The sequence below is a fragment of the Notamacropus eugenii genome, chromosome 5 (assembly GCF_028372415.1).
Source record: "Notamacropus eugenii isolate mMacEug1 chromosome 5, mMacEug1.pri_v2, whole genome shotgun sequence".
NCBI lineage: Eukaryota > Metazoa > Chordata > Mammalia > Diprotodontia > Macropodidae > Notamacropus > Notamacropus eugenii.
The window spans coordinates 9979079-10120165 of record NC_092876.1 but is presented as its reverse complement, the minus strand read 5'-3'; the positions used below and the strand labels follow the sequence as shown (position 1 = coordinate 10120165).

General features: G+C 42.4%; 5 protein-coding genes across 30 annotated transcripts in view; 2 read left to right on the top strand and 3 right to left on the bottom strand.

The window, feature by feature from the left end:
- Window positions 1-9033, bottom strand: part of LOC140503301 (uncharacterized) — a 20126-nt gene extending 11093 nt beyond the window's left edge. For 2 of the 7 annotated variants that reach the window (XM_072607171.1, XM_072607174.1), the window contains exons 1-4: window positions 8844-9033; window positions 5844-6128; window positions 3259-3451; window positions 2849-2943 (exon numbers count right to left, since the gene is read on the bottom strand). In XM_072607171.1, coding sequence (XP_072463272.1) covers window positions 2849-2943; window positions 3259-3284 — 121 coding nt within the window. In that variant the 5' untranslated portion in view covers window positions 3285-3451; window positions 5844-6128; window positions 8844-9033. Of the gene's footprint in view, window positions 1-707; window positions 835-2848; window positions 2944-3258; window positions 3452-5843; window positions 6129-8843 lie in introns of those variants that run through there. The other 5 variants (XM_072607170.1, XM_072607173.1, XM_072607172.1 and 2 more) reach the window with 4 other exon arrangements.
- Window positions 9034-21403: 12370 nt separating this feature from the next.
- On the top strand, window positions 21404-44384 carry LOC140503294 (uncharacterized). The gene is given in 6 exon segments (XM_072607161.1): window positions 21404-21629; window positions 27257-27345; window positions 32316-32442; window positions 33472-33567; window positions 37528-39425; window positions 39427-44384. Coding segments are annotated over 5 exon segments (2205 nt in total). The 5' UTR covers window positions 21404-21629; window positions 27257-27312; the 3' UTR covers window positions 39478-44384.
- An 18744-nt stretch (window positions 44385-63128) lies between these two features.
- LOC140503290 (uncharacterized) lies at window positions 63129-80572 on the bottom strand. 6 transcript variants are annotated; one of them, XM_072607150.1, is made up of 5 exons: window positions 80392-80572; window positions 79025-79098; window positions 76330-76456; window positions 75205-75300; window positions 63129-67391 (listed from the first exon to the last, which is right to left on the bottom strand). In XM_072607150.1, exons 2-5 carry the CDS (start codon window positions 79055-79057, stop codon window positions 65470-65472), a joined length of 2178 nt encoding a protein of 725 aa, XP_072463251.1. In that variant the 5' UTR covers window positions 79058-79098; window positions 80392-80572; the 3' UTR covers window positions 63129-65469. The 6 variants fall into 6 exon arrangements, with proteins under 6 accessions (XP_072463251.1, XP_072463254.1, XP_072463253.1 ...); XM_072607153.1 differs by having other exon boundaries at window positions 80406-80547; XM_072607152.1 differs by having other exon boundaries at window positions 80402-80538.
- A 13138-nt stretch (window positions 80573-93710) lies between these two features.
- LOC140503289 (uncharacterized) lies at window positions 93711-119378 on the bottom strand. Of its 11 annotated transcripts, XM_072607136.1 has the most exons (7): window positions 119276-119369; window positions 118698-118827; window positions 113305-113396; window positions 111819-111878; window positions 106004-106130; window positions 99900-99995; window positions 93711-95920 (listed from the first exon to the last, which is right to left on the bottom strand). In XM_072607136.1, exons 2-7 carry the CDS (start codon window positions 118729-118731, stop codon window positions 93960-93962), a joined length of 2370 nt encoding a protein of 789 aa, XP_072463237.1. In that variant the 5' UTR covers window positions 118732-118827; window positions 119276-119369; the 3' UTR covers window positions 93711-93959. The 11 variants fall into 11 exon arrangements, with proteins under 11 accessions (XP_072463237.1, XP_072463241.1, XP_072463242.1 ...); XM_072607140.1 differs by lacking the exon at window positions 111819-111878 and having other exon boundaries at window positions 119276-119378; XM_072607141.1 differs by lacking the exon at window positions 119276-119369 and adding an exon at window positions 113726-113791 and having other exon boundaries at window positions 111819-113396; window positions 118698-119242.
- Window positions 119379-121308: 1930 nt separating this feature from the next.
- Window positions 121309-140339, top strand: LOC140503295 (uncharacterized). 5 transcript variants are annotated; one of them, XM_072607167.1, is made up of 3 exons: window positions 121309-121564; window positions 122269-122398; window positions 130010-140339. In XM_072607167.1, exons 2-3 carry the CDS (start codon window positions 122365-122367, stop codon window positions 131524-131526), a joined length of 1551 nt encoding a protein of 516 aa, XP_072463268.1. In that variant the 5' UTR covers window positions 121309-121564; window positions 122269-122364; the 3' UTR covers window positions 131527-140339. The 5 variants fall into 5 exon arrangements, with proteins under 5 accessions (XP_072463268.1, XP_072463263.1, XP_072463267.1 ...); XM_072607162.1 differs by having other exon boundaries at window positions 121310-121633; XM_072607166.1 differs by lacking the exon at window positions 121309-121564 and adding an exon at window positions 121663-121778.
- Window positions 140340-141087: the final 748 nt, after the last annotated feature.

Genomic DNA, 141087 nt, shown 5'->3' with positions numbered 1-141087 from the left:
GTTGGGTAACAAAGAGTGGCATGATGGCAACTGACCCAGAGGCTGCTGGGACTAAAACAGGGTGCACCAGATCCATCCTCAATGCGGCTGTCAAACTGATATTCCTAAAATGTGGATCTGACTCAGCACTCCCTTACTCAGAAATGTTCAGAGGCACCATATTTTTTCCCTGAGGGGACTTAGAATATGACACAATTTACAAAAATCGTATTGCTTCTAGTCTAAGACACAAAATTCCTAGCTTGGCCTTTAAAGCCAACCTTATGCAGTATGGCTCCTTCCCAGACTCACTTATTTCACGATACGCTCCCTCTTCAAACACTTTCCATGCCAATCAAACTGAGCTAGTTGTACCCTGGACATATCATTCCACTTCCTACTTCCATGTCTCAAAGGTGTTTTCTCTTTGCCTCTGCCATCTCTTAGAGTCTCTAGCTTTCTTCAAAGCACAGCTCAGGTGTGAGCAGCCTCACCAGATACCTCCTGTTGGCAGCAGCCATTTCTCTCTAAAGTAATTTATGTAATTTTGTATTTACTTCTCTTTATATGTATCTTATCTCCCACATCTAATTAAAACTCCTTGAAGACAGTATTTTGTTTCTGTTTTCAGTGTCCTGTACACAGTAGGTGCCTCATAAATGCTTCAGAACTGCACTGCTGACTTTCCAATGGACAGATGCCAGCTCATGGGGGCAAGTTGTCCTTACCAAGGGAGACAAAGTTCTGGTAGTTCTCCAGCATCACCTCCCTATACAGCTCCTTCTGGGCCGGCTCCAGGTGCCCCCACTCCTCCTGGGTAAAGTCCACAGCCACATCCTGGAATGTCACCAATTCCTGTGCAAGAGCCAACATTTGGGTGGTGCAGTGGATGGAGCACTGGGTCTGGAGTTGGGAGGGCTTGAGTTCAAATCCAGCCTCCACCTTTTCCTATAGGTTTAACCATGCCACCCACTTTATCCTATTCAGCCTTCAGTGATTCCTTTTTATCTTCAAAATTACATGTTGGGCATTTAAAACTCGGCCCCTTCCCACTTTTCCAGCCTTCTCCCTTCCCCATACTCTACAATCCAGCTCTACTGGCTTCCTTGCTATACCTCGCATGTGATGCTCATCTCTCATCTCTATGCCTTTGCACTGGCTGTCCCTCACTCCTGGAGGGCTCACCTTCCTCACCTCTGCCTCTTAGCGTCTTTGGTTTCTTTCAAGTCTCAACTCATGACTTTCCCTTGGAACAACAAAACAGCTCCAGACAGCCCTGATGCTTGAAAGATCATCACAAGCAACTCAGCAGTGGCCAGATCAATCAGGGATGTACTCAGTGTACTGTCTTGTTGAACAGTCATCTCCTTCAGCTAAGTAAGTCTCCTTTGTGGATGGCCAAATGACCTCCAAGTGTTTCTTTTCATTTCAATACAGAACATAGTATGCTGCATTATATTCTACTGGGAAACTAGCCCAACTTGGACCCAGACCAGAAAAGAAAGAACATTTTTACCTCTTTTTTGCGTCTCCTGCACTTAGCAGGAACTGAGTATATAATCAAAACATAATAAAGGTTGGTTGACTGACACTATTTTCTAGTTAGATAAATTACTCTCCATTACTGACCACAGGGTTTGGGGAATAATCAGTCAACCAGCATGTATTAAGTGCTTATTGTATACGAAGCGCTGTGCTCAGGAGGCAGATTGGAAATCACAGATTTATATGTGATCTCACCTCCAGATATTAACCACTGTGACCTCAAACCACTCCTCCCTTTACACTAGGTGTCCAGGGTGCCCCATCTTCCCTTTTGCCAGGACAAGAGACGATCACAAGTCACTGGTGCGAATGTGGTTAATGGACTTTCAGGAATTCATAGGATTTTCAAGCAGGTACACATATCTAGAGAGTGAAGTTTGGGGTCAGGAAGAATGATGGAGGGTTTGGCTGATTGCTTTTTATTTTTGTTACAAAGGGAAAATCACTGGGCAAGGGAAGGGAGAGAAATATATTATTATTATTATTATTATTATTATTATTATTATTATATAGATTATTGGTATTAAACCATTTAATATTTATAGTTTAAATTACTTATTTTATATCTTATTATTATTACATTATTAATAATAATATCTAGCATTTACACAGTGCTTTGAAGTTTACAAAATGCTCTACATACGCATTTTCTCCTTGGATCTTCATAACAACCCTGTGAGGTAAGGGCTGTTATTATCCCCATCTTACAGATGAGGATAGACTGAGGCAGAGAGAGGTTAAGTGACTTGCCCACAGTCACACAGCTAGTCAGTGACTGAGGCTGAACTTGAACTCAGGTCTTCCTGACTCCAGGCCCAGTGCTCTATCCACTATACCATCAAGCTGCCAATCAGTGAATGTGATATAATAACAACAGATTTTTTTTTAAAAAGACACCTTTTTTAAAAGGAAAACAACCAAAAAGAAGAACCTAAATGAATGCTCAAAGAAGAGACTCCTGCAGCAGGCAGAAGCATTCACTGGACAGGCATGGGTAGAATGGGAAGATGACTAGATTCTGGGAGGTCCTAGCCCTGGTGCACCTGGGTAGGTAGGTCACATCTCTGGGCCTCAGTTTCCCCATGTGTGAAAGTGAGGAGGTGGGCGTGGGGGGGCTACATGATTTCTACATGTTCTTTTCAGCTCTAATCCCCTCCGAAATCTACCCATATCCTAAATTAGATTTTCTAGTTGTTCGGCAGAGGATAACCAAGTGGTGGGGCACTGAGTTGAATGTGGCTGCAGGGCACCAGTCAAGGACAAAGGAAAGACAAGTCTAAGAAACAAGACGGTATCTCAGAAGAGGCAGGAAAGCCTAACTCACCTGGAGCTTGGTCATTAGGTGCCCAGAAGACACTCCCTCTGCCTCCTCCTTCACTCTTCTCACTTGGGGAAGGATAAAATCTTGAGAAAGCAGAGCTGGAGGAAAAGAAAAGAGGTAAGCAGCCAGTCCTAGAGGGCAGCCCCCAGACCCACCAGGAGTGACAGAGCCACACACACCAGCTGGCTGGGAGCCCACGGGTAGCCTCACTGGATCCTCTTGGATCCTGGCCACAGCTCATGAGCCCAACTGGGCAGGTTCCCAGGGACAGAACTCTGCTCAAGAATAGTTCACAGAATTTCCCACTATGTCCTGGCTGATACTGAGTATGACATCAAGGTCTCTGTATCTTGGTTGCTTCACTTTGTGAGAAGGGGGAAGGAAAGGTGGTCCAAATCTGAGATTTCACTCACGTCATAAGCTCTCCAGTGAGGAACATCCTACAGTCCTAAGAGAGTTGTCCAGGGCACTGGGCAGCTAAGTGCTTTGTCTTGGGTCCCACAGGATCATAGGGCCATGGACCTAGAGGTGGAAGGGGGTCCTGCCTCTAGCCCAGACCCCTTGAGCACCCAGTCTGAAGCCTGTGGACTCCTCACAATCGTGTCACTAAGTGCATAAAATAAAATGCATAGGATCACAGAAAACCAATCATACTGAAATACAGTCACTAAAAGATTTTAACCCATACATCCCAGGTTAAGAACCACTTCAGTCCTAGAACATGGAAATGACTTGCCCAAAGTCATACAGGTAGGAAGAGATAGATTTGAACTCAGACCTTGGCTTGGTTGGCACCCAACCTAGACCTTTCTAATACCAAGGTGGGGGGGAGGGGGGGGGGCCAATTCATTCTGAGGCCAGGCTGCCTCTCCACATAGAGATAAATGTCTCCAATCCCTTCCCTAGTCTTCGGGAGAGATGTCAATTTGTCTGGTTTGGCCTCTGAGGGCACATGTGTGTGTGTGTGCTCATCCTTCATTGCTGAAGAAGACCATGCCATCAGAGTCATTATAACATGGCTTGTATTTGACTTTGTTTTGAGTGAAAGAGGGCTGTGCAGGTCACCAGCCTCACTTCTCCTCCAGAGTCATCTGAATCCAGTGACCGGATATTGATCAGGATGACTACAGATGACCCAGGATGAGGTAGTTAGGGTTAAGTGACTTGCTCAAGGTCACACAGCTAGTGAGTGTCAAGTGTCTGAGGTGAGATTTGAATTCAGGTCCTCCTGACTCCTGCACTGGTGCTCTGTCCACTGCACCACCTAGTTGCCCCTACTGGGGGTACATAATGGTCATTTAAATGGGAAGATCTTTCCCATTCATTAATAGGCCCGCGTGACCTGCTTAAGTCACATGGGAGCCTAAGTCACATGAGTTTGACTCACATGAAGCCTGAGGTGGGAGGAGTTTGCTGAAAGGGTGGAACAGGTAGAGGCAGAGATAGAGCAGAGCTGAGAGGAAATTGGTCATGAGAGCAGTCAGAATTGAAGGATGTAGGCTAGCAGGCAGCTGGCTGTGAGTGTGAGAAGGACATTTTGTTCAAGAGAGCTGGTCTGTGGGAAGCCTAGCAGGGAGAAGGCTTGGGGATGGTGTTGTCCTCTGCATTGTTATTGTGTATAGATTTTTGTTACTATGATGGATTTGACTTTCTGGTGTCGAAATAAATGTTTTGGTTCTGTCTTTCAAGTGGAAGGTCATTGTATTTTGCAATTCAGAATTGTGCCAGAATATTCATGGCCAGTGTAGGCACTGTGAATATCATTTTGGCACTACAGAGCAAGCCTTGGGACAATGGGTGGACAAGACCAGGAGCCATGGACAAAAGTCCCCAAGTGCCCATTTAGACTTGATGTCAGAAAAAACATGATGTCCCAATGGTCAGAGCCATGTCTAGGGGAAAGGGGCTACCTCAGAGGCAGGGCAGCCTTACAGCAAAGGCTGGACCACCACTCATCAGTTATATTTATAGGAGAGTTTTTTTTCCCAAAAAGGTTGAACCAGAAGGCTGCTAAGTAGCCTGAGATTCTGTGATATGATGTGAACCAGCTAGGCGCACGGATGAAGAAGGCTGATTGACGGTTCTCTACAGATGTCCAGCCCTCATGTCAGGGGCAGTGAATGGGAAATCACTCTCAGCTTGGCTTCTGGGCTCAAATTTGACATGCTAGAGAGCTTGAAGGAAGGAGAGAAAGGTATGGAAGCGGACTGATTGCCCAAAGAAGGGCTCTATCAAGGCATGAGGAAGACAGTGAAAAGTGACGGTGGTGCTTTTAAAAATGAAGAAAGGAATATGAGGTAGACCCTTTAAAAACTAGTCTGAAGGATGCAGTCGTAGACTGAAGGCTGGAAGGAACCTCAGAGACCACTGAATCCACCCCCCTCATTTTACAGGTAAGGAAACTGAGGCAGACAGCAGTTAAGTGACTTGCCCAAGGCCACACAGTAGTAAGTATCTGAGGCAGAATTTGAACTGAGGTCTTCCCAGCACACTACCCAAGATCCACCTCACTGCCTCCATCAGGGTCTATAAGAGTCTTTGCTCACTAAGCAATGAAGATCTGCAATTCCCTACCTTATATCAGAAGAGTAGGAAGGCTGTGGTTCTGTGGGGCCCAGAAGTTGAGCCAGGGGTGACTCTCTCTCAGGGGTGATGTGACTGCCCTGCTTAGACTGAAGGAGAGCAGTTGAGTGGAGCCGGACCCAGAATACCTTGGCCACACTTGTGGAGAGACATCAGTATATGGAAAAGTGGTGGCTGGTGTGAAACTGAGGCACAGAATTCAAAGGTCCCTTTAACTCTAACTCTGTGATGCAATGAATGGTGTTTGAGGCAGAGAGAAGTCAGGAGAGGGCTTTGTTACATTGGGACTCTGGCTCTCCCCACCGGGAAGCCTCCCTCATCCACTCTCCCCAAAGGCACCAGACATTTCTGTCCCTCCCGTATGGCTCTCCTCCACACTGTTCCACCCCCATCCCCCAACCCCAGAACTTCTCACCTGTCTTTTCATGAGGAACCAGGAAGTTTCCATGGTCACCTCTCCTCCATGATGGTCTTAACGTTGGGCTTTTCTCAAGTCCTTTCTCCCCATTCTCAATGATGGGAACTTGCCCAATCACCCAAAGCTCCAGACTGTCTTCCTTTCGTAGATCTCAACACTGAAGGTCCAGGCAAAGGTCTTGGCATAAGCAGGATGGATTTGGGCTCCCAGAGGACTGTCTTCCAACCCCTCCACTTTTCTGACGTGCTGCTCCCTGGTGCCCTGTGGAGTCACCTTCAGGTGCTGGGGGCCAGAGACAAAGAAGAGTCATCTATGAGGTCCAGCAAGCACCCCCAAACAAGCCAAGCCAATCCAAGCAAGCTTGGCACAACAGCAGGCAGTTAATAAATGATTATTGTCTGACTGGTGACAATCACACATTGTAGGCCAAGCTCTCTCTCTCTCTCTCTCTCTCTCTCTCTCTCTCTCTCTCTCTCTCTCTCTCTCTCTCTCTCTCTCTCTCTCTCTCTCTCTCCCTTTCCCCTTTCTGCCCCTAGCCAGGAGGCTGTTGTTGCCATTCTTTGCATCCCAGCACTTGGCAAGGTACCTGGTACACAGTAGGTACTTCATAAGTGCTTGTTGATGGACTAAATCCCAACACAGAACCAGGCATGAAATCATTTTCCATGATTTCACCCCATTCATTCGACAGTTATCTAGTACATGTAGACCAGCATGCCAAACTGTAGGAGATACTACTAGACCCAGGGATCTTGGGTGGGAGGCAAGAGGCTGGAGAGGCACCCAAACATGGGAGGGGGGAAAGGCAGCTGAACCAAGACAGCTAAATGGCACAGTGAACAGTGTTGGACATGCAGTCAGGAAGACCTGAGTTCAAATCCTACCCCAGATGACTAATCAACTTGTGACCCCGGACAAGTTACTTAATCTCAGCGTGCCTCCACTTCCTTATCAGATAATATACACAAGTGCTATATGAATGGTCACTTATTACTAAGCTCCTGATGGCTACCTCCTCAGAGCTACACTTCAAGTTCTCTTCCTTCAAGGCTCCTACAGGAGGCCTTTCCCTCTGAAATCACCTTCTGCCTTCCGTACGTGTGTGTAGGTATGTATAAGTACATGTATGTGTAGAGGACATGCATGAGTTGAATTTCAGTGAGGCAGAGCTGCATAAAGTCATCATCCTCACTCTCTCTTCCTGAGTCATCAGAGTCCACTGACGACACAAAAGTGAGGATGCCTGGTGATATCGTGGGATGCAGTGGGTGACCTTGGCATCTCTGACCACGCTCAACAAGCACAGCGTGTGGATATGTGTGGATGTATATGTGTGTGTGTGTGTGTGTGTGTATTAAAATAAATACAAGACATACAAGTGTAAGATGTCCTATATGTACCTAGCTATCTGCATGCTCTCTCCCCATTAGAATGTCAGGGACCTGAGGGCAAGAATTTTGGGTTTTTACTTCTCTTTTTCCCTGGCTCTCAGCATTATCCTTTTGTTGTTTTCAGTCTTGCCTGAGTGATCTGTTATCTCCTTCTCCAGCCCATTTTACAGGTGAGGAAACTGAGGCAAACAAGGTTAAGTGACTTGCCCAGGATCACAGAGATGGTGTCTGAGGCCTGACAGGCACTCCTAAAAGAGGAGTCTTCCTGAGTCCAGGTCCAAGGCTCTCTCTGGCCACTGATTCACCTGGCCCGGCCCTGGCACACACTAAGGGCTTGTTGCCTGGCATCCCTGCGGCTGCGCCGCCTCCCCGCGGTCCTGGGCCTCCTGGCACCATACAAAGCGCATGGCGGATGCTCCCAGCCCCCCTCAGGCTGCCAGCCCCAGCTCCCTGACGCCCCAACACCCAGCCCTCAGGATCTGCAGCCTGCGGTCCCAGTGTTACCCAGACACAGGCCCCGGTGCTCCCCCCGGCAGCTGCGTGTCTACACTGCGAGACAGCGCCAGCGGCTGGGCTGTCCGAGTGGGCTCCCACCCAGCTCCCCCCAAGCCGTGCCCTCCAGCCTTGCAGCGCCCCTCCCCTGCCTGAGCACCACACGGACGCGCGGACAAGCGGACACGCGGACACGCGGACACGCAGACACACACGGACGCACACGCAGACACACGGACACAGACACACACGGACACACACACAGACACGCGGACACGCAGACACACACACACGGACACACACACACGGACACGCAGACACACACACACGGACACGCAGACACACAAGACACACACGGACACACACACAGACACACGGACACGCGGACACACACACACACACACACACCGACACGCAGACACACACACCCGGACACACACACAGACACACGGACACGCAGACACACAGACACACACACAGACACACGCAGACACACGGACACGCAGACACACAGACACACACACAGACACACGCAGACACACGGACACGCAGACACACAGACACACACGGACACACACACAGACACACGGACACGCGGACACACACACACACACACACACCGACACGCAGACACACACACCCGGACACACACACAGACACACGGACACGCAGACACACAGACACACACACAGACACACGCAGACACACGGACACGCAGACACACAGACACACACGGACACACACACAGACACACACACGGACGCACACACACACGGACACGCAGACACACAGACACACGGACACACGGACACGCAGACACACGGACACACGGACACACGGACACGCGGACACACAGACACACACACACGAACACGCAGACACACAGACACACACGGACGCACACACGCAGACACACGGACACACACAGACACACACACAGACACACGGACACGCAGACACACACACACAGACACACACACAGACACACACAGACACACACACAGACACACACGCAGACACACGGACACGCAGACACACAGACACACACGGACACACACAGAGACACACACACGGACACGCAGACACACAGACACACGGACACACGGACACTCACACAAGGGACCCCGAGTCCTGGCTCCGCTCCAAGCGCCGCAGGAACCAAGCACCCCCTCCGAGCGGATCTGCGCCTGCGCACCTGGCCCTGGCCCTCGGGACGACGTGTAGGGGACCCCCTCCGGGACCACTTTCGAGGATCTCTGGGCAGGTCCCTTACAACCTCAGGGATTCTGGGAAATGGAGGCGAAGAAGAGGACACGGTCTGAAGGACTCTGGGAAATGTAGTTCAGAGAAAAGTTGACGTTCCCATCAAGTGTGCAGCCAGAGGATTTGGGGGACCCGGGAACGGGTTTTGGGGGGGGAAAGGTTTAAGTTCAACCAAAATTGACTAAGCTTCCATTGTGCGGAGGACCCCATAGTAGACACTGTCCGTGGATCGGTGTCAGGGGCTAGGCAGCGTGGGTAAGGGCCACGCGCGTGTCCCCAGGCGTGTGACCAGAGGGTTAGAGAGGCACGAGAAGGGCTTCGGGGCCCCGGGAAGGGGGCACGGAGGTACCGGGACAGCGCCACGCACAGCAGCTCCTCAGACGTGCCAGGGGGCACCGCGAGGAAGGGCAGAGGCTGATCGCCGGGGGAAGGACGAGGAAAAAGAATTCCATTCTTTTTAAAGTTTGGAGAAAAGGGTGGTGCCAGGTTGTGAAGGGTCTTCAATTCTAAGAAAAGAAGGTGGACCTTTACTCAGAATGCAAACAAAGAAGCCACCATCCCTTTTTCCTTTCTCTCTCTCTCTCTTTTTTTGAGAAAGACAAAGTGGGGAGGCAGCATGCTGCAGTGGAGAAAGTTCTGAGCTGAGGGTCCTAAGACCCAAATTTCAATCCCACCTATTGCCATTATAACCTTGGGTAAGTCATTTTTTCCTTCCTGGGTCTCAATTTCCTTGCCTTTAAATGAAGAGATGATATTTAGTGTTTCTTCCAAATCTAGTTCTAGAGGACATTAGTCTGATAGGAGTATGAATAATTGATTGGGGTAGGAGAAGTAGAGAATGAAAGGCATATGACAGCCTCCAGAGGATGGCCATGAAGACCTGAACTATACCCATGCGAGTAGCAATTGAAAGAAAGATACAGGTGTTAACAGGACAACTACAAACACAGAAAAAGATGAACTAGGTTGAACTTATTAATAAATTTGATATGTGAAATGAGGGGAAAAGGAAGGGTCAAAAAGTCTCTCGGATTGCCCATCTTAGAGTCATCCTTAGTTTTTTTTCTCCCTCACCTCTCATGTCTAAGAAGTTAGTAAATCTGGTAAATTCATTCATTCAACAAGTATTCATTAAGTACTTTCTACATTGTATCTCCCATCTCCATGCCTTTGCACTATCTCTCATGCCTCCTTTGTTTCCTTCAAAATTCTGCTACAAGTAGCACCTTCTCCGTGAAATCTTTCCTGATCACTTTATCTACTAAATAATGTCATCCCCCCCCCCAAAAAAACTACCTGGTATTTATTATGTGTTTTGGAGAGTTATTCTCCCTCACCTAACTTTCAAACATGCAAATATCCTCTGAATGTTTACTCTTACGACTCAAAGATTCATATTGTATGGTGACAAAAAAGTCCTTTCATTGGATGCTGAGCTGGAAGTCCATGAATATATTTGTAATGAAGACCACCCCCATGTGTGGCATGGGGACGTTGTTGTGTAGCAAGGCAACGTAGTGCCAATCTGAGGATTGGATTGTGATGAAGACTGCCAGCTGCTCTCATACCAGTTTCTTCCCAGATTCTTTGCCTTCAAAAATCTTGAGTTGGATTCACCCATCTTCTCTCTTGAAACTGAAAGCCAGTGTAGGCAGAGCCAAGATGGCAGAGAAAAAACAGGGCTCTTCCAAATTTTCCTCCAAACAACTTTAAATAATGCGTCAAAGCAAATTCTGTCATGGCAGAACCCACAAAAGGACATAGTGAAACAATTTTCAGTCCAAGACAACTTAGAAGGTCAGCAGGAAAAATCTATGACATCAGGATGAGAGTGGCACACAGGCTGTGCCAGGCTAAGCTGAGCCACAGCAAACCAGCAGTAGGTCTAGGGTCCAACTGAATTAGCAGTGTCAGTGGTTGCTTCTAGAGCTCTCAGACCACAAATAGTAAAGTAGTTGAACACCTGGAGATTACAGGGGTCTCTGTGTCAGCACTGGCCACAGGATTCTGTTGCCTTGACTGTACTTAGATCTAGGTGGCAATCCAGGGTCCTAATCCCAGGACAAGGAGGAGCATTAGGACATCAGAGCTTGTGGCCCCCAGGCATTGAGGCCCCTGGTCACAGTTCCAGGGCAAAAAAGACTGTTCATGGTCACTCAGAGAACAGAGTGCAGAACAGGAGAATAGTAGTAAACATATCTTTCCTTAGATCATACCTCCTTGGAAGAACTGAAAGCTTACAGACCCCTAGAATTATCTCTGAAAACAGCAGCATAAAAAACTTTAAGCTTGAGACAGGGCTCCCTGCACTCCAGGAGCAGACACCAACTTTAGTATAAAGTTCAAAGTCAAGAATAGGTGAGAAAAATGAGCAAATAAGGATGTATCCCAAAGAGATCATAAAAATGGGGAAAGGTCCCATATGTACAAAAAGTATTTATAGCAGCTCTTTTTGTGGTAACAAAGAATTGGAAATTGAGGGAATGCCCATCATTGGGGAATGACTGAACAAGTTGTGGTATATGAATGTAATGGAATACTATTGTGATATAAGAAATGATGAACAGAAGGACTTCAAAAAAGCCTGGAAAGACTTACATGAACTGATGCTGAGTGTAATGAGCAGAACCAAGAGAACATTATACACAGTAACAGCCACAGTGTGTGAGGACTGTTTCTGATAGACTTAGCCCTTCACAGCAATGCAAGGACCTAAAACATTCCCAAAGAACTCTTGATGCAAAATGTCATCCACATCCAGAGAAATAACTATGGAACTGGAACACAGAACAAAGCAGACTATTTTCTCTTGTATTATATTTTGTTTTGGTTTGGTTTTTCTCATAGTTTCTCCTGTTTGTTTGAATTCTTCTGAGCAACGTGCGAAAATATGTTTCATAAGAATGTATGTGTAGAACCATATAAAATTGCATGCCATCTCAGGGAGGGAGGGGGAGGGAGGAGGAGAAAATTAAAAACTTATGGAAGTGATTTTTGAAAACTGAAAACAAATAAAATAAATAAAATGAGCAGATAACAAAAATTTCCCTTTGGGTGAAATCTGGGAGATCTTTCTTTTAGTTCAGCAGTACCATGCTCTCAATGGGAGAACCCTTTCACTTTGTATTGTCTGGTATATGAATATAGATAGAGTAGATAGATTAGATGGATAGATGATTGATATGTGTGTACATATATGTATGTATGTGTGTGTATAGAAAAAAAAGATCCTGACCACAGATAGTTATTATGGTTGATACTATGAAGATCAAAACACAAACTCAGAAGACAGCAAAGTCAAATCTGATGTATCCAAAGCCTCAAAGAAAAAAGTGTAAATTGGTCTCTGGTCATGGAAGGGCTCAAAAAAGATTTTCAAAATCAAATAAGAGAAGAGGAAAAATTGGTTAAAAATAATAATAATAAATTGCAGTGATGCAAGAAAATCATGAAAAAAGAGCCAACAGCTTGGTAAAGAAGGCACAAAAAATTGATGAAAATATCGAAAAAATATTGAAGAAAATAACACCTCAAAAAACAGAATTGTCCAAATGGTAAAAGAGGCACAAAAATCCAGTGAAGAGAAAAACACCTTAAAAAGCAGAACTAGTTGATTGAAAAAAAGTGTGCAAAGATCACTGAAAAAAATCCCTTAAAAATTAGAATTGAGCAAATGGAAGCTAATGGCTACATGAAACATCAGGCAACAATAAAACAATATCAAAAGAATGAAAAAAATAGAAAATATGAAATGTCTCACTGTAAGAATAACTGGCCTGAAAAACAGATCCAGGAGAAATAGTAGAAAAATTCTTGGACTATTTGAAAGCCTGACTAAAGAAAAAAGGGGTGGGGAATCTGTGTGCTTGCCTCAACCAGCCCTCATTGAGTCTTGAGGGGATTTAGGGGAGTGGACAAGCTGGAATGCTGTACTTATTTCAACTGGCCCCATCATGACCTAGGGGTTGCTGCCCATACTTCTCACCAACCCTTACTAGAAGGGTGATTAGGGAATGCTGTAGCAGTTGATGCTCCCATTATCAGCAACCCTCTTGAGAAGACTAGAGTAGAATAAAGTGAGCTAGCTTATTTAACCCCTTATTGTGTCTCTGTTCCTGTCTTCCTGTCTGCCCAAATCAAGAATGAACCTGTGCTAATATTAGAACATCTGCTAGCAGCCCTCCTGTGTTTACCTGTGTAACAATTGGCATAGTCAGTGTGTTAGAGGCTGGAGTCCAAAAAACTCCAGTGCCTCTTGTGAAACACCCAGCAATACTGCTACTTGATCTGTATCTCAAAGGGATAAAAAAGAAAAAGGACAAATACATGCAGAAAATATTTATAGAAACTCTGTTCTGGTGGCAAAGAATTAGAAATTGAGGAAATGCCATCAATTGGGGAATGTCTGACTAAGTTGTGGTATATGATTGTGATGGAATATTATTGTGCTATAAGAAATGATCATCAGGATGCTCTCAGAAAAATCTGGACAGAATTACATGAATAATACAAAATGAAATGAGCAGAACCAGGAGAACTCTATACACAATAACAGCAATACCGTATGGTGATCAACTGTAAATGACTTAGCTATTCTCAGCAATACCATAGTCCAAGACACTTCTGAAAGACATGTAATAAAAAATGCTATCCATCTCAAAAGAAAAAACTGATCAACTGAATGCAAATTAAAGCATACTTTTTTTACTTTATTTTTCTTGGGTTCTGTGTTTTTTATGTTTTACATGACTGCGCTTCTATAACCCATATCAAATCCCTTGCCTCTCAGTGATGGGGGAGAGGAGGAAGGGAAAGAATTTGGAACTGAAGGTTTAAAAAAACAAACTTTAAAAAGAGTTTTTTTGTGTAATTAGGAAAAATAAGATACTAGATAGAAATGCAAAAGAAGAGAAAAAGAAAAGAGAAAATAAAAGAAAGAGGGAAAGAGAGAGAGAGGGGGAAAGAGAGAGGGAGAGAGACAGAGACAGAGAGAGAGAGAGAGAGAGAGAGAGAGAGAGAGAGAGAGAGAGAGAGAGAGAGAGAGAGAGAGAGAGAGAGAGACTGAAAGCCAGATGCCCAAAGCTCTAGGACACTAAAGAGATTTTAAGAACCTGGTCCTCTCAGCTCACCAAGTCTGCCCCACTTCTCACACAGATGCAAGAAGTTAAGGTCCACCAGTGATGAAAGAATTCCATACCAATGGATTCTGAGACTTGGGTTACATATTTTTCCTAGATTTCAAGTAAATGCACATTTGAGGTGAGAGTATCCAATTGACCAAGTAGACTGAGAGATGCATCAAATCTGAGAGGTCCCACCAAACAAGAATTGGTAGCCAAGTCTGTAGTAGCAGAAGACAAAGTTACCACAGTCTAAAACTTCCTAATGTTCTTATGAGGCCATTTCAGTAAATCCCTTTGCTTCGAGCTAATTGTGTCTATTGGTTGGCTATTAAAGAAAAGAGTACCTAAAGCAGCCTATGAGCTCTAGTTTCAGGAGTACAGATTCACACAATACTTTGAACCTGAGGGAGTTGCTCCCTTGGGGTCTCAACCCATGGGCACAGTTGGCAGTGATGGTCCCACTGTAGTGATGCTACACTACAGTTTGGATGTTGTGTATATTTTTCTTGCTGTGCTTTTTTACTTTGCCTCAGTTTATGCAAATATTCCCATATCCCTTTGAATTCCTCATATCTGCTTTTTCTCAGAGTACCTTGATATTCCACAACATTCATATACCATCTTTTTTTCAACCATTCCTGAATTAATGGAAACTCACTTTGTTTCTAGTTCTTTGCTACCACAAAGAGGGTTGTGATGAATATTTTGGTAGAATTTATACTATATAATATAGGCATACAGGAAAGGAGTAGGGAAAGTCATCTTAGGAGCTGGAAAGCTAAGGACACAGAACTGTGAGGAAGCATGTGTGTGTGTGTGTGTCTGTGTATGTATGTGTATGTGCTGGGACTGAAGGGACTGGAGTGAAAAGATTGACCTTAGGAGAGCCAGAAGTAAACTTGGAGAGTAGTAGAAGACAAGGTTAGATAAGTTCTTCCTTTTTAAAGCCTATTTATTTTTCAGTTCTCAACATTCACTAACCCATCCACCCCTTCTTCCAGTCTGTCCTCCCTTCTTTTACTCACCCTTCTTCCATTCCCCTTCCCCTCTGTTTTCCTGTAGGGCAAAACAGATTTCTATACTCCATTACCTGTGTATTTTAATTTCCAGTTGCTTGCTAAAACAATTTCTAACATTCATTCTTAAAGCTTTGAGTTCCATATTCTCTCCCTCCCTCCCCACCCACCCTCATTGAGAAAACAAGCAATTCAGTATAGGTCATACATGTGTAACAATGCAAAGCACTTCCATAATAGTTATGTTGTAAAACACTAATCATATTTCCCTCTGTCCTATCCTGCCCTCAATTAAATCCGTTCTCTCCCTTGACCTGACCTCCTACAATAGCGTTTGCTTCTGATTATCCCTTTCCCCAATTTCTTGTCCATTCTATTATCTTCCCTCTCCTATCCCCTTACACCCTGCTTTCCTGCAGGATAAAATAGATTTCCATATCCAATTGAGTGTGCATTATTCCTCCTTAAGGCAAATCCCATGAGAGTAAGGCTCAATTATTTCCTTTCATCTCCCCCCTCTTTCCTTCCATTGTAAAAGCTCTTTCTTCCCTCTTTTATGTGAGATGATTTGCTATATTCTACCTCTCCTTTCTCTCACTCCTAGTACATTCCATTCAACAGTAAATTTGGATTTTTTAGGTATTCTCCCTTCATATTCAGTTTACCATGTGCCCTGTAAGTGTGTGTGTGTGTATACATATATACACACATACACCCATGTATATATATGCACCTACACATATATAATATACACATACATATATACATACCCATACATGCCTACATATATATTCCCTCTGTCTACCCTAATCCTGGTCTCATGAGTTACAAATAACATCTTTCCATATAGATTCATAAAGAGTTCAACTTTAATGAGTTCCTTAAGGCTTCTCTTTCCTGTTTACCTTTTCCTGTTTCTCTTCGTTCTTGTATTTGAAAGTCAAATTTTCTATTCACCTCTGGTCTTTTCAACAAGAATGTTTGGAAGTACTCTGTTTCATTGAAAATCTATTTTTTCCCCTGAAGTATTATATTCAGTTTTGCTGGGTAGTTGATTTTTGGTTTTAATCCTACCTCCTTTGACCTCTGGAATATTATGTTCCAAACCCTTCAGTTCCTTAGTGTAGAAGCTGCTAAATGCTATGTTATCCTGATTGTATTTCCACAATATTTGATTTGTTTCTTTCTGGCTGCTTGTAAAATTTTCTCCTTGACCTGGGGATTCTGGAATCTGGCCACAATATTCCTAGGAGTTTTCCTTTTGGGATCTCTTTAAGGAGGTGATTGGTGAATTCTTTCCATTCCTATTTTACTCTCTGATTCTAGAATTTCAGGGCATTTTTCCTTGATAATTTCTTGGAAGATGATGCCTAGGCTATTTTTTGATCTTGGTTTTCAGGTAGATCAATAATTTTTAAATTTTCTCTCCTGGATCTATTTTCCAGGTCAATTGCCTTTCCAATGAGATTTCATGTTGTCTTCTATTTTTTTTTCATTCTTTTGGTTTTGTTTTGTAATTTCTTGGTTTCTCATAAAGTCATTAGCTTCCATCTGCTCCATTCTTATTTTTAAAGAACTATTTTCCTCAGTGAGCTTTTCAACCTCCTTTTCCAATTGGCCCATTCTATTTTTTAAAGTATTCTTCTCCTCATTGACTTTTTGGATCTTTTTTGCCTTTTGGGTTAGTCTATTTTTAAAGGTGTTATTTTCTTCAGCATTTCTTTGGGTCTCCATTAGCAAGCTGTTGATTCACTTTTCATGATTTTCTTGCATCACTCTCATATTTCTTCCCAATTTTTCCTCCACCTCTCTTACTTGATTTTCAAAATCCTTTTTGAGCTCTTCCATGGCCTGAGACCATTACATTTTTTTTTGGAGGTTTTGGATGTAAAAGCCTTGACTTTGATGTCTTCCTCTATATACTTTGTTCTTCCTCATTGGAAAGGATGGAAGAAAATACCTTTTCACCAAGAAAATAACCTTCTACAGTCTTATTTTTCCCCTTTTTTGAGCATTTTCCCAGACAAGTTATTTGACTTTTGAGTCCTTTGTCAAGTAGAGGGTGTACTACCCTAGGCTTCAGAAGTTTTGTGCAGCTGTTCTCTGAGATATCTCTAGGGACCTGTAAGTTCTCAGTTCCTCCAACGTGGTACAATCAAGGGAGAGGAGTTTACTCTTCTCCTAGCCTGCATTCTGGTCTGTGAGCAACCACAAGCACTCTTTTCTGCCCTGGAAATGTGAGTAGGGTTCCCTCTCCACAGCCACCACCAACTCTACCTCTCCAGCACCAGTGCTCCTCCTCATCCCAGGACTGCCACTCAGGGCTGAAATCCAGATCAGCTGCTTGATTCCCCCAGTATCTTTAATCCGAGGGCTCCAAAAGTGCATACTGCTGCCACAGTTGCAGTGGCTGCTGCCACCCTGGAGCCGGGGCAGGGGCCAGATCATGATTTCCTCCCACCCAGGTGAAAGAGCTTTCTTACTGACCTTCAAAGCTGTCTTTGACGTTTGTGGGTTGAGAAATCTGGGAATTGCAGCTGTTACCTGTGATTCCATGCCCTGAAGCTTTCTCTGGTCTGTCCTTGTCTTGTAGCCCAGGCTGTGCTGTGCTCTGCTCAGAGCCCAGTGTCAGCTTTCCAGACTGTCTTGGGCTGGAAATCTCTTTCACTCTGTCATTTTGTGACTTCTGTTGATCTAGAATTTGTTTAGAGTCATTTTTACAGGTATTTTACAAGTTATAGGGGGAGAGACAGAGCAGGTCAGTCCTTCTACTCCACCATCTTGGCTCTGCCAGTTAAATAAGTTCTGTGGAAGCCTTTAAGGGGTTGATTCCTCCCTATTGTGCTATCACACCTTTTTCCCAGAATCAGATCAGGTGAATCTATTCTAGAGTCTTGAATGTAAATGATCAATCAATAAATGAGAATTTATGAAGTCCCCTCTATGTGCAGGAATACCAGACACTGAATAGACACACACAAAAAATTAGAATTTGATTCTTCCAAAGTAATTATCCAGTGTTTTGAGGAGCATTTAGACCAGGCAGGGATGTTAATAGTGGAAGGAGATTGTGAATGGGGAATAACTAGGTACTAATAAAGATGATTTTAGTAACCACAACTAACATTTATATCGAGCTTTAAGGCTTGCAAAACACTTTACTTTTCGTTTGAGCTTCCCAGCAATCTATGAGATAACTGCTATTATCCCCATTTTACAGATAAGGAAACTGAGACTATCAGAGGTTAAGTGATCTACCTAGGTTCACAAAGCTAATAAGAGTCTTAGGCAGGATTTGAATGGGGATCCTGCATGCTTGAGGCCACACGTGGCCCTCTAGGTCCTTGAATGTGACCCTTTAACTGAATCTAAACTTCTCAGAACAAATCCTCTAAAATCCTGTAAAACTTGGACTCACTCAAAAGGCCACACTCAAGGACATAGAAGGTCATATGTGACCTCAAGGCCACAAGTTCCCCACCTCTGCATCCCCTGAACCATCTAGCTGCTCCCCCTCCCCATTTTCCCACTCCTTGAACATATCCTGTGCTTCTCGACCTCTTGGTGCTTTTTATTCACTATGTTGCTGTAATAGTAATTTAAATGGAAAGATCTTTCTCATTAATTAATAGGCCCATATGATCTGCTTGCATCACCTGGAAGCCTGGGTCACATGTGGTGGGAGAAGCTTGCTGAAGAGGCAGAACAGGAAGGGTGGAGCAGAACTGGGAGGAAGTGAGTGAGTGGGTCAGGTTGGAGGGGAAAGAACGCAGGTCAACTGACACTTTGTGACAGTTGATAATGAGAAGCCCTGGCTGGGGGAGGGGAGGCTTGAGACTGATACATTGTGACAGTTGATAGTGAGAAGGCCCTGGCTGGGGGAGGGGAGGCTTGAGACTGATACATTGTGACAGTTGATGGTGAGAAGGCCCTGGCTGGGGGAGGGGAGGCTTGAGACTGATACATTGTGACAGTTGATGGTGAGAAGGCCCTGGCTGGGGGAGGGGAGGCTTGAGACTGATACATTGTGACAGTTGATGGTGAGAAGGCCCTGGCTGGGGGAGGGGAGGCTTGAGACTGATACATTGTGACAGTTGATAATGAGAAGGCCCTGGCTGGGGGAGGGGAGGTTTTGAGAATGGCTTTACCCTCTGCTGTGATCAGGTTTATTAGCTTCTTGGTCACCATGATGGATTTTGCTTTCTGATTCTGGAATTTGGCTTTACGGTGCTTAAATAAATGTTTTTCTTCTGCCTTCTATATGGAGAGTCTTTTATATTTTATGATTGAGGACTACGCTGGCATATTCGTAGTCACCACCAGTGTTGTGAATATTGCCTTAGTGATACAGTCGCCTATGCCTGGAATCCTTCCCCTCCCCCTTTGCCCCATGGATTCTTACCCATCCATTTAAGCATTCTTAAAATACCACTTCTTCCAGGAAGTTTTCCCTGACCATCACCATGCTCCCCAGCTCTCATGTTGGTAATGACCTTTTCTCCTTTGACCCAAATCACAGAATTTGGGGGTTGGAAGGGACACTAGTAGCCATCAAGCTCAACCTACACATGAAAAGAATCCTAACTAAATGGCTAGAAAAGGTGCCCTAAAATCATCTGCTTCTCCTAAATCTGGCCTGTTTACTGCAACAGGGGGAGAATCCCACCCTCTGGTCAAAACACACAAAAAAATGTACAAAAATCTTACCAAAGATAATACCAAACCCTCCTATGTTCATAGTCTGGCCCAAGGGGAAAGGATGCAGCTTTTACCATCCCCTTGCTCCATCTTGCGGTGAGTTGTCTTGCTTTTTTCCCACCTTTGCTATACAGTTCCCCCTCCCGCTCTCCACCAGAAGGATCAAGGTGATGGTATATGGAACATGGCCACATCTATGGACAACACAAAATCTAGTGCACCTGAAAGTATTAGGTGCTATTTAGAGGTCCCCTGAATTTGTCTTTTTGAGCTGCCATATTTTCCAGAAACACTGGACCCAGAGCATGGAGGAAGCTCTGAAATGCGTCAAGGACAAAGTTCCCTCTGAGCTGAGACAATTTGTTGTTGTACCCCAAGCTGGACTCCCTGTGTATCCTTGGGAGACAAGACAGCCTTCAGCCATTCTCTTTGGTTTCCACATGCAGGTTCATTCATCTTGTAATAAACCTAGTCTTCACAGAAGTCTCCTGAAGCTGTGAATGCTTGTTGACAGAACATTTGTTTGCTTGTGGTCTCCTCCATTAGATTATCAGCTCCTTGAGGGCAGGGACTATCTTTTGCCTCTTTTTGTGTCACCAGCACTTAGTATATAGTAAGCACATTGTCTGGCACATAATAGGTGCTTAATATTTTTTGAATTGAATAGAAAGATTAGCAGGTGAGAAATGAGTGCTGAGGACCTAGTGCTGGATGGGATTAAGGTGACAAGTGGAAGGATGGACCTTAGTGAAGAGGTCACTCATCTGTCTGTAAGTCTGTCTGGAGGAAAGACAGAACAAGTGGTGGCCCTGCTGGGGTGCTTGGACTCAAATTCTAAAATCAGATTTCTCTCTAAAAATCACATTTCTCACTAGCCTCAAAACACTGTCCCAGGCAGTTTCTTCCCAGCCCAAGGACACAGCCTGCCCCAGTAACAACCATTATCTCCTTTCCTGATACAGTAGCTAGCTTCACCTATGGAATTTATTAGTCTGAACCAGCTGTATACTGGGTCATAAGAACATTTACTACTCACTGACCTATCTTATGTATCCTAGACTTAGACATACATACGCTCTCTTACATTTATCTTGTCTAACAAGATGTTGATGAGAGCAGCCTGGTATTCCTTACTCAGTCCTGACAGTTAGTGGGGGTGTGGGGAGGACCCACCCAGGATTAGAGTCTGTCCTCCCTCGGAGAAGGGGACAAAAGGGCAGTGAAGGCAGGACAAAGCCTGGCTAAAAATGAGACTGGGGAGAAACTGAGGCTATGGCTCAGCTGATTGTTAAATGTTCAGTGTAAGCATTCACAGCTCAGAAATGATCAACCCTACAAATCAAGGCTTGTTGGATTGATTTCTAGGTTTGAGAAAGAGATGAAGGAAATTAACATTGGGGAAGTCAGACTACGTTTCCCAGGATGCATCCATGGGGCTACGCACAGCTCACGACCCCACGTTCTGAGCCGTTTGTAGCTAGCTGACCCTCCAGCGAAGGGGGCGGGGCCGGGACTCGTGGGGCCGGAAGTGGGGCCGAGCTTGTGGCGGAAGTGAGTCCTGGCAGGAAAAGGGGAGGGGACGGGAAGGCAGGGACGCACCTCCCCTCCCCCCTCCGCTCCCGCTGTGTGCGAGCGCGCGCTTGCTACTGCGTGAGCGCGTGCGTGCTCGCGTGCGTGCGCGGCCCCGACGGCCGGGCGAGGCAGCCGAGGTTGGGGCTGGGGCAGGGGCCGGAGGAGCGCACTGGGCCGGGGCGTGTGCCAGGGCTGCAGAGAAGCCCGGCCTGAGACGCCAGGACTGCGGTGAGCCCCTGGAGATGGGTGGGGCGGGAGGGAAAGAGGGCACGTGACCCTGCGGGAAAGACACGTGACCCTGGGGGCGGGTTCTCCCTCCTAGGGGTCTGGGGCGGGGCGGACCCAAAATGAAGGCTGGTGGCTCGTCGGTGCCGCGTTCCCGGACCCTTCCCCGAGGTCCCAAGAGCCGCGGAACATGAGCAAAGGTGAAGTGGTGGCCGACAAACGCCTGCCGCGCGCTCAGCGCTTTGCCGTTACTGCCGCCAGTCAGGCAGACCGCCCCGGAGGATGCTGTCAGAGTGGAAGTGAGCACGCGGCCGGCGGGGGTAGGGGAGAACCAGCCCGGCCCAGTCCGGCCCAGCCCGGCCCGGCCGCGGCCTGAGCGCGGGGACAGGCGCAAGCCCCTCTGCGCTAGCCCCGAGCTCCCCTTCTCCTCGCCGTGCGTGGAAGGGGCGGTGTTTGCGGTCGGGGTGTGCGGAGGTGTTCGCGAGGGGGCAGCCCCTCCGGCCCTTCCTCGGGCCCAGCTGTAGCCCCCCAGGTGCCGACTTTGGCCTGTTGTCCTGGGGCGCCAGAATTTGGTGGGGATCCCTGACCTTTCCACTTGGCCCTTCCCAGTTTTGAGTCGTTCATCAGGTGGGGCAGCTCCTCCATGCATCTCTGGGGCAGTCCCCTGAAGAGGGGGGCACAGACGTATGCGGGCATCATCCCCCAAATCTTGGGGCAGCGTTAAGCGTCCTTAAAGCTTAGAACTGCACTAAAATTTGGGGGACGGGTAGAAGCCTGCCACGCTTGTGTTCGCATGATTACATTCTACTTCCATGTCTCCAAATGGTCGGGACTTTGTCGTGGGAAATTTTTAAAATAATAATAGCTAGCATTTGTGGAGTGCTTGAAGCTTTGTAAAGTGCTGTACATACATTCTCTCACTGAATCCTTAGAACGGTCTTGTGAAGTAGGCGCTATTCCTGCCTCCATTTCACACATGAGGAAACTGAGGCTGAGAGGTTGTCATTTGCCCAGGATGACACATCTAGTAAGTGAGTAAGGCAGGATTCAAACTCGGGTCTTCCTGGTTCCCAAGACCCATGTTCTTTACATTCCATGACTGCTGATCTGCTTCAAGCCTTGCTGTAATACAGGTAGCCTGTGTTTATAGCATTCCTCCTATCTGTCAGAGGAGTCACCCTGTCCATGGGGAAATAAGGCTATACTCTGTCATGACATCACAGACTTCAAGTTGGAAGTCACCTCTGAGACCACCTGTACCTCTCATTGCAGCCCTTCCACACATCTCTGACAAGGGATCCGACATCATCCTCTCCCTGAAAATGTCCAGTACAGAGGAACTTGCCTCCTGGAAAGGCAGTCTTGTTCTGCCTTTTGTGGCCAAGCAGAACAAATTGGATATTTGTTAACCCTTCCAGAACTGAAAGCTCGTGCTGCTATTGTGTGTAGCCCAGATCTTCACTTCTGCAGGCTTAGCATCCCCAGTTCTATTCATTGATGTTCATGTCCCCAGGTCCTTTTCCATCCTGTTTGTTCCCCTCAGGAAACTAGCTTATGAGGATCTTTCCTAAAATAATAGGACTCCCAGAACTGAACACAGCATTCCAGATATAATCTGACCAGGCTTGAGTATACAGCAGGGCTAGTTCTCCCCTCCTTTTTCTTGAATGTCACATCTCTCTCAGTGAAGGATGAAATCTCATTCTCCCCTTGGTGGTGATATGGCCATATTTCAGTGGTAGCAATTACAGTCCACTAAGACTCCAGAGTTTCATGAGACAAACTACTTACTGTCTCACCATGGCTTGCCATCTTTTCTTTTGAAGTTGAATGCTTTGAACCCCAGTATACCACTTTATATTTATTCCTATTAAATTTCATAACCTAACATTTGACCCAAATCCTTGATTACCAAGTGCTAAGCGCAGAAGTCCGAGGCACGCCCCTGGAGACCTTCCAAGGTAACATTGAGCTGTTGTGATGTGCTATATCTAAAACTCCCTTTTAAAAATCCTTTGTGAACCTCAGTAAGTTCAGCTTGTTCAGAATGTTTTTTTTCCCAACATTATTCCTTTGTCTTTGTATCTGTCATTTGGTTCCTCCTGTTATTCTGTCTCCTGAACCTAGGTTGGGTGTTGAATTCCCTGAAGACATGGGTCTTCTTAGCCAACCCCTTTTCTTCTCTATCAGAATAATTTCCCTTTGTGTTTTCAGGATTTCATTCTTTCTCATCCCTCGTTCTTCCTAGCTTGACTTCTCTGTAGAATTTTAGTCCATGGAATCCTACCTTTCCGCTTTCACAAATTCCAAGATTAACAGGTAATTTTTCTCCAAAACCTTCCCCAGGTTTCCATTACTTCCACTTGAGCAGCACATTTCTTTATATTTGTGAGAATCATGTCATCTTTTGGTTCTTTCACTTTTGAGGGATGAAATCATCATTAAAGCAGGTCAATTAAATCATGAGCCATACTGCCTTTAGCAGAAAGAGCCCCAACAGGTATCTGGAGGACTGAAGCCGCCTCGCTGCTCTCAGGCCTCTTTGCCAGGTCTCTGACTTCCATATGCCCTCTACATGGGTCTGTTTCTGATAGGTGCATGTTTTCTTCCTTACCTGGGTCATTTTTTTTTTAACTTTGCCCTTCCTGCACACAGTGTAATTGGCTTTCTCTTAGGCTCTCTTACCACCAGCTCTGCTCTTAGACCCTCAGGCTGGTCTGCTCTGTGACTTAACTACTGATTTTCCACTGTCTGTCTGGACTGAATTCTCTCCGGGGACACTCCAGCTGTTTGAAGCACACAGCCATCTGGCATAGAAGCTACTCCCCAGGGGAATCCTCCACACCCTACATGAAGGACTGCTTGTGTTGTGTCCCAAGTCCAGGCCTCAGCGTGGGTCCCCTGTGCCCCCATCCTACCTGTGAAAGAGGGAGTTAGTCATTGTTTTTCTCTCTCTCTCTAGTCCTTCTCTCCCGCTCTCCCCTTCCTTCCTCTCTCTCATGTATCCTATCGGCTACTTCGGTTCTCTTCCTCCAGATCTGCTGTAGGCATAGTCTAGCTTCTCAGTCAGTTTGAGCAGGAGGTGAGTGATTTGCTGTTTCTGCTTTGGGCAGTGGGGGTAGCCCAGTCTCTTCCTTACCCCCACATTTAGCCAGCCCCGTAAGCTCTTCCCTGAAACCGGTTCTGCCCCTATCTTTCACCTATCAGAATACATTCATGTCTTTTATCTCATTTTGTCTGCATGAGAACCTGTTCTCCACATGGGGTGGTGGCTGCATCCAAATATCATTTTGTATATTCAGAGAGAAACCAAGTGATTTGTTTAGCCCCCGGAGACAAAGCTGGGACTAGAATCCAGGCTCATGGCTCACCTTTGGATAGCACTTGAAGGACTGCAAAGCACTTTACAAATATTGTCTCATTTCATTCTCATGACTATGTAACGAAGTGGATGCGATTCTTACTGCTGTTTTACAGATGAGAAAATGAAGGCTGACAGAGGGTAAGTGACTGGCCTAGGGTCATCCAGCTAGTAAATATTTGAGACATGCAGTATGAACTCAGGTCTTCCTTACTCCAGGTCCACCATTCACTACCACTGAACCTAGCTGCCTTACTCCTGGGTGTTTGCCTGTTTTCTGTTAATAAGGCTTTAAAAAAAAAAAAAGGATGTTTCCATATTTCACTAGCCTCAGAGTGTTATTCTTTCATGTACAGATTTTTATGGGTTTTTTTGTTTTGAAATCACCTGCATTTCTCCCTGTATTCTTTCTTCTCCTGGAAAGCCATCCATTACAACAAAGATTTTTTTTTTTAAAGAAAAAAGAGAAAAAAAATTCAGCAAAATGGGCCAGCACATCAGAGCAAATCTGCCAACATATACGAGGTTTTACACTCAAGGTCTCCAGCTTCTGCAGAGAAGCAGGGGCGGTGGCCATCATGTCTCTTCTTTGGGACCAAAGTTGAACATTATGTAGCAGCATTCAGTTTCAATTATTTGGTAGTTTTTGTTTTTTCCATTTACATCGTGGAGGTCATTGTGTCTCTTGTTTTCCTGGCTCTGTTGACTTCACTTTGCATCATTCATGTCTGTCTGTCCAGCCTTCTCTGCGTTCATGGGACTCCTCATTTCTGATGACCCAGGCACATCCTGTTACTTTCATGTCCTGAGGTTGGTTGAACTTTGCCCAGTCTTTGGGTTTCTGCTTTGTTTCTGATTCTTGGCTTCCACAAAAAGTGCTGTAGGGAATATTTTTGTGTGTCCAGGACCTCCTTGGGCTATGTACTCAGCAGTGGAATCTCAGGGTCACACGATATGGACCTTTTTCTCACTTTACTTGCATAATTCCAAATTGCTTTGCAGAATGGTTGTAACAATTCATGACTGCCCCCCATTACATTAGTGTCTCTGCACCCGGCCTTCCAACACAAACTGTTCCTTTCCTCTCCGTTGTCTTATTCCCACCTTCTTCCCACCTCATTCCTAAGGAGCTCAGGCTTTTCACCCAGTAGAACCTTTCCCTCTCCCAGGTAGTGCATGATGGAATTTTTGTTGCAGCTCTTGTTTGTTGTGTGTCCCAAAGCCAGGACTCATCCTTTGCATCGTCATTGTTGTGATCATTGTGTCTTCCTTCTCCTGGTTCTGCTTTCTTGCAGTCTTCCCATGTTTCTCTAAATTGTTCATGTTCATTTTTTCTTATAACACTCTGATATTCCATTGCATCTGTGTAGCATACTTTGTCCAGCTGTTTCCCAGTCAGCGAACATCTGCTTTGTTTCCAGTTTTTTGCCACCATGAAAGATGTTGCCATGAATATTTGAGTGTATGTAGAGCTGCCTTTCTGTCCCCAACTTCCTTGGCGGCAGAATCTCTGGGTGAAGTAGTATGGACAGTTTAGTCATTTGCTTTCCAGAGTGTTTGGAATGATTCATGGCTCCCCAGTAATGTATCAGTATGTCTCTTTCTAAAGCTTTCTACATGGACCCTTCCCAGTTTTTGTCTTCTTTGTTCATTTTCAGTGTGCATGGGGAGACCTCAGAACTGAGACCATTATCATTTGACCTAGTTGTAACCTAGTCCAATCTCCTGTCCACAGTAAGTGGAGCCCTCCTTAAGGCCTGTCTAACCACCAGTGGCCCCCAAAGGAAGTATTCTGATGCTCTTTTCCCTCAACTAAGCCTCCTAATCTGTGGGTCATACGTTTTTTAAGAGCTGTCAAACAGCTTTTTCCAAGGAATTCAGCATACTCATTTTTTTACATATGTCAGCTGATGACAGGACTAAAAATGTTGTTTCAAATAGCTAGTTGAAGTACAAAGAGACTGATTTGCACACTCAGCATCACACAGAACTTAGGGTGAAGCACTGAAATTCAACCACTGTATCCCAATTCTGCAGCCAGAGTTCTGACACATGGTACCTGTTGCCTGATCAAAGGAACAGGTTTGGAGCCTTGAGGACTGTGGGCCATGACCCTTCCCTCTGATTCTAGGCTGCCTTTTGATTTCTCACTCTATAGGGATCCTGGGTCTCTCACATCTTGGTCAGAGTGTTGTCTGTTTCACCCTGATGAATTTGGAACCACCAGGCCAGGATTGGTCTCCTTCATGAATTCTTTCTTTTCCTTCAGTGCTGGGTTCTCCAGATTCTGCCTTTCCCCAAGAAAGGGGAGTAGAGGAGGAGGGAATGACTTCTGGGCTCCTGATGGCCAGGTCCCTGGTGAGTTATGGTTTCTTCTGTCTCCTGACATGCCACTTTGTTTCTCTTGCCCTTGTCCTCTGAGCCTCTCCACTCTCAGGTGCCATCCAGGGATGACCAAAGCCATGGATGGTCTCTGTTTAATGACTCTGGCTACATGGACTCCGTAGAGTTCATGGATATTAGGACTGGAAGGGACCACCCTCTTATCTGACATAATGGTAAACTGTGATCCAGGGAAGTTAAATGTTTCATTCAGAGTCACCTGTTGCAGAGACTGTATAAGAACTGAGTTCTCCATACTCCTTGCCCTGTATTCATTCTGTTCAGCCTCAGTATGTCAGAAATGTTCCCCCTTTTTTTTAGTGTCCTTCTCCTGGGAACATTTGCTTGTTCATTGAATCAAATGTATACTATACTGAGCCAAAAGTAGTGAAATAAGCCAAGTCCTTAATCTTGTTGGGGAGGAAAAATACATGCCAGAAAAAAGTAATTATTAAGTATTTTTTCCAAATGAAAAGTCAGATCAGTGATCTGTAAACAATTAAGTGTCCACACGGAATGGGCAGTATGTCAAAGATTTGTGATTTGGTTGCTGTTGGGGATTTTCTATGTCTGTGTAGACCCCAGCCCATTTATACTTTGGTAGCTAAGCCTCAGAGTGGTCACACAGCTGGTATGTGTCAGAGATCCCACATGGTGCATGTCTCCAATCCTCCTCCTGCCTCTGGACGCAGTGGAAGGAATTTGCACACAACTGTTCTGACGGGTGCATGACAGATCCATGTTGGTCAGCCTCAGCTGGGCCTCCACTGCCCCAAGTCAGGATTGAATCCCTATCTTACTGCCCTGAAGGTATTCCAAACCTCTTCCCTTCTCAAGCCCCCCTTTGCATCCTGTGCCTCTGTCAGCTATTCTGTCCCTTTATTTCTGAGACCATTTTGGGGGTCAAGGGGACTTCCTTTTTTTCCATTTTTCTTTCTCTCAGAACCCCTCAGTATCATCTGCCCTTCTGTCCTTCTTTCCCTCAGGCTCTAACAAAGACATCCTTCCCATAACTGTGTCAGTCCTTCTCTTCCTCTAAGATGCAACTTGAGCACCATCTTGTGTGATCCCCCATATACCTCTCATGTCCTCCTTCCCAGACTTGCTTGTATTTCACTATTTTGTCTTTGTCAAGGCAGCCCCTTCACATGCACAAGAGATCCTGTTGCATCCTGTCATCATCAGCAGATTTCCACATCTGTCATCGCTAGTCTCTTTACTTCTCTATGGTTTCTGTTGGCTGCTTCCCTCCTTCCTGCACCTGTGCCCTGTGTCTCCATCCCTCAAAAACCCTCTCGACTCCTGTTCTCTTTGCTAGCCCTCATCCTATATCTGCCCCCTTTTGTGGCTCATTGCTGGAAGAAGGCCATCTACAACAGACGCCTCCACTTCCTTTCCTCTTACACCATTCCAAACTCAACAGTCCAGTTTAGGATCTCATCATTTGGCCAAGTTACCACTGATCTCTTCCTTGCCACATCCAACAGCCTTTTCTCAATCCTCTTCCTTCTTGACCTCTCTGCAATCTTCTGAGTCTCTCCTGGTTCTTCTCTTCCCCCTCTGGCCACTCCTCTGTCTCCTTTGCTGGCTCTTAATCCATGGCACACTCACAGTGCAGTCCCTCTTCTCCTTCTATACTCATTTACTTGGTGATCTCATCAGCTGGCATGGATTCAGCCTGAATATTTCTGGACCTCCACTCTCTCATCTCTAATTGCCTTTTATACATCGTGAACTAAATGTCCCATAAACATCTTAAATTCAGCATGTCCAAAACTAGCTCATTATGTCTTTCTCCCAGACCCACTTCCAAACTTCCCTGTCACAGTCCAGGGTACCAGCATCCTCCCTGTGCCCCAGGCTCCCAACCTTAATGTCATTCTGGGGCCCTTTCACCTCCTGCAGATCTGATCAGTTGTCATGTCCTATCAAGGCTGCTTTGTAACATCTCTTCCACGTGGCTCTTCTTTCCTCTGATGCTAACACTACCCTGCTCCTAGCCACTCATCCCCTCACAGCTGGACCATTACTGTGGTCTGCCTGCTACAAATATCTCCTCACTCCAGCCCATCCTCCACTCAGCTGTCAAACTCATCAACCTAAAACTTGGGTGTGATCATCCCCCTATTTTTTTAAATTCCCTAGTATTTGATCCCCAGGATCAAATAAAAGATCCTCTCTTTGGCCCTTAAAGCCTTTCATAACCTAACCTCTTCCTACCCTTTCTGTCTTCACACACATATCTCTGTGACTTTCTGGGTGTCACAAACAAAACCCTCCCTCTCTTGGCTCCCTGCTCATGTCTGCCTCCTGGCTTTCTTCCAGGATCAGTGGTGTCACACCTTCCCCACCAGGCCTTAGCTGTTTCTCCTCCCTCTTACAGCCTTCCCCCTGAGGATGTTCCTAGTTTACCCTGCATGTGGTTTGCTTGTGTGTGGTTGTTTGCATGTTGTCTTCCCCATTAGACCATGAGCTCCTTGAGCCCAGAGGCTGTCTTACCTCTCATTTATTCATCATCTCTACCACTTGAACTTCTTGCAAGTAAGAGTTGTATTTGTGTCCCCAGCACCTACCACGGTACCCAGCACATGTCACATGCTTGATAAATACTCATTGATCAATTGGTCCATAAGCAATCCCTACCCAGGCCCCCTCTAATGCCTCTTTATAGTGTGGAGTTGGTTTTCAGGTTCTCAGATTCAGTCTAGAAGCATTTTGGGAGGAAACCCTGTAGCAGGTGAGGTCTGCCTTCCAAGGCTTAGCTGGACTCAGCCCAGAGGAGGTCACCATGATGGCCTTTTGGGCCATGGATAAAACCAAGGCAGACGTGAGATGATTCTTTAGCCTGCTCGTGATGGAAAAAGGATACAGAGTGGGCTGAGAGAAATGGTTATTTCTCTTTTATATTAATAACTAACTAAAAGGGGGATCTAGATTTTTTTCTTTTTATTTCTTCATTCTTCCCCTCCCCCCACCCCCGAATTGCCTATTATTGTATTCCTTGTCTTGTTAGTTGTTAACAATTAGAGTTGATGTCCACCTGTCAGGAATGTCCACTCTTCCAAGAGCATGGAAGTGTGAGTGGCCTCTGAGATTCTTTGGTTTATAAGAGAAAGCCAAATGACAATCGTTTTATTAATTATCTGCTAGCCATGATAAAAATTGATTATTAATTACCCAGAAATTATGTCTTAGACTTTTCATGTGTCATAGGGCTAAGAATCTCAGTTTCTTGTGATCTTTAAACATTAACTTAGTTGTTGAGATGGTTGAGTTGTTGAGATTTCCCACTTGAGATCACAAAATTTGAGTTGGAAGAAACCTTAGGGCCCATCTCACCCCTTCCCCCCAACACCAACAAGAAGCCCCTTATTTTAAACCTGACAAGCATAGCCCCTGCTCAGCGCCCCCAGTGACAACAAACTCTTGACTTTCTGCCGCAGCTTTTTAGGCTTTTGGACACTGTCCACTGTGAAGCCAAACTAGCTTCCCTGACATACAGCTTATGTTTGGAGAAGCAAAGAAAGGAAAATTCATTTTATGGTGCATCCAAAGTTAAGAAAAAACATCATTAAATGACACACTTGGTCCTCTGGCCTTGCACTGTTCTTGATCAGTGTTTGCCACCATGGAGGACAATAGGACCATTGTAGAGATGAGAGACTTTAAGCTTCCAGAGGGCAGGGGTGTTTGATTTTTGTCCTTGCATCCCCAGCAAGTACCTGGCACCTGATAATCGCTTGTCAAATGCTTATTGAACTGAGTCTGACCCAGGCACTTGCAGATGGGACAGGCAGCTCAGGCCAGAGTGGAGTATGAGGAGAGTGGGCTAGAACACAGTAAGGACATGATGTCATGATTGAAACCGTCCCAAGGTATGCTGCAATACAGAAGTCCTCCTGATGCTAGTGGACAGGAGTGACTGAGTGGCATAGCAACATCTTTCAGCAAGAAATTATGCTCAGATAAGAGCAGGTGGAAACAGGCTCAGAAAAAGAGGGAGGGATTCCACATGGATCCTCCTGGGTAGGGACAAGAAATGGAGGACACCCCCAGCCCTGGGTTTACCTGCTTCTAAAGCTGGACCACCTTCAGGTTGGCTCCAGTAACTGGATGGTTATATTGCTCAGAATAGGAGCCTTGGGGCCGACCTGATGCTTGTTTCCAGGTCCTTGGAGAAAGTAGAAGAGGAGTCCCCATCTCCCTTCTCTTCCCAGCCAGTCCATGCATCACGTGCTTCGAGAGCTGCCCTCCTCCAGGCCCCACCTCCTGACCAGGTCTGCAGCTTCTCCCTCTTGTGCTATTCCTTTGCTTTGTAATTCAGGCCAGAAGTTGGCATTCCCTAATCTTCCAATCTCAGCTCTTTTCTCACTTGCAAAGTAGATGCCGTGAGCAACCCCTGCTGCTTTGCCTACATGGCCAGGCCTCTACTGCCCTTCCTGCTCTCATTTTTTCTCTTGAAATTTCACCTGTTCTTTAATAAATGTAGTTGCCATGAAAACTTAGTCTCACTCACTGTTCTCCTGATCCACCCATCTGTGATGGGTGAATTTTTTTCTCCCTCTTCCCCTGCAACCAGCAAAATAAATCTGCCCTCTGGATACCTGTCATAACGCAAGCAGTCATTTGGGAGAGAGAACAAGGTGATGTTCATTACTGCTAGTGACACCTTGCAATATATATCACATTAATTTTTTTGGCCATATTCTTTATTTTACCTAGAAAGTATCAATAGGTAATGGACTGTGCTTAATGTGGTGGATCTGTTAAGAAAAGGGTTTTTGTAATGCAGTTGCTGCTGTTACTGCCAACTCTGTGACAAGAGAATTTTGTACAAGTTGAGGTCTCTAGAAACACTAGAGGTGGAACACACGCAGCTCCTAGAACCAGCCAGCTTCCTGTCACCCTCATGGTCCCTGAGTGAGCAGAAATTTTGACCCTTTCAGGAATTGGTGACATTCCAGGATGTGGCTGTGGACTTCACCCAGGAGGAGTGGGGGCACCTGGAGCCAGCCCAGAAGGAGCTGTACAGGGAGGTGATGCTGGAGAACTACCAGAACTTTGTCTCCCTTGGTAAGAACAACTTGCCCCTGTGAGCTGGTGTCTGTCCATTGGGCTAGCCTTGTGTTCTTAATTGTAAAGGCTGTGACCTGGCTGAAGTGCTAAGTTGGGCTTTGTCTTAGTGTAATGAATGGTGATGGTGATGGTGATGGGGCCATGGCTGACGTTTGTATTGTACTTCAGGGGCTGGAGGTGGTGTTAACTGTATGTTATCTTGTTTGATCCTACCCCAAACCTGTGAGGTCAGTACTGCAGTCATTTCTATTTTACAGAAGAGGACAGTAAATCTTTATAAAATGGGTTCCATGTGCCAAGCATGAGAGACAGAGAGACAGACACCGGATGCCTTTCCATTGGCCCCACACTTTAGGAGTGTCTAAGCAACAGTTTGAGTGTCAGTCTCCCCTGACTCCCCCAAGCATGGATTAAGCTCCTCTGAGATATAAGGCATTATGCTAGGTGCTGGGGATACAGACACATGAATGAAAGAGTTCCTGCCTTTCAGGAGCTTCTTTCCAAGAGCAGCATGATGGCCATGGCACCATGTTGCCTCTCTCAGTCCTTCTGGTAATGGGGGATCTCAACATTGCTGCTTCCTGGCCCCAAGGAAAGGGTGTTTGATTTATGCAGCTAGAGATCAGCTTTGTGGTACTTCCCTTACTGGGTTCCCTCAGGGCAGAGATTTCCCCCTTGAAATCAGACCCCTAGAGGCATGCAGGATTTCCCTTCCTGTAGCCAGGATCACAGTAAACTGCTTTTCTTTAATTGTATAGCAACTCAAGTTTCTCTTCTCTACAGTGAAGGGGGGGGACCACATGGCCCCTTCCTACAGGCCCCTGTAGCCTGAAATCTCTGATCCATGGACTCAGTCAGCTTACCTCCAGATTGCCTGAGAGCAGCACAGGATAGAGCATCCTTCCCAGGTCCTGGATCCTTAGTGTCAATCTCTGCCTGCCCTCTTCTTGTTAAAGAGAAAGGGGCTGCAGTGAATTCTGAGATGGCTTTCTGTTCTTAGCCCTTTGCCCTTTCTTTCCCTCTTAGGACTGCCAGCCCCCAAACCTCATGTGATCTCCCAGTTGGAGAGAGGAGGCACACCATGGATAGCAGAAAGAGACGTCCTGGGAGGCATTTGTCAAGGTGAGTGAGTGAAGGCCAATGAAAGTCATTGCCAACAAGGGCTTAGTGGGTCAGGAAGGTGGAAGTCCTTTTGAAATGGTAGGGGAACCTTCCTGACAGGCCCCAGCACTATGAGGCAGGCAATGGAAGTTGGTCTGATAGCTGATTATCTGTTGTCTGAGGGCTCTCATCTAGGCTCTCTTGATCTTGAACAAATCTGTAGCACTTTTCCTTGTCTTTCTTTTGTTCCTTTTATTTGATGCTTACCTTTCTGGACTCTGGATCTCAGCCTTTCTCTCCTCCTCACTCCTCCGTGTTTATTTTCCTCTCTTTATTTGGGAGATATTAAACAAATGCTTTATGCTTATTTGTTCCAGTCATGCCTGATTCTTCCTAACCCTATTTGGGGTTTTCCTGGCAGAGATATTAGAGTATTTTGTCATTTTCTTCTCTGGATCATTTTACAGAGGAGGAAACTGAGGCAAACAGGGTTAAGTGACTTGCCACCTCTCTGCCCCACCTAGAGCTTAAGGTACTAAAATGAATGCATTCCTGCCCAGAAGTAGCTAGCAGTACTTTTTTCATATCTTCCTCTTCATGTATTCCATTCCTTTTGTCTTCAGACGTAGGTAGGGGTAGCCTGTATTTTGAATAAACCTCCTTTTCCCTCAATATTCACACACTCTCTTGGACTCCCACTTCCCTCAGCACCTCAGGAGGTGTGATTTCCTGCATAACATGTTTAGTCACTAGTTACCCTGCTCTCTGTTGAGAGCAGACCCACCATTCCAAGGTAGCCCATTCATTTCTGAGGTATCTCCATTTGGTGGGAAGACTGTCCTCCCACTGAGCCTGAATTACTTTATTTGCAACCTTGACATCTTTTTGGGGGGCCCAATCAAATGAATCTCTTCCACATGATGACAGTTGACATAGCCCTTGGAGTCTTCTCTTGACTCCTTTCACACTACCGTTGTAGGGCATGATCTTCAGGGCTGTTCTGCTTCGCTCCTTTGGCTGTTTGACAGCACATCAGTATCCTTGCTAAATGGTAACAACAAGAACAAAATAAAGTTTTCCTGTTTCAACCTTATATGCCATTTATCTGACGCTTTGTATTTGATTCATTTCCACACCACTTTCAGCCCTTGTGCCATGAAGTTCATCCACCACGTAGCCTGTCTTTCCTCTGCCCCTCAACCCAGACATCATCTTAACTTTCACCATCCTTATACCTTCTCATCTAAAGGAAACAGGCGTTTTCTCAACAACATGGCATCCCTCACATGTTGCAATCAGTGGATAACCACAGCTATTGGAACACAGCCTGACCCACAAAGCCAGCTCACTGCTGCCACTCTCAGCCCCTTCCCCTGCCACTAGCATTCAATGGCACACCCTTTCTCAAGCCCCATTCAGTGTGTACCCTGCTCCTGTCCTTGTTCCGGGGGCTTACGTCCCAGCTTATCATCTTCCTTTCCTCTTTGTGGAACCTTCCTTGGAGATGACATATTGTGTGGATGCCTTCTTGGCAGTCTGCACTCTCATTTCATCAGCCTTCTCCAGCCACAGATGTATATGTACACACACTGAGCCTGCTCCAGGCTTTTATTTAGACTTTGAAATTCTCCCAGTGTGACTCTGCCACCCTGACTTTGCTTCCCTCCATAACCAGTTGTAACTCCAAAAAAGTCATGTACATGATGGGGGCTGAGGATTAAGGAAAGATCAGAGTCAAGATGGACTGCTGACCTGCAGGACCATGGCCTTGCCCACCCTGAACCCTCCAGGTGACTGCTCCCCTGGGCAGCTCCCAGTCACCAGTGTTCTGTATTCACCTCTCTCCTCAAGGCCTCCACGGTCACCTGGGCTCAGGTCTTCCTTGCTGACGTCCTGGCTTCCCTGTCCAGTGGGGTGGCATCACTGGTGTATCAGCATCTCCCAGTTCCCTGCTCCCTGCTTCTCATCCCGCTGGGCCCTGGAGCTACAGGGAAAGGTGTACCAGCTTATATTCTACCTTCTGCACGAGGATTTTGATTAAAGTATTAAGATGTATGTGTGATTAGTTGTCAGGATCAGTAGACAGAGGGAATTTCCATTGGAGATTATTGTGTCAAAACAAAATTTAGCAGTAAAATTTTTGAAATAATTTTAAAATCCGAAATTGATATAGTTGCTTCTATGTTTTGATCTAATTTTAAAATCTAACTTGTTGATCTAAAATGTTGAAGAGTAAAAGGAAAAAATGGAGAACCAAAGTTCATCATCCCAGGTTATTAATCCGTTATTCACTGGCCTTTGAGAACTAGCAGTTCAGCCAGTTACAAAACACCCTTAACTGTCCAACTGTTGGCCAATTAGTATTTCTTCAGCTTAGTCATAGAGGAAACTTTTTTAAATTGATAAAGGCTTTTAATAGAGGAGCCAAGCATAAAATCCATGTGTCATCTGACTGTAGTTTCTAAGATTAACCTATTTTTCCTTTCTGACAATTAGACATTTCTTCTTAGAAAACTGGTAACTAATGGAAAATGGATTTATGCCACAGTTGTTTCCAATTTGATACACAATATAAATATTAAAATCCTAGCTAAAAATACTATAGAGAAGAATAGAAAGTTACCACTTTACAGTTGTGGAGAGGGCTAACATTCTTAACTAACCATGAAATTGAGTGAATTGCAAAAGGCAGAGCAGATATAAAATTACACTTTTGCATAAATGAATGCAGTTCAGCTACAATAGAAAATATAAGTATTGGGTGAAAATGTCTGTATTAAATTTCCATAGTAAAAGCCTGACTTATCTAATGTCAAATCTAAGATTATGGGCCGTTTTCCAATTGTGTAATGACCAAAGGATGTGATAAGAGAAGTTTCAAAAGATGGGACTTCAGAATAGCAAATAAAGACAGCAACAAAACTGTAACAACTGTGAAGGTGTATCGCTTACATGTGTCAGGTTGGCAAAGATGGGAAAAGTCAGCATTGGTGTCATGTGCTTGTGGGACCACTTTGGAAACAAATGAAATACAAAATTATATGAGAAACATAGGATCATTCATACCCTTTGACGTAGCAATCCTGGTAGATTTATGTTCTGTGAAGGTATCTTCAGAGACTTTCTCACTTGGTTTGCTGATATCTACAATATCTCCCTATCCAGACATCCAAAACCATTATTACTCAGAGGAATGAAATTGCTTTCATGTGTTCTCATAGTTAATCCATGCAGGGCATAGGGACCAGCAACTTTTCTGAATGTTTACAAATCATCAGCTCTGTAATATGTTCTTGAGGGTTGCCCATGTTTGATTTCAGGTCTCATTTTGACAATTAGATATATTCCTAGATGACCGCACTCTAAGGACCAAGATTAATTCTTCCTTTACCCTGCAAAATAAACCCTTAATCCCAGGCAGAGAGGTACTGTGTAACAGAGCTCACTGGAAGAAGGAAGGAAGAAAACAAGCAATTACAACTTAAAAACACTTATGATATCTCATTGCATCCTCATAATAACCCTAGGAGGAAAGTGCTGTTATTTATTGCCATTTTACAGATGAGGAAACTGAGGCAGATAGGTTTAGTGACTTGCCCAGGGTGACACAGTGAGTTTCTGAGGCCAAATTTGAACTCAGGTCTTCCTGACTCCAAGCACTGTGCCACTTGGCTTCTTAACAGTGTTCATTTTACCCTTTTTCCAGTTGATCATAGACTTAGAACTGGAGGGAACCACAGATGCCATGTAGTTTAGTCTTCTCATTTATGGATAAAAGAAAACAAAGAAAACAAAAGAAAACAAATGACTTGCTCAAGGTCCCACAGAGAGGAAGCCTCATAGCTAAGTGGGATTTGAACATAAGTCATCTGACTCCAGAGCTGGTGTTCTTGAATAAGCAAACAGTCCAGAAGTTAACCATACAACAATTTCCTTTCTCACAAAGAAATATAGATATTCACCTTTATTTGTTTATTTCAGATTCTGTTATTTGGAAGACCAGATTTGAAACAAAGACATCAGCTTCAAAGCAGGACATTTCTATGGGAGAATTATCCAAGGAGAGATGTTCAAAGAATGCCATCTGGGATTCAAGGTTATCAGAAGATTGGGATTCTGGGGTCACTTTGGAGAGGCAGAATCAGGAGAGATGGTCCCAACAAGTTTCAGTCAGTCACAGAATGATTTCTAATGAGTTGAGTGTTCCTGAATGTAATACTTCTTTGAGAAGCTTCAAGGTAGGGTCAGTTCTTGTTCCAAAACAGAATATTACTATAGGACAACAGCAAAGTCAGTTTGATATCACTGAAAAGAACCTCATACAGTCCGCAGATGTTGTTAAGCATAATAAGATTGCCTTAGGGAAGAAACTTTGTAAGTTCAAATCCAAGAAGCCTCTCAATTATCATTCAGACCTTTTTCAGTATCGGAGAGTACATCCTGGAGAGAAACACCTTAAATGTAGTCACTGTGGGAAAGCCTTTGGGAGTAGATCATGCCTTATTGCACATCAGAGAATCCATACTGGTGAGAAGCCCTTTGAATGTACTGAGTGTGGGAAAGCCTACAGGCGTAAGGCACATCTTACCCAACACCAAAGAATCCATACTGGAGAGAAACCCTATAAGTGCAATGACTGTGGAAAAGCTTTCAGCATTGATTCGTACCTCATTAAGCACCAGAGAATCCATACTGGAGAGAAGCCCTACAAATGTAGTCAGTGTGGGAAAGTCTTTAGCCAGAAAGGTCACCTTAATCAACACCAGAGGATTCATACTGGAGAAAAACCCTATGAATGCAATGAATGTGGGAAAACCTTTGGTCAGTCTAGACACCTTAGTGAACATAAACGAACTCATAGTAAAGAGAAACCCTTTGAATGTAGTGAATGTGGGAAACTCTTTAGACAGCTGAGAAACCTTAGTGAACATCAGAGGATTCACACTGGAGAGAAACCCTATAAATGTAATGAATGTGGAAAGGCCTTCAGCAACAATTATGTCCTTATTCAGCATGAAAGGATTCATACAGGAGAGAAACCCTACACATGTAATGAATGTGGGAAGGCTTTCAGTCGTGGGACATACCTTATGAAACATAAGAGAATTCACACAGGAGAGATACCCTATAAATGTAATGAGTGTGGGAAAGAATTCACTGACAAAGCATCCTTTATTTACCATCAGAGAATTCATACTGGAGAGAAGCTCCACAAGTGTATTGAATGTGGGAAAACTTTCAGCCAAAAAGGAAGTCTCAAAATGCATAAGATGATTCATACTGGGGAGAAACCATTTGAATGTCGTGAATGTGGGAAAACTTTCAGAAATGGGGGTCACTTGAGTGTACATAAAAGAATTCATACTGGAGAGAAACCATTTGTTTGTAATGAATGTGGGAAGGCTTTCAGAGATAGTGGAGGTCTTAGTGCTCATCAGGAAAAACATGGAGAGAAACGGTATACGTGTACTGACTGTGGTAAAACATTCAGAAATAAGGGGTACTTTCGTGTACATCAGAAAACTCATACCCAGGAGAGACACTACAATTGTAATGAATGTGGGAAACACTTCAATCTAAGGGGATCCTTTATCATTCATCAGAGAGTCCACACTGGAGAGAAGCCCTATAAATGTAACATATGTGGGAAAGCCTTCAGTTACAATACATCCTACAGTAAGCATCTGAGAACTCATACAGGAGAGAAGCCCTATAAATGTAATGAATGTGGCAAAGCTTTTACTCAGAGGGACTACCTCATTGAACACGAGAGAATTCATACTGGAGAGAAACCCTTCAAATGTAATGAATGTGGAAGGGCTTTCAGGCAGAAGCAAACTTACAATGCACATAAAAAAATTCATACTAGAGAGAAGCCCTTTAAATACAGTTAGTGTGGGAAAGCTTTCAGCTAGAGGGAACATGGTATAAAAATTCAGTGACTTTTTTTATACCACTGAGAATCCCCACAAATATAATAAATTTGAGAAAGTAACATCATAAACCATAAGGAAAGCTAACAATTGGGAAAATGCACACTTGAGAAAAGCCTTATGAACATTGAACGTGGGCCAAATTTTAGGTGTATATTTCATTTGTCAGAGAATTCATGCAGGTTAACTGTGGCTTTAATAATATGGGAAATACTTCATATATATTGTCACCTCAAGAATCAAAATGTTTTGTTTTGTCCCAAATATTGTAATATTTGGGGATTTGGGACCGAAAAGTGACTATAATAAAAAATTAAATTTGCATGTCCCTTTCTGCTTAACTGGCATTATGTAGCAATTAAATTATGTAAGAACAGTTTTTGAAAAAGCACATACCACAAGAGTTCCAGACCACAATTTTAGAAAAGCCACTAAAATATTAGCAAAAAGGAGAAACCTTGGTAACTTAGAGCAAAAAAATAAAATACAACAGAAAAATGACTACGATGACTTTTCTGCCAATAGCAGGAGGGTGCATAATGGTGAGAATGCCTGTCTTTGTGCTTGTCTTACCTATAAATTAATCACAGGCTCAAATGGGTCCACTTTACGTGTGCTTTGTTGCGCTGGCCAGTAAACTAAAGAGAATCATAGAATGTTCAGACTGGAAGATAACTTGAAGATCCCTCCGTTTTAACTACCTCTGTACTTAGAGATGGGACATGAGAATAAAGAAGAGGTATCTTGGTCCTTCCTCCTGCTTCAAACACAGGTGAGACTTACTGGTGGTGAGCGGCTAGCTGTCAGTTGTTTGACTCTAGCCACTCCGGCTTGTTTCCTGGCACATACTTCAGCCTCACTTTTGATATGTTTGGAACAATGTACAAGTTTCTGAGAAAGGCGAGATTTGACAGAGAAGAAAACTTAGGTACAATTCCTTTGTGTATTCTTTGGGTAATTTGTTTTTGTGTTTCGTGCCATGTTCTGTTGATACTGTCAAGGTATCTGAAGACATCTAGATGAGAACCAAATTAACCAAAGTATCACATTCCCAGGGTGACCCCCAGGATGGGACAGGAGCCAACATTACACAAACATTCCTTATTTCAGGCGTAAATTCTAGTCAGGATCCTAGGTTAGAACTTTGATCTGCTGGATGATTCCACAGTTCAAATAACAGGATCTCCTCAATTTAATTAGGGTAAAGATTTTGTGGCTTACAGTTAAGATGCTCAGTTACCTTGAATCCTTTCAGAAAATCCCACATGGGAACCCTCACCAAATATATTATTGAAATAATCTTTCAAGATCACAGTATGTGGAAGATAGTGAGGCCATGTGTTCCATCATAAGTGTATACCATTGTATGCCCTGGGATATCCTGAGCTGGAGTAGAAAGCTCCACTTTAGATTAACACCCCCCTTCCCCCAAATAATGTGAATATCACTGGATTAGCTCTCCTGTCTGAGGAAGGGAGCCTTAGGTCATTTACTCTGCCCTTTTACATAGTGAATTGCAGCCTGTACTCTTTGTCTGCATGTATCCATTCATATTCACTAAACATTACTGAACAATACATGGCTAATCTCCCAGGCAGTCCGTTAAGGTCATCAGGGTGGGAGAAGAGGTTAAGACTCTGTACCCTAGCCAGTCTATAATCTAGTTTATCCTCCCTTTCAGACTAGCCAGTAAAGATTGCATCTCCAACCCCTCCCTCCATTCCTCCAAATCACATTTGTTAACCGGAAAACAGTTTGGGGAAGGGGGGATGTAAGAAGCAAGGAACTGTCTCCAGGGAGTACTAGTAGCATCATTCTAGTTGAAGGACTAGGAAACCAAAGAGTATGCTCTCAGGCAGGTGTCTGGGTGATGAACTCTGGGATACTGAGGTTAACCAGGAGTTTCAGTTGATTGAAAGTCATAGGGCTTTCCTGTTTTCCCAATGAGTTGAATTTGGACCTACTGCTATGAATCATTGGCATTATGCCTTCTCTCACAGCTATGACTAATTTAGTTCAAGCTCATGTCACCTCTGGTCTAAATTATTACAATAGCATCCTAATTAGTCATGCTGTCCGAAGGCTCTCCACATTCTACTCTGCCTTCCACACAGTTAAAAAAATTATTTTCCTTAAACCCCAATCTGTTATTCTCAAATTTCACTGTCTCCCTGTTGCCTTAGATGAAATAAACTCTTGCTTTGAAAAGCTTTTACGGCCTGGTCCCAACCTGTCTTTCCAGTCTTGCTCTTTTTCCTTTCGCCTGCAATTCAGGCAAATTGGCCTCTCTGTTCTTCACATGTAACATAATATGTATTTATTTGTAGGTGTTCTCTTTATATTTGTTCTGCATATATTTATATATGTACTTGTCTCATTAGAATATGACCTTTTTAAGAGTGGGATTGCTTTATGATTTTGTATTTATTTGTATTCCTGCCTAGAACAGTGCCTGGCATGTGTTAGATGTGTAAATGCTTATTGATTGATGGATCTCCCATTCTCTTCCAGGTCCTAGTCCAGAAATATGGTATGGATCATTGGACCATTCTGATCAGTTGGGCTGGGCTGAAGGACCAGGCCCTTATTCTCTGTGGGTATAACATTTCTCCTCCCTCGTAGTTTGGGAGTATTGAGGCACAGTGGTTGAGTGATTCTGCCCCACCACCACCACCTTGCACTCCCCCCCAGCAACTCAAGTGTCCCATATTTCTAAGTCTAACATGATCATAATCTTGATGGCAAAACAGTGTGCTATCATTGAGAGGGCTATGGGTTAAGAGGAAGAAAAGACCTGAGCTTGAATTACAGTTTCTAACATTGACTAAGTTTGTGATTGTAAAAAATAGGCTTAATCCTCCCTATGTTTATTAGATAGTGTTTCCTTCATTTGTTTTCCTTAGTTTACTTCTAGGGTTTGTGGTAGACTAGAGGAAATCTTGGCTTAGTCTAGTCTGATATATGCCCTAGATTTTGATTAGAAATTGGAAAAAGCAGATTACAAAAGGATGATAGGATTCTAAGGGATGAGAGATACTCGAATGAAATTCTGAAGACATAAAGGAAAACCAGTTCAATGAGAAGGAAAAATGAGAGACTGAAGTGGATACATAGGATCCTTACCAACTAATTTAATTTTTTTTAAAAGACAAATGTAGACAAGATTGTAACATAGATATTAGGATTAACAAAAGCCTGGATCTATTAAAAATATATTTGCAGGAATGCTAAAAGCACTCAAAGAACTGAGGGTGATAAAGCCAAGGGCAACCAAAAACAGTTCTTATGTTAGGAATAAAATGATAAAAAATATGGATGTATTTGCTTGTAATATGACCAAGCATGGCTGTGCTCTGCTCTCACTTTACATTTTCTCATCCAAAGAGAATGAATTTTGCAGTGGAAATAACAGAAATGACTAGTTGCTTGATATTTGGGCTCAGTAGGAAGATACAGTAAGGTAGCACCCAGTTGCCCATGATGAATTCAGTCCTCTGGCCAAGATGTCCTACATTCTTAGACCCAGAGAGAATTGGCAGGTGAGATTGTTGAGTCACTAATACTTGAACAGTCATGGAAAATGGAAGTAGTAACACAAGTTTAGGGAAGGGCAAACACCTGATTCTCAAAGAAGGGAAGAGAACAATCTACAAACAGACCAGTGATTCCTGGGAAAATCCTAGGCAGATCATTAGTGAGAAGCCAGTGATCCAAGATGAAGCCATGATTACAAAGAGGTAGCAACAGGGTATGCCAGCTCTCCTTTTCTTTTTTTGACAGGGTTATTAATCTGGTAGATGAAAGTAATGCTGGTAATACAATTTACTTGGGGTTTTAGCAAAACATTTGACAAAAGTATCTTGTACTATTCTCAGGAAGGAGCTGGAAGAGTGGATTAGATGACCATACCATTATCAAAAAATGTCATTATCAGTAACTTGGATAGTAGTCTGTTCATCAGCAAAGGTGCAGAGCTGGGGAGTATGGCAAACAGTGGGTGATGGGACATAAAAGGATTTTGATGAGAGAATTGGGCTGTATTTAACAAGCTGGAATTTCAGTAGGGATAAATGTAAAATCATTTACATTTGCAGTGGCTTGTGAGCTCAGTGGGAGTCAGCAATGTCGTTTGGTAGTCAAGAAACCAAATGTGTCCTTAGCTGTGTTGAGAGTCTTCCCCCCCAGGAATAGGAAGGCTTTGGTCCTGCCCTCATCGGACTTCATCTGGGGTGGTACGTCCAGTTCTGGTTGATACTATATAAACAAGGACCTTGAGAAGCCTGGAGAATATGCAGAAGAAGGCAACCAGGGTGGTGAAGGGCCCCGTGGAGATCAGTGGAAGGAGTGAGATATGTGAGCCCAGAGGAGAGCAGACTCAGAAGGAGGAAGTAAAACTTGTCACTGTGTTTCACTGCTTCTTTATACTAGTTGCTTTCATTATTTTTTATAAAAATCATTAAGATTGTTCAATAACCATTTTTGGCCAACATTATTTATCTAGTTTCAAAATCAAGCTAGCCTTTACCTTGAAGAATTAGACATCCCACTATCTCTTCTCTGTAGTTAGCAAATCTTATCTATTACTAGGATTGCTTATTCATTGAAGATCATGCAAAAACCTACTTAACCATGCTTTTAATATTTTTTAGTAATCAGTTCATTGACTGTCATTTCTTCTCTTAAAATGGGTTTAATCAGTTTGTCAGCTTCTCATTTTGGCCACTTACATTTTGGGAAATCCTTCATTTAACTCTTTCCTAGGTCAAGAGCAGACAACCATACTGTTGTTGAACCACCTGCTATCTTTGTTGTGTCTCCCCTTTTCTCAGCCTGAGTTTGACTGCTCCATGTGATTTGTCTTTGTTAAAATTGAATTGAAAATAAAGGTGTTACTCTAGTTGCAAATTTGTTTTTTACTTTGTCTTTTGACTTACTGTTTTGTTCCTTACATGAGGTCTTTAGATACAGGTTTACCTAGAGAGGAAAATGCAATGAATTAATAAAACTTCCTTTTATAAACTTAGTCACACTACCAGGTTAGCTTTACCCCAGAGGTTTCCATAGGATTAAAGTTGGAGTACTTTAGAACCTCCGTTTTAAGGAGTTTCCAGACCAGCTAACCATGGTCTCATTTCTTCACCAGCCTCCACTCCTGGTTCCACCATGAAATAGCTTTCTCACCCCAGAAGTGCCATTGGTTCCTGCAAGTAACTCCATTTTAAGGAAAGTGTTCCCACCAGCCATGTCTTCAATCCCTAGTTTGATTTCCAGATCCCCTCCTTCTCCCCAGTTCCTCTCAGCTGCTGTTTATGTGTATTATCACCCCCACTGGAATATAAGCACCTTGAGGGGAAGGTCTGCTTTATATTTGCATCCCTAATTCTTAGCAGCAAGCTAGAAAGCACATAATATAAGCCTGATTATTTGACTACTACCGGAAGCTCCCTTAGAGAATATCTAATTCAAATCCTTCTATTTACAGAGGAGGAAACAGGCCAGAGAAGGGAAGCGATTTGCTCTAGGTCACAGAATAAGCGGCCAAGCTGAGATTCAAATCCTGAGTCTAAAGCCAGTGATCTTTTCACCATACCATGCTACCAGTATTGATAGGTAATGGTTTACATTTTATTTATTAACAGCCATTTGCAGTTCTTTTCCTCAACTGTTTCCCTTTTAGGCTTCTCTATGTGGGCTTTTTAAAAATGGTGTTCTGGGGGCTTGTTTCTATTTTGTTACCTTATTGTTTGGGAAGATGCAGCATATTGTATTTCCACACTTTTCTCTTGACTAAAAGCTTTGTGTCAAAGCATATGACTTAAGGAACTTTCACTGAAGATAGCTGCCTGAAGGGGAATCATATTTCCCAGATTCCCACATACCTAATCCAACAAAAAACTGAGATTTGAACCCGAATATTGATCAGTACAATGAGAAGCATCAGCGGCTTCTTCTACCACAGAACTGCACAGAAAGTCATCCAGAAGCCATGAGCAATAGGAAAAAGAGCCACTGGCAAAACCAATGCCTGCCCAGGGAAATAAGTCCATTGTGGCCAGTACAGACAACTGGTCTGAGATTCTTCTTGCCATCATGGCTTTGTGTCCAGGAACAGCAAGAGAGGATCGGTCAGTGAGTCAAATGTTTACCAAGTCCTTCCTGTTGAGGGTAGAGTTTTTGAGAGAGCAGGTTCCAGTGTGAAAGAATTCACTTAGACCTTCTCCCCAGCCTTTGGGAGCTTTATTAGCTGTGCTATAAAATAGCACAGGTGTCCTAGCAAGAAAGCTAAGTGAGATTCCAACATTTAGGGGAGTTTCAAAGTGATGGTATAGTTTTAGAGGTTTTTATCACTGTTAAAGATTAAAGAAAGGACAGGATGAGGGAGACAAAGGGAATTCTTTATGGTTTAAGGATTTAAGAATAGGGCAGAAGGATACAATTTAAAGGCCCTGGGGAACATAGGATAAGGGAGACAAAAATAATTCTTTTGGTACAGGTTCAAGATAACGGGGAAAGGACTTTAGGGTGCCTTCAGGTTACAGAATACCTGGGGGCTTCACGAAGTAGTGGAAAAGCAACTTTTAACCCTTAGGGCACCGTTTGTATCCAGAGCACTTGCTGTATGCCACTCACTATGCTAAACTCAGAATACAAACACAGGCAAAAACAACTCTTTAAGATGGAAGAAGCGTGCAAAAAATTATAAATAAAAGACAGTTTATGCACCTCTAGCATCATTTTATATATACCTTATTCCATCTTTCTAGAATGGGGACCATCTTACTCTTGATGCCACCATGGTCCTTTTCCTCAGTTATGGCTCACATTAGAGGTCACCAAAAATTTTTTTAATTTTTTTATGCTTTTTTATTTTTAGATTTCAACATTCATTTCCACAAAATTTTGAGTTCCAATTTTTCTCCCCATCTCTCCATTCTCCCCACCCCATAACACCTTGCATTCTGATTATCCCTTCCCTTAATGTGCCATCCCTTCTATCACACCCCACCCTTCCCTTATCCCCATCTTCTCTCTTTTCTTGTAGGACAAGATAGATTTCTATACCCCATTACCTGTATTTCTTATTTCCCAGTTATATGTAATAACAATTCTCAACATTTGTTTCTAATACTTTGAATTCCAGCTCCTCTCTCTTCTTCTCTCCCCACCCATCCTCACTGAGAAGGCAAGCAATTCAATACAGGCTATGTATGTGTCGTTTTGCAGAAGACTTCCATAATAGTTATGTTGTGTGAGACTAACTGCATTTCCCTCCATCCTACCCTGTCCCCCAATTATTCTATTCTCTCATTTGACCTTGTCCCTCCAAAAAGTGTTTACTTCTAATTACTCCCATCTCCCATTTGCCTTCCCTTCTATCATCCCCCTCACCCCACTTGTCCCCTTTTCCCCTACTTTCCTGTAGTGTAAGATAGATTTTCATACCAAATTTAGTGAGCATGTTATTCCCTCCTTCAGCCATATGTGCAGAGAGTAGCTTCCCTTTTCCCCTCTCCCCTTCTCTCTTTTCTCCTCCACTGAACAAGATTTTTCTTATCTCTCTTATGAAGAGATAATTTGCCCCATTCCATTTCTCCCTTTCTCCTCCCAATATATTCCTCTCTCACCCCTTAATTTTACTTTTTATAGATATCATTCCTTCTGATTCAACTCAACCTGTGCTGTGTGTGTGTGTGTGTGTGTGTGTGTGTGTGTGTGTGTGTGTGTGTAATCCCTCCACCTACCCAAATACTGAGAAAAGTCTCAAGAGTTACAAATATTATCTTTCCCTGTCGGAATGTAAACAGTTCAACTTTAGAAAGTCCTTTATGATTTCTATTTCCTGTTTATCTTTTCATGCTTCTTTTGATTCTTGTGTTTGAAAGTCAAATTTTCTCTTCAGTTCTGGTCATTTCATCAAGAATGCTTGAAAGTCCTCTATATCATTGAATGACCATTTTTTTTCCCCTGAAGTATTACTCATTTTTGCTGGATAGTTGATTCTTGGTTTTAATCCCAGTTCCTTTGACTTTTGAAATATCCTGTTCCAAGCCCTTCAATCCCTTAATGTAGAAGTTGCCAGATCCTGTGTTATGCTGACTGTATTTACACAATACTTGAATTGTTTCTTTCTAGCTGCTTGCAATATTTTCTCCTAGACCTGGGAACTCTGAAATTTGGCTACAATATTCCTAGGAGTTTCTCTTTTTGGATCTCTTTCAAGAGGTGATTGGTGGATTCTTTCAATATTTATTTTGCCCTCTGGTTTTGAATATCAGGATAGTTTTCCTTGATAATTTCATGAAAGATGATGTCTAGGCTCTTTTTTTGATCATGGCTTTCAGGTAGTCCCATAATTTTTAAACTGTCTCTCCTGGATCTCTTTTCCAGGTCAGTTGTTTTTCCAATGAGATATTTCACATTATCTTCTATTTTTTCATTCTTTTGGTTTTGTTTTGTAATTTCTTGGTTTCTCATAAAGTCATTAACTTCCATCTGCTCCACTCTCATTTTTAAAGAACTATTTTCTTCAGTGAGCTTTAGAACCTCCTTTTCCATTTGGCTAATTCTGCTTTTTAAAGCTTTCTCCTCCCCATTGGCTTTTTGGACCTCTTTTTCCAATTGAGTTAGCCTATTTTTAAAGGTGTTATTTTCTTCAGCATTTTTTTGGGTCTCCTTTAGCAAGCTGTTCACTCGCTCTTCAAGTTCTTCCATTACCTGAGACTGCTGCATATTTATTTTGGAGGTACTGGATGCAGAAGCCTTGACTTTCTCAGTATGCATTGTTCTTCCTCAGCCCAAAGGATGGAAGGAAATACCTGTTCACCAAGAAAGTAACCTTCTATGGTCTTATTTCTTTCCCCCTTTTTGGGCACTTCCTCAGTCAGTTGCTTGACTTCTGAATCCTTTGTCAAGAGGAGGGTCCTAGTGCTCCTCCTCACCCCAGGACCATGCTCAAGGCTGAGATTCAGATCAGCTGCTCAATTCCCCCAGGGTATTTAGGGGGAGTGCTTCACAAATGGAAGCTGCAGCTACCACTACACCACTGCCCCTGGGGCTGGGGCTGGGTGGGTGGGTGGGGGCCTGCTTCCCTCTCACTCAGTTGGGAAAGCTCTCTCACTGACGTTTGAAGCTTTCTTTGGTGCTTGTGAGTTGAGGGATCTGAGACTCTCCACTGCTGCAGGAGATTCTGCCCCAGAGGCCTGTTCTGGTCCTGTTCCTTCTGGTGCCAAGCGTCCAAAGCTAGGCTCTGCTCTGCAGCCCATGCGATAGACTTTTCCTGTCAGCCTTCCAAGTTACCTTTGGCTGGAAATCTCTTTCACTCTGTTGTTCTGTGACAACAGAATTGTTGAGTCATTTTTTGCAGGTATTTTATGGGCTGTGGGGGAAGAGCTAGAGTATGTGCATCTTTCTACTCCACCATCTTGGCTCCTTTCCCCCCAAAAAATTTATTCTTTGATAATAATGAAAATCTTTTTCCAACTTATTTAGTTGTTTCAGTCATGTCCAACTCTGACCTCATTTGGGTTCTTCTTGGCAAAGATACTGGTGTGGGTTGCCATTTCCTTCTCCAGCTCATTTTATAGATGAGAAAACTGAGGTAAACATGGTAAGGTGACTTGCCCAAGATCATGCAGCTAGTAAGTGTCAGGCCAGATTTGAACTCAAGATGAGTCTTCATGACTCCAGGCCTGGCACTATCCACTGTGCCACCTAGCTGCCCCTTTTCTAACTACTGGCTTGTTACTAGTTCATGCCCTTTGTATCCCAGGTGACCTTAGCAATGGGGTTAAAAAGTTTCCTTATATTAGAAGGACATCTTCAAAAACTTAGGAAAGAACTGACTATCATCAATTTTCATAATCCTATTTGGGTAGATAGGAACCAGTTTCTACAGAGTCTGGCACTGACACTGAGAGCTAGCAGTGACTTAGAGATGAGGTGCAGGGTCCTGTTTCCAACCCAGGGAAAAGTCAGGACCTTATTTAATTGCAGCAGTCACTAGTCACTGATCTTTCTATTATCTGTCCTAGAAACACAGGGACAGGGGGGAGGATCAATAATTGTATGCAGAATAAATACAAGCACCCCAGGAATGGTTGAGAGCACTTGAGAGAGTTTTTGAAAAACACTTAGGTAATTGGTGACCCAGTTAACAGTACCATAGAACCTCCGTTTACAAGTAACAAGTGTGCTTCATTCACTGGACAAGGAAATATTTTTGTAAAATCTGTCTCACAGAACAAGCAAAAATTTGCAGTATGAGCATCATATTTGGACTTGAACAACGAAGGGATGACACAAGTATAATGCTATGTCGCATTTCCATGACATTCTGAAAAAATGTCAAAAACAAGTGTCATTAGATTCCTAGTCAGAAACAAACATGAAGAAAAAAATAACTGAATCAAAACATGCAGTGGTTCTTAAAAGCAAAAAATAATGGAAGGTAGTAGTGTTACTCTTACTTTTAGTGAAAGTAGCATAAGAGAGAACACTCCCTGGGGATGTTGAAATCCCCAGTGTTCTCAAAGAAGGATATTCTCCTTCCAAGCAATAACCCTTACTCCTCCTCCTTTCTTTCCTCTCACTTATTCCAATCATGACTCTTCTCAAAGGTAAAGTGCAGGTTAATTTATTTTATTTTCTGTTTATATTGTGTATTAATCATTGCTATTACACTTCAGGCGCATTAGGGACAAAAAATTTGCTTAAAATTATCAGTAGTTATTTTTATATGAATCTTTTTGGGGATGTGGTTCCAATCATCCGACTTTATTTCATATGGGAAAATTTGCTTTGCAATATGAACAAATCACATGATGAACAGAATTTCAGAAAGAATTTAATTTGTAAATCAGGGTTCTACTGTACTAGAAGTTCTCTTGCCATGTAACCTGAAGATACCTGTCTGTTTTTATATGAGCAGTGGACTCCCTACCTTGTAGATCTCTGCTGAAATGGAATCAGTACTAAGAGCTTTGTCAAAGGAAAGGAACCTAATGGCATTTAAAATCTCTTCAGCTAGAAGTTGGGCTAGAGGGATTGACTTCAACCTGAGGTAAACAGCTAATGGTTTTAGCACTGGTTGATGACAGCCTGTTGAGAACACTATGGAAGTGTTCAGCCCATCTCTCCAGGATCATGTCCTTATCATTAATCAGTGTGTCTCCATTAGCACTGAGTAGTTGAGATACATCATCTTTGGCCCATAAATAACCTTCAGGGCATCATAAAAGTGCCTTGAATTGTTACTGCAGCATAAAACTGAATTTCATCTGCCTTCTTACTGAGTCAAGAATCCTGCATCCATCCCTCTTAAGCTTTGGTTGCACTTTACTTCTGATGGCATTAAACACTACCTTTTTAGAGACAGATGAACTATTATGCTGGTAGACCATGTAGAGTTCTTGCTTTTCATTTAGTAGCTTTTGAATTTTCCCATCATTTTCATCACACAAGTCTCTATATTTGTGAGTGTTTGAACCCAGATCAGTAAATGCACTGCTGCATACCAAGTCTCTGAAAGTTGTCTACTTCTTTTCTGCTCCATTGTTGCCAACCTTGTCCTGGCTCAATTTTCCCTCCAAGTTAACAACAAACTTTCCACTCAGGGAAGCACTCTAATGTGTTGACATTAAGTTTTCTGGTAGTCCTATTGCCTTGGGTCCCACTGCATTTGTTGAATCTGAATGTTTAGCTTGAAGAGGATAACTCTGTGATTGGTCCAGCACTTAGCTTCACACATCACCTTTGTCATTCTCACATCCTATCTGTCTCATCTCCTTATTTTGACATACCCTATTAAATGCTATTGTTCACTTATGTTAGCAGTATACTTTCCAAGTATGTACACATAGATGAGTTGAAGCATGCATTTCCAGAAATAGCTCAGCACTGGGGAGGCTCCAAAAGAATGTGTGGAAGAGAAGAGGTACTAGGCCGCCTACCAAATTGAAGGTCTACAGATCTGTCATGCTCACTTCATTTTTATATGTCTGTGAAACCTGGACAGTATTGCCCAGCATCAAGGTCAGCTACCACACTGATGGTAAATCCTTCAACTTGAAAAGGCTACAAGTCAAGACCAAAGTGAAGGAAATGTTGGTGCACGATTTTCTGTTTGCAGATGATTTTGCACTCAGTGCAGCCTCTGAAGCTGAGGTGCAACAAAGTATAGATCAGTTCTCTGCTACTTGTGCTAATTTTGGCCTAGCAACACCAAGAAAACACAGGTGCTTCTTTATCCACCACCACACTATCCATAGGTGAAATCATTAGCTACAGCAAAGGGAGAAGTTTTGAATGCTGTGGATAAGTTCACTTAACTTGGTAGTGTACTTTCCAGGGATGTACACATTGATAATGAGGTTGATGCACACATTGCCAGAGCTAGTTCAGTGTTTGGGAGGCTCTGAAGGAAAGTCTGGGAGAGAAGAGGTATGAGACTGAAAATCTACAGAGCCATTGTGCTGACCTCATTGTTGTATGCCTATGAAACCTGAAAGTCTACCAGCACCATGCCAGGAAACAATTGCTTCCACTTGAATTGTCTTAGGAAGATTCTGAAGATCACCTGGCAGGATAAGGTACCAGATACTGAGGTCTTTACTTGAACTAAACTGCCAAGCATTCAAACTCTCCTTCAGAAAGCACAGTTCTGATGGACTGGCCACATTGTTCGAATGCAAAATGTATGCTTGCCAAAAAAGACTATTCCATAGAGAACTCACACAGGGCAAGCATTCACATGGTGGTCAGAAGAAGCAATACAAGGACACTCTCAAGAACTTTGGAATTGATTGTGTGACACGGGAGACACTAGCACAAGACCACTCAGCATAGCATGCCTATATCAGAGAAGGTGCTGTGTTCTATGAGCAAAGCAGAATTGAAAAAGTTCAAAGGAAACACAGAATGCTCAAATTTAGAGAATCACCCCAAATGTTCACACAAACTATTTGTGCCTGACCTGTGGTAGAACATTCCAAACTCATATCAGTCTGATCAGCCACAGTTGGACACATTAAAACTCAATTCTAGCATAGTGATGTCATGTTGGTCCTCTTCAAGAGTGAAGGACAACCAACCATCCTTATCGCTACCCCCACCCTCAAAAAACCACATACTTTTCTCTCCCTCCCAATAAAAGACTTATTTGGTTAAAAAAAAGAAAACATAGCCAAGCAAAACAAACTTGTGTTGTAGGGCTCCTATCCAAAAATATCTTATTTTGTACCTATAATCCATCTTCTCTCCACCACGAATTAGGAGATATTCTTTATCCCCAGTCTTCTAGAGTCATGATTGGTCATTGTATGGACTGGAGCTCTGAAGTCTTTCCAAGTTGTTTTCTTCTTTATAGAGTTGTGGTCATTGTATAAATGAACCAGAATCCACACTTTTCACTTGACATCCACTCATACAAGCTTTCCCAGGTTTTTCAAAATTTGTCCTTATTTCATATCATCACAGCACAGTAATATTCCATTAAATTAGCATGCCATAATTTGTTCAGTCACTCTTCAATTAATAGTCAGCCCCTCTGTTTCTAGTTCTTTATTAGAGCAAAAGACTCTACTATAAATATTTTCGTATACATGGGTCCTTTCCATTATTCTTTAATCTTTTGGGGGTATAGACCTAGTAGAGGCATTGTTTAATCACAGGAATTGTTTAATCCACAATTTACTGACTCTTGGAATATGGTTCCAAATTGTCTTCCAGAATGACTGGACCAATTTATAGCTCCATCAACAATGTACTACCGTGCCTGACTTCCCACAGTCCCTCCAACAGTTGCTATTTTCCTTTTCCTTTTGTAAAAGAAGTAGAACCTTAGAGTTATTTTATTGTGCATTTCTATAACAGAGATTTACTGTGTAGAGTGTGTTCACAGAGGACTAGTACCTCTGGTATGAGGGCTGCTGAGCCCTTTATAGAGCTACTTTCCACCTTTAGTGTCTACTTGATCTGTATCCTAGTAAACCATTTAGGCAAATGGACTAAACCAGGCTGAGAGTAACTGAGGAGTCTCAAACTCATCAGTGAATTAGGTGGGGCGTCTACCCCAAGCATGTGAAGACTTCCCTGGTGGAATGGATGGAGGAGAAAAATTTGTTCCAATGGCCATGAAGACAACTGTGGAGCACTTAGAACTTGGTTAGACATCAAAGACATTGAATTCATTCAATGTATCTTGAGCCACCACCAGTCTTCCTGACTCTGTTCTGCCACTGGACTGTGGCTCTGGGAAAGAGAGTAAGGCTGATGACTTCATGCAACTCTGCCTCACTTACATCCAATTTACATACAAATCAAAAGGCATCACTCAAACCATTTTACTATTTTTACATATCTCAAAGTTATGTGACAACAAGCAAATAATGAAGAAACCAATGAGGATTCCCTGGGAGTTGTAGTCACAACCCTGCACATAGGCAGCCCAAACCATAGGGTCCTTTTCTCACTGGAAAGAGGAGTGGAATTCAGCAGCCCCCTGAGTGTTTGAGCAGTCTTTTGGGGATTGCACTGCTCACCTTCTGGTTTGAGGAAGGGACTAGAAAATTTGCCCTAAAAAAGTCTGCTTGCCCAACCCTGGCCTGTTTACCACAGCAAACAGGAATCCCATCCTGTGGTTGAAACACACCAAAAAATGTACAAAAACTTCTGTAAAGATGATTCTACTCACCATCAGTATATGGAAAGTGCTCACACTTACAGAAAACAAAAAATCCAGTAGACCTGAAAGACAAACAACTCTTGTTGATATCAGAAGATATCACATCGACATAGCAGCCCTGAGTGAAATAAAGGTGGCAAATGAAGACCAGCTTACCAAAGTCAGAGGTGGGTTCACATTTTTCCGGAGTGACTGCTGTGATAAGGAGTGCTATGAAGTGGCATAAGTTTTGCAATCAAAACTAATCTAGTGAACAAGTTTACCTTGTTTTGTGAACAATGCTTACCAAAAGGAGTGAATGACAGGTTCATGACAATGTGATTGCCACTTGCAGGAAAATACCATGTGACCATCATCAATGCTTATGCTTCTACCACAATGAACCCTAATGAGGTCAAAGAAAAATTTTATGAAGAACTGGAGACCCTTATCATCAATGTACCAAAAGAGGACAAGCTTTAATGGGTGACTTTAATGCTCAGACCATCAGATGTCTCAGGGAATCCTCTGGAGGAATGGAATTGAAAACATTAACATCAATGATTACTACTGACGTCTTGTACATCTCATGAACTTTTCATCACCAACAGTGTCTTCCATTTACCTAAATTCAATGAAACTTCATGGATGCACACTTGCAGGAAACATTGGAATTTAATAGACTATGTCATTGTAAGTAGAAGAGACAGACGAGATGTGAAAATGATGAAGGTAATGTGTGGCACAAAGTGCAAGACTGATCATAGACTTTTCCTCTCCAAGCTAGTGGCCCCAAGGCCAAAGGACTACCAGAAGCCTTGATGTTGACAAATTAGAGTGCTTCTCTAACAGGAACAGTTTGTTGCTAACTGGGAGGGAAAGTTGAGCTACCACATGTTTAGCAACAGTGGAGCAGAAAGAGAATGAGCAGCTTTCAAAGATTTGATGTACAGTAGTGCATTTACTCATCTGGATCAGAACACTTGCAAACATCAAGATTGGTTTGATAAAAATGATGGGGAAATTCAGAAGTTGCTAAATGAAAAACCAACTCCACAGTGTTTACCAGCAGGATAGTTCATCTGTCTCTAAGAAGGCAGAATTTAATTTCATCAAAAGTAAAGTATAAGTGAAGCTTTATACTTAAAATATAAGTGACACTTAGTGCAGAATTCTTGGCTCAGTAAGAAGGCAGATTAAATTCAGTTTTATGCTGATAGTAACAATCTCAGTGTTTTTATGATGCCCTGAAAGCTATTTATAGGTCAAAGACATATGGTGCACCTCAATTACTCAGTACTTTTGAAGCCACATTAATTAATGATAAGAATGTGACCCTGGAGAGACGGGCTGAACACTTCCATAGTCTTCACAATGGACCATTATCAATCAATGCTGAAGCCAGTGACCATTTACCTCAGGTTGAAATCAATCCCACTTTAGACAAATTTCCAACTGAAGAAGAAGTTTTGAATACCATTAGGTGCTTCTATTGCAAAGAACCTGGTGCCAATTCTTTTGCAGCTGAGATTTACAGGAAGGAGGGTGGAGATTCATTGCTCATACAAAAGCTGACAACTTTTCTGGGTTATACGGCAAAAGGTTATCCCCCAGAAGTTCAATGATGCCTCCATTGTCTCATCTCTCTAAAGCTAAAGGGAGCAGAAAATAGATTGTCCTGTAATAATCACAGTGGGGGTTTTCTCTTAGTCATTGCTGGCAAGATTCTTGCCAGAGTCCTTACTGCAGTCTGAAACTAGGACTCCAATGGGCGCCTGCCTGAGGGCTCCTCTGGACCCCCCTAGCTTTAGAGTGATTATCAGTAGTAACTATTGCTGGTTCCCACTCAGCCTGATGTCTTTCTTTTTCTTGGCCTCATTAATGGGGCCACGCCCTGGCTACTTCTTAAACAGACCTATTCAATGAATGGGCATTGCCTCACCCTAAGTGAATACCTGCAAAGACCTTGGCCTAAAGGGCCTAAGGTCTCCCAGTGCATCCTGGGTCATCTCCAGTCATCCTGAGGAATATCAGGTGACTGGATTCAGATGACTCTGGAGGAGAAATGAGGCTGGTGACCTGCACAGCCCTCCCTCACTCAAAAACAAAGTCAAGTGCAAATCATGTCATCATTTCTCTGATGGCATGGTCTTCTTCAGCAAAGAAGGACGAACATAAATCCTTCACTTGGAAGATGGTCATCTATCTGAGAACCAGTGTGGCTTCAGAAAGGACTAAGGAACAGTCAGTATGGTGTTATCTGCCTGACAACTCCAGGAGAAATGCCAGAACAGAACAGAGGTCTGTATACAATGTTCTTCAATCTGACTTTGATACTGTCAGTCATAAGGGCTTATGGAAAATTATGTCAAAACTTGGTTGCCTAGAGAAGTTCATTGGTATTGTATGTCACTTTCATGATGGCATGCTTGTAACATCAGTAGTAATGATGATGAACACCCATACTTGATTGCATCCCGTGGGAATAACTAGGAACTTCAGGAAAGCACTGAGTCCTGTCATCTTCTAAGAGAACCCAGAAGGAGAAGATTTGCTTGTTCAAGGCAGTGACATGAAATTTACATAAACCTTTAAGAGATTTTCCTCTTCCTCTCAGTAAAACTTTCCTTCTCTAATTCTCCAAACTACAGTCTTGAAATGGAAGTTTGTGCCAGAATACAGAATGGTGTCATGAAGTGGTTCCTCCCTCCTCCAGATCTGGGATCTGTAAACTGGAGAAAGGAGAGATATCACAAAGTGAATCTGGGCTCCTTGAGAGCCTCAGACAATTGCTTTTTGGAAAACCACAAACTGAGAAAAATCAAAGTGTTAAGTAATCCAAAAGCCATTTAGAAGACATGTGGTGGATTTAGTAGGCCTCAGCCAATATTGCATTTGAGAGGAGGCATAAAATACTTCATCCAGGAGAAGTATGAATGGAAAAGAAAGTGATCCAGTCATGTAACAAGAAAGAGACAATATAGTGATAGCTCCTTTGCTCTATTAATTTGCTATATTAAACTGAAATGTTAAAAGGTCCCTTGAGTGCATTGAAGGGATTCTTTATGGAGTATTTATAGGAACATTAAGGCTGATAATCCCATAGGATAAGCAGGTGTGGCACAATGGAAAGAGTCAAAGAAGCTAGACTTGAAGTGGACTCTGTCAGTCACTTGCTTGTGAGGCCCTGGGTGGGACTTCCTAACCTCAACACTTTCATCCTAATAAACAACTCCCAAGGCCACACTTTCTTACCTGCCACACTAGCAGGATTCACCAGATTCAACTCTCAGAATCTTGCACCTGGCCTATCTGCTATCTGGTCAACTTTACTAATGTCACATCTGCTGAATATCTCCTACTACAATCTTAATCTCTTTCTGCTTGTGCTGACTTCACAAGTGGAAAGTAAAGCTAGTTTTCATTTACAACATAGAAATACTCCCTGATTTTAGAAAAAACCTGAACTTACATGAAGTGAACAGAACCAGGAGAATTTTGTATACAGTAACAGCAACATTTTTCGATGAGCAACTATGAATGACTTAGCTGTTCTCATCAATACAGTGATCCAAGACAATTCTGAAGGACTCACAATGGAAAATGTTATCTATATGCAAAGAAAGAACTGATAGAGTCTGAATATGGATCAAAGCATACTATTTTCACTTTACTTTTTCATGTTTTTTTGATCTATTTCTTCTTTCACAACATGACTAACATGAAAATATATTTTACATGATTCCACACATATACCAAATTGCTTATCATCTTATGGATAGGTGACTTGAGAAAAGGAAGAAGAAAATTTGGACCTCAAAATTTTTTCAAACGAATGTTAAAATTTGTCTCTACATGTAATTAAAAAAAATAAAACACTATTAAGAAATGCAAGATGCACAAATTTAGAGAATCCACTCCAAAAGTTTACATGGACTATTTGCGCCTGACTTGTAGTAGAGCATTCCAAGCTCATATTAGTCTGATCAGTTACAGTCAGGCATACTGTATCTTGACTTTAACATAGTGGTGTAATAGTGACCCTTTTCAACAATGAAGGACAACAGCCAACCAACCACCAGTGATTTGGAGGCTTTTTTTTTATGATTGTTATCAACTTGTTTTGCTTCTCTTGAGAACAGTGTTCATATTCTCTGACAATTATCTATTTCAGAATGACTCTTATTCCTTTATTAGATATCAAACCTTTATTAGAGAAATCTGCTGCAAAGATTTTTCCATTTAACTATTTCCCTTTTAATTCTAACCATAAGGTATTTGTTTGTGAACAAACTTCTCAATTTTGTGTATTTCAGATTTTTCATTTTATCTTCTGTGATTCACTCTACCCTTGTTTGGTCGAGAGCTATCCAGAGTCATGAAAGATACCTTCATTTATTCCCCTTTATATGATCTTTTCTATCTAGGTCATAAATCCATGTGGAGCTTCACTTCATGCACTCTTTGATTTGGTCATACTCTCTCTCCTCACTTCTACCTTTTTAAATATGTATCTAGTTCTCTTCCAGACACTACAGGAATGGAAGAAGGGAGGGGGAAGGGAGGAGAGGAGACAATAGTAGTCTTCAAGTATTTGAAGGGCTGTCCTGTGGAAGAGATATTAGACATGGCCTGTTTGACCCCAGAAGACAGAACCAGGAACAGTAGGTAGACTTCAAGGAGGCAAATTAGGTTTGATTTCAATGCTGCCTCTTATGGTGGTGACTCTCTCCTTGGAGATCTTCAAGCAGAGGAAGGAAAGAAGGAAGGGGAAAAGAGGAAGAAAAAAAATTGTTAAAACACAGATTTGCAAAGCGTTGTTCTTGCCCCAGAAATACAAATGGAAAAGCAATACAGTCTTTATTCTCTGGGAGCTCACATTCTAATAGAGAGAGACAGTACTTCAGATGGGAAGGTCCCAAGATCCTTAGGGTGCAGCAACAAAGCAGATGGTCATGCCTCAATGTCCTGAGGAACTATAACTCCTAAGAAGGCAGAGGCTGCCACATCTCCAGAAGTAGTTGATAGCAGGCATCTCCACAAAGGTGGCTTCTCTGAAGAATGAATGAGGGGGAGGAGGCACACTGAGGTTAAGATTTGCAAATTGCTTACAAATATTATCTCATTTGATCCTTGCAGTGACAAATTCTGCAAGCACAAGAGAAGGACCTTCAAATACAAAGGGAAGGAAAATCTGTACCCACAAGAAAATTCAGGAGGTAATTGAACAATGTATTCAGGAGAACAATGGAGTTCAAGATGTAGTCCAAGGTGCTCCACCCTGTAAATAAGAGCTTAACCACAACTAAAAAAAGATGCACATTCAATAAAAAAGAGGCATTTGAAACATTCTTAGGAAAAAAATCAGGTGGGAAGATATTGGTTTCTTGAACACCCAAGACAATAGAAATACAAGAGGAGTGAATGATTGCAACAGTCAAGGACAGCAATAGTAACAGTGACAACAGAGAGACTGGAAGAGACCTCATGTAATGCCAATGAGATAGTCACAGCCCCTACAGTAGCCATGAATTCTGAGTCACTCACAATTCTGAGTCAAGAAATACAACAGACTCTTCACATGGAAGGCAGAACCAAAACATTTATTCACATACCAGAAAGTCAAATCCATCATAGTAATAAAAATCTATACACAGTAACAATGCAGAGGACAATACCATCCCCAAGCCTTCCCCCTGCTAGACTTCCCACAAACCATCTCCATTAAACAAATCACAAACAGTCTCCCTTAAACAAAATCACACACAAGCTCTCTCACTCACTCTAGCCAGCTGCCTGCTTGCCTGTATCCTTCCTAGCTCTCACCAGACTCTGACCAATCTCCTCTCAGCTCTGCTGTAGCTCCACCTCTTCCTGTTCCACCCTTCCTGCTCTACCCCTTCCGGAGTTCCATGTGACTTCGACTCCTAACTCAGGTTTCCATGTGACTCAGATGGTCACATGAGCCTATAAATGAGTAAGAAAGATCTTCCTATTTAAATTACCATTACACCTCTCTACATCTGCACAAGGAGACAGAGGTGAAAGAAGTCACATGCAGATAACAATGGAGAGGTGGGCCATGGATATTATGAGCAGAACCTTGAGGGTTCTCAACTATCATTGATTCCATATGGGAAAGGGTGTTGAGACTAAATTATGAAAGGAGAGGATTCATAGAAGGGAGGAGTGTAGAGCAGGGTATGTGATGTTCCCTACTCGGGATGAGGGCTAAAAATGAAGGGAAAGTGATTCATGTGGTCTCTCCAAAAGAAAAGAGCCTTCAGGAAAGTGAATAAGAAAGTGGGTGGGGAAAGGGCAATCAAACTTCACATACTCTTTGACCCAGCATTACAACTAGTTCTGTATCCCAAAGAGATCATAAAAATGAGGAAAGGTCCCACATGTACAAAAATATTTATAGCAGCTCTTTTTGTGGTAGCAAAGAAATGGAAATGGAGGGGAAGCACATCAATTGGGGAATGGCTACACAAGTTGTGGAATGTGAATGTTATGGAATGTGCCATAAGAAATGATGAGCAAGTAGATTTCAGCAAAATCTGAAAAGATTTACATGAATTGATGCTGAGTGAAGTGAGCAAAACCAGGAGAACATTGTAATAGCAACACTGTTTGATAATCATCTATGATAGACTTACCTCTTCTCAGCACGATGATTCAAGACAATCCCAAAAGACTCATGAAGGATAATGCTATCCACAACCAGAGAAAACTATGGAGTCTGAATGCAAACCAAAGCATACTATTTTCATTTTTTTTGTTTTTTTAATGTGTGGTTTTCCCTTTTGTTCTGTTTCTCCTTTCATAACATGTGGAACTATGTTTAACATATGTATAACCTATATCAGATTGCTTGCCATCTTGGGAGGGGAAGGGGAAAGAGGGAGAAATTCCAAATGTTGTAGACCAAGCAGAATAGCCTCCCTGTGATTGGATGCAGCTTCCCTGATTCCATGGGGAGGCATTAGTTAGAAGCCTGAGGGAAGAGCTCAGGTTCCTCAATGGGCTGGCTTTTGTATTTGGGCCAATTAAATATCAAGGCTATCAATGCCTTTTAAGGAAAAATTAGCCTGACCTTCAGTAGGGTAGGGCTGTAGGATATTGTTCCTACATCATTGAAACTTACTTTGGTTTCTATTTTGGGTTTATTGTTGGCATTAGTGGCACAATCTTATGCACAATTATACTCTTTCCCACAGTGTATGGTTGAAAGCCACCTCCTAGCCCACTCCAGGCCAGGCCTCCTTCCTCTCTTGTTCCTAGAATTCTGAATCCCAACCCTGTGTTCCAAGGACTCTGACTGCCAAACTCATCTGGCCCTGTTTTCGGGTACAGCATGCCTCTTTCTGGCCATCTCCATGCCAGGCTGCTGCCCGTTCCTCTGTCTTCCCCCTAACCCCCACCATACTTTCTATATGTAGTCATGTATCATCTTCTCTTATTAAAATGCCAACTGTCTTGTTTGCTTATATGTGCATCACCAGCACATCACATAGTGTCTAGTGCATAGTAAGCATGTCATAAATGTTCTTCACTTATTCATTCTCTTCGGAGTTTTTCATCTCATATTCCAAAATTTTCCCTCTCCCTCATACTAATTACAGAGGCAGAATAACAGAGAGCTGGCCTCATGCCCCACTTCTGACACCAAGAGTCCATGTGAGCACCTCACTTACACTCAGCACTCTGGGCAACTTTAACCCTCTCTGGATCCTTCCATCTCTGATAACTGTGGTCCAACTTCTCTGCAGACCTTTGAAGCTAAACTCCTCAAAAAGGTTGTGACCAAGGCCCATTCCTTTCAGCTCTGCAACTCTTGAATTTGCCCTTCCCTCCTCAGACATGGCAATGGCAGGAGCTTCTTGCGGGTCTCCTGGTCTCAAATCTCTCCCCACTCCAATCCATTCAGTCACCCAAGGCATTTGCCTAAAGCACATGTCTAAGTCATCTCCCTGCTCCAGTGACTCCCTATTGCTTCCAGGATCAAACATAAACATCAAACTCTGGCATTCAACTCTTTTCACAGCCCAGCCTCCTCCTTTCTTACACTTCACTCTCTAACACATGGAGGCTATCTCCAGTTGTCCTGATCTATATCTGGCCACTGGACCCAGATGGCTCCAGAGGAGAAAGTGAGGCTGTTGCCTTTGCACAGACCTACCTCATTTAAATCCAATTCACTTGCAAGTCATGGCATCATCTTCCTGATGTCACAGTCCTCTTTGAGAATGAAGGAGGAACAAGAAGCCTTAACATATACTCTTCAATCCAGTAATACTGGACTGAATTTCTGGCTGTTCCACAAATGAGTCATTCCACCTCCCAGCTCTGGATATTGACTGTACCCCAAGCCTGGAAGGTTTCCCTCCTCTGTTCCAAATACTGACACCCATGACTCCTTTTAAGTTCCAACTAAAATCCCATCTTCTACAGGCTTTCCCCAGGCCTCAATTCCAGGACTATCCCTCTTTTGATTATTTTTTATTTATTTATACTGTATCATCTGCTTTGTGTGTTTGTTGTCTTCCCCCAGTTCTTCATTCAGTGTCTTGCCTAATCGCTACATATTTTCACTCCTTTGCAGCTACTTGGAATCTACCTTCCATTCTTCCTGCTTGGTTCAGCTAAGAAATAGAAAGGTATCATATCCTAGTACTTTCCAACTCTTTTTCACTGAACACTTGCAATTAAACAAACTACTGTAATATCTACAAATAATTATTTCCTGTCAACTGAATCTCTTTTCCTTATACCTAATATTTCCAGCACTAGATTCCATAATAGCAGAGACAATGGTCATTTCTTTTCCCCTAATCTTCTTGGGAAAATTCTGATGTTTCTCTGAAAATAATGCTAGTTCTGAGATACTTTTGATCATATTAAGGGATACCAGAATGTTTGAATGTGTTAATATTACATTTCATCATAGGCTTTTTCTGAACTGTGATAGATTATATGATCTACCCGAATTTTTAAAATACATATACATGGTTTATTGATACTTTCTGTTTTACATCAGTTTTCTTGGAAAGACTGATTCAAGCCTTCCTTGTAACAAAGCAAAACAATAAAAACTTCCAATATAGTGATTGTAACTTTCAATTTATACAATCTTTGTTATGCCCTTCCCACACACACACATCACGAAGGTAGTTTCAATGTTTTCTGAAATCTTCATTAGTTTATCTATTAGGCAGTTTCACTTCCTTATGGTGGTCTTTTAAAATTACATTAGTATAGTCTCTTTACAGTGATTCTTTTTGGGGGGACAGGGGGTCAATTCTACATCCTCAGATTTTCCCAGGTTGCTCCGGATTCCTCTATTCAGTCATGCCTTAATGCATAATATTCCATTTTGCCCTTTTTTTTTGTCCTTCACCAATCAATGGGTACTCACACATTTGCTACCAGAGTGCTGCTATGAAGTTTAATACATGCTGGAAAATGGGATCCCAGGATCAACGTATGAAGTTCAATCATTTTACTTGCATGATTCCAAACTGCTATTCAGATTCAGACCAATTCAGAGTCCTGTCAATTGTATCAGAGTGCCTGTTCGAATATCTTTCCATATGCAAGGCTGAGTTACTGTTCCAATGCAGGGTATGAACCTACCAAGGAAATAAGAAACTCATTTCCAAACAAACCATTCTAACTTAATTAAAAGGGTTATTGCTATTTAGAGAATCCTATTCCTGGACTGTTTTACTACACTGATAGCTAAAAGGGCTAATTACCACTTTCTCTCCCAAACTGTAGGAACTAGCCTGATAGAGGAAACTGGTAAGACAGCATCTCACTACTAAATAATCTCAAAGCATGATGGATTATCAGAAACTATCTAGTCCTAACCATTACTGAAAAAGACTACCCTCAAGTCATCAAGAGGGCACTGAGCCCTGCCCTACCACTATATCTGATGGAGCAAACACATGGAAGGACTAGATTATTCTGCATAATTATTGCATTAGTAATGAGGAAATCTATTGTTATGCATGGATAAGGGGCTATAAGTAAAAGGTACTTTTGGGCATAGTGATTCTTCTAAATAAATACCACTTTGGTTTATTATATAGAATAAAAATGTGTAAATATAATGGGGGAAGACATGCAGAAGGGACTTGGAAGAAATGTGCAAAGTATGCTACATATGGCTTGGCTTTGGCTTCTGGGATTTCCATCTGCCAATATGTTGCAAATTTGGTTTAATCCCATTGGTTACTGACACCAGTAATGCTTAAGCCCCAAGGAGAATCTAATATAGTAGCCTGTTTATGCCAGTTCAAATTTCCCAAACAAGTTGTGGATTTGTAGGACACAGGGTCCAATTCTTGTTCAGACATAGCTCAGAATTTGCTGAGAACTTCACCTTCCCTTGCAAGCAAAATCAAAGTTTCACTTATTAAGTGGAAAGGTCTCTATTTCACAAGGTAGTTAAACCAGAACTACTTCAAGCTATCTTTGGGCTCTAACGACTATAACTGCATTTCAGACCCCAGGTCAAACAAGTACACAGAGTGGACCCATCCAAGCCCTGGGATTAATTACTTCAGAGAACTATATCCACTCTCCTATTATGGACAGGAAGGCCATCTGTCATATATCTACTATTTTTAATCTCTTGCTAACGTTAGCAAATTTACTGAAATTATTTATGAAACTTGTACTACAGGGGCTCTTTCAGGATCTATTCATACAACTTCAATACCTAAAGCAGGAAACATGCATTCCAGATGAAAGGTTTTTATTACTTTATTATTACTACGATTATTTTTCCCTTTCAAATCCCCAAACAATATTGTGACTTGTGAAAAAAAAGTTGACATTTTAACTTTCAGTATTTAACAAGTAACAAGACTAAAGGAAGCATAGACTAGTGGGTGGGGCACCAGACTGTGTCAGGGTTTAAACTGCCTCATACACTTCATGGCTATAGGATTCTGGGCAAGTCATTTAATGACTTTTTTCCTTTGTGTCCTAAGAAATGAGGCTTTGGACTCACTGTCCTTTTAAGGTCTTTCCAGCTTTAAACCTATGACCTTGTGATCCTATGAACTTCATAGTATTTCCCATACTAAAACCTCACAGTAAATTTTCCACATGAAACCTGTAATAAGAAGTTAACTACACATGCAAGAGTCATTCCATGATCATTCATAGTCTCAATCATAGATGAATTCGGAGGTGGTAGGTTTCCCTATGGGTTGAAATTATAGCTCTTCTACATTGATCACATTTACATTAATTGTCCATAACATTGGACAATTACTGATATTCTCAAATGTGTTCCAACTGGAGGCTTTCCAACACTCATTGGTTATACTTAATTGATTTATCTCTAGTGTGGATTTTTTTATGAGCCTTGTATGTTTGCTTCTGCCTGAAGGACTTCCCACATTCGTTACACTCAAAGGGTCTCTCTCCAGTATGGATTCTCTCATGTTCTGTAAGGTAATGTTTCTGAGTAAAAGCTTTTCCACACTCATTACATGTGTAGGGCTTCTCTCCAGTATGGATTCTCAAATGTTTACTGTAGGATGTATTATAAATGAATGCTTTTCCACATACATTACATTTATAAGGCTTCTCCCCAGTGTGAATTCTTTGATGAACAACAAAGGATTCTCTCAGACTGAAGTCTTTCCCACATTCATTACACTTATAACGTTTCTCCTGATTATGAGTTTTTCGATGTATACGAAAGTAGCCCCGGTTTCTGAAGGTTTTCCCACAGTCATTACATGTGTAACGTTTCTCTCCATGTTTTTCCTTATGTACACTAAGTCCTCCCCTGTCTCTGAAAGCTTTCCCACATTCACTACATTTAAAAGGTTTCTCTCCAGTATGAATTCTTTTATGTATGTTAAGCTGTCCTACTACTCGGAAAGCTTTTCCACATTCGTTACATTCAAAGGGCTTCTCTCCAGTATGAATCATTTTGTGTTTTTTAAGGTTTGCCTTCTGGCAAAAAGTTTTCCCACAGTCAATACACTCATGCAGCTTCTCTCCAGTATGAATTTTCTGGTGACAAATAAACGATGTTTTGTCAGTGAACTCTTTTCCACAATCGTTACATTTATAGGGTATCTCTCCAGTGTGAATTCGCTTGTGTTTCTTGAGGCATATCCCTCGACTGAAGGCCTTCCCACATTCATTACATATATATGGTTTCTCTCCTGTATGAATTCTTTCATGCTGAATAAGGACACAATTGTCAATGAAAGCTTTCCCACACTGTTTACATTTATATGGTTTTTCTCCAGTATGAATTCTTTGATGTTTACTAAGGTTTCCAAATTGTCTGAAAACTTTCCCACATACATTACATTCATAGGGTTTCTCCCCAGTATGAATTCTCTGGTGTTCATTAAGGTGTTTATACTGGCTAAAAGCTTTCCCACATTCATTACACGTAAAAGGTTTCTCTCCAGTATGAATTCTTTGGTGTTGATTAAGGTGTCCTTTTTGACTAAAGCCTTTCCCACACTGACTACACTTGTAGGGTTTTTCTCCAGTATGAATTCTTTGGTGTTTAACCAGGGATGAATCAATGCTGAAAGCTTTTCCACAATCATTACACACATAGGGTTTCTCTCCAGTATGAATTCTCTGATGTTGAATAAGATGTGCCTTACGCCGATAGGCTTTTGTACATTCATTACATTTAAAAGGCTTCTCTCCAGTATGGATTCTCTGATGTGCAATAAGGCATGAGCTACTGCTAAAGGTTTTCCCACACTGACTACACGTATGGTGTTTCTCTCCACTGTGTAATCTGTGATATTGAAAAAGGTCTGAGTGGTAAATTACAGGCTTTTTACATTTATAGTTACAAATTTTCTTCCCTAAGGAATTCCTATTATGGTCAATTATTTCTGACAACTGTTTGAAGCTCTTTCCAAGTGTGTCATGTTGATTGTGCTGTACTCCTGTAGTACTTCTTTGTCTGGGAATAAGAACAGGCCCTAACTTGAACCTTCTCCCAAAAGCATTCTGTTCATGAACATCCAACTCATCAGAAGTTGTTCTGTGACTGACTGTAACTTGCTGGGACCATCTCTCCTCCTTCCCTTTATGGTCTTCCAACCAAAGATTAAAATGCCAAGCTTCACCTAACTTAGAGTTCCAGATGGGATTCTTTGACAGTCTCTCCTTGCCTGATGATCCCATAAAAATGCTGTAATTTACAGATGGCTCCTTGATCTCATATCTTGTACTGTGAATAAAGGAATCTGAAACAAACAAACAAAAAAACTGTGAATATCCATGTTTTGCTTTGCTGCAAGAAAGGAAGCTTATTTTACTTTAAGTTCTATCCTCCCTCAAGGAGAAAGATAACTCACTGGAAAAAAGGAAGAAGAATCTTTTCTTAGAAGCTGAATACGGGAGAAATGTGGAGAAAGATGAGATATTAACAGAATATCTAATTACCAGGAATTAATTTCTGCAACCTGATTCACAATAGCCTTGCCTACAAAGGCAATGTAGAAACTTAGTATCTATTTAAGAAAACAAATATATTTAGAATGCTGGGGAGAAAAAAAGTTTTGTGATGAGAATCTGTCACTTGGAAAAAAGTGGTTTAATGAAAATTACTTTTCCCCATGGAGTCAGAGAGATGTTTCATCAATGATGCATTGGGTGGCAGTTCAAGAAGCGAGCTAAGAAAATGACTTGATGCGATAGAACTGTCTTAAATGTTGTTTTATAAGGAAATCCTACAGAGTTTATAATCTCATCAACTCCTATGGATTTAATTACCATCTCTATGCTGAAGATTCTCAAATTTATCTTTCCAGCTCCAGTGTCTCTGCTGATCACCACTCTCTCATCTCCAATTGCCTTTCAGACATCTCTAACTAGATGTCCAAGACACCTTCAACTCTACATATCTAAAACAGAACTCATTAGCACTCCCCTGAAAAAATCATCTACCCCCACTATATTCCCTGTTACCATAGAGGACAATGCCATCCTTTCAGCCCCTCAGGCTTACAACCCAGGAATCATCCTGGATTTCTCACTTTCTCACACACCGCCCCTCACAACCACTACCACCACCATCTAAGGTATTGCCAAGGCCTATTAATGCAACTTCCTCAGCATATCTCTTAAATGGGCCCCCTTCTCCCCACTGACACTGCCCCCACCCTGGTGTGGGCCCTCATCATCTCATGCCTGGATTACTGCAATAACTGTTGGTGGGTTTCCCTGCTTCCGGTCTCTCCCCATTCCAATCCCTCCTCCATTCAGCCACTAAAGTCATCTTCCTAAAGCATAGGTCTGACCATGTCACACATACCCCCTACTCAATAAGCTCCAGTGGCCTGCTAATGCCTCTGGAAACAAACAGAAAATGCTCTTTGGCATTCAAAGTCTTTCATAACCTGATCTCTTCCTACCTTTCCCTGCTTACATCTTACTCCTCAACACCACACTCTGTGATCCACTGATACTGGCCTCCTGGCTACTTCATGAACACCACTCCATCTCTTACTCCTCATGCCTGGAAAGCTTTTCCTCTTCCACTCCAACTACTAACCTCCTTGGACTCCTTAAGTCCTAAATAAAATCCCACCTTCTACAGGAAGTCTGTTATTTCCCATTTATCCTGTCTACAGTTTTTTTTATATATTTGTCTGCATGTTGTCTCCCCCATTAGGTTGCAAACTCTTTCATGAGCTTTACTATTGATTGTATTCTGCCTCTTTTTTGTATCCCCAGTACTCAACACAATGTCTAGTACATAGTAGGAGCTTATTAACTATGACCAATGTCTGAAATGACTGAGGTTGTAAATCAAAATATTACTTATATAGCTTTATGCTTCCTGCCTTCATGAGTTCATTGTATAGAGCCAATAATTCAAATGTTTGAAGAACTGCAACCAGTAAAGAACATTTCTCCATTTCATTAATAAGTGATATCTAGCAAACTAAATCGGAGTCTAGGGATAATTAATGAGAAATAATCACAGCATATCCCTAAATTATAGAACTTGAGGATAAAATGAAATGTACAGCAAAGTCAAGTGGCAAGCCAAGGCCAGTTGACGCCAGACTCCACTGACCTTGCTGCACACAGGGTTCTTCATACCAATTACATTTATTTTTTGTAGTATAGAAAGCATTTGCAGATGTCATCAGAATACTAATTTGTAAATTGGGAATACAGCTAATCATTACTAGGGGGAAACATTAATTTTAGATACAACAGTATAATAATACTAATAAACTGGCAACATTCAGGAACCTAATGTCTAGCTGATAATTTGTGACCCATTAGAGAAAAAAGTATGGATACCTAACACCCAACATGGATTCAATAAGAAAACATTCACATTGAACACCTCATTTCTTTTAGTGATGAGGTACTTGAGTTAAAGATAGGAAAATAATGTAAGGAACCGAAAGCCAACTACTGCTTTACAGATTTAAGGTGATAGGAAATTTCAAAATACTACCTTTCTAGAATTGAAGAAATTAAGAACAAAATTCATTTGGAGGAACCAAAAGTCAAGAATCTCAAGGTAAAGACTAAAAAGAACAAAGGTTTAGGTTTATTAGATTTGAAATTACACCATAAAAGTCTTTTTATTTAAAAACAAGTTTGGTACCAGCTAAAATCAACAGAACAAACTTGGTAATAAAAACACAACAGGTCTACAAAAACTGATGGCTTTTAACTAATCTGAGAATTTGGTTACTGAGGGTTGAAGAAACTTGATCAACATTAGCTTCTGGAAAAGCTAAAAAGCAATTTGGCAGGAATGAGGTCTGGATCTTGCACAATACACCCCAAGTAGATATGTTATATAAAAGTTATATCACTTAAAAAGGTCACCTTTCATGATGATGGTTAGGTAAATGATTTTTAAAGAATAGAGGTCATAAAAGATAAAGTAGGCAAATAAAAATATCTAATACATATATGAAATTGATACAAATATGTAAGAACAAAAGGTATTTTAACATCATTAAGTGGCTGGAGGAAAAGAACACTCTTCAAAACAGGAAAGTGCCAACTTCTCAACTGTATGAAAATGCTCCCAATCACTAAGTGAAGAAATGCATATTAAAACATTCAAGCTTTATTTCGTATCATCAGATGTGCAAAGATGACAAAAGATGAAAATGGTAAATGCAGCGGTGGAAGATAGGCATGGGAGTGCATGACAGCATAGCTGTCTGGAATCAAATATGAACAAAAGAAAAGCGACTGAACTGTACATACTCTACTTTGACCCAGTGATATCACTGCTGAAGACAGACAGACAAAGATAAATCAAAGTCCCCAATTAAAAAAAAATGTATACTAGTATTTTTTGTAGTGGCCCAAACCCCCCAAAACCTGGCATGTCCAACAATTAATCCCTTATCATCAATTCACTGCTGGGCCTGAGGCAAAATCTCATGAGTTGTTTTGACGTACTTTTCTCTAATTGAGCATTCAAATGGTTACTGGCATGTAGGTCTTTTAAAAACTATTCACATCTTTTTGCATTTATCTGAATAATGGCTTCCAATCTTACAAATTTCTGTTAATCACATATATATTTTGATATCAGACCCTTAACAGAGATACAAATACCGGGATACAAATGACCTCCTCCTTTCATATCTCAGCCAAAGGGTTTTTAACCTGAGGCCCAACAAATGCCAATTCATCCACGGATAAATGATTTTAGGTATTTGTGAAGTTGGACGGGGAAAACAATCTCGTTTATTTCAATATAATTGGGTTCTTTTGCAGTCCTATGTATTTTATGATAAAACATTTCTGAGAAGGGGTCCACAGGCTTCACTAAATTTCAAAATGACACACACAAAAAAAGTTTAAGAATTCTTTTCTACTAGATTCTGCAATTTTGTTCTGGCAGAAGGTTTTCAAATTTGCGTCATTGTAATTAACTGCTTTATCTTTTATCACTTCTGTCCCTCGGTTTGGGTAAGTATCATCATGGAAGCACTTCAATATGGTTCCCTTAGCTTTTTTGTGTTCTGTGACTTTTAACATTCAGATCACAAATGTATGTGGACGTTACTGTGGAATACTATTTTAAGATAATGGTATAAAAATAATTTCTCAAAGGCAAATTTCTAGTTTTTCCAGCAATTCTTGTCAAATAGGGTTTTGTTCTGGACTTTATTGTACACTGGAATTTGAACTCAATTATTTAATTCTTCCTTGTCAACTTTTGTTTCCTTGATCTGCTTTTTTTATTATCAGTATAAAGCAGATTTAATAATTAAAGTTTGTAATATATGACATCTAGAAGTGTTAGTCATCTTTTCATCACTTTTTTTCACTGTTTCCATAACAGCCTAAAATAATTTTATTTCTCCAAATATTTATTATTATTATTGTTCCTAAAACTATAAACTATCCCCTTGCTACTTTTAATGGTACAGCAATAATTCGCATATTGACTTAGGCAGTACTGACATTTTTACTATATTGCCATGATCCTGAAACAAGCAATTATTTAAGCTGTTATTTATTTCTTTGAGATCCTAACTGTATCCATAAAGGTTCTGAATATGCTTTGGTAGACTGACTCCAGGAGATGATGAGTTAATGAGGTAATATGAAATTAGATAACTTAAAAACACTGCTTGTGGAACTGTGAATCAGTCCAGCTGTTCTGGAAAACAATTTGGATTATGCAAAAAAAGTGATAAAAATGTTTTTGACCCAGATGTTCTATTACTTAGTATATACAAGTAGGTCAATGACAAAAAATGTCTATTCACCAAAATTTTTAGAGTTGTATCTTTTGTAGTAGCAAATAACCAGAAACAAAGTAGACGCCTATTGACTGGAGTTACTGTAAAGAACTTATAACAGGGAATATTACTCGCAAAAATACGTAAGTACATACATGTGTAAAAATAAATAACAAAGTATCTCAAAAAAAAGAAATAGCTTTTTCTTGGAGTTTGGCTGTGAAAGGGAGGACAGCTATAGGAAAAGAAATCTTTAGTCTTAAAAATAATAATTCTATGTTTTTTATTTCACTTAAGAATTTTTTCTCACACAACCACAAGATTTCAGAGTTGGAAGGGCCTCAGATACTGGATTCCAGAGTTTCAGACTGAGTCCAGTCTGAAAAGAGATTCTACCTGTGACAAATAATTATCTAGCGTTTCCTCAAAATCCTCAAGTCAAAGGTATTATTCTACCCATTACTATAAACCTCTCCACTTTGGGATGGCACTGCAGAAATTTTTTTCCTTCACGAAGCCTAAATTTGAGTCTGTAACTTTTGTCATTTTAAGAAAATGTGATTCTACTTTCATGCTTTGTATTTTTTTTAAACATAAGTGAGTTCTATGAAAGCTGCTTTAAAATATATAATAAAATGTTGTTTTTATTACTGGTGTCATTCACTTTGCTAATTGTTCTCCTAACACTGAATAATCCAGGCACCAATCCAGTTTGGTTATAAGAACAGTTGTAGGTTTTTTTAATTACTGTAACCTATTCACCAGGATCTGACCTAATGCTTTTTCAATCAACATTCACCAGAAACATGGATCTCTGGTTTGCAGTGACGATGACACAACCAGATCAGATTATAACAATGAGTATCCTGGCAGCAGTCTGACAAAGGAGGAGAGCAGAGGTCTAAGGTGAAGTCACTACACTCTTCCAGAGGGGGCAGGCAACGTGGGCCTGAACTGGGGTGGCTTCAAGTGACCAAGGCACTGATACAAGAGATGCTATGGGGAGCTGTCAACCAACTCTTTTTACTCTTTGTATTCAAAAAAGTTATGAATGTGGTAAGTGGTGATGCCAGTCACAAACAATGCGGTTATTGTAAGGAGCCCTTTGCGAGGAATCTGGACTGCTCAGGGGACCCTCAGAGAGGGAAGTCTCCAAGACAGCTGGGGATGGGTTTCTGGATCAAGAACGGTAATACTGTACTCAGATGCACCGAGCCAGTCACTGAAGCTGGAGACAAATGAAACTGTCTAAAGAGAGAAGGAAGACAGAAATGGTGAGGGCCTAAGAAATGCCCCTGGGGAAGCCCCATTTTAACAGGTTTGTAAGAGAATGAAGCACTATTGAAGAAAGAGTAACTAAATAGATGAGAAGAGAACCAGGACACTGTGGTATGTGTTAAGTTAAAAAGACACAAGAGATTGAAAAAGTACAAAGCAGTCAATATGTTAAGTAATCATGTATAAGGCATTTTCCCTCTAAAGTCTGGGGGCCCCTATGTCTCCCAGACTGGAAGTACCATAGCTATTCACAGGCTGAATCCTAATAATGATGGGCACAGATCTGGCTGCCCCAGGTTTTCTAATCTGGCCCTTTTCACTCCTCCTTAGGCAGCCTTGGAGAACCTCCACTCCTAGGAGTTCACTATATGGGTGCTAGACTTAATGTGTAGATACACAATCGGCATTAGCTCTCCCTAGCAAAGCTCCTTTAACTCACAGGCTCAAGGCATCCACCAGGCTAAGCCTTCACCAGGAGCAAGGATTACAGACATGCACCTCCATGCCTGACTATGGACCATGTTTTCAAGTAGTTTAGCAGACAAAGGATGGGGACAATTGGGATATTTACTATCTAGAAGCCTTTTTAGGATTGGTGAAATCAATTTGTAGGCAGCTAAGAGTCAGCTGTGTGTTTGTAAGAGGGAGAGAAAGGCGGAATATACAATCAATAAGAGGGAATATTACTGTTACAGGGTGAATAGGATGAAAACAGCAGCACAGACATTTATAAGAAGTGAAGTAAAATGAAGCAGAACTAAGAAAACAAAACATGCAGTGACTTAAACAATGTAAACAGCAAGCACAAAAAACAGTGAAACAATATTGCAAAATTATAATGACCAAGTTTGGTTCCAAAGGAGAGATCTGAGAGGACACTTCTCCCTATTTCTGGGTAGGGGTGAGAAATAAAGTGTGTGGAAAAGTGCATATGATGGCAGACTTTTTGAATGTACCATAAGTTTTGTCAAACTATTTTTTCTTCCTCTGTGTTCTTAAGGAATGTTTTTCTTACATTGGGACATATATGTAATGTGTAACTAAAACATATACTTATTTTAAAGAAGAAAACAAAAATAGTTGCTACATCCTGGACAACTGGAAGACATGTTTACTCAAGTCTTACTGTGACACATCATTGTGCCACCAAGGGAAGCCAGAGCTCTCCAAGGTTATGCTAATTGCAGGTGAGCTGTGGGCCAATCCTATGGAGCTCAAAAGGTTTTCTGTACAAGAATGTCTTTAATATGAGGTCCAGCCTGGCAAAATCTGGAGACTCATCATTCCCAGGCTGGTAACAAAATGGTGAGATTATGTAAAATGATGATCAGACAAAAATCAAATGAGATAATGTGGGTCAAGTGCTTTGGAAACCTTAACATACTGCATAATTGCTAGATATGATGAAGCATTCAGTTATATAGCAAATCACAAAAATGACGCACTATGACAGAGAAGTCACAAGTGTTCCCAGAGAAAGTACTCACATTGAAGAAACCACACATCCTCTAAGTACTGAAGTAAAAATGGAAATCAGACTGCATTATTTTCAGAAAGAAAATGAAACAGAGAGAATCCAGAGGACATGTTTGTCAAGAAAGACAGTAAGACAACCTCAAAGGCAGGCAAAACCAAAAACATCACAAGTTTTTGTTTTTCCTTTTAACATTGATAGGAAAGCTTAAAAGGAAAAGGATCTTTAAAGAGGAAGATATATAAAGGACAGAAGAAGAGAAAAATAAACATGGAGGAGTGAGGAGGGGAGAAAGGCTGAGATCTAGAGTCCAGAAAGGTAAGCATCAAATAAAAGGAACAAAAGAAAGACAAGGAAAAGTGCTACAGATTTGTTCAAGCTCAAGAGAGCCTAGATGAGAGCCCTCAGACAACAGATAATCAGCTATCAGACCAACTTCCATTGCCTGCCTCCTAGTGCTGGGGCCTGTCAGGAAGGTTCCCCACCTACCATTTCAAAAGGACTTCCACCTTCCTGACCCACTAAGCCTTTGATGGCAATGACTTCCATTGGCCTTCACTCACTCACCTTGACAAATGCCTCCCAGGACGTCTCTTTCTGCTATCCATGGTGTGCCTCCTCTCTCTAACTGGGAGATCACATGAGGTTTGGGGGCTGGCAGTCCTAAGAGGGAAAGAAAGGGCAAAGGGCTAAGAACAGAAAGCCATCTCAGAATTCACTGCAGCCCCTTTTTCTTTAACAAGAAGAGGGCAGGCAGAGATTAACACTAAGGATCCAGGACCTGGGAAGGATGCTCTATCCTGTGCTGTTCCCAGGCAATCTGGAGGTAAGCTGACTGAGTCCATGGATCAGAGATTTCAGGCTACAGGGGCCTGTAGGAAGGGGCCATGTGGTCCCCCCCCTTCACTGTAGAGAAGAGAAACTTGAGTTGCTGTAGAATTAAAGAAAATCAGTTTACTGTGATCCTGGCTACAGGAAGGGAAATCCTGCATGCCTCTAGGGGTCTGATTTCAAGGGGGAAATCTCTGCCCTGAGGAAACCCAGTAAGGGAAGTACCACAAAGCTGATCTCTAGCTGCATAAATCAAACACCCTTTCCTTGGGGCCAGGAAGCAGCAATGCTGAGATCCCCCATTACTAGAAGGACTGAGAGAGGCAACATGGTGCCATGGCCATCATGCTGCTCTTGGAAAGAAGCTCCTGAAAGGCAGGAACTCTTTCATTCATGTGTCTGTATCCCCAGCACCTAGCATAATGCCTTATATCTCAGAGGAGCTTAATCCATGCTTGGGGGAGTCAGGGGAGACTGACACTCAAACTGTTGCTTAGACACTCCTAAAGTGTGGGGCCAATGGAAAGGCATCCGGTGTCTGTCTCTCTGTCTCTCATGCTTGGCACATGGAACCCATTTTATAAAGATTTACTGTCCTCTTCTGTAAAATAGGGATGATTGCAGTACTGACCTCACAGGTTTGGGGTAGGATCAAACAAGATAACATACAGTTAACACCACCTCCAGCCCCTGAAGTACAATACAAACGTCAGCCATGGCCCCATCACCATCACCATCACCATTCATTACACTAAGACAAAGCACAACTTAGCACTTCAGCCAGGTCACAGTCTTTACAATTAAGAACACAAGGCTAGCCCAATGGACAGACACCAGCTCACAGGGGCAAGTTGTTCTTACCAAGGGAGACAAAGTTCTGGTAGTTCTCCAGCATAACCTCCCTGTACAGCTCCTTCTGGGCTGGCTTCAGGTGCCCCCACTCCTCCTGGGTGAAGTCCACAGCCACATCCTGGAATGTCACCAATTCCTGAAAGGGTCAAAATTTCTGCTCACTCAGGGACCATGAGGGTGACAGGAAGCTGGCTGGTTCTAGGAGCTGTGTGTGTTCCACCTCTAGTGTTTCTAGAGACCTCAACTTGTACAAAATTCTCTTGTCAGAGTCGGCAGTAACAGCAATTGCATTACAAAAACTCCTTTCTAAACAGATCCACTATATTAAACAAAGTCCATTACCTACTGATACATTCTAGGTAAAATAAAGAGGATGGCCACAAAGAATACATGAAAACGTAAGCTCTTGTCAGTACTAAATAGCAATAGTTTGTTTCTTCTCTCATCATCCTCCTTGTCAAAAATGGTGAAGAGAGAGGCAAATGGTGGTGACTTTGAATCAGAAGTTGCCATACTAACTGTATTTTGGGGTGAAATGTCAAGTGACATGGATAGGAGTGGGAACAGCATATTAACATGGAAAACAGCAAGAGTTAAGCTGCATAGGCAACTTGATAGCCTCAGGACCCCTTTCTACCCTTAAAAATCACTGAAGATAATACCACCCCCAAGGGCTTTTGTTCATGTGGCTTAGATCTATCAACATTTGCCTTATTAAAGATTAAAATATGTTAGTATTGTCATGAAAACAATTCTGACTTTACGGACCCACTGAGAAGGTCCTAGGGACCCCAGGACCCCACTTTAAAGACTGCAAGCACAGAGCGGTAGTAATGTGTATACCAGGTTCACTGAGCCTGTATCCTGGGGCCCTCTGTCAGCATCTGGTAAAGCCCAGGGGCCCCTCTCAGGTTCTTAAGTGCATAAAAAACAATATGTATGATTAGAAAGGAAGATATATTCAAATAGTTATAAAATAGTAAAACAAGTACAAGGGTCCCCCTAAAATCTATCCATGGAACTCCTAGGGGTCCATGAACCCCAGGTTGAAGTATGGCCTTGAAATCAGACCATATGAAGCTCCTCTGAAGAAGCAGGAATAGTTAGCATAGATAACAAAGAAACCATGGCTGGCTTCAAATATCTGAACAGCTGTCATGTTGTCTCTCTGGGCCCTAGAGGGCAGAGCCTGCAGTGATGGCTGGAACATGCAGAGGGAGATTTAGGTTTAAGACAGGGACCAACTTTCTACTAATTAAAGCGACCTCAAAGTGGAGCAGACACCTATAGGAAGTAGTGAGCTTGTCCTTACTGTAGGTCATCAAAAAGAAGCAGATGACTACGTCTGGTCTGTGAAGAGTAGGATTCCTTTTGGGAGTGTGAGGAGGATGAGATAGGGCAGGGCAAGTGTAGCCTCTTACACACACAAACTGCATGACCACAGGTAAGTTGTTCACTTCTCTGAGCTTTAGGAAATGACCAGAGATTTGATAATCAAGTGTAAGTGGGTTGGGGGTCTGCATGGTACACAGGAAGGTGCCCAAAACCAACCAAATCACAGCTCCTAGGGCACTTGGTCATCTGTTTCCTTATGATTACAAATAGATCTACCTTTCTATGCAATAACACAAGTATTTATTCTTTTCTGAGGTTTATTTCATATTTTTTTCACAGCACTTGGCAAAGTACATTATACAGCTGGTTCAAAGAACAAGCAAAAGTTCCCAGGAAAGAATAGGGAACTAAGAAAATAGGCAGGATTCCCAATATCCTGTAGCCTAATCACACAGGCAGCTAAATGGCTCGATATAGCACTGGTCTGGAATAGGGAAGACCTGAGTTCAAATCCAGCCTTTGACACTTAAAAAGCTGTTCTTAAGTCACTTAATTTATTTGCCTTAGTCCACTGAAGATGGAAATGGCAAACCACTCCAGCAGGTTTGCCAAGAAAACCCCACAGGGTCATAAAGAGTCAGACAAACCTGAATGACTGAGTAATGATCATAACAACAGAAATAACCCAGGGCAGGGAGGTCAGAGACCTCAGTTGTTAGAGTGTCTGCAACGGGTGACCTCAGAGGATGAAAGTTAGAAGACTCATATAAATAGATGACAAGGGAGATGAGCAAAAGCAGGATAACTTATACAATAACAGCTTTGTAAAAACAAACAACTGTGAAAGACTTAGGAACTCTGATAAACAATGACCACACTATAATTCCCGAGGATCCATGCTGACAAACGTTGCCCATCTCCTAATATAGATGTGATGGACTGAGACACGATTTTCGGACATGGCCAATGTGGGAATTTGTTTTGCATGACTATATATATCTGTAATTAGGAGTTTTATTTTTCTTGCCTTTTTTTCACATGGAGGGAAAAGACTGAGGAGAAGGAAAGAAAAATGGATCTTCATTTGAAAATAAAAATTTAATTAAAAAAGAGGTGATCTTGAATGAAACTTTACTTCCTTGAACCTCAGTTTATCATGTCAGATAAAGAGAATTGGTCTATATAATCTCTTCCAGCCCTAATGATCTATGAACTCTATGAAGTAGCCAATCATTAGAGGGAGAACATCTGGTCATCCCTGGATGGGACTTCACAGAGTGGAGAGGTTAGAGAACAAGGGAAAGAAATATGTCCACACTGTGAGAAACAAGGTGGCATATTTCCGGAAAGAGAAGAAGCCATAACTTACCATTGACCTGGCCATCAGAAGCCCGGATGTCATTCTCTACTTCTCTTTCTTGGGGAATGGCAAAATCTGCAAACCTATCATCAGGGAAAAGAAAGAATTCATGAAGACAAAATTCACAGAGTAAAACTTCACACACTCAATTCCAAGTGTGTAAGGACAGTCGCCTCCTTCTATGATCAGAAGGGCCATGGGCATTAGCTCCAGCGACCCTTTTGTCCATCTAACAGGTTCCAAGGAACAAACTCTGGCTACAGAACTGGGACACGTGGGTTGAATTCTAGCACCTCAGCAGTGTCCAGCACTGAGAATTCAGATGAGCTCTTCGGGGTCTCTGCTGACTCCCTAACGAAAATATGTTCATTATTTTCCACCCAGGACGTAATATGTGGGAAAAGTTTGCTGAATTCCCAGAGACAACTGTGGTCCCTATGAGGGGATGTCAGACGTAGCGAGCAGGAGCCTGACAGGAAAGGCCACTTATCCCACTTGTTCGGGAAGGTGCCAACCACCGTGAGCAGCAGACGGAGGGCAGCGCGAGTGGGCACAGCAGGACAGAAAGCCAGGGGTCAAGGTCGGCCTCGGTCGCCGGCCGGCTGGGTGACCTCCCGAGTCACTTAACCAGCTTGCCTCAGTTTCCTCGTCTGGGAAACGAGGGCGACCATGGCCCGAGCTCCCGGGGTTGTGAGGTGTGCGTTAGACAATGGGCACGTAGCAGGGGCCACCGTACTGAAGGCTTGGGGCAGCCAGAGCGCAGGCCGGGCTCGTTCCCGAGCCATCAGAACCAGGGCAGGCCAGGACCTCCTCGACCCCGCGACAAAGCCTCGCGTGGGGCGGCGGGCTCCCCTCCCCCCAGTCCGGCCCAGGAGCCAAGCCTGTGGGGGGGGGTCATACGCCGCCCAAGTCTGCGGACGCCTCAGAGTCGGGAAAGCCCGAGGGGGCTCAGGCCCCCACCCCAAGTCTTCGGACGCTGCGCCTCGAGACACCCGCGGGGACCCCTAAGCCGGGCCGGCGCCACTCAGCTGCTGCCGCCCCTCCCCCCGCCGGGTCACGTGCCCCCTCCTCCCCGCCCCCACCTCCAGGGCCTTACCGCGCTCCTCCCACCTCAGGCTCGGCTCCCCCGCAGCCCCGGACGCGCCTCGACCCGGGCCGCTCCTTCCGCACCAGCCCCGGCCCCTGGCCCGGCTCCCGCACAACCGCAGGGGCCTCCGGATCCGCCCGACTCCAGAGAACGCGACGCCAGGCCGCCGGGGCCGCGCACGCACGCGGGCACGCACGCGCACACGCTCGCGCACGCACCCGGAGTGGAACGGAGCCTGAGGCGGACTGGGGCCCCACCCCCCCATCTCCGCCTTCCCTCTCCCCCGCACCTGCACGCACTCACGCACTCTGGCCGCACGGACGAACGGGCTCCGGGGCGGCTCCTCTCTCCCTGCCCGACTATGTGAAGCCAGGATCCAGTGGCGGTGGGAAGACCGGCGCCACAGAAGACACACGAGAACGCGCGGCGTGACCCCAGCGTGCCCTCGCAAGAGCATCCTGGGAAATGAAGTCAGCCCTTGAAAGGAAGGAAGGAGCCGAGTGGGCATGGGAGGAGGGCTATGAGGAGTCTGGGAAATGTAGGCGCGAGGCGCCTTCTGCGCAGACGCACAGCAGTCTGCCACGTGGCGACTTCAAGAATGCCTCCGGTCCCTCCTCCTTTCCCCTGGTCGTGTAAGGCCCCCTCCTGCTCCTTACGCTCTCGACCCCACCGAATTCTCCTCCGGCAAGTTGGGGGCGACCCTCCTATCCCAGAGCCATCTTGGGTGCTGGTGGCATGGCTCAGGAAGGAGGGGGCAAGGACAGGATTTGGCTAGCCTCAGATGCCCATGGGGCGCAGGACCCCGCCCGAGTCACTGGAGTCACGAAGCTGTCCTTCTGGCACTCGTTCCTGCCAGGCAGTGGGATGCCCAGGAGGTGGCTCCTCCCGCAGGTAGCCTAGCTCAGGGCCCGTGGACAATCAGCATGAAGAATCAGGTAGCTTCTAGTAAAACCACTTGATAATATGGTAAAAATAAGAACCAAGGCTATAAAACTCCAGCGCCCTCCCCCCCAAAAAGGAAAACAACGCCTGACCGTCCCTACAAATATCAACATCCAAGAGAAAGAGTGGATCCGATTGGAAATAGGGTTAGACAGGAATGGCAGAGAGGCACACTCTCCGTTGGATTTACTCATTGAGGAAGTGTGCTTCCAACCACTTCTACTGCAGGACCTAGTGGATGCTTTCTCTTGTTTCCCCAGAGACCCTAGGTTTTTCTGATAATACTCTCTCCTGCTTCTACTTGTCTAATTCGTCTTATGTCTTATCATCCCCATCATTCCCACAAACCCGTAGGTGCTTCCCAAAGCTCTTTCCTGGGACCTTTTCTGTTGGGGGTGTAAGCTCAGTTTTCACGTGGACAGTCTCAGGCAGGTAAAAGTGAGGACCTCTAAACCTCAGAGTTCTCACGAGGCCCCCCAGGGAACAGCTGGGGATTGAGGCGTGAAACACGGGCTACCTTGTGTCTTTCCACCTCTTCTCAGTGGGAAACTTGCTGGGGAGAGCATCCCACCCTTGAGATTGGCCCGTGGTCTGAGCACACCTGTTGTTAATTAGCTAGGGGCTGAGAGCAGGCATGGTATTCACGTGCAAACTATGCAGTGGGAGAGCTTAAGTAGGGACAGGAAAGCCTGAGGGGCCCTTAGAGGGAAGAGGGTTCCTCCCCTCTTCCACTCCCATCCTCTTACTGTATGATCCTTGCCCCTTGGGAGGAGGTGGATTCCTTTCTCCTGAGGAAGAATTTCACCCTGCATATGGATACATAACTAAGACCCTGAATAAAGCCTAACCCTTGTTTGACTCTGGAAAGTCTCTTCTCTCAATATGTTTATCCAGCTGATCACCGAAGACCTGCGAAAGGTGAGTAGACTCGGGTAGCTCTCAGCCTCTAGGCCGAACACTTTTCTCTTACACTAGTCCACTGAGTTTTGAAACTTACTGTTTTGCCTAGGATATCATATAGGTACTGCAAGGATGACTGACACAAGGAATAGAGGAGGGATTCTTTTGTGCTGTGGGGCAGAACCAGGAGCAATTAGAGGGGGAGTGGCATTGCATGTTACATAGAAGCAAACTGGGCTGGATGTTAGAAACTTTTTAACAATTGGAGCTGCGCCAAGATGGAATGAACTATCTCAGGACGCAGTGCCACCCACCGTTATTGGAAATCTTCAAGCAGAGAGGCCAGATGACAACTTGCTACAGAGGACATGAAAAACAGAAAGGCCATGCTTTTTCAAGACCTTCTGAGGGAGGTTTTGACATGGGTCCAGCTAACCAGTGAGTGAGTCAAACTCTACCTACCCTCCATCACTCATAACTTTCTACTCATTATCTACTCTTGTTATGGTTCCAGATGCAGCCACAAGACATCTGGGAACAGAAGCTTCATTAGATGTTTACCTCATGGTTTGAGCCAGAAAAAGAAACATTTAACACAAGGCAATAGTTAAGCCAGCATAAAGATGAAAAAGATGACACATACCAAATGCATTATGTCTGGGCTTTGCAGTGGCCTCTTCTTGCTGGAGTTTGAAGAGAGCATTATACCAGACTTGATATGGGGGTAAAGATTGTAGTGCTGTTGGCAGTTCAGCAACAAATTGGTGGATTCCCTAAGAGCCATAAGCTGGGCTTCCTTTGGATGAGGTAAATTCTTCCCTAGCCTCAGGTAAGGGGGGAAACAAGTTTGAGGTGTATGGTAGAAATTGTGCCCTATCTTGACCTCCGGGACTGAGTGGGATAAGATTGAGCTAGGGTATAGCCACTTTCCAGTGGACAGAAAAAGAGACTTGGTACTTTCACTGGAGTCAGGTTATACCCCTTGATTGCTTTGAGGTTCTCATTCCATCTGTATTGTTTGGGCTGCATTCACTCTCCCAAACTCCACTCCACTAGCAGGTAGGATCTCCAGAATGCAGAGTAACTCTATAGGTTTGAGATTTTCTAATGCTATAGCTACCTACCCCATCTGGTGTATTTCCCCCATTGGCAATCAATCCAGTTACCATGTCCTTACTATTGTCTAACCAGTGCTAAATGTCCCAGTATAATTTTGTATAGTTGGACTTTAGTATTAGTATTAACTAATACACATAAATTAGCTTTGCAAAGGGATATTTACTGAGGAGATACAACTAGAAATCTCAAAAAACCAAGAACCTATTCTCCTTTACTCCCTCAGTCTCTGGGGAGAGTAAACTCAATGTGATCAATTCATTCAATCCATCATATTTACTACTGGGTTTAGTGGAGTTGTTAGACAACTTGTTCCCTTATAAAATGGAATGTCTCTGCTTAAGGGGTCAATCCACAGCTACAAAGGGGCAAGTACATAATTCCTAAGGCCTGTTTCCTCATCATACTCAGCTGCTATGACTATCAACTCACACTGTCAGAGTCCACTTGTTGACCTTCTGAAGGCTTTTCAAGATATGTCAAAACTCACAAGGTTATAATCTAATCTGTCCTATCTGTGGGGTCTAAAAATTGTCCAATCTGCAATAAAAGATACTGAAGCAGAGCTCTGAGCCAATAACCACTTATTAAAGAGACCAGACCCCCTTCTATGAATGGGACCTCAGATCTTCCTCATGATCTGAGATGGCCCTGTACTCCAGGGCCTTAATTTTATAGTGCTTGATATCCAGATGATGCAAAAGAGGCAAAGTAAAATCGACTGTCATTGTTTAACAGACCTTGATTTTACCCTCCAGGAGAGCCAGAGGTGATGGCCACAGCATAGACAAAGCAAAGGTTATCTCCGCTGTCTAAGTGGTCATAATATGCAGGTGCCTCCTCCTATTGGGCAAGATAGGGTGATCTAGAGGTTTAAAAATAAGTTGGAAGACTTCCCATATCATTAGGTCATCTGCCACACAGGGCCTGGTCACTATGATTAGGCAAAAAGAGAGTGGAGGTCTGAGGACCTCACACCCACTCAGGCCTTGCTCATTTACTCATCAGGCCAAATTTTATTCTTAGGCAAGTAAGCTTTATAAACTGTAGTTTAAAGTTTGGGGCCTAATATAAAGAATCAAACCATATCTAATTATCTCTAAATATAAGATACATAAAATATATATTATTTATTATTATTATTAGTTGATTAAACTGACTAAATGTATATTGATAGACAAGCATAACAAATAATTACTACCTCTAAGAAATCACAATAAACTGAATAATACTAATTGGAAATAAACCAGAGATCTAAATGTCTTAATTAATCATCTATCACATGTCTCATTCATCTAAGATGAGGAAAGTATAGTGAAGGAATATTCCATAAGTTCACTCTGTCCTTTTGGTGACCTCTCAAGGAACATAACATGCGCGAGTTGGCCATGCATTAATGTTTTGGGAAGTAGCCACTCCCAGAACACATAGATAATACTTGGAGGATCTGGCTAGTCCTCCCAGTATATGATTAATTAACTTATATCTTGTGGCCCCCGTATGATATGTCCTTGACGAACAAACATCTATACTCCCATGGCTGTGTGCCCAACCAGCTTGGAACAGTATACGGAGCCATTGGCAAAAAGCCTTCTTTGTCTAGGTCCCTATAAAATCCCCCCGCCTAGTGTAAGTCCTCAGAATCTCACCCATGGAGAGGACGCTCTGCCTGGGACCACTTGTCTCCAGTTCAGACCCTGAAAGCTGTATCCCGGGATTCCCCAGCTGAGAAAATTCAGGTGTTGGTGCTTCCCTGAATTGGTGATGTTTTTCTATTTCCTCTTATATCTATATTAATATTGCTATAATTATATTGGTATTAGGCTATATTAATTATTTCTGCTATAGCTCTAAACTGTTCATACATTTGCCTTTTCTGTAAATCAATAAAATATCCAGCTTCTTCTTCTCAAATGTGTCGTCTTATAGGTGCGAATCTGAACCATAAATTTCCTTAATCACACATATAGACACTTCAGAGACAAGACACATTTGGCACCATGTTTCCACAGCCACATGGGAGCTGGGAGAGGACATAAAGTCCCCCACCTGGAGGCCCACAGCCTTGCTCACCACCAGGGAAGAAAGAGAATCCAACTGTTTAAGCCTTTTGTACGCACACTCATTTTTTCAGTACCACACAGTAAAATAGGGAAAGCACCCCTCTATCAAACGTCTTTGGAAGCAGTCTCACCAAACCTCCACATGTGCAGCTGCATGCAGGAGAAGAATTGAGATCTCAAGGGGTCCATGAAACAAAGGAAGTAAAGAACTCCCATTCTAAATGGAAAGTTGATGTGATGAAGTCTTCCCAAAAGCTCATTTTCCATGTAATTCAGGAGCACATTTGCAATGCGCTCAAAGTTTCAATATTTTTAATAATGAATATTCAATTTGGCCAGTGGGGGAAGTGAACTTAGTCATGCCTACCTTCACTTCCTCTTAACACAGTGCCTGGCACACTGTGTGAGAAGCATGCTCATTCTAGAAAGAAAAATACTCGTTGTGAAGTCAGAAAATTCTCATTTTATTTTACATTTATTTTACATTCCTAGTGAATGGTTACCTCCTGAATGGAGAGTACACTTGCTCAGACAGATGCAATGCTTTTTATGCTGTTCCTACCCCCTGATTGTTAGAAATAACTGTCTTACCAAGAATTTCACTTGGCTATGAGTGAACTTAGGAAAAAAAAGATTTTTATTTCACATCATTTCTGATGGATGACTTGGCCTTGAGTCCCTTGTGAAAAAGGGCCAGGTGCAAGCACACACTCTCAAGGCAATTACCTGCTCTTTTATAACCATCCTGATTCTAATTTTCTCCCTTGCTCTCCATTGGGTAGATGCAACCACCTGAACTTCCCACTTCACGTTCTCCTACCTCATAGGTTCCCCCTCAAACAGCTCATTAAGAATGGGTACAAGATTCTGACCTTTTATCTGATCAGAAGCCTGATTCTGCTTGGTCACATCTCTGATTAGCATTCAAAGCTGGAAGTTTTAATCCTGTAGAAGCAGAATTCTTTCTTTTATTTCCCACAAATTCCTCCTCTTTTCATCCTCATATACTTTATTATTTATAAAAGGAAATTCCAAGTCAAAAATACTTTTAGTTTCCTATTCCATGTCTGCATCAGATAGCATGAGAAAGGTTTTTCCTCCGTTGCTAAGAGATATGACAAAAGGGGTGAGTTTGAAGATTCAATTCAGGATATCAATGATAAAAGTCCCATTATGTAAGACCCCCATCTGGGTTAATATACTTCATCTTCATCCTTTGTGAATGAGACCTGTTCTGGCAGTTTTTTTGATATACAGGAAAAGGCCTTCTCAGAACAAAGACAAGTAGTAGATATGCTGATTTTCAAGGGGCCAACATCCCCCATGACCCCCTAAGAGCAGTTCTCTTACACTAGCCACCAGTGTGGCTTCAAATCATGTTTCATATAATTTCTGTGAAAACAAAATTCAATCATCCCTTACAACAGCAAGTGTTTAATAAATGCTTGCTGACTGACTTGCTCTCAGTTGGCCATGATCTACCACTGCGAGTATTCTTGGTTGGCTGCCCAGCACTACCCTAAGTAAGCAGAATGAACTATGTTAACAAATGGCTCCAGTGTCATATTACAAAGGATGAGTAGGATATTGCATGACCTTTGGAGGTCTATCTAATAAGCCTCCACCATGGCCAAGTCGGCAATCACTGATTTACGTGATGCCTGACATTGAATCTTGACTTGTTAAAAGTGATTCTCCAGAAACAGGGAAGTCAAGAGTCCAGGACAGCTGTGAAAAAAATTACTCAGCTTAGTACTGTCCAAAAAAGGTCCTCCTATGGTTAGAGGAACAACTATCTTACTACACTTTATGATAGGCCTTTCCTAAACCTTGTCAACCCATTTTAAAAAATAGCAATATCTTTCCAACATTACATATACAGGATACTTGTTATTTTTCTTGTTCCCTTACAAATGTTTTTATGTTTTAAAGATAAAACTACCTGTTACTTTGGTTATATTAGAAAACAAAGAGTTAATGTACTGAGATATGTGGAGAGGTGGGATTACAGCCCATCTCCTTGATTATGTATCTCATGGTGGTTCAGAGAAGGAAGACTTATGGGTGAAGGATAAAGAGAGGGTTATATGTAAAAGGAGAACAAAATGAAACTAGTGAAATTGGTTTAATTAATACACAAAACAATACAAAAACTACAACAATGGAAATGAAAAGAATCACAAAAGAAGTGAATGTTACAAAATGACAAAGAACAAGTAAGGATCTAAAGAAGAGATAGGAGAAGACTCTTCGCCACCCCACCCCTTTGCAGAAGTGGGAAGTCCAATGTAGAAGCATTACACATGGCTTTTGATAAATATTTAATATCATTTTTGAACTTTAATAAGGGCCAGAGTTTGAATTAATCAATCAGAAGAAGAGCATGGACCCAACAGCCTCTTGTTTTCTAAACTCAGAGAATACCTCTTCCTATGTCAACAAGGCCAGATGAGGTTGACTTAGCATCCCTTATGAGACCCTTAACCAGAGACACTAGCTTAAATAATGGGACTTTTTCCACATCTCAATATTTTGTGGACATATACTATGTTATGACACATTAATGGCAAAGAAAATAGAGAGTCATAATTTCAATTAAAACTATGCCAGCTCTCTTATCTTATTGTATTTACAACTTACTTACCTAAGAAACTTCCTTTCTTATGGTATAGTTAAATACATATAGAGACCATAAATCTGAGGGACACAGTCATTCTTGGATTGTCCTAAAACAGATTTAAGCCTGGTCATTCTTGTAACAGATAGTCAGAAGTTTTCTTCTGGCTCCATGATCATGTATCTGCTAGCTTTAAGGGAATAAACAATATGAACTTATATGTCACTAAGCCTGTTTGCCTCTTTAACCAAAGTTTCAGGTTGACACATATTTAATTTTTTTGATGTAATGATGAATTATGCTGTTTTTTTCCTCTTTCTCTTTTCTTTTTGTCTTTTAAAACACTATATGTTGTATAGGATAACCCTGGGAGGGATAAGGGGAAGGATACAGGGGGAAATTTTAGTGATGTAAAAAAATATATCAACAAAAAACTTATTTTGAGAAATTAGAATATGTAAGTTTTTAAAGTTTACAAATATTATTCTCAACAAATCTGTAAAGTAGGTAGCGAAAGTATGATTCTTCTCTTTCTATGGATAATGAAAGAGACAGAGATGTTAAGTGTCCAAGGTTACATAGTTGTTTTGGGGGCCTGGATAGCTTGAAGATTCTAGTGAACTGACCAGAGCCTGGAGCAGCTAAGTGTTATATCTGGACTCTGAAGCAAGGCCTTGGTAGAATTAGGTGGTGACTCCAAACAAACACTTCTTAAAAATGAAGCCAGGGATGGATGAAAGACCATTTCATCAGACTTGTTCTTTATGGGAAAACTGATGCCCATATCCATGTTTCTGGTAATAAGCACCTCCACAGACTCCTAGACACTGGAGAGAAAGAGAAGTCCTGACATATGTGCCCTCTTCCCTGTTTATTTCTCTCCCAGCCATACACCCGGGGAAAGACACAGACACATCAATGCAATGATAGGAAAACTTCACCTCTAGAAACAAAACCAATGTCTCCGTACCTGCTCCAAGATCCTAAAACTTCTTTTAGAAGTCTTACTGTTTCTTTCCCAACAATACAAGTCATCAAAACTCAGTCAGAGAACCTAATTACTGCCCTGGTAACTGACAGCTGCTTTTCCTTCTCATATATTACCCATTTGTGACAATCACAGGAGGGGTTTCTCTCTTAGTCATTGCTGGCAAGATTCTTCCTAGAGTCCTCCTTAATAAAGTGATCCTTCACCTGGAAGACAGTCATCTACCTGAGAGCCAGTATGACTTCAGAAAGGGCTGAGGAATAGTCGATGTGGTGTTTGTTGCCCAACAACTCCAGGAAAAATGCCAGGAGCAGAACAGAGGTCTGTACACAACAATGGTAGATCTGACCAAGGTCTTTGACACTGTTAGTTGTGACAGCTTACGGAAAATTATGTCAAAGTTTGGTTGCCCAGAGAAGTTCATCAGTATTGTATGTCAATTTCATGATGGCATATTTGCCCAGGTTCTGGATAGTGGACAATACTCTTTTGCCTTCCCAGTCACCAGTGGAGTGAAACAGGGCTGTGTGCTTGCTCCCATGCTTTTTAGCATGATGTTTTCAGCCATGTTGTCAAATGCCTTCAGTGAGGATGAACATGGCATCAAGGACAGATACCACATTGACAGTAAATTCTTCAATTTCAAAAGGTAACGGGCCTTTTTTTTCTGTTTGTAGATGATTGTGCACTAAATGCAGTTTCTGAAGCTGAGATGAAATAAAGTTAATTAACTGACTTTTCATTGTCTGCACCTGGCCCCACCATGGACCACCACTCTGTTCCCTCTGTCTTCTGTATAAAAGGTCCATCTTGCCTCCATTAAAGCGCTCAGATTCTTTAAAAATCTGGCCTTCTTGCATTTGCCATACCAATGCTCAGAGGAGCAAAGTAATATCCCCACCCCTATGACCAATTGCCTCAGGCAAATGCCTGGGACCTGGGCCACAGGGGAAAGTCCAGGGCTTTTCCTTTTTTGAAGTCCAGATCCCAAAGACATGGTCTTTTCCTTTTAGGGATTCAGATCTCATTCCCATCATCAATAAGAAATGAGCTACCCAAGCCAACATAACCCAAACATGGAGGCCATGTTAACCAGTGGCAGAAAGGAACTGCCTCCCTTCCAGGTTAGCGGAATGGTTTTCTGCCACAGTCACCCACTTTCCTCTCAGATCATCACTCTAGCTGTAGGATCACTTGCTCCAGAAGTCTTCTTCTATAACAATGTACTATACTTTACCAATAAGTTGTCAGTGATTTAATTTCCTAAGTCTAAAGCCTCAATAAGGACTTATATGTTTGGTTTTCTCATCCAGTCACACACACTGCCACGATGGCACAAGACAATACAATGGGTATCTCTCTCATTAGAATGTGAGCTTTTTGACAGCAGGGAACATCTTCCCTTTCTATTTGTATCCCCTGTACTTAGCACAGTGTTTTAGATATAGTGCCTAATAAATGCTTCATTGATATATATTCTGTTCTACTGCTTTGCTCATCCATAGTGCTAAGCAAGCTATTACCACTAGGCCAAGGGGCTTTGAAAACCTTAAAGGACTATACGTATCAGTTATTCTCATCCTTCTTATTTCATCTTATCTTTTTAATGAAGGTCGGATAGAATTAGCTTGAGAACAAGTCACTATCCTGCTGCTAGTCTTTTCTGTTTAACGTTCTGCAGGACATTCTATAGTCCAGGAGGATGAAATGGCTTTTTGTAATTGAATAAGCTCCCTTGAACGGTCTTAACACTAACTAAGCAAGGTGCTTCTGATAGCTGAGCTGCTCTGCCAACATTAAAGCACAGTATAACTTATCAATATTATATAATTGTGCTGAAAAAAGGGCCATCGATTCACTCAAATCAAGTCTGAGGGAAAGATAGCTACTGAAGAAGTGGAAAAGGTGGTGGTGGGGAAACAAGAGGGGGCTCAGAGCAACTAAGACTGGCAAACTGAAATTGTCAGAGGGAGATACAAATATTGGGTGAGAAAGAAAAACAGGAAAATTTAGAAGCAAAGAAAAGGTGCCAAGGAAAAGGGTGAATAGTCATAGGGGTAAGGATATTACTTTGCAGGTAGATGAAGTGTGATTAGGCAAAATTGGTGAGGTCCAAGATCAGGGCAATCTAATACTATGTGAATGAGCGTCTGTACAAACACTAAGGTTATGGGAGAGACAATTGCTCCAAGTTGGTTAGAACATGTTAAGTAAAGCCAGCTGAAGTACGTCATAAATATGGTCATATGTTACTACCACATTTGTTTTCACAGACCTACTGTTAAGTCATGAAACATCCTGAAGGTCGGAAATAATAAAAGGAACAATTTTAACTTCTGAACATCTACATTCTCCACCAATTTGAAAAAATGGATCAGCCACAATGATGTTGACTGCTTCCCTTCTCCTTCCTTTGCTTCCTGTAATGAGACCAAAGTTTGGATTTTAAATTCCTATCAGCAAAATATTCCTCATGCTTGGAAACAAGATCCCTGTGCTTGTTGAGCTTACAGTAAGTTGTCAGTTGGCTCATTCTGCATGTTAGAGTCATAGTTTTAGCTCAGACTTATACCTTAATAAAAGTGCCATTCCAGGTTGGCACTTCCTATAGTTTAGCTCCACTTAGATTACTGGGTAGGCCAGAGGAATGGTCATCTCTCTTCCTATGAGACTCATGTCAATCAATCAATCACCATTTGGTTAGCACCTACTATGTGCCAGGAGTTGTGCTAAATTCCCAGGATACAGAAAGAGACAAAAGACAGGCTCTGCTCTTAAGGACCTTACAGTCAAATGGGGAAGAGACTACACAAACAAAAATATACAAAGCAAACTATATACAAGATAGGTAGGAAATGATTAACAGAGGGAAGGCACTAGAATTAATAGTAAAGGATGGGAATTTAGCTGCGACTTGCAAGATGCTAAAGAGGTCAGGAGGTGGAGTTGAGCAGGGAGAGTGCTCTAGACATGGGGGACAACTAGAGAGAATGTCCAGAGCCAAGAAATGGAGTATCTTGTTTGTGGAACAGCCAGGAGGCCAGTGTCATTGGAGCAAAGAGTAAATGATGGAAAGTAAGGTGTAAGAAGACTGGAAAGGTAGGAGGGAGCAGGTTATAAAGGGTTTTGAATGAAAAAAAGAGCCTTTTGGATTTGACCCTGGAGGTGACAGGGAATCACTGGAGTCTGAGTAGTGGGATGACATGATCAGATCTGTGCTTTAGGAAAATCACCTCAGTGACTTAATGAATTGGAGGGGAGAAGAGACCATGAAATGATGAGGACTTATAGCAGAGTGGGGACAGTGTCAGAGAGAAAACGGGCCTTATCTGAGAGATATTACAAAGGTGAAATCAACAGGTCTTGGCCACAGACTGCATACAGGGGGTGAGGGAGGAATCCAGGATGACTCCCAGGTTTGTGATATTAGAAGAATTTACTGGCCTCTGCAATAATAAAGGAGGGAGATATAGAGTAGGAACCCTTGGAATTTCTGGGGTTAAACAGATGATGAGGAATTTGAAAATAATATGTCAAGACTCACAACTAGGTCCTAAGGACAAGAACTATCATAGAATCTTAGGGTATAGAAGCATCTCAGAAGCTATCTAGGGTAGGTAACCCATGCCTAAAGAAGAATACCTTCTACAACCTGACAAATGTTGATCCAACCTTATCGTACCCCATGCACCTGGCTTGCTGGCATGTGGGTTGATGTTGGGGATGGAAGCTCAATTCCATGTGGACAGTCTCGGGCGGGTAAAGGTGGGAACTTCTAAATCTTAGAGTTCTCATGAGGCCCCCCAGAAAACAGCAGGGAATCGAGGAGTGAGACCGAGCTATCTCGTGTATTTCCGCCTCTTCCCGTGAGAAACGTGATGGGAGAGAGCTCTCCCCGCCCTCGAGATTGGCCCGGGTCTGGGCACACCTATTGTTATCTAACAGGCACGGTATTCAGGGGCAAACTACGCGGCCGGAGAGCTTAAGTAGGGTCAGGAAAGCCCGAAGGCGCTCTTAGCGCGGAGGGGCCCTGACAGGACAGAAGGCTCCGTTTTTCCTCTCTCCTCTCTCCCCTCCCCCTCTATCCCCACTTACACTTCTACTTCCAATTTCTTACCGTAAGATCTTGCCTCCTTGGGAGATTTCTCTCTCCCTCCTAAGGAAGAGCTCCCCCTGCACATGTAACCAGGACCCTGAATAAAGCCTAACCCTTGTTCGACTCTGGAAAGTCTCTTCTCTCATACGTTTATCCGGTTTGGCCAACCGAAGACCTGGGACAGGTAAGGTAAGACTCGGGTAGCCCTCAGGCCTCTAGGCCTGGCAGGTTGATTATCCAATGGGAAGACTATAACAGCAGACTAGACTAGCCACAGTCTGATTATGGCTCTAATGGGGGGTACCTATTGCTATTTCTTGGGATGGGCAATAACAAGAAAATGGAAAATGAGATCAAAAGGTTTATTTGGGCATGAGTACTAAAGAAAAGAAGACATTTTAGTGTTATAGGACAGAATAAAATGTGTAGGTGTGAACAGGGTAAATGAGCCAAGGCAGGGACATGATAAGAAAGTTAAGGACAAGTGGGTTACATAAGGATTGACTTGACCTTTTGTACATGTTTCTGTTAGGGACTTGTAAGCAGAATAATGCTGATTGCTATGACCAAGCCTCTGAACCCACTGAAAACTGGTTCTCTTTTATTCTTCAGTATGGTTAGGGCATTTCCAACAGTGCTGTCGATCAATGATCACTCATCATCCTTTATGTCTTTCCTCAGCAGTTAAGATATAACCATTATTTATGAATACAATAATTCTCTGGAATTCTTGTATAGGTGCTATTAAAGACCCTATACTTATGCAGCTCCATTGCCACTTAATAGCAGCCAATGTGTATTCCAGGGAAAAGGGACGTCAAAGATGACCTCCATATTTTTCTCTCTTGAAGCATCAAATAATAGGTCATGAAAAAATAATCAGACATCTGGACTCAATGTTTAATAAATGACAAGATTATATGAAAAGCTGCTCACAGTATTACATCCCCAAAGTTAACATTCTGTATAAAGTCTCTGAAGGATAAAATACACACTATAGTTGTCTCATAGTAACTTCATAGAGTTTTTCTCCAGTGTGAATTCTCTGATGCCTCCTGTAAGCTGGTGCTAAAGGCTTTCCTATATTTGTTGCACCTTAGGAGAGTCTCACTACTATTAATTTCTGATGTTTGTTCTACAAGGCGCAATTTGCAGATGAAGCTTTCTCATATAATTTATGTTTAAAGGGTTTCTCTCTTGTATGAATTTTCTTATGTGCATTATAAGTTTGCTTCTGCCTGAAGGCTCTTCCACATTCATTACATTTAAAGGGTTTCTCTCCAGTATGAATTCTTTCGTGTTCAGTAAGGTAGTCCCTCTGAGTGAAAGCTTTGCCACATTCATTACATGCAAAGGGTTTCTCTCCAGTATGAGTTCTCAGATGTCTACTGTGGGATGTATTGTAACTGAAAGCTTTTCCACATATATTACACTTATAGGGCTTCTCTCCAGTGTGAATTCTCTGATGAATAATATAGGATGCCCTTAGGCTGAAGTCCTTCCCACATTCTTTGCATTTGTAGCATTTCTCTTGAGTATGAGTTCTCTGATGGATACTAAAATATCCCTTGTATCTGAAGGTTTTCCCACATTCATCACATTTATAAAGCTTCTCTTCAGCATGCTTTTCTTGGTGTGCACTAAGGCTTCCCCTCTCTCGGAACGCTTTTCCACATTCATTGCATTCAAAGGGTTTCTCTCCTGTATGAATTCTCTTATGTACACTAAGGCTTCCCCTCTCTCGGAAGGCTTTTCCACATTCACTACATTCAAAGGGCTTCTCTCCAGTATGAATCATTTTATGTTTTTTAAGGTTTGCTTTTTGGCTAAAAGTTTTGCCACATTCAATACATTCATAAAGTTTTTCTCCAGTATGAATTCTCTGATGATAAATAAAGGATGCTTTGTCGGTGAACTCTTTCCCACATTCATTACATTTATAGGGTATCTCTCCAGTATGAATTCTCTTGTGTTTCTTAAGGTATGTTCCTCGACTGAAGGCTTTTCCACAATCATTACATACATATGGCTTCTCACCTGTATGAATTCGTTCATGTTGAATAAGGAGGTAATTATTGTTAAACGCTTTGCCACACTGGTTACATTTATATGGTTTTTCTCCAGTATGAACTCTCTGGTGCTGATTCAGATTTCCCAACTGCCTAAAAACTTTTCCACATTCATTACATTCAAAGGGTTTCTCTTCAGTATGGGTTCTCTGGTGTTGATTGAGGTGACCCCATTGACTAAAGGCTTTCCCACATTCGTGACATTTATAGGGTTTCTCTCCAGTATGAATTCTCTGATGTTGATTAAGGTTTCCTAATTGTCTGAAAGCTTTCCCACAATCATTACATTTATAGGGTTTCTCTCCAGTATGAATTCTCTGATGTTTAATAAGGTATGAGTCAACACTGAAGGCTTTTCCGCATTCATAACATTTATAAGGTTTCTCTCCAGTATGAATTCTCTGATGTTGAATAAGATGTGCTCTACGCCTGAAGGCTCTTCCACATTCAGTACAGTCAAAGGGCTTCTCTCCAGTATGAATTTTTAAATGCACAGTAAGGCAAGAGTTGTTGCTGAAGGTTTTCCCACATTCATCACATTTATGAGTTTTCTCTCCACTATGTATCTTATGGTACAGAAAAAGGTCTGAGTGGTAACTGAAGGGCTTCTTACATTTGTTATACTTATAACATTTCTTCCCTGAAGCGATTCTATTATGTTTAAATATATCTGACAAATATTTAAAGCTCTTTCCAAGAGAATCATATTTATGGAGATATTTTCCTGTGGTAGTTTTCTGTTTCGGAGTAAGAAGTGATTGCAGCTTGAACTTTCTCCCCAAAGTAACATATTCATGAAGACTCAATTCATTTGAAATGGTTCTTTGACTGATTATAACTTGCTTAACCCATCTCTTCTGATTGCCTTTCTGCCTCTTCAACCTTGCATCAAAATTCCAAGATTCTTTTAACTCAGAATTCCAGCAGCCATTCTTTGAGAGTTTCTTCTTGGACAAAATTCTCACAGAAATACTCTTATTTGCAGTTGACTCCTTGGTTTTATATTTTGTCTTCTGAATAAAGAAATCTGAAAGAAACAAAAAATATATAAATATTTGCTTTTCTCAGTGTTGGAAGAAGGAAATTGTTTTATGGTATGTTTTAGATTCTCTTACAACAAGAAGCATGATGATTGAGCAGGAAAAGGTGTAACAGTTGTTTCTGTTTATTTCTTTTTAGATGTTTTATTAATGCTCTTTTCTTTTTTATATTACTGTAACTTCCAAATACTTCCTTTGTGAGAAATATAGTCAAGCAAAACAAATCAGCTAACCTTCCACCTACTACAAGAAGCCCTTTCTCAGTTCTCCTTAATCTTAATGCTTTTCCTTTGAGACTATTCCTAGTTTATCCTACCTATGACTTGTTTGTACACAGTTGTTTATGAGTTGTCTCCTTACTAGACTATGATTTCCTTGAGAGCAGAGACTGAGCTGGACACAGCAAGCACTGGCACATAGCAAGCACTGAATGAATGTTTACTGGCTGATTGCCTGTTTGGTTTTTTTAAAGGTTTGATTATTATTGTTTTCCACATGATTTGATATTAACGCCACTATCCCTTATTTTCTACTTTTTTCTTTTTTTTATATTTTGAGTCTTTTTTCTCAATATATCTTGTTATTGTCTAATTTTTTATTGTTATCATTCCTATTTAGATATGAACAGTGAACATCTCTCAAATTATTTAGATCTTTCTTTATTTCTGTAAAAATTACACTTCCTGACCATGATTTAAATATGGAGAATTCAATGAAACAGGGATACACAGGTATTAAGTGATGAAGAGTAGAAAAAGTAGATCCAAAAATCAATATGCCTTTGAACTGCATTTACAGAGAAGTAAATGAAGGCATTGTGAGGCAACAAAACAAGGTAAATACAATGGACAATATTGGCATTACCTTGAAAGCATATGGCCTTCTTTCCTTACAGAAATTAGTAAGTTAAGAAAGGGTACAATAGCAATCAAGATTTTCCTATTTTTACTGTTTTTGGAGAATATACACTGGTTTGTTTGTGTTCCTATTTTAATTAATCCTGTGTGTTAAAGCTACATTTGTTATGTTTAAAATTTTATAAGAAAAATAATGAAAGGAGAATGGGTGATGGGATAGCCATGTGTATTTATTAGCAGTCAAATAACATGACCAAGAATGCTCCTGAGTAATAAATTATTTTTCATCTTGAGGAAATTCTTGAGTGTTATACCAAAGGGCTCAGTGCTTGGCCCCCATTTGTAAAAAATTTTATTAATGATGTTTATAAAAATGTAGAACTCCCTGCTAATCAATTTTGTTTTGAATTTTGAGTTTGTATTTCATTGCCGTTACATTTTTAAACACCAAATTTTGCTTTGATATATTATACACACCCTGAGGTTACTCCTAACAGCGTACAATTCCCCCAGACAGTTAAGTAAAACAACATAAAAGTGACTGCAACTGATCACAGATGCAACCTCACACTTCAGTGGTTTTCCATTGTTAAAAGAAAATGCTTTTAAACCACAGTACCATCATTGTTTGATGGTTTTTATATGAGTTTTGCTGCCCTTTAAAGGTGACTTCACTTAGATTTAAAAAACAATTTATTATGCCAGGATGATAATGTTATTGGTATCAGGGAACTCTCAGTAAGGAAAACCTCTCTACTAATGCAAGTCAGCACCTATTCTAGGAATCTGGAAGAGCTGAATGGATCACTGAGAAGCTAATTGGACTTGCTGAGGATCCCACATGCACTCTGGGTCAGAGGCTGAGTCTGAACAATGACTACCACAATGGTGACAAAAAGAACCACCACATAAAACTTCCCTCTGTATAATTGTAATGACCACTCCCTTTCCTGCAGAAGAGATGGAAAAATGGAATTATTCCCATTACAGCTGAGGAACTGGAAATATTACAGTTGAGGAAGTAGAAAGACGGAGAGTGTAATTAATGAGAGGGGGCATCAACATAAATACAGACCCCAAGGAAGATCCCAAAGTAGATAGGAACACTTTGAACTAGCTACTCTTCTAACTTACTAATTCCTAGAAAATGTCTGTAGACGATCTGCAGGTTGGTTAATGGGGGTAACGGGGATGAGGAGAGACTAGTACAGACTGAATGGACCTCACAAGAGAGCTAGTAGTGGTGAAATGGTCCAGATGGGGCAGGGATAAGCATCAGTATTGCCTCCTGTCTTCCTGGCCCTGTGAGTTGGGCAATGTTGGAGATACAGAGGCCGCTCGGGAGGTGGCATCATCAGAAAAGCATTAAAGAGAGGGAGTAGAAGGGAAGACATTTGTAAAATCTGCATAACAGGGAGTTAGTGAATCCAAAAGGCATGATGGGATGGACAAAGTGGCTGTTAAGCTGGGGGAGGAGAGAGATAAATAGATAAATAATTAATAAATAAATATTAGATTAAAAATATTAAATTAATAAAATAAAAAATAAATTACATAAAAACACTAATTAAGCACTTACTGTGTGCCATGCATTGGGCTAAAACCTGGTGGATACAAATGTAAGCAAACAGGTACAGTTCCTACCATCAAGGAGCTTTTGCTGCCCATTTCAGGAAGGAGATTAATGACCAGGAAATGGGGCGCCAGGCCAGGATGGTGAAGAATTTGGTGATCAGGCTGCACAAGCAGAAGCTGAATAAGCTAAGCGTGTTAAGTTTGGAGAAAAGAATATAGCTATGACACATGACAGTTATCTTCATGTTTTCAAAGGTCTGTCATGTGGAAGAAGGATTATGTATGCTTGACTTGGCCCCAGAAGGAAGGCCTTGGGGCAATGGATAAAAGCAGAGACAAATTTCAGCTTATTGTAGCTTATTTGGTTCCCTCAAAGCTGAAGAGGCTCCAGATGCAATGGCTTCCCCTTCATTGACTGGCTTTAAGCCAATTCTTATATTTGTCATGAAGGAAATTCTATATTAGACTAGGCAGCCTTGGGGTCCCTTTTAACTCTGGGCTTCAAGGAAAGAAAAAGCAATGTAGTCATGTGATAAGTAACAGGAAAAATCAGAGCATGAAGTCAAGCTAGAAGGCACTTTCTTCAAGGGCTGGGAAACCTTGTCTGGTGCTAGCAGCAGAGCAGGTCCCTAAAGATTGAGATTGGAGAAAAACTCCTTGGAGTTGGGTGAGAGGAAGAGAGAAAGGCTGGTATAGAAGGGAAAATGAGACTGGGATAGAAGTCTTGGAGTAAGACTCTGGTAACCATGAGCAGTGAGACTAAACTAAAGTGGTAGATGCTTCATTGTGGCAAAGGAGTCTCCAAGCTCATGCTATTTATTATATGCTAATTGTAAGCTGTGGTTGATTCTACCAAGTTAGAAAGACTTCAATTTGGGGGGAACAAATGTTCATTAGATACCTACTGTGAGCCAGGTGCCATACTAAACACTTTATAAATATCACCTCATTTGATCCTCACAACAGCTCTGGCACATAAATACTATTATCATCCCCAATTTTATTTACAGTTAAGGAAACCGAAGCAGACAGGGAAGAAGTAATTTGCTCAAGGCCACATAGCTAGAAAGTATTTGAGGCCAGATTTGAACCAACTCCAGGTCTGGCACTCTGTGCACTATGGTGCCACATTGCTGCAATAGACAATAAGTCTTTCTTCAGATGTCCAGCCTAGCTATCTTTGGAGACTCAGCTTCAGGTTAGCTAGAGGGAGATGATGAGTTAAGTTCATCCACTATGACAGAGGACTACATTACATGTACATTAGTATAGGGAGTCCTCAGACCAAGAAAATTCCAGATCCCTGAAGTATTTTCTTCTGCATGAAGCCTTTCCTGATCACCCCCAGGGTCATGCCCTTCATAAAACCAGTTTCTAAGTGAGGACGCTCATCCTAGACTACCTCACACCTTCTCTCTAGCCTTGGGGGGTCAGTGAAAAGCATTCCCATTCAACAGGGCAATGCTATTAATTAATTGCATACTTGCATGGTGACCAGCTAAACTGTAACTGGCATTGATTTCCACAGGCTCACCTTGACAAGAGACTCTTGGGAGATCTTTCTCTGTTATCCATGGTGTTTCTCCTTTCTCCAACTGGGAGATCACATGTGGTTTGGAAAATGGAAACCCTGCTCATAGAGAAAAAAATGGAAGTGCTGAGAGTAGAAATCTCTCATAATTCAATTCTAGTACCTTTTGCTCTCATTTTGTTTTAATTTTTATAGATTTCCTTTGTTCATAGGTGATATTTATTTCCAAATATGCTCTTCCACCCTCCCCAGTTTAACCATGGTTTTGCTAATAATAAAGATTAAAAAGAAAAAAATGTTCCATAAAACCAACCAAAATACTAACCATGTTTGAGAATATATACAGCATCTCTCACCTAGAGTCTCTCTTGTCTTCAATAAAGGGAGGCAGAGTACTTTTCCTCAATACCTTGCCAGGTTAAGCTTTCTCATTTTAATTTCAATTTTCAGTTTGGTTTAATTGTTCTTTACTTAAAGAAATGACCCTGGTCTGGGACGCAAGTTTGCTTCTGAGCGAAGCAGTCTGTGAGTTAACTTTACCTTGACATATCCCCTCTTGGGGGCTCAGATACACCCCACAGAAGCAGTTTATTAATAAGACTGACTCAGAGTTCTGAGATGGCAGTTGCTCATTTAAACTGAAGACCTGTAGAACAGTGGAGTGAACTGGAGAAAACAGCTGGCTTCAGTGATAAGCCTACTAAGAATTAGAAAACTTTCAGCTCATGTATAGACAGAAATTGAGACTTTATTAAGAATTTGGTGACTAACCCTAGGCTAAGAGGAGGTTCTTTACAGAAAGACTCAGCTGCTGAATTAAATAGGTTAGAAGGAGAAGAGGAAAGAACAGATTTTAGAACTGGGTCAAAGACAGACAGGAACTGTCTAGCTGAACTATTACTTGTTGACAGGTGAATTGGGTTAGCCAATGAAAGTCTGGAGTGCTCTCTACTCCACCTGCTCCTGAAAAGAATAAGAAGGAAAAGAAGAGATTATATCCTGCTCCCATTGGTGAGTTCTAACCAGAACCTCTATTTTGGAGAAGGGCCCAGACCAGCCACTGCTCATTCTTTTTTGCTTAGCCACCCTGTCCCTGTCAGGTAGCTCCCATACCTTCTGCTTTTCATCTCCCCTTTTTTGTGCTATCTTTCCCCATAAAAGTATAAGCTCCTTGAGGATAAGAACTGTCTTTTTGCTTATATTTGTATCCCTATTATTTAGCACAGTGCCTGACACACAGTAAATGCTTAATAAATGCTTGTTGACTGACTGCTTGCCATTATGATTGGTCACTAAAATATTTAAAACCAGTCCAAGCTAAACCATATCCTGCTTTATTAAAGATACTTTTCCCAAAGTCATGGTAATTCAGGTGGGACATGGGGTACAACTGGCAAGTGTATACAACTTTCAAACTGCTACTCCATGGACTTTCAAAAACATAAAAGTCACTATAAACCCCATGAGGAGTCTTCATTTTATACTTTAAATAAGGAAAGTTTAGAGGGAAAGGTAGACACTTTCACAGTGAGCATAAGTTGCTCAATGACTTTTCCACCAAGACCATAGTCTTGTGTATATATATTATATATACATATATATAAAATATGTATATACATAGTATATACTATGATGTTATTTATGACTTATTGCTAACAAGAGAGGACAGAAAATATTTTTCTATACTGCCTCCTGTTGTTTCTGAGACATAGAGGAGAATAATCCTGCAAAGAAGGAGAGTCGGAGACTTTTGCCAACCTTGGGATAAATGTTGTTCCTTTTTTTTTTTTTGAAGAACCCCACACAATTTCAGCTGAAATCATCAGCTGAACCTGTAGCTTGAAGTGATGGATACTACAGTTGCCTTTAAGGAATAATCCTAGCTGTGCAGAAAAATAGCTTAGCATCAGAGAAATACCCTGGTGGCTCACCTAGTCATGTCCAGTGAGGTCAAGCACAGTGTGGATCAGTGGGAGCTTAGCACTGGAAACTTCTTTCCAACAAAGATGGTACACTGATCAGGGAACTTTTATGGACAATTCTGGAGATAGAGAGGATAGAATACCAACATCTATGTCTCCAGAATTAAGTTGCTTACATATTTCCCTACAAATTAGACTTTTAATTTTCCTCACAGACATTATGTGCATTGATAGGAGTATGATTAAGGTTTATGGATGGAATATTGTGTAAATATTATGTGTTGGCTTGTATTTTTAGTAAATGTTTTGGTTAAGGTGAATTAATTATTAGTGGCTCATTTGCTAATGGGAAAAAAGTGCTAATGGGAACCACGATGTATAGTTAGTGGGGACAGTCATCATAAAGGATTACCCCCCAGGATTCTGAGAGCATGGAGTAGCAGTGGCAAGGCTGCTGTTCTAAGGAACCACTGTGACTTGCTGAAGTGAATTCAGGTAGGATGGATGAATCAGCCCCAGCTCAGGAATAGAGAACCTAGGGAGAATCAGGGTTTGTGCCATGCCTAAGATACCTCAACCTTTCCACTGAAGCATTATGGAGGATACACAGTTTGGGGACTGGAGAGCTGGTCTGGAAGCCAGGAAGATTTCAGTTTAAGCCCCACTGTTAATACACATAGGCTGTGTGACCTTGGGCAAGTAACTGAGCCTCAAAGTGCTCTCAGATGTACTCTAAAACTACAAGGTGTGGAGCAGATGCCGGCCAGCATGGGTCGAAGGGATGTCTCATTTGGAAGGTCCTTTCACTAACAAAATCACAGGTTGGTCCCTGTCCTCTGTTTATATCACAGACACTTTGAATGTATTACATGGCTGGTTCTGCTGACTTCACTCCGTATTGGTTCATGTACATCTTTCTACATTTCTCTGAATTTTTAAAATCTGTTATTCTGCTTTTGCTCAGTCATTTTTCAGTCATGTCTGACCCTTTGTGACCCCATTTGGGATTTTCTTGGCAAAGACACAAGAGTGGTTTGTCATCTCTTTCTCCAGCTCATTTTACACATGAGGAAACTGAGGCAAATGGAGTTAAGTGACTTTCCTAGGGTCATACTGCTAGTAAGTATGACCTGAGGCTGGACCTGAACTCATGAAGAGTCTTCCTGACTACAGGCCTGGCACTCTATGCACTATGGCGCCACTTAGCTGCCCCAGGGCTATTCTTTACAATATTCCTCTAATCAGGTACCACAATTCATTTAACTGTTCCTCAAATGATGGCACCTATTTTATTTTGATTTATTTACTACCACAAAAGGAAATATTATGAATATTTTAGAACACATGGCTTTTCTGACCTTCACCTCCTTGGAATGTATGCCTATGTATGGGAGCCCTGGGTGAGAGGGTCTGGATATTTCAGTCACTTGGTTAGGACAGTTCCAAACTGCTTTCCAGAATGGTTAGACCAAGGATATATTAATTAGGTTCTTTTCCCACAGCCCTTCTAACATTTCCTATTTCCAGCTTTGGTCATCTTTCTGTGGTGTATAACTTCTGAGTTGTTTTCATTCCCATTTCTATTTTAATTAATGAGCTGGTGTGATCTTTCACATGGTTCTTAATAGTTTGAAGTCTTATTTTGAAAACTGTTTGCTGCTATCCTTTGATGTATTCCTTCTCCTGGGGAAAGAGGGTATGCAGAGGGTGGCAAGAAAAGAAAGATCTCTGAGAGATATATTGTGAAATGTTCCCAAGAAGTGTGAGGGAAAGATCACAGAGCTGACATAGGGTCAAAGAAAATTAGCTCCCTTTAATCCTGCCAAGAGGAAAGGAGTATTTCACATCTTTAGGTATCTGCACTGAGATTTTAGTGGAGAATCTGTGGTCTGGATCAATGGTTCTTTAATTTTTTGGTCCCAAAGACCCCTTACATTCTTAAATTTGTCAAGGACCCCAAAGTACTTTTGTTTGTATGGCTTATATCTACTGATAGTAGAGATTAAAATGTATATAATTTTAAAATATTTATAATGTAAAATAGCAATAAATCCATTATACTTGAACATAACAATTTTTATGAAAAATAACATTTTCAAATGAAAAAAATTAATGAGAAGAGTGCCATTGGTTTACATTTTTGCAAATTTATTTAATGTCTGGTTTCATGGAAGACAGCTGGATTGTCATATCTGCTTCTGGTGCTCACACAGATGTGTTTTTGGAAAAAGGTATACTTTAATAGGCAAATTATGTGTTGACCTCTTGAACTTCCTGAAAGGATTATGGGCACCCCAGGGGCCACTGGACCACCCTTTGGGAACCACTGATCTGAATGAGTAGATAATAGGGAAGTTAGAGCTTTAGACAACAGCACATTAAAGTTATAAAAGACCAAGACTTTTCACTTAGGAACAGAATCAAGAACATTTTGAAAGCTTTTCATTGTATGTAACTTGACTGTGAGTATTTGGTATGGCCAAATCTACTGAAAACATTGAAGTTTTTATGGATCAGTGTTATATCCTAAGGATTACCAGCAACAGCTGTAGTAGCTTATTGATTAATCTCAAGAACATTTTGAGGTTATTATTATCATTATACTTTGAAATTATCATTCATCTCTTTTTTTTAAAATTCACTCCATCATTTTTATGGAATTCTCTATAATTAAATAGGCAGTACACATAATTGTGAATTGCGTTGACCAAAGCTTATCTCTTTATTTTGGCTAACTTCGTGACATCTGACTCACTGTCACCAATGGCCATCGTAGCGACAGCTGCACTAACTAGCCAGGTCCCATTGCAAGCCAGTTCACCTACTTCATGTGGTCAAAAGGTATACAGTTTGGGAAGGACTTCTCACAGGCTCTATGAACAAGGAACGTAATGTACACACGATCTCCCTGATTTGCTGCCTAGCATGGCAATTTGCTAATCTGTGTTCCTGTGTAGTCAATGATTTGAAATGTAATCAATGATATTTGTCATTTCCTCTTTTTTTATGAGGTTCCAAGAGAAATAGCCTCAGGACAAGTCGCTATTTTATACTGATTTTTTATTATTTAATTATTTTTAATACAGATTCAAGTCCTCTTTTATATTGATATTTTATATATTATTAATATGAATTTTAAATTATTTTAATTTATAAATTAATGCATTTAATAAAATATGATTATATTTTATATCTGTAGACTATTGTGCAGGTAGGTAGAATGACTGTTTTCGTAGGTGACTACAAGTAAAGCTCATCCTCGGCAGACTTTCTGAAAGAACTTCAGAGCAAGTTCAGGAGCAGACAGGAGGTCAGAGATACAGAGTGCATCCTGTCCTCATAGTTTTTACTTCAGCCAGGTCTTGATATTTGGGAAGTTTTTATTCTGTATGGTTTGGAAATTTTGAATATTCAGCCGGACAACACCCATTATTTAAGTCTCACTTCCTCACGGCTCCATGTTATGCCTGGGCAGTTGTGGGCAAGAGTTCTGGCTGTCATGGATGCTTGGCATCCAGCCCATTTATTTGATGAATTCTTATGGATAATTAAGGATTGGTGTTTATTTTGTGGGGCTTTGTTACCTGTTCATTTAGGAAGGATAAAAGCTTCCAGTGTATCATTCCAGCAGCTTGGTCATGTCTTTCTAGGTTTCTATGGTGTACAACTTCCAAATTCCATAATCTGCATCATTTAGTAAGTCTAGGATGCTTAAAGACAACTTTTCTGTAAGGTGGGGATGAGCTGGTCCTGAGCTGTTGTTATTATCATCATTACATGCATTTGTGAATAGCTCTGCATATCAAGTAAAAATTCAGCTTAGCACTACGTTAATAACAATAATTTTAATGCTAGCTCGCATTTCCATAGTGCCTATTAAGTACCAAGCACTGTGCTAAGCGCTTTACAGATATTATCGCATTTGACCTTCACAACTTCCCTGGGAGGCAGGTGCTATTATTATCACCCCCATTTTACAGATGAAGAAAATGAGGCAAACAGGTTAAGTGACTTGCCCAGGATCACACAGTTACTAGGTGTCTGAGGCCAGATTTGAACTCCGATCCTCCTGACCTGGGCACCCTGTCACACCTCTATTTTAGGCATACCACAGTCTTCAGGAAAGGAAAATGATAAGATAGCCCCATAGTCAGGTGCCATCTCATTGAAGAAAGTTGTCCTTACCAAGGGAGACAAAGTTCTGGTAGTTCTCCAGCATCACCTCCCTGTACAACTCCTTCTGGGCCGGCTCCAGGTGCCCCCACTCCTCCTGGCTGAAGTCCACAGCCACATCCTGGAACGTCACTGATTCCTGGGACAGCAGACACATTTTGACATTTTGTACAGCATGAAGGAAACATGAAGTTAACAGGTCTTCAGAGCATAAGAGGTTTTTTAAAGATTATATATATTTTTAAATTGAAATTTGTGTCTCTCCTTCCCACCTTCCTGCCCCCTCCCATTGGAAAGTAAAGGGGAAAAAATCTCACCATTTCCCCCTTTCCTTCCTGCTTCTTGACAGCATCTCAGATATTCTTAAGGGATCTTTTTCCTCCCTACTTCACACTGTAGATAACTCTGCTGTCACACAGGCCATCTTATTTACTGTTCAAGTTCAATCATACAAATCAATTTCCACTGTAAGCCTCACAAGAATGACGCACAGCTGACTGACATATTAGATTTAGGTAATACTAGGGAGGCATCAAGACTGTGCATTGGTTAAGAATACAAACCTTGTGCTCAGGAAGACTTGAGTTCAAGTGCTGCCACTGACACTTACTTAGCTGTGTGGCCCCCCTCTGCTTCAGTGTCCTTACGTGTAAAATGGGAATAAAGGCAACTACCTCCCAGGGTTGTGGTGAAGACTGAACGACATGGCTTAAAGTGTCATATAAATGCTAGAAATGATGACAACAACAACTGGTATAGCTTTTTGAGGTTTAACAAGTACTTTACAAATGGTCCTCACAACAGCTCGGGAGGTAGGTGCTATTATAATCCCCATTTCACAGATGAGGGAACTGAGGCTGAAAGAGATTAAATTATTTTTCCAGGATCACATAGCTAATAGGTGTCTGAGGTAGGATTTGAACTCAGGTCTTTTTGATTCCAAGTCTGGTGCTTTTAACCCTGTGCCACATAGAACTGGGGAGCCTAATCTTTCAGCAGACTGATGAAGTCTACAGACCCCTTCTCAGAATAATGTGTAAAATGAATAAAATAAAATACATAGGATTACAAAGGAAACTAATTATACTGAAATGCTATTACAAAATTATGTTTTTTGAAAAAAATCAAGTTCACAGAACCAGGTTCAGAATCTCTGCACTGTGCAAGATTAGCAATCACACAACAAATACTCCAATGGATCCATTACCTCGCCAATCTGGAAGCTCCCTTCAGCAATTCAGACCAGAAACCATATGTTCATCCTGTTTCCCATGTCCTCCTATGAATACATCACCAAGAGTCCATCCAACGTGCTGGAGGCCTTCCTTGACTTCTCCAGACTTCACGAGAGTACCTATGGAGTCCCTGTCAGCCCTCATCCTCACCACATGGCCAGCCCAATTCTTCTCCTTTCATGTTTCCTTGACGACCTTGTCTAATCCTACTGTTTGTTTTTCCACCGAGTTCTTCATGGGTTACACGCAGTAGTCATCTCACACCCATCATGTTCCTCCCCTGACCTTCTGGATGGGCAGGAGAGTGTCCACTTCAAATTCTTCATTGTATTTTTTTCGGAGGTAATTAGGATTAAGTGTCTTGCCCAGGGTCACACAGCTAGTATCTAAAGTTGAATTAGAACTTGGGTGCTCTTGACTTCAGGGCCAGTGCTCTATCCACTGCACCATCAAGTTGCCTCATATTCTTCATTGTATTTCACATCTCACAGCAAATACCTCTAAATGGACACTTTTAAAAAATGACATATTAAGTAGAATGATGGGGAAGCAAGGTTACATAGGAGTATAATAATATGTGAGTTCTCCCTTAGATGTGAGTGGCTGCAGCTACTTACAGATGTGACCCTATTCTTGCTTCCAAACACTGCTTCTTGAATCCAGCTAAGAAAATACTAAATCATCTCTTGAGCCAAAGGCGGAGGAGGAAAGAAGGCAGTCTAGGAAAATAAAATTTCCGGGAGATGGTATTTGTGCTAAACCTTGAAGGACAAGGAGTTTTCAAGAGGAGTTGAGAGAGGAAGAGCATTATAGGTCTAGGGCATTTTATGGCAGATGGTGTGAAGTCTACATTGGTGTGCAGTCTCTTTAGGGCTGACCAGATAAGAAGGGTCATGCCAGGTCATGGGGTAAATATCAGGCTTAGCAATGTGAACTTGATTAGGTAGGCAACATGGTGCCATTGACGGACTTTGGGCAGAAGACACAATCAGATTGTCACACTGGGATGATGCTGCTGGCAAGTGCTATGATGGATGGACTGGCCAGCAAAAGAAAGGTGAAGAGGCATTCTCCCAGTGTCCCCGAGGTCAAATCCTTTTTAAACTTGTCAGCCCTTCAATTTCTGAATACAGTTCTTATTTACCCACTAAATCTCCTCCTCTTTAGGTTACTTGCTTCAACCAGTCTTAATATGTCTCAGTTGGCACACACTTCTTTAAAGGCCTGAAGGTCTTGGTCTTTATACACTCCGTAAAAATGCGTATTAGAGGTGTCCATCTGTGACCCCTCACTATTGTTACTAGCCCAACTCCTTTTCTGATTATCCATTTCCTACATGATATATGTGATGCTGTGCCTTGAACCCAGGCCAGTTGGAAACAGGATGAATGGTGGGCAGCAAGGGGTTGCAGCTTTCCCATTGAGTTCTGCAACTCTGATCCTCCAGAGATTGGGGTGACACAAGATTCATATTCATGCATCATGCCAAATGAGTACTTGTGTTAAAAAGGGTTTTTATATTAGGAAGCAGCTGGAGGATGTAAAAGGGTCAAATAATTTCCTAAATATAATTTGTTCTGTATTTTTCTTACTTTTCAATTCTGTGCTGAGTTCATCGGCCATTTGTTGTGACAGAACCAGATTTGTGAACATGGCCCAATTCCATGGAATACACAGCTAGCTGTATCTATGCCACAGTCTGAATTTACAATATGCATTTTTCATCTATTTGGTATTTTACTATGGCTTATATTTAGATTAGTTATAATTTAGATTACATAGTCATGGGAGCTCCTTGTTCTTGGTCTAGGGCTTAATACAGTCATCATGGTGTTGGTCCCAAAGAGAAGAATCCAGAGAAGGCTACCCACTGGCTGCCCTCTCCACCCATTTCTTTCCTAGAGTGACCAGCTCTCCAGGCAGCCAGAAGCAGGGAATCACACTTCACTCACACTACTAGGAGACCTTCCACTCCTCCCTCGGCTTTGACTTGCTGTCAGAGGGCCCCCCCTGAAATACTGAAATGTGTATCACTGATGGGAAAACACACTTAAAAAGAAAAGAAGCATACTAACCCCAGTTACCTCACCAAATAAAAAAAAAGAAACAAAGACTAAATTTAAGAGAAAAGCTTAAAAGTTTCTTATGAAACTGCAAGTTTGAAAAAAGCAGGAGTGGCAGTAACACTACGAATATTGAATTCAAACAAAAAATATGAAAATGGATAGCAAAAATATTATATAATGAGGAAGGAACCAGAAAGCAGGAATATAAAATAGCTTTTTATTTATAGGCACCAAAATATTTGGCAGCTAGCCATTTTTTAAAGTGTTAACAGAACCCAGCAAAGTTAAGCATAATCCTGAATGAAAAAAAAATGGACATTTAATGAACTGTCAGACTTTCAGGACCTTGTTAAAAAACAAACAAAAAAATAATAACCAATCCTGAACTTAACAGAAGATTTGCCACACAAGAGCCCAGAGAAATATAAGGTATGTACCAAAGACTAATTACAAGGACTCACTAAGGACAGGCTGTTTTTTACCTTTGATGTGTGTAAAATGTATGTCTAAGATTGTTATTAGTCACTGGATAGCTCATAAGAAAGAGTGGGGTAGATCTGAGTATGATATGACTTCGAAAAACAGAACTGTTCGGGAACAGTCAAGAAGAGTAATTATCTTATACAAATGAGGTGTGACAGGAAGACAACACAGGAATTAGATGGGGAAGCAGGACTGGTAGTTCTGGAAACCCAGTTCATTGGGAATGTTTTCAAAAGGGAACAATACATACACATCTAGAAGAGTGCATAAGTCTTCTAAATCTAGAAAGACATAAAACACTAAGGGGATAGGGAGGGGGCAGAGAATAAAGGAAGGATCTTTAGAGGGGAAGGTGAGGGGATACAGAAGGGAGTTCAGCTTAATGGGAATGGGAGGACAAGGGAGAGATCCTGGGGGATGGGGGAGGTAGGCTAAGTAATAGGAGGGCAAGGTAGAGGGTAGAAGGAAAGTAGAGGAGTCAAGAGGGATAGGAAATATGAGATACACACAGACATGAAAACAAAGATCAGACGTAGAATCTGTTAGGAGAGGTATATGTATGTATGTGTATATATGTATATGGGTATCTGCATATCTATATATAAATATATCCAGGCTTAATTGTAGTCTTCTGGGGGTGGGGAGGAAGAGGGGAAAAGAACAACGTAAAAAGTGAACAAAAGAATACTTACAAAAAAGCAAAAAAATGAACAGCTCTGAATACAATATGAAGGATTTATTATATAGGCTTTCTTGAAATGGAAACTGACTGCCATATACTTTGAATCCTCTCTTACATTCTGCTGTGCACATGACATCCTTTCTTTTCCTTATTTGTATTTAAGTTTAATATTTCTTTTTCTTTTCCTATTGTGGATTTAGATTTCAGTAATAAAAAAAAAGAAAAAACACTCAGAAAAGTTAACAGAAATATGAGGAATAGTCGAAAAACAAAAATGAGGGGTGACTACAGAATGATATGATGAGAACAGGCGAAATCTAGTAAAAACACAGGTTATCCCAAAAGTCTTGGTGCTGTCTTAAATTTTAATAACTTAAAAATGAACCAAGACTTCTGGGATATCCTGAAACTGTTAGTCGCAAGAAAGAAAATACAGATAAGGACTATCTATTGGACACTGAGGAATATGTGATCTCAGCGTTTCATCCTGCAAGGCCCTTGTCCAGGTCTTCCCATAAAGCCCCCACAGGCAGTTCCCTTAATGTACTCAGTGTCTTCCTCTATATCTCTTTACATTGGGGCAGCTAGGTGGTGCAGTGGGTAGAGCACCAGTGCAGGAGTCAGGAGGACCTGAGTTCAAATCTCACTTCAGACACTTGACACTCACTAGCTGTGTGACCTTGGGCAAGTCACTTAACCCCAACTGCCTCATCCTGGGTCATCTCCAGTCATCCTGATGAATATCTGGTCCCTGGATTCAGATGGCTCTGGAGGAGAAGTGAGGCTGATGACCTGCACAGCCCTCCCTCACTCAAAACAAAGTCAAGTGCCAGTCATGGCATCATTTCTCAGATGGCACGGTCTTCTTTGGCAATGAAGGATGGACACACACACATCTCATTACATGGACAGCAGGGGAGACACAGGCTTCAGTTATCCTTCACTCTTACCACATGACCAGCCCTTCTCCTTGACTGGTCATACATTTCTCTGATGTCCTTCATTAGGTCCCATCTTCCAGGCAAGTTCTGCTAAGATGTTTGCCATAGCTCACTAGTTAGCACGGCGAGCCCCTCTCTGTTGGCTGAGACCTTTTTGGTCTCCTTTCTGTGGAACTAATTTCCACCAGTTAAACTTCTTTAAAAAGTGGCGATAGCCTGACATCTTTCTCATTTTTCTGTACTAACAGCTTTTAAAAACAGAATACATTGGAGTCACCTTAATTTCATGCTGTATCTTCTCATTTTTCTTTTAATTTAGCACAGATTCTGAGCTTTGCTCTAACAAGACCAATTGGAAAGGAGATTCTGAAGTCAATGCCCGCATCTGTAACCAGCTGTTTCCTATTTATGGATATTTACCTTTCCACTTTTCACAATGTTATTTGGTGCAAGCCATGTCTGGAGCCTCCCGATTCTCTGCTTAAAGAAAATAGTCAAAAGCAAAGGCCTGCGGCTTTCCAACATATTTCTTCAACATTTTCCCCTATGCCCACATTTGCACTGACACTAAAATACACATCAATTTAATTTGGATGGCCACATTGAATTTTTCCTACAGAGAATCTAGATCAAGCAAGTGCTTGCCCTTCTGCACAAGACATTCTGGTTTTCGGTTCTAGGCAGGAAGCTTCATAAAAAGGACCTGGTCACTTTGTTAAACTCATTCCTCACCAGAGCTGCTCCTCTGGACACAGAGCTGCTTGGTGCACAAAAGCATGGGCTCACAAAAGCCAGTCCTAACAAGCTGCTTCTGACACATATTAATTGTGTGACGACTGGCAAGTGTGACCCTCTTGGGCCCCAAGAAATTATAAAAATCCTCTAAGCTTGGACAGAGAGATTTGTAGGCTGTGTGTGTGTGTGTGTGTGTGTGTGTGTGTGTGTGTGTGCGTGTGAAGGGAGGTCTTCCGCCAACGAAACATGTTATCTGATATCCCTCCTCTGAGCATTTAATCATGTATTTCTCCTGCTCCCTAATTGCCCAGGGAACCATGGCATTTCTAAGGCATTCGTCCTCCCCTGGGTCTTCACGTTCTTCCTACAGCATCCTGGTCTCTGCCCAGGGACTAGAGGTGGATGGATGAGATTTGGCCTTGTTCGCTCAGACTAGACTTCTCCACTTTCTGGCCCCTTCTAAGTCCCAGTGCCATGCTAATACTGCCTTCCTCCCCCTTCAAGTCCCACTCTACGCAATGTTCCCCCCCTTCCCCGTTTGGTTCCTTCTCATAATTAATCTCTCAGGGACAGATATTGTGCCTCCTCAGTGGAACAACTGAAGGATGGAGATTACTTCATTCAATACACATAAGATTTAAGTCTTCTACTTCTGAAGTGATATCTATGAGAGTACTTAGCCCAGTGCCTGGCACAGAGCAGGCACTTAATAAATGCTTATTCCATTTCTGCTTGCCCCTTGCCTTCCACTTGATTTGCCTTATAGCATTTGGCTCAGCACAGCAAAATCAATGAACCCTGAATGTGGCGTAGTGGATTGGAGGGGGAGAAGAGCACCCAGGGATGGTGCAAAGCCAATGAGGAATATTCCTGAAAGAGCAGTGGGCTGGACAGGAGGAAACCTAGGATCTCATGTCTCTAATTCTGGGTAAGACTTTCTAGCTGGCCTTTGGTTACCACTGAGGTCTCACAAAGGGTTTGGATTACAGGACTCCTTCCAGTCTCACAATTCTCCATGAGAACAGTTAGAGTCTTGTGAAGGAGAACACTTAAGGTTCAGGTCCCTGCACAAGACAATGGAGAGGAAAGAAGATGGCAGACAAGGGGAAGGAATGTGCCCACAGCTTGAAAAATGAGATGATATTTCAGGAGACAGAAGAAAACAACTCACCAGGGACCTGGCTCCAAGGAGACCAGAAGTGATTCCGTCCTTCTGCTTTACTTTCCTTTCTTGGGAAAGGACAGAATCTTGAGAATCCTTTGCTGAGGGAAGAAAAAGATGTTATGAGGAAAGCAATACCTATCTTAAAGCACCACAATTCACCAGCTGGATGAGACCTATGATCCCTAGAGAATAAGAAGTCAGAGGGAGCCCAGGAGCAGCTCTACCTCCTCATTGAATTAGAGGCTAGAGTCATGGACTCCAACTCTGTCTATGTGCCCATATAGAAGGTTACAAGCATGAAAACCTTGGTAAGCAAATACAGACATGTAGCTTGAATTCTGGGGCCAGGTGGTGTAGTGGATAGAGAACTGGCTTAGAATCAGGAAGACCCATCTTCATGACTTCAAGTCTGGCCCCAGAAACTTACCAGCTATGTGATTCTGAACAAGTCACTTAATCCTGTTTGCCTCAATTTCTTCAACTGTAAAATGAGCTGGGAGAAAGAAATGGCAAATCACTCCGGTATCTTTGCCAAGAAAACCCAAATTGAGTTCATGAAGAAGAGTCAGACACAATTGAACACTAAGAGTTTGAATTCTCAGCACTTTCCCTATGTTCTGAAAGACGTAACTGGTACCCACTTTGTGTCTCCCTTATCTGTTCTGAATGATCATTTTACTCTAGGGCTCAGGGCAAGGATAATTGGAGAAAAGAGAAAGAGAACAGATGGAAGAGGTCACTGATGATGAACCTGTACAGTGGTATAGTGGCAACTAGGTGGAGCACTGGATGAAGGGTTGGACTTGGAATCAGTCCTGCCTAGAATATACAGCTGTGTGACATCCTCCCTCTGCCTCGGTTTCCTTTTCTGTAAAATGGGGAGAACAATAGCATCAAACTCCCAAGGTGGCTGTGGAGGTCAAATGAGATATCTATATAAAATACTTGGCATCAAGTACCATACAAATGCTACCTTATACGACCGGATGCGTCTCTCTGCCTGGTGCCTTGAGATTCAGCCCAAGGTAACTGGTGGCTACATAAGCCAGCAGTACACGATGCTGGGGACTGGTACATCAGACAGCAGTCTCAGCCTGAGACAAACTGCCTGCCAGCCAGCATCCCTCAGAGTGCACCAGGCCAAGGGCATCTCAGAAACTAATCTGAGGCCAGAACCAGAACAGACGGACACGGAAGCTGGCTCCCCGCCCTCTACTGTAGCGGCCAGGGCCACCACCACTCAGTCCTCCCGTTTCTCCCTGTCTGGCAGAACTGATCCTTTGCTTTGATCCTGGGAGTAGGGGTGGGATAAGTGCTTGAGAATTGTTCCTCTTGCTGCCCCTCTAGGAGAGGTAATGCTAGGAATAGCTTGGGAGTTAGGGAGGGATTTGGGGGTGATTGCTCTACGTTCCCTAAGAAGGGGACCCAATATTTCTTTACCATTTTCTTCTATTTAATAAACTATGTGACTACATCACCAGTGCAATATAGGTACAGAGCTTCTGCCTCCGGTGGGAGATATGGGCTCTAAACCGGGGACCCAAACCCCTTTTCTGTGACCTGGAGCCCTTTGATGTCTGGGGAAGCCAATGGATCCCTTCTCAGAACAATATGGCTAAGTTCACAAAATAAAAATATGTAAGATTACAAAGGAAATAAATTCTATTGAAATACAGTTATCAGACATTTTTAAGAACAAGTTCATAGATGCCAAACTAGGACCTCCTGCTTGCAGAGCTCCAGATTGTCTGGGTTTTTAAATCCCAAGCATTAATTCTATCCCAGTCCAGTGCTGGGGTTCAGAACTTGATTCAAAAGATTTTTTTCCTTGCTAGCCTTTTCTGGCAGGCTGGTGGATGGATGCCTGAATCTAGAGTCTTCTGTAAACGTATCAGAAAGACCTTAACAGGACCCCATATAGGACGGCAGGAGGACAGCAGCTTTCAGAGGACAAATCCTTATCCTTCATTGCTGGATAATTAACTTAAAGCCGGAGGTTAAAGGGGAGCAGCACTTGGAAAGGGAGGAGCTGCTGCTGCAGCACCTGGACTATCCCAGAAGATACCAATAAAGTCTCCTATCAGCCTGCAGCATGAAGTGAGATCCAATAAGGCTCATTCACCCCTTCATTGGATGGAGTGGAAATGTCTATTCTGTGCAGGCAACAAGTGTGGAAGAGTTCAACCAGCTGGATTCTTTGGGGAGAGCTGTGAGCTTAGAAACATATCCAGCTAACTGAGTTGGGATGCGCAATTCACAGAAAATCACATTAACAAATGAGGAATTTGCCAAACCACCAGAACAGAATGTTTCCGGGCCCAGTAATGGTCAGAGAGAGGCTGGGAAGGTTCACACCCCTGAAGACTGAAGAGATTATATAATATCCCAGTTGAGAACAAATGATAAAAAGTCTCAGCTCCAGAAAGCAAAATGAGAAGAATTAGTCCAAGTATTGAGGGGCCAATGAAGAGGCGGCCAGGTGTCTGGGGTAGGGAGCTGGCCTCACAGTCAGGAAGATCTGGGTTCAAGGTCCTCCTCTGACAGATCCTGACTGTGACCCCAAGGGGCTCCTGTAAGTTCCCAGTGCTCTAGGCTGCTCCTCAGGGCATTCCCTTGGGGCCAAGGGTCGGGTCTGTGGTGGTGAAGGGCTTTTCCTCATTATTCGTTTACTCTCCCCATGACATCACAGGTCTAATCCCAGCCCCAGGAACCTTCCTATGCCACAGGGTTATTAGAAACTAGGAGAGAAGCTTCTCCAACTCTACGGCACAACAGAGAGGCCAGTTCTACTCTGCTGCATGAGATCGATGTGACTGACTTGTAAAAACACTTCATGCCAAGGAGCTGATGGCACTCAAGCTTCTTTCCATAAGTAATCCTTTGTGCCCTTGCTGGAGCTAAGACTCCGCAGGAGCATCAGAAAACATCTTTAATTCTGTGTACTTCCTAAATCACTTTCTGGTTGTTGAACAAAGATCCAAGAAAGGATGAGTGGCTGAGGAAGGATTCCAGAAGATGCCCTTCTGCCAAAGCACAGCCCTTCCAAGTTCTGGAGGCTGAGAGGGGCTTCACTCAGGGCCCTCAAAGGAGACCAACAGGGCAGCTCAAGGTCACACATCCAGAAGCTGGAGATGACCTGAGGAGGGACAGGGTTTGCTTACCCATGTCAGAGGGGGATTGGATGGCAACATGGGCAGGGGGAAGGAGAGGGGAGAAGAACAAGAGGAGACAAAGAAGGCAGAATTCTTCAGCTCAGCCCTGGATTATCTGCCACCAATAAAAAAGCAATCAGCTACCCTCATAGAGGTAAGGACACCAGGTCCAGGTGCTGGGTGTCACAAGGCATCCTGGGGCCTGGGGCCTCCTCAGGACCTCCCACGGGACAAAGCAGAACCACAGGCTGAGACATGAGGCTGAAAAGGCTCTGAAGGCCTGGGATGTTCAGTCTGCAAAGACAGGGGCCCTGGGGGTGGGAAGGACCCAAGGGAGCCACCAGTCTTCAGAGACTCCAATGGCTGTGTCAAGGAAAAGGGGCTGTTTGACTGGGCCCCAAAAAGGCAGAAGGAAAACAAGGCCCACATGGCAAAACAAGAGGCTGTAGCCCTCAGAGACACCCCAAGTGAAAGGGGGTGAACTTCTCAGCAGTGTCCTGCAAGGGATTCCCATCTAAAGACAGGGGCAGGGCAGCTTCCTTCTAACTGGGAGATGTAGCTGTCAGGCCAGAGGAACTTCCATTCCTGTGGGTGCAATTACTCAACAGATGGAGAAGGACCACACTGCAAACAGGGACTGTCTCAGAGCAAGGCACCTGATAGACTCTCTCACCTTGACCAGCTGCAGGCATCCCCTGGGCCAGATAATTGTCAGACAAATTCAGAACTGGGCACATGAGCAGCTGCCAAGTGTGGAGCTGAACAGATCACCAGCAGCCCAGATCAGGGGTTCCCAATTCTTTCTGTGTCACAGACTGCATCCCCTACAGGGACACCCCTTCTCAGAAAAGTGCTCTTGAGAGCAAAAGATGGCAGAGGAAATCAGGGATGTCATCAGAGGATGGAGGTGATGCTGATGACCCCTTTACAAGGGGTATTAAGGTCTGCAGAGTGCTTTACAGGTATCTCACTGAGGAAGATGGGGATGGGGACTGGCCCATAAGGGGCCACATACCCAATAAGTGTCTGAGGCCAGAGGTGAGCTCAGCTCTTTCTGATTCCCAGGCCTGGGCTCTAGCCATGGACCACAGGGACCACCTAGCTGCCTACAGATGACACTGAAACCCAGTTATCAAATGATTTCCCAAACACAGGTTTGCTGACCCCAGGTTAAGGATTCCGGTCCCAGAGGGAGGTCTCTGGTGCAGCACCCCAAGCTCCTGCCATGGATCACAGCACCCCAAGCTCTGGCCATAGACTGCCAGGTTCAAGAGCTTGAGGCATAACTGTCTTGGATAGAAGCCATGAAGCTTATCAACTCTGTGGAAGACCCAAAGCTGGGAGAGGACAAATCTTCTGGACAAGAGGTCCCAGATTATAAGCTTCAGCATCCTGACACAACAGGTCAAAACAAGATGGATGAAATCAGGAGAAACATAAAGTTGCACAACTCAAGCTGTCTGGTTGTTTCAAGGACCAGTTGAAGGAGGGCAACAGCTCATGAAAAAGGTGGGGGTCTTAGTGGACCATAGGACAGCCAGAAAAAAAGCTGTTATGTCCATCCATTCTTGGGTTTCAGAAATTGTTTTGTTTCCTCTGAGTTTCCCAGAAAAGCTACCTTTGTGTGGCCCACATCATGGCAGGTGAGGCTGGCAGGGGCCTCGGTGGGCATCCAGTCCATCCCTCCATGAAGAGGATCCATCCCTCCTCTAACACTCCCAGCAAGGCAGCATCCAGCCTCTCCCTGAAGACCCACAAGGGAGGGAAAAGCCATCCCCCTGAAGCAGCTCCTGCCTCTTTGGGCAGTCCTCATTTCTAGGAAACGTGGCCCAACAAGGAGGCCTCAGTTGGGCTCTCCACAGCCTTCCTGAAGTGTGATGCCCAGAACTGAACCCAAGCTTCTGGATGTGGTTTGACAAGAGCAGAGCACAGTGACACAACCCCCTCCCTCTCCCTGGAAGCTCTGCCCCTGCTCCTGGCACAGGGTGGGTAGCAAAGGAGATCCATGCAGCCCTAACCCTGAAGGAGGACCCCATCCCAGCTACCATGCCAGTGGTCATCCTGCCTCTACAGAAAGGTCTTACAGCAGGGGAGCAGGGGGAGGTGACCAGAAGGTCAGGGAATTGTATGGACATGCTGGGGGCTGAGGCACAGGATGGCCTGCTGACCTGCTGGACCACGGTCTCCCCCAGCCCCCCAGCCCACAGCCCCCCTGGGTCTGCTGCCCCCACCCTGGGTCCTCCTCACCTCTCTCCTCCAGCATCAGGTCCAAGGCCTCCATGGTCAGCTGGGCTCAGGCCTTCCTGCCTGACGTCCTGGCTCCCCTGCCCAAGGGGCTTGGCATCACTGGGGCATCCCCTGCCCCTGGGCCCTGGAGCTGCAGGGGAAGGTGTCAGGGCAGGTCAGTGCACCAGGGTCGGGGTGTCCACGCGGGGCGGGGGCACGGGAGCTTTCTGCGACTCCCCCAGCAAGGGGCCCCTCTTCTGCTGGTAAAGAGGGGGGCCGTGGGAGGAGATGGGGGGCTGGGGCCGGGGCGTGCTTCTCCCTTCAGTGCCTGGGGCAGCGTGGGGGGGTGACCCACGCGGGGGGGGGGGGCAGAATGGGCACACACACACGCGGTGAACCCCAGGCCCTCTGGGAGGGCCTCCCCTCCCCCCCCCGTGCCTCTCACTCGCGTGACCAAACACACGCACACATAAAAACACCGGTACACAAGCGTGCGTGCAATCCAATGTAGTGACCCCCGATTTTTCTTTCTCCCACCCTCACGCACGCACACGCATGAGTTCCCCCCCCCGCCCCGCTCCATTCTGTCAGGTCGTAACCTGCGGGTGTCCGTGGTTGTAGTAGGTTCTTCCTCCCCCCGCCTCCCACGCGGGCTCTCCCATTCATCAGCCCCGCCCCCCTCTCCTCTTCCCAAGCAATTAAGGAGTGAAAATGCTAGGGCTCCACGGGGAACTGCGCCTGCGCATAGGGTGCCTCTGGAACTACACTTCCCACAGTCCTTCGGGCACCAAGAAAGGAAGAGCATGACGATGCACGTGATCACGAAACGCCGCGCTCGTGCTTGACCTTCCCTTGCGAGGCATTCTGGGAAATGGAGTCCTCGGGGTGTTTTGAATCCCTGCTGGCTTGATGTCACGCAGGGCGGGCGACGTATACCTCGAGCTCCCCTCCTGCGCTGCCCTCGGCTTCGGGCCCGGCGCTGCCTAGCCCAGCCAAGGCTCCGAAGGGCCGTTCTCTCGCAGAACTGTCCTTAGGCGGAGTCGGCTCCCTCGGGCCCTGCACCCGGCGAGGAAGGGCAGCGTCGCCCCGGAACCCGACCCTAGGTCTCCTCGCCCGGATGCCTGGTTTGCTTGGAATGGCTCGAAGGAAAACCACCTTACCTCTGTGCGCTCTTGTAGGCGCAGTCTTCCCGGAGGCGCTTCCTGTTAAAGCTGAGACCCCCCCCAGTTCACCGTGTCCGAAGCCACCGCATCCCTGTGCCCCTCGACTTCCTTCTGTACCCCAAATTAAAGGAGCGCTCACAGGAGTCTTGAACAGCGGAGAGATCACATCGTTAGCATTCCAGCACAACGCCTCCTGCCCCGTCCATTCATGGGCCACTCTCCTCCAGTTTTCTCCTGTGCTCTAGAACCAAACTTCATCTGTTCTTGACGCAGGAGCGAGACCCTTCCGGGGGTGGACGAGGAGCTGACTGCCTTGGGCGGGTCAACATGGCCATGGCTTCCCAGAACAATGATTCAAAGACGAGAGACCCAGAACTAAGAAATCCTGGTTCTACATTTCGGTTACTAGTCTCGATCCAGTTCACTCTGAGAGGCTTTTTGTCAATCAACAATCTCACCTTCCCACAAGGAAGTCTGGAAAATATTGTTAATAGTTTCAGTTTTACAGACAAAGGCTTTAAGTACGCCTCCCAGGTACACCTTGCTAGTACCAACATGGCAGACATATCTTCACACTCGGAATTTCCAGGTAGGACTAGAAGAGCGTGCTGAGCTGTCTCCTCCGCCTGAACATGAGGAGCCTGACGATGTTATGTAACTTGGCTTCACTCTTCAGTCAGGACATCCCGGGGGATGTCATTGATCCTCTTGGGACATGAAGAGCTGACTTAATTTGCCATAATGTCCTTCCAACGTCCTTCCTCTCAAGGTCTAGATCTATTGCTGTTCCTGGACCACAGCAGGATTCAGGCGCTGTGGTCCCCCTCTTCTTAATACATTGAACCACAGCTGACAGGATCAATCACCCCAGCCAATGACTGTGCGCTATTACAGCCAATGAGGCTGTAGGCCGCCAACGTGGCCCACGGAAGGGTAGTGGGCGGATGGATACATCGCACCTCCGGCCGATCATCTCCAATCAAGCCTAACTCTATGACGTCTTTTCTGTTAGACTGTCCTTGGCCCCTCTTTCCCTAGCACTTAGTGCAGTGTCTCCAATCAAGTAAACGTTTAATAAATATTTTTTATTTCTTTTACTGACTGGCATGCGGCCTTGTTTCCCCTCACAACGTGCCTGACAGACGGACGATATAACTAACGGATTTTACAAATAGAAAAAGTGAGGCCCGCAAAGATTAAGGGGCTTTCCCAGGCACGCAGAGCTGCTTGTCTCGGGTCCCGCTTCAACTTAGGGCGTCCGGACTCGTTTCACTGAGGTACCTAGTTGTCCGCTTATAACCATTGTTTTAAAATGGCTAACGAGAGTAAAGAGGGATTTCCAGGAATTTTCCCTAGAAAGACTGTTTTTTTAACGAACAAATAAAGGAAAAAGGGCCTCCTATTAAAGTTAAAAGATGGGCAAGCCTGTGAGCCAATCAGGAGTGAGCGTCCCTGTACGGGGCAGGAAGGCCCAAAGGCCTCCAAGCCAATCAGGAGCCAACGGGAGGAGGGAGGGGGCGGGGCTAGGTGAGGTGTCTCGACCACGGGTCTGTCCTTCAGGGATTGACCGGCCCGGCCTCCTGAGGAGAAGGCGACCGTGACGGCGTAAAGAAGTTTCCTAGTAGGGCAGCAAGCAGGCAGGCCCGCGCCTCCTCCATTAGCCGGGCCTGCAACCATCGGCCACCGGCCCCAAGGCCGCTCTGGAAAACGTTGGGATGAAGTGAGGTTGGTGACTCGTCCGGACCCGGGGACTCCATTTCCCAGAATCCTTCGCGGAGGACAGCAGGTCACGTGGTGGGTCTGGCTCTTCCTGCCCCGGAGTAGGTGGGGGAGGGGGAGCCGTGGTTCCCTAAGGAGCCTTTTGCGCAGGCGCACTTCCGCAGGGAGCCCCGGCTTTTTTGGTCCCCACTTGCTGCTGCAGCTTGGGGAGGCGGGCCTGGTGAGTGCGGGGGTGCGAGAGGCTTCTGTAGCTACCAGCACGCGTGGGATACAGCGTGACACGACGGAGTGCGGGGATCAAACGTGTGTGCGCGTGGGGGATGGAGAAAGAATAGGCGGGGAGCTCCCCGAACTGAATATCACGCACGTATGTGTTTACGTGGGGTTTCTTGTGTGTGCGTGTGTTTGGTCACGCGAGTGAGAGGCACGGGGGGGGGAGGGGAGGCCCTCCCAGAGGGCCTGGGGTTCACCGCGTGTGTAAGCCCATTCTGCCCCCCCCCCCCCCGCGTGGGTCACCCCCCACGCTGCCCCAGGCACTGAAGGGAGAAGCACGCCCCGGCCCCAGCCCCCCATCTCCTCCCACGGCCCCCCTCTTTACCAGCAGAAGAGGGGCCCCTTGCTGGGGGAGTCGCAGAAAGCTCCCGTGCCCCCGCCCCGCGTGGACACCCCGACCCTGGTGCACTGACCTGCCCTGACACCTTCCCCTGCAGCTCCAGGGCCCAGGGGCAGGGGATGCCCCAGTGATGCCAAGCCCCTTGGGCAGGGGAGCCAGGACGTCAGGCAGGAAGGCCTGAGCCCAGCTGACCATGGAGGCCTTGGACCTGATGCTGGAGGAGAGAGGTGAGGAGGACCCAGGGTGGGGGCAGCAGACCCAGGGGGGCTGTGGGCTGGGGGGCTGGGGGAGACCGTGGTCCAGCAGGTCAGCAGGCCATCCTGTGCCTCAGCCCCCAGCATGTCCATACAATTCCCTGACCTTCTGGTCACCTCCCCCTGCTCCCCTGCTGTAAGACCTTTCTGTAGAGGCAGGATGACCACTGGCATGGTAGCTGGGATGGGGTCCTCCTTCAGGGTTAGGGCTGCATGGATCTCCTTTGCTACCCACCCTGTGCCAGGAGCAGGGGCAGAGCTTCCAGGGAGAGGGAGGGGGTTGTGTCACTGTGCTCTGCTCTTGTCAAACCACATCCAGAAGCTTGGGTTCAGTTCTGGGCATCACACTTCAGGAAGGCTGTGGAGAGCCCAACTGAGGCCTCCTTGTTGGGCCACGTTTCCTAGAAATGAGGACTGCCCAAAGAGGCAGGAGCTGCTTCAGGGGGATGGCTTTTCCCTCCCTTGTGGGTCTTCAGGGAGAGGCTGGATGCTGCCTTGCTGGGAGTGTTAGAGGAGGGATGGATCCTCTTCATGGAGGGATGGACTGGATGCCCACCGAGGCCCCTGCCAGCCTCACCTGCCATGATGTGGGCCACACAAAGGTAGCTTTTCTGGGAAACTCAGAGGAAACAAAACAATTTCTGAAACCCAAGAATGGATGGACATAACAGCTTTTTTTCTGGCTGTCCTATGGTCCACTAAGACCCCCACCTTTTTCATGAGCTGTTGTTCTCCTTCAGCTGGTCCTTGAAACAATAACAACCAGACAGCTTGAGTTGTGCAACTTTATGTTTCTCCTGATTTCATTTCATCTTGTTTTGACCTGTTGTGTCAGGATGCTGAAGCTTTATTAAATCTGGGACCTCTTGTCCAGAAGATTTGTCCTCTCCCAGCTTTGGGTCTTCCACAGAGTTGATAAGCTTCATGGCTTCTATCCAAGACAGTTATGCCTCAAGCTCTTGAACCTGGCAGTCCATGGCCAGAGCTTGGGGTGCTGTGATCCATGGCAGGAGCTTGGGGTGCTGCACCAGAGACCTCCCTCTGGGACCAGAATCCTTAACCTGGGGTCAGCAAACCTGTGTTTGGGAAATCATTTGATAACTGGATTTCAGTGTCATCTGTAGGCAGCTAGGTGGTCCCTGTGGTCCATGGCTAGAGCCCAGGCCTGGGAATCAGAAAGAGCTGAGCTCACCTCTGGCCTCAGACACTTATTGGGTATGTGGCCCCTTATGGGCCAGTCCCCATCCCCATCTTCCTCAGTGAGATACCTGTAAAGCACTCTGCAGACCTTAATACCCCTTGTAAAGGGGTCATCAGCATCACCTCCATCCTCTGATGACATCCCTGATTTCCTCTGCCATCTTTTGCTCTCAAGAGCACTTTTCTGAGAAGGGGTGTCCCTGTAGGGGATGCAGTCTGTGACACAGAAAGAATTGGGAACCCCTGATCTGGGCTGCTGGTGATCTGTTCAGCTCCACACTTGGCAGCTGCTCATGTGCCCAGTTCTGAATTTGTCTGACAATTATCTGGCCCAGGGGATGCCTGCAGCTGGTCAAGGTGAGAGAGTCTATCAGGTGCCTTGCTCTGAGACAGTCCCTGTTTGCAGTGTGGTCCTTCTCCATCTGTTGAGTAATTGCACCCACAGGAATGGAAGTTCCTCTGGCCTGACAGCTACATCTCCCAGTTAGAAGGAAGCTGCCCTGCCCCTGTCTTTAGATGGGAATCCCTTGCAGGACACTGCTGAGAAGTTCACCCCCTTTCACTTGGGGTGTCTCTGAGGGCTACAGCCTCTTGTTTTGCCATGTGGGCCTTGTTTTCCTTCTGCCTTTTTGGGGCCCAGTCAAACAGCCCCTTTTCCTTGACACAGCCTTTGGAGTCTCTGAAGACTGGTGGCTCCCTTGGGTCCTTCCCACCCCCAGGGCCCCTGTCTTTGCAGACTGAACATCCCAGGCCTTCAGAGCCTTTTCAGCCTCATGTCTCAGCCTGTGGTTCTGCTTTGTCCCGTGGGAGGTCCTGAGGAGGCCCCAGGCCCCAGGATGCCTTGTGACACCCAGCACCTGGACCTGGTGTCCTTACCTCTATGAGGGTGTATTGCCAAGGCAATATTCATAGCACTAATGGTGACTATGAATATGCCAGTGTAGTTCTCAATCGCAAAATATAAAAGACTCCCCATATACAAGGCAGAAGAAAAACATTATTTAAACACCAAATCCCAGAACCAGAAAGCAAAATCTGTCATGGTGACCAAGAAGTTAATAAAGATGATCACAGCAGGGGGCAAAGCCATTCTCCAACTTTCCCTCCATCATTCTGGGCCTCCTCACTATCAACTGTCACATTGTACCAGTTGGCCTGTGTTCTTTCCCCTCTGACTGACCCCACTTACTTTCTTCCTCCCGGTTCTGTACCCTTCCTGTTCCACCTGTTCAGGAAGCTCCTCCCACCACATGTGACTTAAGCTGCCAGGTGATTTAAGCAGATCACATGGGCCTATTAATTAATGAGAAAGATCTTTCCATTTAAATTACTGTTACAGAGGGCAACTGGTTGCTTGCTTATTGGTGGCAGACAATCCAGGGCAGAGCTGAAGAATTCTTCCTTCTTTGTCTCTGTTGTCCTCTTCCCTTCTCCATCCCCCCTCTGACATGGGTACGCAAACCCTGTCCCTTCTCCTCAGGTCATCTCCAGCCTCTGGTTGTGTGACCTTGAGCTGCCCTGCCACTCTCCTTTGAGGGCCCTGAGTGAAGCCCCTCTCAAGGGGCCAAACTTCCTTCCTGTATAATGTCTCACACACACCAGCCTCCAGAACTTGGGAGGGCTGGGCTTTGGTGGAAAGGCATCTTCTGGGATCCTTCCCCACCCACTTGTCCTTTTCTGGATCTTTTTTCAAAAACCAGAATGTGATTTAGGAAGCACACATAATTAAAGATACATAGATACGTACATACATACATACATATATACATGAACCTAAAATTTGGACAGCCCTGAAAAACTGTGGCAGAAAGTAATGCAAATGATTCTACTTTTGGAATTTCATTTGTACAAAAAAGACCACACTTCCAGTTTATTTTAAAAAAAAAAACAAAAAGACCAGGAAAATGTATTTGTACAAACCTGGGACACAGATCCCCCCAAAACCCTTTTTAAAATATTAATTAAAAATAATAAAGATAAATTTTAAAATTGTCACAGTTTAGGCCCTCATTTAATAGTAGGTGACTATATCCTTCAAGGAAGGCTCCAACAGTCTTCTAGTTTTAGAAGGTGTTTTTTTAAAAATGATCAATTTTAAAAAACTAAAACCTCTTTTCTTAAAAAGTAAATAGTTGTAGCACATGGAGTGTCTTAAAGGCATACTGTTTGCATTTGGGGCTTAGAAGATGGTTTAGGAGTGGACGCCAGCCTGTGGTATTTGGGAAGAGAAGGGTGGAGGCAAGGTATTTTGAGGGCACTTGAGGTTACTGTTGAAATTTCTCAGGAAGCTGGGGTCTTTTGATGGATCAAAAGTATGGGGAATATTCCTTGCAGGGAGTCTTCTCTAGGCAGTGGATGTAGTAGTATTCTATGGGCCGCACGTGTAGGATTCTTTCTACAGGCCTCAGGTGTAGGGAGCTTCCTCTGGATTACAGGTGTAGTGATTTTTCTGTGGTCTGCAGGAATAGGAGCCTCTCTCTGAGCTACAAATATACTAGTCTTTCTACATGCTACAAGAGTAGGATACTCACTCTTGGCTAAGGGACAGAGAAGGGGTCACTTTCCGGGCTACAGTTATGGGGGGGGGGAATCTGGGAATCTTTCTACTGACCATAGGTATAGGGATTTTTCGCAGGCAACGGATGGGTCTGATGTAGCCTTGTTCCAGCTCTCCTTTGTACAAAACCAGTCCCTCAAAAAAAAAAAACCAAACCCTCAGAAGCCAAGATAACCAGATAATTCATTGGCTGTTCCTTTCTTGGGCAGTGCTAGATATCCCAATCTTTTCCCTATCTGCTCCCACACATCCTGCCCTTCATGTTTCATCATGAGATTATGCCATTGATTTTTCATCCGTCAAAATGCATGCATGGTTTTTAGTCTCATTTTCTCCTCATAAGAACATGTGAGAGAAGTGGTGCTGGGGTAGCCTTGCCATTTTTCAGATTTGGAGTTTGGGGTTTAGAGAAGCAGAGTGACATATTTAGGGCCTCATACTTATTTAGTATGAGAGCTGGACTCCAGGTCTCCTTATTCTTAATTGTGTCCTTTTCCATAAACCATACTGCATTCGTGAGCTTTTGGAAAACTTGTTTAGATAACTGGGTTGTCCTCTTCCATCTTCTTTCTTCTCCCTTCCTTAGAGAGGTTAGATTTTTCCTGCGACTTCCCTTCGTAGGTGGAGACATGTGTAGTCAGTCCAAATCGATTTGTCTCTTTCTGCATTCTGCACCTTCTCTCTCCGGAGGTGGGGAGCGCGTTTCATCATTAGTTGTCTGGAATCCTGGTCAGTCCTTACACTGATAAAAGTTCAGCACGATATTATTCCATCCTATTTATATACTATAACTTGTTCATCTCTTCCCCAGTTTATGGGCACCCCCACAGATTCTCAATTCTTGCCAACTCAGAAAGGGCTCTAAATACTTTTGCATGTAGTTTGTTTTGCTTAGTACTAATTCTGCCTCTACCCTCCCTCTAATGCCCCCCTTCCCTTCTTTCCTTTGCCTTCTATTTCCCTCTTGATTAAAATGTATGTCTGTGCCGTCTGTATGTGCAAGTGTGTGTATCTTTTCTTTTGACCAGTTCAGATGAGTATAAGGTTCAAGTGTCAACTGCCCCCCCACCCACTTTTCCTCATTTATATAGATGTTTACTTGTATACCCTGATTATATAAGATAATTTTCTTTAAGTTCTTTAACTCCTGTCATCCTAGTGTATTCCTCTTCATCTCTCTGTTCTTTTATAAGGAACATCAAGACCCAGTGGAACCCCCAGGGCCTGGTCTCACTGGACTCCCTCTGCCAGCATTGATAATGATACTGTTCAGAAGGGTGACACACGTTTTATCTCCCCACGTTTGAATGTAATCAGTGTATCCTTCCTTAATCCTTTATCATTATTCATTCATCACCTTTTTATATTTCTTTTCACTTCCTTGACTCCTGAGTTTGGACGTCCCATTTTCTCCACAGCTTTGTCCTTCCAAAGGCTTGGAAATCTTCTATTTCTTTGAAGGTCCATTTTTTTTTTCCTTCTGTAGTTTTATATTCAGTAAGTAAGTTATTCTTGGCTATAAGACCATATCCTTTCCCATCTGAAGTATCATATTTCAAATTCTCTGCTCCTTTTTAGTTATGGCTGCTAAATCATTTGTGATCCTCACTGTTGTTCCTTGGTACTTGAATTCTTTCCCTCTGGCTACTTGTATTTTTTGCTTTGACTTGGAAGCTCTGAATTTTGGCTATGATGTGCCTGGGAGCCTTTATTTTGACTTTTTTGACATCTAGGCTTTTTCTTTTTTTTTGGTCGTGGAGTTTAGATAGTCTGATTCTTAAATTTTTTTATCCTTGATCTGTTTTTAGGTGAATTGTTTTTTACAGTGTCTTACACTTTCTTCCATTTTATTCAGCCTTTTGAATTTTTTATGTTTTTTCTTGTCTCGTAACACTTTCATGTATTTGGTCTGGTTTTATTTTCAGAGAGTTTGTTGCTTGGACAAGTTTTTGTTCCTCTTGTACCAAGCAGCTAATTCCTGCTCCAATTCCTCCTTCTGTTAGTTTTATCATATCACTTGGTGATACTTCAAATATTTTAAAACAACAATTGCATCTTATTTGATGTTTTTCTCCATGATAAACATTCTCAGAACTTTTAGCCTCTCTTCAAGTTAGAGCCATTCGCCATCTTTCCCAGTCCTCATCCAGTTCTGGTCCTCTGCAGCTGTGTTCAATGATGCGCCCTTTTTGCCTCCCCTCCATAATTTCAAAGTAATAATAAAGCAAATTTATCGTTGCATATTGTCCTTTTAATTATATCCAACCACCGGGGTTTATTCACTTGAACTGTCTTCTACCAGGTTTTACCCCAACTTGAAATGGTGTGAGTGAGTCTTTGAACACTGAGTAACTGTGGGTCTTTGCAAGTGACCCCTGTTAGATTTCATATCCTGCTTCTTAGGCTTCTCCACTGAAGTCCTACAGTAAAACTTCATTTAGGATATGAAAGTGGTCCTTGCTACACTTAGCCTCTGCCAGGGGAAGGTGAATTGTGGGGTCCTGCTAAGCTGGAAGACCTTCTGCTGTCTAGCCTTGATCATTGTCAATATGGCCTTCCTAGCAACTTCAGTAAGGATCTTCAGTAGATGACCTATGAACTGTGGGGTCACAGAAATGCCTGGAAGTGAAATACCCTATCGTATAGGAGTTGTATTCAATGTCCATGGAGCAGGTACCCACACAGAAAACCACACATCTTTGAAGCACTTGATAATTCTATCTCCTTTAGGTACTGAAATCTGGATTATGTCATCTACTGTATTAGCTGTGCTTTATAGCTTTGTGTTGGCAACAAATGTTATGAGCACATCTTTGTTATAAAATTCAATGAAGTTGTGGAATGGAGAGTAAAGTACGTAACCTATTGTACTTATGGCAATAGATACTTCTTTCCACGTTATTATCAGTTTAGTTATTTGAGTCTCTTTAGATATGTAATTTCAATCAGTAACAGATCTCATAACTGAAGTATATTTTATGGGCAGTCCTGTCATCAACAAGGATAACCTAACAGATTTTTGCCTGATGTCACTGAAATCTGACTCCATGATAACTAAAGCACCCTCCCTAATAGAGTGGGAGGAGTTTTCAGTAAAGAAATGAGGGATGGTTGGCATTGCTTGAATTTTTACTTTTTCATTACTCACAAAATTTGTGCTCTGATTTGAGAGTAAGTGACATTTATATAGCTCTTTAGGTTCTGCAGAGCACTTTAAGTCCTTTTATTTGATCCTTACAGCGTCCCTCCAGCTAGTGATGTCTCTATTCTGTAGATTAGAAAACTGAACCAAAAGAGTTTAGTTATTTGTCCTGATTTTACGTTCAGTGCTACTGTCTGCCAGCTGTAGTTTTCAGAATCTACCAATTTCTCCATTTAAAAAAGTACATCTGTTACAGTTCTTCTAGGAACATACTTGTTCTTTGTGCTTTCTCAGAGATTAACATACCTTTGCAGGGTACCCTCTAATATAATCCTTTGGATCTGGATTTTAGAACTTACTCACTTTGAATACCTGCTTATATAGTGTCTCTCCAGCATTGACTTCCTATCCTTATATAATGTTTGAGAAGCAGTTTAGTAGTGTAGAAGTAGCCATGAACTAAACTAGTCAGAAGATCTTGGATGGAATCCCAGTCAACCCTCATTAGCAGTTTGGTCATTCACAAAGTCAATTAAGTTTGCTCTGAGTCTCCAAATGTAACGATACCTGCTCCAGCTTGCTTCACAGGGTTGTTGAAAGGATTAAATGAAGTACCATATGTGAGAGCACTTTATAAACTGTTATCACTAAGAACATGTAAATGCTTGTATTTTATTCATTTCAGATTGGAAAACTGAACCTGAAACAAAGGAATCTGTTTCAAGTGACATTGTTACGGACAAATCATCCCAGGAACAATACTCAAAAGATGATTACCAGTGTGCCAAGTTGGGAGAAGAATGGAGTTATGATCCTGAGAAGCCTTCTGTACACACGGAATGTGGGGAATCATTCAAGTGTAATTCAAACCATTTTCAGGATCATGTAATATATAACGTAAATCAAACTCATGGTTACAATGAATTTGGAAAAGACTTAATGCAGGTTAAACACCATCCTGAGCATCAGAAAATCCATCCTAAAGAGAAACTTCACATATGTAAAGACTGTGGCAAAACTTTTAGCTTCAGCTCATCCCTTATGTACCATCAGAAAATTCATACTGGAGAGAAACCTCATAAATGTGATGAATGTGGAAAAGCTTTCATTCTTCGAACACAGCTTAATTCCCATCAGCGAATTCATACAGGGGGGAAACCTTATGAATGCAATGAATGTGGAAAAACTTTTAGATACAATTCATCCTTTACTTACCACCAGAAAATTCATACTGGAGAGAAACCTTATGAATGTTATGAATGTGGGAAGGTCTTCAGAGGGAACACACAGCTTAATTCCCATCAACGAATTCACACTGGAGAGAAACCTTATGAATGTGATGAATGTGGGAAAACCTTCAATCAGAGCACACAGCTTACCTTCCACAAGAGAATTCATACTGGAGAAAAACCTTATGAATGTAATGAATGTGGGAAGGCCTTCATGCAGAGTGCACATCTTATTTCCCACCAAAAAATTCATACTGGAGAGAAACCTTATGAATGTAATGAATGTGGGAAAGCTTTTAGCTCTAGTACATCCCTTACTTACCACCGGAGAATTCATACTGGAGAGAAACCTTATAAATGTAATGAATGTGGGAAGGCTTTCATCCAGAGTGCCCACCTTACTTCCCACCAGAAAATTCATACTGGAGAGAAACCTTATGAATGTAGAGACTGTGGGAAAGTTTTTAGCTCCAACTCATCTCTTATTTACCACCAGAGAATTCATACTGGAGAGAAACCTTATGTATGTAATGAATGTGGACAGGCCTTCAGGGTGAACACACAGCTTACTTCCCATCAGAGAATTCATACTGGAGAAAAGCCTTATGAGTGTAATGAATGTGGGAAGGCCTTTGTCCATAGCACACATCTTACCTTCCACCAGAGGATTCATACTGGAGAGAAACCATATGAATGTAATGAATGTGGGAAAGCTTTTAGCTCTGGTTCATCCCTTACTAACCACCAGAGAGTTCATACTGGAGAAAAACCTTATGAATGTACTGAATGTGGGAAATCTTTTAGACACAATTCATCCTTTCTTTACCACCAGAGAATTCATACTGGAGAGAAACCTTATATATGTAGTGAATGTGGAAAGGGCTTCATTCTCCGAACACAGCTTACTTCCCACCAGAAAAAGCATAGTGAAGAAAAACTTTATGAACATAATGAATATGGAAAAGCTTTTTGACACAGTGAATTGCTTATTTATCCCCCAGATACTTTGTAGTAGAAAGAAATGTTAATGTAATAATGTTGGAAAGTCTTCAGCTGAAGCACATATTTTGGCACCAATTTGTCCTGGAAAAATTTACAGAAGTAATGAATGTGGGAAAGTATTCATTCTAAGCTCCGAGAAACTCAATAAGGAATTTTGGAAAGCTCTTCCAACAAGGCGCACACAGTAGAGAATAATGCTGGAGAGAAGTCCTATAATTGTAGTCAATGTGGGAAGGGCTTTAAACATCAATCACCCTTTCATTACCATAAGAGAATTGTTGAAAGTGAATATTTTGGAGAACATAACTGACTCCATTTTGTTCCCTGTTGGCCATTGTTTTGTGTAGGAACCCTCCATGAACTGACAGACCAGCTGCAATAGCTGGTTTTCTTCAGTTTCTTCTTTCATCTTCTAATTGGTACAAAAAGACTTGATTGCTAAAAAAGGAGAATTCAACAGTCTTAGAATGTCTTCCCTCCCTTATCTAGCCTGACAGGTAGATCCCTTTGACTTAGATTAGCTATACTAAAAAGGGCACATCCCTTCTCTATCTCCTATAGCCAATCATATACACTTTTCTTAACAAGTATATGTTTTTCTTTGTAACACCAGTTGCACTGTAATGGACAGCCATCTGTTTTTTTCTTTATTTCGTGTAATGTATAAATAATGTGTGTTGTACACATTTTCATCAACTGCTGATGAAGTGTGTTTCTCTCTTGAGTGTATGATAAAACCCATTTCTCTGACTTGTACTGGCACATTGGCAAAAGCTAGTCAGACTGATAAGAAAATTCATGCCACAGTTTTGACCTCACGGTCTGGTACTGGCTAGTTCAGCCTTTACAGATCCCCATCTTCAAGAACTTTATAACCACGTACCAGTGAGTTCACCAATTCAGGAATGTCTCAAGAGAGGGAATTGGGAGGTCTGACAAAGGCATAATCTAACACTTTGGTGCTCCAAGTCATGAGGTCTACAGAGACAGGATAATGTTTTGTGTATTTTTGTATTGTGTGGTATGACTTTGTGTCGTTTGTACTTACTCAGTGTCTCGGCCAACCTTCCTATCTAAATTCTTGGTTAAATTTTCATTCTGTTCTGGTATCTGGCACTAAGATAGCAAGGAGCCTTTGAAAAAACTACATCCTGCTAGAGCAGAACCAGAGGAGGCTCTGGTAGAGGTCAAAGAGTTCATCTAACCATAAACTCAAGTAGTCAGGGTGGGGGGTGGGGATTGCAAACATTAATAATGTAAAACTGATGTAAGTCTCAATTTCACCTTGAGTAATCAGGAATTGGGATGGTATCGAGTTGGTATTTCTTTTCTGGAATAGAATCTTCATATCCATTTTGATGAATTGGAAAAAAAATTCTAGGAAGGGCCAGTCTCTAAGTATGAATTTGTTCTTTGTTAAAACTAAATGGCCATCTGATACTTAATACATGAAGGCCCTGGCTGTTATGATAATGAAAGCTTATATATTCTAGAAGGAAAAAATAGAGGTCCATTTCTCAAAATAAATGAGTTATTCATTTATTTGAATAGATCCTGAAGTGCATAAATCTTGCCAACCAAATTGTGAAGTTAATTAATCTTTGTCCTGGAGAAAGAAAATGCCACCTCTTCATGAGGTTTTGCCAGAGGATGAATGCTGGCATTTTGTCACATTCTCCACCTAGTATTCCAGTATTTGTCTCAAACACTCTCCCTCTGGAGATACCAACTACCCAGAGACGATACCCTATTCTTTTAAGGGACAATAGCATTACCTTTTATAACCTTGCTCTTGAGGGGCAAGAAAAAACTGTCTGAAATCCTCTTGTTGATCACTTTTCTCTTCAGTGAATGGGAAGGGGAGAGAGCGGTAAAGATAAGTAAGACCCAGATGCAGGAAGATCACCAGGTACAATTTTCAGCTGCCTTGCAATGGAATTCTGGACAAGACCACTATCTTGTAGGATGTAAAGGGAACAAAGTACTTAAATGGGCTTTCTCTGGTGTCTGTTAATTACTGCCATTACCTCTGGCAGTGGCAGAAGACATGCCCAGCCAATTCCAGTGTTAAACTGCCCCACTCCCAGTAAACTTTCCATAGAAAATAAAGGACAAGGGGAGAAATGAGAACTTTATGCCACAAATTTCAAAGCTTTCAGAAGACAATTCTGTGTTCTTAACCTAGCCAAGTTGGGAGTACACAGAGATCAGTAAGAGGAACTAAAATCTTTTCTCTGTTTACATAAATTTATGGTATTGTAAACTAATTAGGAACTAAATTTGTGACTGAAATGTAATTTCTTTACTGTGAATTCCAAAATGTGATTTGAATATTTTTTAAAGGCTGAAATATCCTCATGAGTTTTGGGGGGTGATACTCTCTATAACAAAAAATGAAAACTTTGTGCAAGTTACATTCAAATAGCACTTCACCCTTTTTGCCACCCTCTCTTCCTTGAAGTGCGACAGATTTATTGTTTTAAGGTAAGAGTAGATGATTTCACCTACTACAGACAACTAAGAAAGCCTTAAAACAGTAAAAAAGAAAAAAAGGTAAATGGTTTTGAAATCTGCATTTTCTAAATATATGGTGCTTAAGAACCACATAGTGCAATTATTAACTCTTCTATACAATTTGAAAAGAAAGGTTTGTTTAAATTAGCAAAATTTCACTTTAAGGGAAAGTTTTCTTTTTTCCTCTGTGTTTTTCTGTGAATCACTTAATAAAGTTTAATTGCCTAAGTAAATTAGAAACAAAGTCACCTTAAAAAGAAATTAGAATTAACTACATTTACAAGCCCTTAAAGAAGCAAATTAGAATGTTTTACCTGACAAAATAAAGTTTCCATTTTGATCAAGGAAAGTTAATTGAAATTGTATAATAAAACTTGTGCTAATTATTTTAGTGGTATAAAGAAAATTTGTGGATGGAGTGGGATATGATTAGGAAATAAAAGCCGTGAGGAATTTAGAAAGTAGAGAAGGAAAGTGAAGGGTTGAATCGGTTTGGAAATCAAGTTCAGTTCTGAAGGGAACATAAAGGATATTTGGAGATCATTTGCACTTACACAGTGTGGATATAAAGCTTACTTAGAAGGCAGTGAGAATTGAGAGAGTTTCTCAGAGAGCAGGAATGTAAAACTAGTGATTTTCTTTACTCAAGTTGGCACAATGCAAAGGCTGTTTGCCAGCTACCAAAATGTACAGCATAGATTAAAAGATGAGCCAAGAAAGCAATAAAATATTTTAGAGGAGTTTTAAGTTAAATCTTATAGCTAGTCTAGATTAGAGGAGAACAGGAAGCTCCCCATGCCTCTAAAATGATTGTTACATCTGGAGAAGTGCTTATTTTCTCCTCAGATAGTTAATTTTGAGGTTTCTCATGATTGCCAAGCTTTATTTTTATCAGTTTTTATATTCATGTAGAAAAGTAGATCGAATTGTGTGGCATTTAAAAATTTTTATTTATGTTGCCTTTTGATAAATCTGGGGAAATGACTATTTACAACATGATCTGTGTTCTGAATGGTAATTGCTAATGCCATCTTTGTAATATAAGGACAATTTAATTTTAATTACTCCATATTGATTTCTGAATGCAACTAACATAGAATGCCAAAATGGAGAGATGAAATGGATTTCTTTTTAAGGTAATTCTGAATGCATTCAGCTGAGTTGATGTAATTTAACTGGCAATGTTTTGTTTCATGTTTTAAGTCTATAATATTTTTTGAAATTCCCAGTTTTTTGCATTGTGATTTTGGGAAACCATATAAGAAATGCAGTTAATTTGAAAAATGATACCTAGAGGGTACTTAACTACACATATATTATTAGGAAATTAACTCCTCCTTTGATCTGAATGCTATGAAATGATGAGTTTGAACTCTCACATATTAGGGACTTAGCATTATGGTAAGAAAACAAAAAGTATCAAAAACATGTCTATACCTGGTTATATTTTGCTTAAAAATGAATAATGATGGTAATTTGGCAGAATTCGGATAGAATTTGGCAAAACCTAAAGACCTTGTAAATTGTTATTGTCAGTGAAATTCTTTAAGGACTTGGCAGGTCCTTTGGATCTTCAGCTTGGGCAAGATCATAAAATCTTACCACCTCCATGAAAGTAAGAGCTGAAAGTATATATGTGACAGGTGAGAACTTTGAAAATTCTAAGGTAGTAAATTGGATTGCTAATTATGAAATTTATGAAAACTAAATTAGATGAAATTATACCTGAAAAAATATGCATTGAAATTATATCTTTGAGCCAATGTAGTATAGGTCCCAGTAAGAATATTTTTCTTTCTGCGTCAGAAGTTCATATAGGATACCTTAGATATCCAAACCAACAGAAGCCAATGTCTTTCTCAAATTTTAGTGAACTTTATAAATATCCACTTCTTGTATAAAACCCCAGAATGTGTTTATTCTCTTAACTTTAACTACGTGGTTGTGACATCAGGATGTCTGAACGTACACATACACACAAGTGAATTCAAGTGGTTTTTTTAAATACCTTATTTGTACTCGATGAATACTGATGATCAATTCTTAAAAATTATTTATTTTAACTGAATATTATTGCAAGAAAGTAACTGTGTCCTTCCATAAGCTGTGATTAGTGCTGTGTTAAGGGAGTTAAACCTCTCGGGAGTATAATTGGGTTTACTGAGTTTTGAATTCAGGTATAACTGTTTTATTGCTAATTTAATTGAATCGTTGAACCATTCAAGGGAAATGCCATGAACTGCTCAAAGGGAGTTCGTTTTGAGAAATGTTACAAGTGGGTGTGAGTACCTGGGAAGGCTGAGAAAAGACAGCCTTATGAAGATAATGGCAGGATTGCCTAGACTCAGTTTCCCCATTGTGCTTTTTTCCTTTCTGAATAGCAAAATTTCCTACTTGGTTAATAATGAACCTGGTCATGATGTCCTGAATTCACATGAACAATGTGAAACTTGCATAATTGGCTGTTCCAAATGTTACCATGAATTTTACCCAAAATCAGCAAAGAAAACTTTATCCTGTTACATTTATGATATGTCAGTCTATGCCTTTGGGCTTAAACCTAAGGGAATGATATTAATATTATTACAACCGTGTCCTTCCTTTTTTTCCCTTTCATAGCAACTTGCTATTGGTAGGTGAACTACAAATGTTTTCTAATGAATAAAATTCTAATGAATTATCTGATGTTACAATCCTCAATCATCTCTGAGCTTTGGGATGCAGGTAGGAAGGACCCAATTGATTTTATTTTTACTATTTGGAATAGGTGGCCACTACTCATTTCAACTTTCTAACCTCAGTTACCTGAACAAACCTGCTTTTGGACCTGCCATCTCCTTGCTCATCATTTTAATACTTAAATATTCATGTATAAGATTATGTCCTTCAGGTAACACATTCTTTCTGAATGATATGAAGATAAAATATGTCCTTATGGGTGAATTCTGTGACATGGCATAAAGATGTAAAAGTTTAATTTTTAATGAAGTAGTGTTCTTCACTTTGTAAAGAGCAGCAAAATCAGAATGTCCATTTGAGAACTATGATATATATGACTGGCTCTCAAGTGATTTCCTTTGGGTAAAGGAATATAATTAAAGACAATAATTGTAATTATATTAGTAAGCTTAGGACTTCAACTATTGTGCTAGTGAAAAATAATGGAAAAGTCCAAGGAAAGAAGGTGGTCCTAAATGATATATTTCAAATTTTATCCTGAAGATCATGAGAAACAACTCAACTTCTTTCAGGTCCATTTGAATATTCACAGATGCCTATCCATACTAATGCCTAAATACACAGACTTGGGATATGTTTTATCCCAAACAAATAATTGTTTATAAGATCTCAAGTTGAATTGAGGCTTTCCTATATAGAACTGTTTAATTAGTTGTCAAGAAACTTGTAAATCAATAGTTTTTTTTTAACAAAAGAATAAAGAGGAAATAAATGTTTTCTATCTCGTTCACAAAACAACTTAAACTACTGTGCCTGGAGGTATATACATTATATGTACATATATTGGGAGAAGAGGAGAAATGCAGTCCTTGGCGAACGACATAATATGTCAGGACGAGTTCAATGAGATTTTGAAAACATTAACTTGAGACTCTGGAAAAATAAAGGATGGCTTGATAAAATATATGGTCATTCTCTAGAAGCAATATATTTTTATGGTTTTACACATCAAAACTAAAGCTCCAGTAGCTTAACCATCCAGGGAAATATGTGGACAGTAAATACAGAATTCCATATGCTCTGTTACTCTGTAGAAATTACTGCTTACCCTAAGCAAATGGCCAAAGATCACTTTCCCTCAGTAGTATGGCATACAAAATGGTTGGATATAGGCTCATTAAATATAACAGGTCTTTACAGTCACATAATTCTAAAGCACTTAGCTTTAGGAAAAGGTTTGTCTCAATTTGTTGAAGCTCATACATAAAATGGACTAGTTCTCCAAAGCATTTCGTTATGTGCAAGATGATTAAATGGGTGTTAAAACATTTGTATCTTATTTTGTGAATGTTTAAATTAGGGAATTGTTTTTCATTTCTGTTTGAGGTCTCTCTGATATCAAGAGAAAGAAGGACTTATTTTACAAAATCAGGTTCTCAAGGATCTTTTTAAAAATAGTTCTTTAGTCCATAGATAGCATTGTCTATAGTGATGTCTGTACCACAAGCAGATTTCAGGTAAAGTATGCAAATATTAAAAACTAAACTTTCAGGTGAGTTACAGGTGACATAATCTGATGTTCTTCCTATAGCTGTGATGTTCATAAGGTTAGTTTCATTAGACTTGTACCGACTTTCACCACATGAACTTATTACTGGAAAGACAATGTAATTAGTTTTGTCAAGCCTTACCAAACTGTATTAAGTTTTATCACCAACATCTAATTGTTAAGGGTTAAATTGTTAAAAGGTTAAAGACAGAATTACTTAAAGAATCTCCATAAGTGACTTGGAACCTGGAAAGTGGTCAAGGAAATACCCCTGCAAATCCAGAGGCCCGTTCCATGTACTTTTGACAACTAACACCTCAATTAAAGACACCTAGATGTTGATTCAGGGATGTATGTCTCTGAGTTTAAGGAGATTGGACAAACCCCCTCTAACACCGAATTTCCTAGGGAAAGTGTTTCCCAGAAGCAGATAACTTCATGAAGTAGACAGCTAACCCAAAATGATGGGAAAAGAAACCTGTTTTCTAAGTGGATGTTATGGTGCATTCTCTGGTTTGTTGTCCCCCTCTGTTTATTGTCCATTATCTCTTAAGAGTGCCCTGTTTTTAATCTTAATTTTCATGTTGCTTCTTAGATTTACTGTAGTATAACTGATTAATTTATTGATTGAAATTTGATGATTAGTTTTTAAGGGAATGTTCTGAATTTTGTATGATTTGTTACCCACCTGTTTTTATTTTTTTTCATAACCGCTATAACCCTCTTTGGACCAAGTTGCCTCTTTTGCCATAGAAACTGACTTAATCTTGTCCTCACATTAGATGTCCCAAAGATAAAGTGATTGTGTCTAGGGACAGAGGGGAAATTGCTAAAGTGAATATTTGGGAAAACATAACTGACCATTTTATTCTGTATTTGCAGTTTTACTGTGTACAATGCCTGCATGAACTGAAAGACCAGCTGCAACAGCTGGCTCTTTTCACTGTCTTTTTCCTCCTATAATTGATACAAAAAGATGTAATTGCAAAAAAAATGAAAAAGAGGCTTCAAATCGTCCCTGGAATGTCTCCCCATATCTAGCCTGATACGTAGTTCCCTTTGACTTAGTGAAATAACTATATTAACAAGGGCACATCCCTTCTCTATCTCCTATAGTGAATGCTAGACATTTTCTTTAACAAACATACATTTTCTTTGTATAATCAACTACACTATAATGAGCAGCCATGTGTTTTTCTTTGTTTCATGTACTATAGAAATACTACTAGCTGAATTATGAACGACATATTCTCATCAAATGCTGCTGGGGTGTGTCACTGTATAATAAAACCTATTTCTCTGATTCATGCTGGCTTATTGGCAAAAGCTAGTCAAACCGATGAATTCATGCAACAGAATGCATACTGTAATTAAGAATTATGAATGTAATTCATGTGGGAAGGCTTTCAGTGAGATTGCACACCTTATTGATCTTGCAAAAATCTTTACTTGAGAAAAACTTGTAATAGATGTGAAGGCTTTTAGTCAGGAAATCTCTTACTCAGTATAAGACAATACTGGAAGGAAACCCTACTGATGCAGCATATGTGGCTATATGGAGATAAAGGGGCTTTACGTCTATTTCCCCTGGCTATTTACCAGCTAATGCTTTCCAAATGGGTAATTTTGTGGTGTCCGGCCACGCAAGAAAGGTAGTCAAAAGCAAATTTGTTAAGGGTAGAGTTAGTTTGCTCTTGGTCCTGTTACAAGATACAGGAATACGACTATTAAAATAAGCCACCAGGGAGAGTATTCCATTAAGCCTGAAGGAACTGGTGCTTTTAGACCCATAGCTGAACTCACTGATGGAAATGCAAACAGCTGGGAATGTAATTAAACATGGTTCAGGGACAAGTGATTTAAACCAATTAAAAGTCCTTGAGCAGAACCCCATAACAGCTTCCCAGATTTGACAAGACACCCTGATTCATGCAAGCTGTTGAAAACTGCACAAAGCCACTTTGGACATTCACATCAGGGATATCTTTGCTTATTAATTATGTATCTTTGCTTCAATAAACCTTAGCATTAAAAAAGTAAAAGTGCCAAGTCTGTGTCATTATTTTGCTAATTCCCTACCCTGCTGCCCCTTCCCCCAGACTTCATATCCTAGAAACCTCGTTAGCGCTGGAACTCATCAGTACCCTGAGGCCCCTCCCAGAACGTCCATTGAAGGAGGATATTCAGGCTAGCCATCTCTTCATTTCCCGCCCCACTGAACCCTTCTGACTTCTCCATCATACTCCTGCCGCCTGCTTTGCACCTTCCTTATGTGGGTTGCCTTCTCCCATCAAAATGTAACCTCTTAAGGGAAGGGGCTGCTGTTTTCTGCCTCTTTTTTTGTACCCCCAGCACTTAGCGTGGTACCTGACACATAGCAAGTACTTAATGCTTATTGACTGACTATAGGAAATAACACGATGGTCCACCTGATCTCCACTACAGATCTGGACACATGGAATCATGAAGAATGTGGCACAAAGACTGGTAGAGGGTAGACCTTGACCATATCCTCTTCTCCATCCCCATATTCACAGAAAGTCAGCCTCAGTTTGAGGTCACATGACAGCTGCATTACATATTGTGTTGTCCAAGGAAAATATAAATTTCTGCCAGTTGCCATAATTTATTGTTGAAGGGATGTAAATGAAATAAGTACTAATATATTGGGGAAGACCTAGGACATGACCTTTATTTGTCCAGAAGAATTTATATAGTGGTTACTATGTATCAGCACATACTACTGGAAGGAGTAAAGAGAATCCCCATTCTCAAGGAATTTCCATTCAA

Coding starts and splice junctions, on each gene's coding strand:
- LOC140503290 (XM_072607150.1), bottom strand. CDS start 79,057: ATGACATCCGGGCTTCTGATGGCCAGGTCAATG. Junction 76,457..79,024: donor TTCTGATGGCCAGGTCAATG/GTAAGTTATGGC, acceptor TGACCCTTTCAG/GAATTGGTGACATTCCAGGA. Junction 75,301..76,329: donor CCAGAACTTTGTCTCCCTTG/GTAAGAACAACT, acceptor TTTCCCTCTTAG/GACTGCCAGCCCCCAAACCT.
- LOC140503295 (XM_072607167.1), top strand. CDS start 122,365: ATGGAGGCCTTGGACCTGATGCTGGAGGAGAGAG. Junction 122,399..130,009: donor CCTGATGCTGGAGGAGAGAG/GTGAGGAGGACC, acceptor TATTCATTTCAG/ATTGGAAAACTGAACCTGAA.
- LOC140503289 (XM_072607136.1), bottom strand. CDS start 118,731: ATGGAGGCCTTGGACCTGATGCTGGAGGAGAGAG. Junction 111,879..113,304: donor TCCTTGGAGCCAGGTCCCTG/GTGAGTTGTTTT, acceptor ATTTTCTTTAAG/CAGAGAATCGGGAGGCTCCA. Junction 99,996..106,003: donor CCAGAACTTTGTCTCCCTTG/GTAAGGACAACT, acceptor CTCTATGAGCAG/GGTTTCCATTTTCCAAACCA.